This window comes from Chiroxiphia lanceolata, chromosome 9 (assembly GCF_009829145.1).
Source record: "Chiroxiphia lanceolata isolate bChiLan1 chromosome 9, bChiLan1.pri, whole genome shotgun sequence".
Lineage (NCBI taxonomy): Eukaryota > Metazoa > Chordata > Aves > Passeriformes > Pipridae > Chiroxiphia > Chiroxiphia lanceolata.
The window spans coordinates 30469959-30586819 of record NC_045645.1 but is presented as its reverse complement, the minus strand read 5'-3'; the positions used below and the strand labels follow the sequence as shown (position 1 = coordinate 30586819).

Sequence of the window (116861 nt, the reverse complement as noted above, 5' to 3'; positions counted from 1 at the left end):
GCATGCTGCTTCATCAGAACAGAAACAATGCGTAGATAAAGCCAAGAAAAATTGTAGTGTGGCAGCATTTGGCACAGAGGTGGAGCTTCTTTCAAAAGAAGACAACCGGGTGCAACCTCTGCAGCCGCTGACCTTCCACACTCATTTCTAACCTCATCCTTCTCCTATCCAAGAATTTTGAGGGACTCGTGTGTTTCTTTCTTTTTCTTATGATAACAACAACAGCAACAACAACAATAACAATTTCGTCTTTGCAAATATTAAATATTTGTTGCTGGCTACTCTTTAGTCCATTGCTCCCTCAGATCCAAGTCAATTTATTCCCACAACAGCAGCAGAACTGAATTGAGAAAGCTGATTTCTACTGTAAAAAAAATCAGGATGAAATTTGTCCTCCTTTTGCAGGAACAACACCCAGCCTTTGGTTTTGATATTAAACCCATAATTTATTCTTGGGTTAATGAATTAATACTCAGTTCAGGCACCACTAGGCAGAGACAGAGCAACAGGCACAGCTGATGTGAGCTACACTTAGTATCAAATATGTTCTAGATATCAGAAATTGTTTACTCTGTTTATAATTCTTCAGCTTCTAAAAACAACTCTGCACCGTCTCATCTCAAAAGTGAGTAAAACAAACATGAGAAATCAGTGAAATAGCTATTTTCTGCTTTTAGACATCTCTTTGACTACATGAGAGTGGTAGGCAAAGGCTTGATCAATAAATTTGTGCATAAGGAAATGGATTTATGTATAAATAATTATTATGCATGTTAACTAGCTGCACACATCACAAGGAAAACATCAGGGAGGTTTGCTTGTGGAGGCTAAACAAAATATGTTTGCTTCACGCTGTTCTTTTATGGTCACTTTTATTGGAAGCACAATTTATAGAGGCATAGCAATCATACATTCTTCACTGTAAAAGCACCATATGTCTTTGGAAACAGCATCGGGCTCTCTGCAGAGAAAAACCAAAGTTGGTCAACTTCATAGTTGTCAACCTAGAGTTGAAAATATTCCCTCTTTTGGAATGTCTTGTTGTTGTTTATGTGCACCTTTCTGGTAGTGATTTCCAATGCAGCGACAAATAATTAATTGCTAGAAACTCGAAGACAGAAATGACTTCAAATAGAATCTTGCCAATGATCTGGCAAACAAACTATTCTTTATTTCAACGTTTTCATCATGGTGAAGGAAAAAGGTCCTTAGACGAAAACATATCTGCCTGGACTGTTGGACAATACTAAAACTGTAAGTGATGAAAAGGATGTAGGCCTGCTGGAGTCTTTCTAGTTCACATGATAGCACTTCCTGGCAGGAGCAGTCTGTGATAGCTTTTACAAGCCAATCTTCAAAGAAGCTTCACCTCCATCTCCAGTTTTTCAGTCAAGTAATTCTTATTAAAAACTCTGCCTCTGTGAACAGAAAAATACGGTTTTGCCAGTGAAAATCTGTGTGCATGGTGCCATAAAACTGACAGGCATTACTTTCCTGAGAAAACAACTTCCACAACAAGGCACAGAAGCACTCCACTGTCCCCTTGCTGAGTTGGAGAAGGACACCAAAGGCATGAGGGTCTGCGTTTGAGATGCATATAAATATCTCACAGGCGGGTGCCAAGAGGACGGTGCCAGACTCTTTTCGGTGGTGTCCAGCGACAGGACAAGGAGCAATGGCCATAAACTGAAACACAACAAATTCCATCTCAACACAGAAACAAAGAACATGCTGAGATGGAAGGGACCCACAAGGATCATCTTAGCCGTGCACAGGACACCTCAATAATCCCACCCTGTTACTGAGAGTGTTGTCCAAACAGTCCTTGAGCTCTGGCAGCCTTGGGGCTGTGCCCACTGCCCTGGGGAGCCTGTTCAGTGCCCAACCAGCCTCTGGGGGAAGAACGTTTTCCTGATGTGCAACCCAAACCTCTCCTGACACAGCTTCTTGCTGTTTACTCGAGTCCTGTGAGTGGTCATGAGAGCGACGAGATCAGCGCCTGCCCTTTTGCTTCCATGGGGAAGAACTTCTTTCCATGAAGGTGGAAGAGCACTGGAATAGCTGCCCAGGGAGGGCGTGGAGTCTCCCTCTCTGGAGACATCCCAAACCCACTTGGACGCGTCCCTGTGTCACCTGCTCCAAGTGACCCTGCTTTGGCAGTGAGGTCGGACCGGACGATCTCCAAGAGGTCCCTGACGATTCTGCGGTACTCTATTTGAGCATTTCTGACCTCCCCTAGACGCCTGGCGCTCTCCCACCTCAGCGCGCCGCTTCCCTGCGGTGCCGCGGGAGCCGCGGGGTCCCCACGCGGGACGCGGGACGCGGGATGCGGGATGCGGGACGCGGGACGCGGGATGCGTGACGCGGGATGCTGGAGCTGCCCCCGCGCCCCGCGGGGCTCGGCCGGGCGGCGGCTCCTCCTCCGCGGTGACGACCGGGCGCGCCCCCGCCCCGCCCCGCCCCGGGCCCGCCCCGGCCCGCCCCGCTCCCCGGAGAGGCCGCTCCGCGCCCGCCGCCGCCGCACACCGAGTTGGAGCCGCCGGTGCCCCGCGCCTGCCGCCCGCGCCAGCCCGGGGGAGCCGCTCCGAGCGGCGGCTGCCGAGGTGAGACCCCCGGGGGCCGGGCGGGTCGGGTCGGGGTCCGGGTCCGGGGGGAGCCTCCCCTGCCCCACCCCGCGGGGCCGTTCCCGCCGCTGCGTCCCCGCGCAGCCTTTCCATTCTTTCCCCAATTTCTCCGAATGCCGACCACCCCCCCACCCCGCCGCCTCCTCGGGGCGATGTTTTATTCATGGCCCGCCGGGCTTTGTACGCGGAGCGGGTTCGCCGGGGAATGGCTGCGGGGGGCGGCGGAGCCCTCGGGCCGGAGCCCCGGGGCGGGCACAGCGCGGGGGCCGCGCCGCGGGCGGGGGGCTCTGCTGCGGGGAGCGGGCTGGTCCCTGCGAGCCGCTCGGTGCCACGCTTTATATATGGATCTCTATAGCTGTCTATATCTACATCTATATATATCTGTCTTCTTTCTCGATGTTCAGCAGCCGCGTATTGCCACACGAACGCCTGCGAGCCGGGCGGCACTTACACCATCACCGAGTTAACTGTAGATGTCAGGCTGTGCTTGCACTGGCGTGATGTCAGATTGGTAATACCGCGCAGAAATGGTGAATTCGGTGCGGGCAGAGCGTGATGGAGACGGCACAGACCCAGCTGGCGTGGACAGGCTCGGTGGAGCCTCTCTCTTCCCTGGTGCAGGGCCTGCTGTGTGGGTAGTTCCCTGGCGCAGGCGGATCGGAGGGGCACTGGGATAATTAGCAATTATTTGTGGGTAGCTGCGGCCTCGGAGGAGCAGATATTTATGCCTGGAGCAGAGATACTTGGCTTGCTTTCCCTTACAAAGGTATTCAGGAGTATGGTAGTTAGAGAGTCGTTTGCTGCTGCCCATCTTGTCTGCAAGTTCTGCGGGGAGGCAGGCTCCATGGGCAGCCTCCTCTCATTCCCGAGGAGGAATTCTGTTGCGTGCTGTGGAAAGCTGGCTGTCATCAATAGGTAGTTTCATATTAGCTCCCGATACCACCATGATTTCTCCCAACCTGCTCATGGACCGGCGAACTAAAACTGAGAAATGCTGAATTTGGTTTCCCATTTGCCTGCCCTTCATGTTCCCCATGCCCTGGTTGGTTGGATTTCAATGGAAACATTCTGGTCCTGAGTCTGTTGAAAGAAATCTGTATGTTTTGGTTTTGCCTCTCTAACTTGCTGTTTGATAATAGCACTAAGGCTCCTCATTTCTGGAGATCCCTGTGCATGGGGAGCTGGGGCTGTTTGCCATTTGGTACAAGCGGAGTGCACCGATACTGCTTGATGTTTTGAACCTTATATTATCTTAGGCGTTGTATGATGAGGCAGCTTGATTTGTTTAAGGCTTTGTGATGATGCAATGCAATAATAATTATAAATCTTCTTATTGTCTGAAGACTCTTTAAATACTACTCTGTCTCGGGAGGTACTTCGTATGTGTTTATTCCCAAGAGGCGCAGGCACGGATGAGCTGGGTTTGATATTAATCACCATCATTTTGGGGTGGGAGGGTGGGAGCAGTTTGGCACTGGTGCTTTAAGTTGTAATTTATGGGCGTGACGTCACGAGCTAGATAAGCTTTTATAGGATCTGCCGTGTCAGTTACAGCCTTTGTTTATATACGTGCAATTACTTGTTTTGAAAATCCACGCTGTATAGTTTGCTTACAGCCTGTGCTAGAGCTGTGAATAAGATCCAGCAGAATGTGCTTCGATTGCACAATATTGTTCAGTGGTTGAAAACATTTTACTTTACCTTGTGCTCGCAGCCTGCACCAGGTGTGAAGTTACTACATGGCATCTGCACACTGGGATGTGTACGGGAGTTGGCTGTGAAAGCGGTGACCAGGTGCTTTTATTTTCTTATTTCTCCATGGTCCGCCAGGTGCTTTTATCTTCTGCTTTCTCCATGATCTTGTTTGTTTTGTTTTTTAAAAGAAGCGAGGTGCTGAAATGACTGATGTCAACTAACCCGTGCTGGAGAGAGCAGCTTGGTTATTTAAGGCTGCTGTGGTTTGTTATGCAATCAGATTAACAAAGGTTGAAATGATCGTTCAGCTTGGGGTAAATACGATCCATATAACAGCGTGGATTAGGGCGATTGTTTACATCGGGCAGATCTGCTGCAGTTGGCGTATTGCAAATATTGGATAAAAACGCAATGAGTGGACACAGTAACGTACTAAATAAGTTTTAGTAAACTCCTTGGGATCATAATGTACTTGCTATCGATTGTCTGTGCTCCAGGAGCTTCTGCAGTGCCTTAGGTGCTGCTTGCACGCATGGGCAAACTTACTTTCAGCTTCATTTAGTTGACAAGCAAAGGCCTGGGTGAACATCTTTGTGCACAGCCTGGGGTGCCCAGGGTGCTGTGCAGGCTTTGTGCTGTTGCAGTCCAGGTGTTGGGTCAAGGAAGATGACCCAGTGCTCAACTGGAAGCTTTCTAAATTAAAAAAAATACAATTCCAGCCACATTTGCTGAAGCTGGCAGCCCCTCAACCGGTCCATTATTAGTTGGCCGTTTCCCCTCGTTGTTGTGGGGGCAGCATTGCTGCAGGGGGGGGCTTTGAGGCTTGTCTCCCTGAACGTGCTCAGAGAGGAGATGATGACGTAGGCATCGATGCTGTACCAGAGGTGAGACCCTGCTGGGAGAGATAAGAGCTGAAAAGGGAAGGTGGAAGCCTGGGATGGGGAAGTAGCCAGAGCGTGGGGAGGAGAGGGAGGCATTTGTCAGCAGACACTCCGTGTCTGTGCACGCTCAGACCCTGCTCTGCGGTTGTACCACAGTGCTCTGGTGTGGGCTCTGGTGCTCTGGAAGGTGGATCTTGCTCTAAAAATACAGTATGTGGTGGCATCGAGTGTTTGGGAGAAAGGAGGAATAACTGACTCCTGCAGTCAGTTTTCTGGAGGCCTTCCTGTTGGTGTGGAGCCCGAGCCCTTCCAACCTTCCTCTCATTCAGGAAAAGGTAAGATACCCTTAAGGATGCTGCTTTTCCATCCTTCAGCAGATGATGGAACAGGACTACATTTTGGATACACATTCAAAAGTACTCTGGAAAGGGTTTATTAATATTATTATTATTACTTATTTCCTTGCTGACCGTGTTTAATTCTATATAAGCAAACATCGAACTGCAAAGGGATTTCACAGGCACTTGCAAATGTCTCTCACTGTGCTACTGGCTGCTGTGTGTGCTGTATAACATATTTGTGATAAATGTACACAAGCACATTTAGGGTACACTGGAATCTAAGAGAGGGATTTTGGGGAATAGCTAACATTGTTAAGGCTCTGTTATTGTTGGATGTTCAGAGGAGGTGGTGTGGGATGTGATATGCACTCAGTAATGTTAAGGCTATTACTGGTATTAGTTTACTTCAGCTCTAATTTATTAACAGGTTGGGATCTTGTCACCTTCAATTTTGTGAATGGAGTAAGAACAGTTATTCTTGGCTGGACTAGAGATGTGTCTAGCTTTAATGTTGGGGCCACTTTCTGGTTCATAGGAAAACTGTTAAGTCCAGAGTTGTCCTGCTGGTAAACCCTTCCAGTGGTCATTACTCTAGGAAATCTTTGGGCTGGCAGTTCCAGTGAGGCTGTTGTGTTTAATAGCTGCTGATGGATTGTGTTCTCTTAAAAATGTCTTAATTTGTTTTGAAAAACTTTATGGCTTTAGTGTTCACAGCCTCCTGTGTTGGTGAACTTCTGGTATAATTGTGCAGTCTGAAAAGGATTTGATTTTATTCATTTTACAGCTTGCCATTTCAAGTGCCTGTGATTTTATCTGAATTGTGGAAGAATATATTTCTTTTTAGATTTTCACACAGAAACAGACTATGTATGGGGATGTTAACAGATCTCAGAACATATATAGAGATAACTGCTATATGTTTGCAGTCAGGCGGGCTTCCAGCCTCATTTACAGTCACCTTTCATAAATAGGTACCATTATGGCTGTCATATTTAAGTGATTGCATGCAAAAAAGTGTTAAAATAGAAGAAATTATGTGATTTCTGCAGCTGTTCATCCTGCATACACGTTGTGGTAAATCTTGATTTGGAGTGACTCAGACGACAAAAGGGTTCCTACTTGCCAAGGACCAACTTCACCAATGTTGTTTGAAGATTTCTTGAAGTAAAAATTTTGCAAGGAGTCTGGTGCAACATTTTAGGGATGTGGAAGGATGCATAGAACAGAATTTAAGAACTCTATTTAAGAGTTAGAAGTTAAGAAATGCAGATTCCAATTAAGTGAAAACAGTGACTGAATCCCTGAATTGTTCTGTAGGTTGATTTCCACCAGGCCATCCTCGACCATTTCAGGAATAGATGGGTGTTAACAAAGTTGTGGTTTAAATTCCTCTTTTCCTTCACGTGGCAGGGAAACAGCATCCTTTGCCTGTGAATTGACCTACAGTATTTGTTTTTGTCCTAGTGATCCAGGGGACTGTCTGGGTTACAGGAGCCCTCTGGGTCACAGACGGTGTTGTACTAGACTTCTATACTGGTGGTAATGGCAATTGTGTTTGGTGTGTTAAAAAAAGCCCTTCAAAGGTTGCTAATTTATTACTGGAATCATAGAATCATAGAATATCCTAAGTTGGAAGACACCCACCAGGATTATCACGTCCAACTCCTGGCCCTGCATAGGACACCCCCACAATCCCACCATTCCTGGGAGCATTTTCCAAATGCTCCTTAAACTCTGGCAGGCTTGAGGCTGTGACCACTTCCCTGGAGAGCTTGTTCCAGTGCTCTTATTGTGGCAGCTTCTGAAATCTCACTGATAAAAATGGGTAGAATTTTCATGTTTTTAAAGCAAACAGAAAATCTTAATCTTGTCATTTCTATTGTTATTCCACCCGTAAGCCTGTAAATTTATGATTAAAGTGGGTGGAATTTCAGCTTACTGGTTTATGGGTGGGATATTAGTAGAGGCTGACCAGACAAACATCTTCTTTTTGTTTTAAAAATAGAGACACTTACATAATGATGCTATACACAAAACAGTATATGCATATGGATAAGATCTCTGCAACAGTGTTAATCCAACAGCATCCCTTGCCTGTGTGTCTGCTGTCACTTGCTTCAAAGGAGGGTAATTCTGGAGTGAAGAGATGCCAGTGCCAAGTGATTTAACTGGAGTATTGTATTGGTCCAGTCCTGAACAGCCTTTAGGCAGGGCTCTGGATTAGAAGTTTGGAGAAACAGATTTTTAAACCATTGTGAGCTCCTAATTTTTTATCTGAATAAAGGAAACCCATTCTTTCTGGGTTTTTTGTAGAGCACTGTTGTCTGTGTTTTGAGTTGTTTGCAAGGATTCATCTCTTAAAGTGTGGCGTGTGCTTAGTAAATCTGAGGTCCCGGTTTTGAGAATGGAGTGTTATTGCTAATTAAAAAAAACCCCAAAGCAGTGAACATGTCTGAAAGCCTCAGGATGGCATCAGGGTTTTTCCTTACTGTGAAAGTTTGTTTTCCTTCTGTCTCTGTATTTGTAACAGAAAAGAACAGACTTTATCCATCAAGTTTGGACAAAGATAAAAAGCAAGTTCACTTGAAATATGTATTTAATAGGGAAAATATTCCAGGATCTATATATACAGGTGGGCGTTTTCCCAAAAGCGTGTGTTAGGTGTTGAGGCCATAACTATCTTGTTGCTAACCAAAATTCTGGTCCTGAACGTATCTATAAATACCATACGTAGCCTCACCCCTTTGTGAAACGATAGGTAGCTGGAGTCATTTCATACATCAGGACATAAAAGGACCTTGGTGAACTTGTGCTTTTATAATAAACAAGGAGAAGTTTATCCAGGTTGCCCAGTTTATCCACACAAAGACAGCTCTTTACTTGGGGAGGGGGAGGGACTTAACCTCTTAGACTTTCCTCCTTAGAATTTTTATCTCATCCCATCCTGAGATTTTATTCATAAAAGCAAAACAACTTTAATGTTTTTGTATGTTGGGCAGACAGAGCTCTGCATTTTGGAGTCGTGGGTAATTAGATTTGTGGAGCCTGTGCAATTCTGGATATTGGGCAGGGAGATTGTTTTTGCAGGAAGACAGAGCAAGGAACAGCTTGCTCTCATTCCCTTTCTTAGGGTGGCAGCACCATTTTCTGTGCCCTTTGCAGGTTTGTGATGTTGGTGTGCTGTTCCAGGGGAAGCAGGCTTGTTGAAGTTTGCCTTTGTGTTTGGAGAATTCCTTTTAAATTGCTATTCAGTAAAGCTCTGAATATTGGATATTTGCACATCTCCAGTGGAAAGCAGTCTGAGAGAAGAATTGGCTTGTAAACCAAAACAAATGCTGTCTTTTTAAGGGCTGGTAATGGGCTGTGAGCCCATTTCAGCTTCAACTTTGAGGGATGACTAAGATGTTTCTCTGATCTGGCAATAACCGGTTTGGATCCTGCCGCTTAATTTTGTCTACAGGCCTGCTCATCCCAGCTGCATCTCGAAGGGAGCATGGCTGACGTGCAGTAAATGTACCGACAGAACGTGCAGGAGTTTGGGCTTTTGTTGCCGATGGATTTGCCCAGCGCTCCGTCCCTGGGAAGCCGCCCTGGGCATCAGGGCGTCCTCTGAAGTGGGATGTTCAAAGCTGTGGTTTGGGCTGCTGAGCGTGGCCAGCCATGTGATGCTGAAGGACAGGGTACTGCTCCTCTCCTTCCAGCGCCGTTGTGCCTCTTACGGACGCGCAGTAGCTGCAGTCTGGTGGATGCCCAGAGGCTCAGCTTCCTCTTCTGAGCCTTTATTTTTGCAGGAATCTGAAACAGCAGAGCTGAAGCTGCTGAATAAGCCGGACTGAATCCAGGGGAGCAGATCTGGCTCTCCCCTTCGCCTGCCACAGAAATGCAGAGAGGAGAAACTCCTATGAGTACTCCAGGGACTTGTTTTATTAGTGGGTGAAAGAAAAACCAACCAGAATTTTCTGATACTGTCTCTATTATTTTTACCACTCAAAGTTCTAATGGATATAATTGTTTTTTCTTACGATTTATGTTTTTTAAATTACTCCCTGGTTTTCAGGTGTGGGAGTCTATCAGCCAGTCCTACTGAAATGAAAATCAAAACCTCCCAATGAACAAGCTCCTGACATAATTTCTGTTGGTTTTGCTCCGTTTAAGAAAATAATAAGAGGGAGCTGTATCTGTTCTGCTTTGGACGTGTAAGATAAGGTGTATCTTTGAGATTAAAAAGTCCTGATGCTCATGGGAGGAGGGGAGCGCTTCTTTCTTTTGTCTCCAAGGTTGCAGCAGAGGATACTAATTAACCACCAAACAGATTGGGTTTGGGGAAGTTTGCCTTTGCTATCGCAGTGAAAATGTTTTGTTTGGAAGAGCTGCGTGAATGACACCCACAGGCGTTCACGGCGAGATGAACCAGCCCCTGGCTGCCCCAAAATCCTCCTGTTTCAGTCTGCAGAAATATGCCAGGCAGGCTTTTGAAATGGCAACAGCCAGTGTGCATGTTCTGGAGCAGATTGTGTAGGAGAGAGCGCGGCACAGCCCCGAGCAAAGACGTCAGCGGTGAGCAGGGACTGTCACCCCAACACGGACGGGCCCTTCGGCGGGACGGAGCGGCCGGAGCGACGCGGCACCGACGGGCGGGTCGGGGTGGGTGTGAGCCCGGGATATGGGGTTGGTTTGTTGTTCTTCCCCCTGACAGCACTCTGAGGTGGATTTTCCTATAACTACCACTCTTGGATGTTTTGGCAAGAGAGAGACTGTTTTCTGAAAAATAAAACATTAAAACATGGGATAAGAGGCCTCAGGCTTAGTAATAGCATTTTAGGAGAATAATAAATGCTCAGCCTTGTGAAGCTGCATTTAGTTGTATGTTTATTTGGGGATTTTTTTACAAGCATAATGGAAAAATATGCACTCGACTCTTCTCTAAGTTGCCATGGGATTCAGGGGACCTAATTTCCCTAAGACTGTGAAAATCCCAGGCTTTGCAATGTAATTTTTGTTTGCCATTACGCTTCTGTGCTAGTCTTTGAGCCTTTTTTCATCCACAGCAAATGCTTGGGTGCTGCAACAGAAATAGTTTAAAAGCCAATGATTTGAGAGAAAAAGAGCTGGAGCTTCTTAGATGTCTGGGGACTGGATGAAGTAGGATTAATCTGGCATTAAGGCAGAAATTTGTGAGAGAAGCTCGGTCAAGTGACTAGCTGGAGAGAGGGGGGATTCATGAAGTCAAAGTCACTTCTTCAGCCAAAGGGGGATCAGGCTGACATCTTTCTGACAGGATTTTTGCCTGGCGTCTCCCACTCTGGGTAGCTGTCACATACTTTCTTCGCAATTGCTTGCCATTCTGAGAACTCATACCTTAAAAAAAAAAGTCTCGGAGTGAGCAGCTTTCCAGAAGGTCGTTAGAAATTTAATACTACAATTTAATGAGGTTTGTGAGTTACCTGTGACACAAATAACAGTGCTGACGAGTTGCTTTTCAATTATTAATTTTTGTACAGCAAGTCGTTGGCCATTAAGATGGGTTGTCTATGCAAAGTGGTTCCATAAAATGCAAATTATTAGCTTCTATGTAGGTCAGAAAACATTGCAGACTTGGTGTAATTCTTGTAGTTAAATAAACTCCTTTGCTAGGCAAATAATTTAAGCACTGGTTACTCTTAGCATTGTCAAAAACATACGTGGGTTCTTGCTGAGTGTAAATAAAAGCGTTTCAGCTTTGAGTGATGACTGCAGGATTTGGGTTAAAGGCTATTTTTGGGCCACGGGCACAGCCCAGAGCCGGGGGACGTACGTGGCTCCGCTCCGGGAATGGCGTCAGGACGGAGGATGACTCAGTCACCCCTGCAACTTCCTCCTTGCTCCGGAGAGGTGGTGATTTACTGCGGCTCTGTGTCAGCAGCAATAGCCATCGCCCCGCTGATTCAGCCGCCCCGGCGGGGCTGGGGAAGGATGTGCCTGCTCGGGCCCTCCCCTGCCCTCCCCGCCCAGCACTGCCCGGGGTGGCGGCCTTGGCTGCCGGCCGGGCACCCCCCCCAGCACGGCCGGCCCCCCCAGCACCGCCTGCCCCTGCCAGCACGGCCGGCCCCCCCCAGCACGGCCGGCCCCCCCCAGCACCACCTGCCCCCCCAGCACGGCCTACCCCCGCCAGCTTCGGGAGCTGGACAGCGTTCCTCGGGGGTCAGGGAAGAGCGGCTGGGCAGAGCCCCGGGGCTTTGGTCTTCCGAGGGTGCTGAGGTTGAATCAATAGTGAATGTGGCAGAATCAGCACATAGCGATGTTGCTGCTGGGTGAAAAATTGCTCCAAACCCTTCCAGGCCCTGCCCTGGCCTTCCTTCGTAGGCAGAACAGGTTGGGCAGCGGCACAGGACAAGAGGGGACTACAGAGAACGAGGTGAAGTTCACTGAGAACATTCGTTAAGTGTGATGGGTCTAGGGCTCTGTTTTTCTGAGGTTTATGTTGGCTTCAGTGCATGAGGAGGGATTTCTTTGCTCCTGTTGTGAGAAGTAAGTTGCTTAACTGCTGACTTTTGCTGCCTGCCCTCCAAAAGAAACCTCAAAATACAAAACCCACCAGTCTAAACACCTGATTTTGAAATAAAGCACTTTCTTTCAAATACGGGAATGATCCTACCATTGTCAAAGGACTGTGATGGAGAATAGCATCCTGATGGCAATAACCTCCTCGCTTCTCTTCCACTCTACTTTCCCAAGAGCTGCTGCTATCCTGGGAAAGCACATGAAAAACCCACTTGCTCTTTCTTGTTGTCAGAGACCTTATCTTTTTAGTGGAGAGTAAATACCAGGGTAATTGTGTTCCTGTATTTTTTTTGCCTCAAGCCAAATGCAGAATAAACAGCTCTCTTTTCTGGGGCATTTTTGCATGGAGGTATGCTTTGAAAAGGCACAAACAGGCTGTTGTTGGCCATAATCAGTGTTAGCTGCTTCCCAAAGTGACAGTCTCACCAACCTTTGTCAACCCTTGTCAGAGGCAGAGGTGAGACACAAGATCCCAGGTGAATTAACCATGCCGAGAAAATTATTCCCCCAAAATCTGTGGGCTTTCTGAGCATGTGAGATCAACTCCACTTTTGATCTTGGTTGGGACTGAATATCCTCAGGAATAAAAACCATAAGTAAAAATGGAGGTGGCCCTGAAGACTTCTTGATTTCTCTTTTATGGCTGCTCCCTGGGAATTGCACTATCCTGTTTGCTGATGGATTCTTTTAACGAGTAAGTTGGTGACCTCTGTGCTTTTTTAGGTGTTCAATTTCCCATTTATCTCTTCCTTGTGTATAATTTTCCGTTCCTTATCGGCTGCCAGCTCCCACAACAGCTCATGAATGTGCCTGAGTTGTGTTTTGTATTGAAATAGTTTATTGCTTTCAAAATACTGACCGTGGCTGGATGTAAAAATTAAAGTAGCGTGTGAGCTTCAGTCTGCTGCTTCTGTGGCAGTAAAGTCAAACTCTGTGAGTTAGGCTCCATATCCATAAGGTCTCTTCCAAGTGCAAACTGAGCTGAGGTGCTGCCTGTGGGAATGCTGACCTGGTATTTCCCCTCAATATTGAGGGGAAAAAAAAGTGTTGGAGGAGATGCAGGGACCTTTCTGTATCATCAGACCACAAGACTGGTTTTGTATCTCCATTTGAATGTCCAAGAAGAGATGGAAAACAGAAGATGGGAGTGATTTTCACCCTTGAGGTAGCGTATGCCTCTTGGTGGCAGGGATGGCAGGCTGGCTCTCCGGTTTCTAGTTCATCATTCCTACCTGGTCATTAGCCACCAGGTCTAGTAGGTCTAGTAGGTTGGGTTAGTCACTGGGGGTACTCTAGGACAGAGTTTAAACCTGATGGAAATTACAGCAGATCTAAGGTGGCCAGCACCTCAGACCTGAAGTTGTTCGTTGTGCTTACCTGGAAATGTAGGAGTAAACCCTTGGTGTATCTGTCCTTGGCAGTTCCCCTGGTTTCTGTCCTGTTTGCTGCTTTGTTGTAGATCTCTACTGGAAAGGCTTGGATGAAATGACTGCCTGCAGGGAAAGTTTTAGGGAATATTGGGAAAAAGAGAACAAGCTTGCACTGGAAAAATGGCTTCAAAGCATGTGATAAGGAGGAAAAACCATGCATGGTTCCAGATATTGCTGGAGTAGGAGAAAAATGGCATGGGATCATGAATGGTGCACTGGGATGGGAGCTGGGAGACCTTTTCCCAAGGAGCTGTGGAGCTGCTGCAACTGGAGTTGCCCATCCGGGCTCTTTGCAGCTGCGACGATGTCTTTGTGGTGGAACTCTGAGCTCAATCTACGCCTTGCTATCAGGAAAGAAAAAACAGGTACCTTTTCTCAGCTTTGAAGTGTTTTTGGTGGTTTGTTTTTTGTTGTTTGTTGTTGTTGTTTTTTTAACAGTGAAATCTGGATTAGAAATCCTTTGATCAGCTTGAAGCTCGGTAGCTTAATTCTGTTCTCATAACAGATTTGCTTTTCAAATACTATTTTAAGTTCAGAGTTTCTGAAGAGGGGTATTTCCTATTGCTGCCTGTGACAAGTACTAATGCTCCCAGTTCAGTCCGGGAGCTGGGGTGTGCATCCCAATTTCCTGATGGTTTTTTGGAGCTTCAGCCGCCTCCGCAGGGTGAAGACAGTGCTGATTGACTGCAGGGTTGTGTTGCTAATAACTATAAACAGCAGTTCTGACTCACTGGTCATGGAAGACAGAAGTACAATCAAATATTGTGACTATGTTAATTTGTTTACATATAGGGAAATTTATGTAAATATCAGCACAGATTAGTTTAACCCATTTTGCACTTGTGTTCAGTACACTGGGGCTGACATTGGGTACTGCTGAGGTCACAGGAGAATTTTTACTGTTGAGCTTAGCAAGTCTAGGATTTAGCTCTGAAAGTTTGGAGGCACAGTAGTTTTTTAATACTGTTAAACTGCTGTAGAAGAAGGATTCTTGTGGCTTGCATTACTGTGATCATAGATGTGAGGAAGGAGAAAATAAGCTGATAACCCGTCTTTCTGGTTGTCCTCTTAGAAAGATGTATGGCTCCCCTGCACACCTGGCTTTTGGTTGTCTCCAAATTCAACTCCCCCCATCCCTTCCTACAGTCCCTACCTACCTCATACAGACTGGAGCTTGCAGGCACCTTGGGTTTAACATGGGCTGAAAATCAGTGTTGAAAAAGAAGTTCAGAATAATAGTTGGCCACCATGATGCCTGGCAAAGGAGGTGTTCATAGAATCATAGGATGGTTTGGGTTGGAAGGGACCTCAAAGCTCATTTCATTCCAACCCCCCTGCCGTGGAAAGGGACACCTTCCATTCGACCAGGTTGATCCAAGCCCTGTCCATCCTGGCTGTTGGAATTCCATGTTGGCTGATTCTTTTCAATTTAGGGTAGGAGCAGGGCCTGGGTGTGTTGTATCTTGGTGGTCACCATCCAGAACTGGTATCAAGAAGAAGAATAATGACCTGGGAAGTGAGAACAGTGTGTTCTTGAGTGTATTGAACAGAGAGGTGGCAAGGTGGAGGGTTGGAGATGAAATGGGAAGAGCTAAACGGCTGATGGCACAAAGCTGGAAATGTGAACAGGAGAAAATGAGACATGGACTAACAAAACCAAAAGGTTCTTGCTGGTGAAAAGGAAGTTGTGTAAGGGCACACGTGTGCTTTGCATTGCTATCTCAAGATGGGTGGTCAGAGGGGCAGAAATGATCAAATGCTTCCTCCTCCTGGTCTTCATATGGTGTGTATTATGAATAAAAGCTTTCTGAGTGAGAGCTGAGGGCCAGAGCTGATATCTGTAGGCTGTGATGGAGGGTGTTGGGCTTTGTGTTGCTTTTCCTCTTTGTGCACCCTTCTCTTTTAATGGGTGACATATGGTTAGGCTGGATTCAGCGAGGAGATTCGTCACTTGAACCATGCTGAGCAGCAGCACAAGCTATGGGCAAGGCAGAAGAGGAAAGAAAGAATTTGGTCTCCAGTTAGGGTATTTCTACAACTCTGAAATACTAAAGATCAGCCAAGAAGCTTGTAAATGGTCCAGTTGTGAACTGCAGTGATTTTGTTTAATGTGCTTTAATGATAATCCTGTCATCTTTTCCAGGTGGATATGTTAATACTTCACTTTAGAGCAGTATTTATTCTGATCTCTGGCTGTACCCCTTGTTTGTCGCCTAAACCATGTCTCTTTCTACCACAAAGCACTTAGATAACTGGTGTTATGGCATAATAATCACCACTTGTGTTAGCTGCCCAGTTCTCAGCTGTGCTGGTTTGTATTCTGGTATTTGGTTGCAAGCCAGACAAGCAGGTAAGTACATAAAAAGCAAAGCAACAGCAAGAGGAAAAAAAGAAATTGTATTTGATTAAAATCCATTTCACTATGACAACCTTAAATATAGCTAATTGGTTGTGTGTTTTGGGGGGAGGGCTACGGCTACGGATGAAGTTTTACGGATGAACCTTCACTTCCTTGAACCTGAATGGGGCTTGAGGGAAGAAATCACAGTCTCATCATGGCACAGACACACTGTTGGGAAAGGGGACAGCGGCCGACCCCGCAAGCACCAGCTGTGGGAATACAGTGACTCCTGATTCCAGTAGCTTCTCCTGGTTAAAGGTCCTGCTTTGTGCATGGAGGCTTGTTTGTGTTTGTGTTCTGTGTCCACCACCCGTGCTGTCTCGTGTTACGCAGTGACCTGCGAGAGCCAAACCAGCACGAATTTCCGCGGGGTTTCGTGTTGCCGCTTGTGTTGGCACACAGCATATTTGACAGGAGAAGTCCTGGCAGGACACCAAAGGACAGGAGCTGGCTTGTAGGCCAGCAGAGGTAATGGAGCACTGGGCCTGCTGCAGTAGGGCTTCGTATCCAGGAAGAAATGCTTTAGTGCTGGCTTTGAGAGGGAAAGTTCGTGTGTGCGGTATCTGCAAAGTCTTAGGCAATGAACAATTGTTTTGTGGGGGTCCTCTTTATTGGTTTAACATTTTGAAGAGTTTCTAAAAAGTTCTTAAGAAATTCCTTGGTTAACTTCACTTAAGAATTAAAATGATTTACTATGGAGCTTCCTCTTTGCCAGCGCTAACACCATTTCCTGTTTTAGTTTGCTCTTCTTAAATTTCCCCTCAGCACATTACTAATTGTGTTATGTTGGTGCAAGAAAACTCCAGATGAGATCAGGTGTTGTTTTGGAAAGCACAGTCTTGTCTTTTGGCGAGAGGACTGGCTTCCCAAGGCTCACAAGGTATGGAGGAGCAACCAAGGGTGAGTGGGGAACAGGGGAATGGACAGGGGAGCCCAATAAGTAACCCTGTGCAGTTATGATCAATCCACGTTGACTTGCTGTGTTGCACTTACTACAACTTTAGTTGCACATTGAATTGAAGAGGAAAAAGTTACCCCTGTATTTGGGTTGGTGTAGTAGAGTGTTACATGGTGGTTTCACCTTGACCTGATCTGTATTCCTACACCCCTTCCCAGGTAACCTTGGTTTCTTTGAGTGCAGGATGAAGTGGATCTTTAGTCCAACAGAATGCAGTTGTTGGGAATAATTCTGCATTTTCAGCTCATCTTCAAAGTCTTGTATGGGCTTGTGAGGTCTGCCTAGGATGGCTTGGGGGATCGGGGGATTCCACTGCAGGCCTCCTAAAGAAGGAGTTGCTTCTTTATTTGTTTCTTACGTCCTCTGCTGAGCTTATTGGATAACAACAGTTCTGGAAAGCAGAGGAATATAATTAAGTTTAATGTCAGATTAAAAAAAAATTTTTGGGGGGGGAGAGGGGTGTTGCCTGTCCTTCATTTCTTTACATTGTTTTCTCATCTTCCTCTCAGATGAGTGCCAAAAGAAGTGCTGGTATTCCTGCAATCTCTGAGGAATGATGGATTATCATCTGTTAAGGGACTGACTGTCTAATTGAAATAGTGAATTTGGAGCATGCTGTGAGCGCACTTGCTCCTTGAGTGTTGTTACTCAGTGTCTGTGGTGTACAAGTGCTTGCTGGAGCGAAAACTCCTTTTCATGTTTATACACTTAATAATTTGTTTTGGTGAAACATCCTTATTTTTAGTCTCTTTTAAGCCAGCAGAAAAATTAATTTACTTTTAGAGTTGGTCAATTTTTTTAAGATTTCACTTCTTTCCCCCAAAGTCTGCAAATAGCATTTTTCCTCATGTTTTCTACTCATCTATGCACAGCCAATCAGAATACTATTTTTTAGTCCAAATATAACTTTCATAGTAAATTAACAGTTTACTCTGTTCTCCATCAGATTCCTGCCTTAACTGAGGGCAGCCTGTAACGACTGAAGTGATCAGCCAGGGACTCTAAGCACTAAGGGTTTGTAATGTCCAGCCACTCGAAATGCCTCTGTTCTTTGAGTTGAGTGAGAATACTGGGACCCCCTGCCATCCCTCAAAGTCCCCTCCTCACTTTTAATGCCCACTAGGTTTGGCTGAGGTTTGCTGCCAGTTTATGTGACAAAAATGTCTATGTAGGATTTGCAGATTGAGTCGTGCCTTTGTTCTGGGCGTGCAGTTGAACAAGTGTGGGTCTAGTCCATGATAAGAACTCTGCTGTTTCTTTTCTGTGTTTTTGTCTTTCAAACAAGTTACAGAATTACGGAATATTCTGAGCTGGATGAGACCCACAGGGATCATCGAGTCCAGTGAATTATCCATACAGGGATCAAACCCACAACCTTGGTGTTATTAGCACCATGCTCTAACCAGCTGAGCTAATCTCAGGGTCCACATCAGCTTTTTTTATAAGAGAATGCTTTGTAAGCCAACTACAATGTATTTTTATTCATTTGATATGAACATGAACAAGGATACAAAACAAAAGACAAAGGCAAGCATATAAGAAAAGACCTTTAATAAAGGTCCTGCTTCTGTGAATTCTGTTTGAAGTGAATGGGAAGCACTGATTATTTGTGTGCATGTGTGTATAAACATTTTTTTCATCACAGAAACTGCTGCTCTCACTTGGTAGTGCTAGGAAATGGTGTTTGGGAGTCAGAGGCAGTGGTGGATGGCCATCTGCTGCACACCACGTGGGTGTGGGTTTGTGGCTGCCCATCTGCAGCTCCCACCCGCTTCTGCTGCTCCCCCGATACCAGGGGGCTGTGCAAACCCCTCTGGGTAAGATGACTTGCACAAAGCATTGAGTGCTGCCATACCTGTGTCACTCTTCATGCTGCTTGGTCCCGGTCCCCGCTGCCTCAAAGGAGATGATGTACCCTGGGCAGGTGTGGAGCAGGAATGGTGTAAATGCACACACCTCTGAAAAGTGACCCTGATCAAAGGGACAGGTGTCCAGGGGTATTTGTAACGTTAATAATAATGATGTTTATTGAATAGAATCATAGAATCATTAAGGTTTAAAAAGCCCTCTGAGATCAAGTCCAGCCGTTCCCCCAGCACTGCCAAGGCCACCACTAACCCATGTCCCCGAGTGCCACATCTACAGGTCTTGTAAATCCCTCCAGGGATGGGAACTCCATCCACCACTGTCCCGGGCAGCCTGTGCCAATGCCTGATCACCCTTCCAGTGAAGAAATTGTCCCTAATATCCCACCTAAACCTCCCTTGGTGCAACTTGAGGCCGTTTCCTCTTGTCCTGTCACTTGTTACCAAGGAAAAGAGACCAATCCTTACCTGGTTGCACCCTCCTGTCAGAGTTGTAGAGAGTGAGAAGGTAATAAGGGTAATTAAGTAAGTAATAGGACCTATGCAGGTACAGTAGGGCAGATTGCAGGACAGCTGTAAGTACCAGTGTCCCCTGATGACCCTGAGATTAGTGTTGGTGACAGACAGGGACACTGCTCCAATTCCAGGTTAGGTACCTTTTGCATGTTCTGAGTTAATTAGTGATTTATGTGCAGATTGAATTGGATTGTTATAATTATTCTGGTGATGGTACCTAAGGAAACATGTACAGGTCTGTAAGGATTTTTGGAGAGCAGGTGGGTGTGGTGCAGACAGACCATGGCAACAGTGGGGCTGCGCTTAGGCTTGGTTTCTGCTGGCTGCTTAGCACCAAAACCTCGCTGACCTTTAACTTGCATTTTCACCCTCCATTTAAACGTGTTAATTGGCCTTTAGCCAAAAGATGTTGCTGCTGAACTTGTGAGAGGTGAAAGCCAATCTAAACCATGTTCTAGCATTGTACATATTCAAGCATTTCGTCTAAGGTGATCTTCAGAATCAGGATGCAGCTACAGCAGCAAATCTGCTCAAGCATCTCCTGTGGGCTGGAGCTTTGGAAACCTGTCTTGGTTATGTTTTTCATGTCAGCAGTTCCTCTGCTCTCTGTGGCTTTCCGTTCTCCTTTGTCAGCTTTGTGAGGGAGCAGGCTTGAGGCAGAAGATAAATGGAGACTAAAATGAATATTTAAGCACTTCTAGATGTATTTCACTGACAAATAAAATCACTGCTTGATTTCTGTGGGAGGAGCATTTGCCAGAGCCTTGCCAAGTGCTCCAAAAAAGGAGCTGGAGAATGTTAAACACAAACCTCACAGCATTTCATGGGAGTTTATTCTGTTGTTTCAGTAGTGACTCATCTCCAGAATCATCTTCACTGTGTATATGTGGGGGAAAAAAAGCACTGACAAAGGTCTCAGAGCCACCTACAAAATGCAATGTCCTGTTCAATTATTAGTTAAAGCACCTGAGTATCTCAAGCCTTTAGGCAATTTTGAGAGTTATCCTGGCAAAAGATGTTTGCAGTCAAACCTTGTTAACTTTTTGTTTAAAATCCTGAATTTTTTAAAGAGTGTGGGATGAGAAAGAAGTGGTGTAGGTATATATAGAGAAAGAAGTGCTAGGTATGATTCTCTGGATGGACAGGATTGTTATTTTTGAAACCTCAGGAGTTGTTAGGACATCACTTTTTTCCCTTCTGCACGTCACATCTTTGGCCAAATGACCTGAAAATTAAAGATCAGCGTTTCAGTGTGTTTGTTAAATGCTTCACTTCCTGAGGTGGCCGCTCAGAAAGCCGAGGGCTCCCATCTCGATTTTCCTCCTGCCCCTACTCATCGTCCTCCCAAGGCAGCAATGAGTACAAAAACAGGAAAGGGAATGATAAAGTGTGGGAATCAAGTGAGTGCTGAGTTAGCAATGCCAGGAGGAAAGGGCTCTCTGGTGGCAGCCTTGCTTCTGGTGAAGAATAAACTGGAGGTGAACTGACTTAAAATGCTTCTGAAAATGGAGTTCTCTCCCTTGTAAGATTTTTCTGTGACCTCTTCTAACAATTTTTTAAAGCAATGAAGTAGGAAGCATGCCCGTTGTGTTGACTGGATAATGGCATTAGTGTTTTAGCAAACACCTACACAGTATATATGGACTAAATTATCTAAAGGGCTTGTTAACATATCATCTGCATGCAAAAGAAAGTGATGGTGGTGATGGAGGCTGCTTAGAAATGATGCGAAGGACTGGTTCCTGTGTGTGGTGCTTCTGCATGTGAAAGCTGCTGCTTTTTCCTTCAACCCTATTTTTTTCCCTTGTATCATTCCCCAGATATTGTGCAAATTGTTAGAGTGATGTTCATTTTTTTCATAATATTCCCCCGTGGAATTGCTAGAAAAACAGAACATGGTGAAATGTCGCCTGGGATGTGAAAGCCTGGTACTGCTTTACGACCTGACCAGAGCACAGAGCCTGACTCCAGGGCTTGGGGGGGCTCTCTTGATTCATCACATAGTGCCATGTTCCTTTTGGGTGGGTGCCAGGGGGTCAACACAGATGCACTTTTTGGTTTTGACTCTTCCATGTGGCACTAACATTTCCCTCTTCAAGAGCAGCATAATGCCAAGAAGGAGTGATGTCCTTTCTCCATGTTCAAATGAGTCAACCATGGTTAGTGAGTCCACCGTGAAGGTTCGGGGGGAAGGAGGGCGTCTTGTGAATGCTGAGAACAGTGCCAGCCTTGGTTCTGGATGTGAGGAATCTGAGACAGGGCCATCACATCATTTTTTGGCTGTTTTCTGGTTTCACATTTCAACCAAAAAGAAAACAAACCCTTGAGCACTCCAGACCTTTTGGAAAAGGTTGTCTGGGTGAGAAGCGGCTTTACTATGGCAACTTCTTCCTAGAGGGAAATGTCCTTCAGGGATCCTGCTCCAGGCGTGGGGGCTGTGAGCATGGTGGGTTTGTGTGCTTGGCTCCAAGCAAAGAAAAGCCAAATTATGGGATATGGGCACCTGTGTCTCTGAGCAGAGAGATCCCAAGGGTGGTATGTGAGAAGGGAGGGTGTTTAACCAAAAGGCTTGGAAATAAAACCACTCAGCCCATGTCCCTTCTGGTTTTTGATGTTGGTCTGGTCCCATGTAGAAGGATTTCCTAAAGATCTCCACAGATACATGTAGGGCTCCTTTTGGATGCAGCATGATCAACCTGGTCTGGTGGAAGGTGTCCTGCCCATGGCAGGGGGTTGGAACAAGATGGACTTCAGGGTCCCTTCCAACCCAAACTATTCTGGGATTCCACGATTCTGTAATTTTATGGTAGAAATTAGGGTGAAGTCTTGTACTGCATAAACCTTTTCTAACAAATTTGAAACGAACCATTGAGAATGATAGCAAACATATGGGAAGCTATGAAATCATGTATTAGAAATGGTGTATCCTCTAGGTTCACAAAATTTTAGCAAGAGAATGCTATATTTCCATGAAGATCAACATGAATTGTTACCAACTGATGACAAGGGAGCTTTCTGTAATAAAATAGCTGCCAGTAAAAATGGAGCAGCAGATTTGGGTTGCCTCACTGAGAATTGACATTACTTGAATTTAAATAAAAGTATCCTACGTAGTGCAGAAACTGTGAGTACCGATTTGTGCCATGTCCTTATCAACTGTGGAGAAGATTGAGGAGGTAAATTCAGTATTTTCCTGTTCAGCCGCAAGTGTCCATCTCTTGAACAGGGGACTGAGATGGTGCCTTTTCTTCTTAAATTGTGGATTTCAGGAAAGCTTCCAAAGCCAGTCCTTTTCCCACAGAGGCCAGTGGAAGATGTGCTTTGAAAAGAGTTGTTGGTACTTTTTACTTTTCTCTTTCTTTTCGTTGTTTTCTCCACAAAAAATGTTCATTGGTTTTGAGGAGGTTCTTTTCTCTCTGTTGTCATTTTTTTACTGTTGTTGTTTTGAAGGACTTAAGACTTTTTTCCCTCTTTTATCATAGGAAAATTTTTTAAGCTACCCGGCCAGTGCTTTTGTGAAGTTCATAGGGCATGTGAAATAGTGGTAGAGCAAAACCGTCCACCAGTGAAAATACTTGATCTACAGAACATGTTGTTTCTGAGAAAAGTTGAGTAATGCTTGACTTGATTTTGTTTTGTTTTGTTTTGCTTTGGTTTCTTGGCTTCCAAATCAGTGTTGAAAAATACCTGCCAACTGTAATTATTATACTGGAAGTTTAATTCAAGGTCTAATTTTACTGGAAGCCCGAAGGAGGGGAGGAGACCAGAGCTGGAGAATGGCATCTGATGTTGAATGATGGTGATGTCAGACATATTTAAGATAAATGAACTCGTTTTTAATAAAATAAACATGTAGTGCTGCTTTTGGTCCACAGTGGGCCATGGAAGTACTTGTAGCAAGCCAGTCCCTTCACTGCTGGTCCAAAAGCCTTTGCTGGTAGTTTTGGTCGTCTTCCACCAGACCCTCTTGGCACGTGTGTAACTTTGAGCCCTCAAGTTGTTGTGGTGGAAGTATGTGTGTGTTTGAAGTGCTTTGGCTGAAAAGAAAATCAGTACTATTCTGATAAGGAGGGGGAAAGTATTAAGTTGCCTAAAATAGCAACTTTCTTCATGGGATTCAGATTTGTTGTTAAAAACTCACTGTTGTACTGGTGTTTCTCCATTGGGGAGCCTCCTGAAGCAATTTCAGCTTTTCCATGTGGGTTTGCAAAAATCTCCCATTATCTGAGTTTTTTCTTTAAAAGGAGAGAAGGGCTAAAAAAGCAGTTTTTCAGAAGGAATCGACCCAAAGAGCAGGCTGTGTGGGGAAAGTATCCAGTTTCGTCCATATTTCGTTATGCTCTGTGGTGGAGCATCGCAGATGTGGAGGCACAGAGAGGTCACTCTTGTGAGACAGGTGGGTTACACCTGATGGATTTGCATCCAGCAGAAAACCAGCGGTTTATTTTCACCCCCAAGAGGAACGATTTGAGAGGAACCATCTGTCGCTCTTACCATTTGAGTTTTCTTGATACAATTCTGCTCATCCCTCTGCAGTTCTTCTCCCTGTGTTCAGTAGGGTCATGTTGGGGGATCACTTCATTGAGTGAAAGATCAAACCCCCATTTCAGACTGCTAAATCTTTTATTTAACTTTAATCAGCACTTTATGTAGTGTAGGCATCTTCTGGCATTGCTGCCCATCCCAAAGCCCGTGAGTTTTAAGTGCAATACTGATACTTGCAGAGTATTTCTGAAATTGGAGAGATGATAAAGGATTGATGGTTCAGTTGTCCTCTGTGGGAAGCGTTTACAGAGCAGAAGGGTTGTGGCAGGAGCAGTTAACGCTGTGTTTTAATAATTTAGGCAAAAATGTTTGGGAACAACGCAATGGGAAACTATTTTTATGTTGTTCTCAGGGGGAAAATAACAGCCATCCTGTGTGCATTGGGCAGGACAGTGATGGTGCTGGGCACAACACAGTTTTGTAGTTCACTGGGAGAATGAAGAAGGAAGAAGGGGAAAGGTGAGGGATCAAAGGAAAGGGGACTCTCTGCTCCCTCACCCACTTTTTCTTCAAGGAAAAAAACCCCCAAACCCATAGTTTTTCTCAATTTACCTATTGAGAATAAACTTGAAAGGTATTTATGAACCACAGGCTTTATCTGATTTGTCTAGTTAGGCAAATCAGCAGAATCTGCTTGGGGAAGGAGCCAGGGAGGGTATTGCTATGTTTTTTTTAAACTTCAGGTAGAATCTTAAAATTAGAGGTTGCTGCAAGTCCCCTCCAGCATGTTTCATATAACTTGATATTTACACACTGAAAGCCTGTCTAGACTCTTACCAGTTGTGTTTATTATATACAGCATCAATCACTACGTGTCTCTCCTTGTCAGTTTGTATATATAACACTTATCCTGATCTATCCACGTCTCCCTTTTCCCCATAAAACTCCCCCCAAAAGGCTTACTCCCTTTTTCCCATGAAGCTGCTCGTGCCATGGGCCTGGCAGTGTCCCGAGTATCAGTTTTGTCCATGAGCATGGCATGTTTTGCTGATGCTACAGGTTTGCTGCATCGGCCCCAAATGAGTAGATGTGGTTGTATAAACCACCTGTCATGGTTTAATAGGTTGGAGGGATGGGGAGGAGAATCAGGTAAAGGTAAAACCTGTGGGTTGAGATAAGAACAGTTTAATACTTGAAATAAAGGAATAATGATGATAATAATAATACTAATAATATTGTAATGAAAAGAGAAATAATAAAAAGAGAGGAATACAACCCAAGACAGTCAAGTGATGCCCAGCACAGTTGCTCACTGCCCACTGACTGATGCCCAGCCCCCCCAGTGATCAGCCCCTCCTGGCCAGCTTCCCCCAGTTTGCACACTGGACATAACATTCCATGGTCTGGAATATCCCCCTGACCGTTTGGGATCAGCTGCCCTGGCCATGCTCCCTCCTGGAGTGCAGTTCCTCACTGGCAGAGCCTGGGACACTGGGAAGTCCTTGACTTGGGGTAAGCACTGCTCAGCAACAACTAAAACACCAACATTATTCTCCTGCTGAATCCAAAACTCAGCTGTGTACCAGCTACTAGGAAGAAAATTAACTCTTCTTTGGAGCTGGGGGTGATTCATTGTGTTCAGGGCCTGAGGGCTGATCTATTTTAGTCCGGAACCCGCTGCAATTATTTTTAGTTGTCTGGTTTTGCCCCTGTGTAAGGATGGGAATTGTGGTACCCTCCATCTTCTGCGTGGTTCCCTCCATCTTCTGCAAACTGGTCCTGATACCTGGAACAGGCAGCATTTTATAAGGTCTGGATGATAGCAGTCATAGTGTTCCTTGTTGAAGCTGGTTTGAGTTTTTCAGTGTGTTCTATAGAAGTAAAATTAGTTTGAGTAGAAGTTGCAAATTGTCTTCAGTGTGACCTTGTGCTGGTGTTTATCTTCTGTTTTCTGCTTTAATGACAGGCTCTTTGGAGGAGACTGCCCTTGCTCCCTGTTTACACAGTGTCCAGCACAGTGGGATTCTTTCCCATGCTACTCCTACGTCCTACAGATATTTAAGTAATAATGACATTGAATGCTGCTCTCTCCTCTTCTCTCCTCTCCTCCACAAGCTGATTTAAACCATTCAACTCCTCCTCCTTTCTTATCTGAAACCCTATGAATTGTGCCTGGAATTGTTCTGAGCTTGTTAGAGCTCTCTGCTGCCTGTTTGGTAACAAGGAACACTGTTTACTGACATCCTGGTAAATCCTTTATATTAAACAGGAGCATAAGCTGTTTGCTGTGTTCTGAGGACTTCAAGGAGTCTTGAACAACAAACAGTTTTCCCTGTTTCTTTTCTAAATGCTGAAATATTTACTTCTTGTCTCAGTTTTGCAGAGACATCCTTCACAGAACGTGTATTTAAAAAAGAAGTGAATCTGAAATCTGTAGAGAAGGGATTAGAAAGTCAAATCCCAGTTTGGAAGGCAGATGTATTTATTCTCTGTGTTCACACTTGTTTACAATAGATGGAGCATTTGGGTTTTTTTCCTTTATCCCTTGCTGCTTCTGGAAGTACTTTGCACATTTAATTAATTAACAGTGTCACGTTTGAATTATTTCCCACTAAATTTTTACTTCCCATTATCGGTCTCTTCTCTTCTGCTGTCATCTGAAACTCTTCCTTTCAAGTACAAGAATTAGGGAAGCACTGGAGATGCTGTTTCTGCAGACAGTTGTGAATGCAGCTTTCCCAACAGCAAAAGACAGAACAGCTGCACGCACTTCTAGTCCCAGTTTTAGTAACTGTGTGAGTGTTTGTCCTTCTGGGGCCAGGTGCTGAGGAATGGAGTGCCTTGTCCTGCTCATCTGCCCAGAGCCTTGGGAAGGGGCTCCTTGCATTCCCATGGCACTGACCTGCCTGGCAGTGCTGCTCAGTCTGGAGTGTGGCAGTGAAATCTCTTATTACCAGTGCACTCCAGTGGTACCATACACAACAACTTGTTTTTCACGAGTGGCAGAAAGCAAAGGCTGATAGTGAGAACTATAACAATTTATTTTCTCTTTTTAATAGAAGTGTTTTCCTTCCATTACTTACAAACAAAACAGGTACACACAAAAGAAGCAGATTTTACTTCCTTTTTGGGATTGGAAACCTACCAAAGCACTGATAATTGGCCTTATTGACATTTTCCCCAATTGATTGGAAGCAACACAATTATTTTTTTTTTCTCTGACTGTGTTCAAATTGTGCTCTATGAAGCTTACACGGCCTTTCTCTTCCCGGCCCATGGAAGAGCAGATCCCTCTGTCACGGGATGTTTTCCCTGTCCTTTGCTGCCCTGCTCTGTCACAGCCAAGGTGCAGTTTCCTGATCCTTTCATTGGCACTGGAGGGTCCTGCTTCCAGCTGTGCAGTACAGGTAGCTTGTGGTAACCGTGTGGTAACAAGGGACAGGATGGTTGGAGCATAAATCCGTGATCCCAACTATCCTGGTGTTAGGATTTCCTGGAACAGACTGATAAATGTGTCATTGTGGAAGCACATCTCTGCATCTTCATCTGGAGTCACAGCTCATGAAACTGAACTCATTGGTTTAAAAAAATAATATATATATAAAGGCTTGAGGTAAATATATATAAATATAAATATATAAATAAATATAAATATATATCTATATAAAGGGTAAGGGATCCAACAAGATGATTCCCCACCTCTCTTCAGGGAAGTTGTCTTCACAGTCTTGAAAAAGGTCTTGGTCAAAACTTACTAGACAAAAAGTCCTACCAAGGATGCACAAACCTCCCTCTATTACAGATCATTCTTTTCAACAGAACTACCGTGCAATAAAATGTTTGTATAGAGTTAAGATTGGTGAGGTTTTCTCCTCACTTGGATTTTCAATGTTACTGAATTATAATAGCACCCATTTTTAAACCTGCTTTTGCAGCTTGCAGTCAGTTTTCTTCACTGAATTTCGTGCTTATACACTACATATAAATGCAATATTTTCATTAATTATGTGAGTGGTGTCCTAAATATCTTCATACACCGTGTTTGCACATAAAAAATGGTTAACCTTCATTTCAGGGGTCTGATATTTCTTTAGCAAGAAAATAATTGAATAGTATGAGTACATGCTCCTTCTGAATACTGAAGGGTGCCCTGTTGTAAGAGGAACTCAAGTGCATGTTAAACAACTGCAGGCAGATCTATTTTTTAATTTAGTAGGAGAGCTCATTTGAATGTTTTCCCGAGGGAGTGCCACTTCAGTGAGCTTGTTGGTTGACTTGTAAGAACTAAAACACTTCTCTCACAAGGGAAGCCCTATGGGATGTCATGCTGAGTGGGGATGTTGAAAATTGTGTGTATTTGAATTTTTTGCATACGGGTTCGCTGTCATAGTAAAGTTTTGGAGGAGGCAGAAAAGGAAGATAATCCTTGATCAGGTCTGAAGTCCCTCTCCAGCTCTCTTGGAGCCCCTTTAGGCACTGGAAGCATGTTTTCCAGTGAACCTGAGGCTTGTGCTTCTCTGCGAATTTGAGATACAGGAAATAGTGAATCCTAAAATGCTGTTGTTTTTTTTTTTTAAGTTATAAAGTTAGTAGTATTTTCCACCCTCTCCTTTTGTTCACCCAGCCCATTACTGCCGGCAGCGAGCATGTCTTGCTTGTGCCTGGAATCCAAATGCCATCGTTGTGGTTCCTGAATGGGCTCAGACTCCCTCCTTTTGAGGGAGCTTCAGGAATCTGAGAAGACGTTTAATTTGCAATTTCAATTTATCATTGTCTGTGCAGAGCTTTTATTCTCTGCTCTGCCTTCCTGTTACATGTTTACTCTTCACAACTGGAGCGCCGCTGGCTCTGCAGTTGGAACTCAGGCTATTTGGTAAAGGAAGGGGGATTCGGGTTTGCTTTGGGTTTTTTTCCTGAAATACAAATTGCTTTAGAAAATGGATAATGTGCTGAAAAATGCTTGTATGCCTCTTGTACAATTATATCTGTGGTCTTTGTGGAATCGCAGCTTACTCCATCTGCTCTGCAAACACTGTTTTTTCCAGTAAAAGTGCTTTTTTATTGCATTTAGAGGTTGTGCCCCTCACATGTCAGCAGTGATCATTATACTCATAGCAGTTGATGAATATCTCCTTTCATACCTTTTGGCTTATGAGAGATGATTTATAAAGCAGAATGAATGAACGGTGTTATCGTGGGGCCTGGAAGGTATAATTTTTTTAAGATGCTATGTTAAAATGCATTTTACCAAGTCTGCTAATATTTCTTCTTATTGTGGTTTCCTGATTGCATTGCAATAGCATTCAGACCTTTAACTGATGCTCCCCAGCTCTTTGCTCACCTTCAGGAATACTCAGGATTCTACAAACTGAACAGGACGTGATGCTTTTCCCCTGAAGAATTTCTACTACAGGCTTTTTTCTTGGCAGAAACCCAGCTTTTTCTTAAAAATTATATCTGCACTTACACAATGAAAAAAACCAACACATTTTTCTTGATCTTTTTGTTCAAGTACTAATGATATAATTTGTATAAAACCCTCAGACTTCCAATGCAGCATATCACCATTTTAAAGGATAAACCTAGGGTACTATTTTTTTAAAATGCCATTAAAAACGTCAGAAGCGAAGGGGTCCAACATATATACAGTTCTCTAAGAACATCATTCCTAGGATAGCCAAATCCCTAAAGCTTTAAGCTTCTCTTTGATCCAGGGGATTAGTGGAGATTTCCATTTTTGCATGGCAAATTTTTGGGCTGTTAAGGATGCACAGAGGAACTGTGTTTTTGTGGGAGATGAGTCAGGTAGGAATAATATTGCTCCCAGTCCTCCTCCACTGGTTTGCCCAAGCAGTTCCCAGTAGGTTTGGACATCCCACCTGGAACTTTATGAATGGTGAGGATTTATGATGCAGCTGCTGATGGGGTCAGTGACAGACACATTCAGGTGGCATTGCCGGGAGACCTGTCCCGTGGCACAGGGTTGGAGCAGAGGCTCTCTGGTGAAGGCAAAGTTTTTCTTTACTTTGGGTAAAACATTTGGGTGATATAATACAATTCTTTGCAAGGGGAATCCTTAATCCCTACTGGAATTATTCTCTTGCTCATGTTGTGTTAGAAGATGGTGGTTTTTATGGGGTTGCAGTTTTTTATAGAAAAATTCCACCACATAACTCATGCTAGGATAGGTGTGGTTGGTCTTTCATCATGTATCTGTGGGGATATTTCAGGGAGAACAGGTTGCTCATGATGAAAGCTATGGTGAAAAAGGCTGCAGAGACACCAAGAAGGGGATTTTCAGGTGCAAGGATAAAAAGGTGAATAAGAGATAAGGTATTAGTGGTATTTAGAAGATAGATGTTTTGTAGGCCAACAACATCTGTATGTAAGAGAAGGAGTGATTTGTATCAGCTGTTTACACACTTGAATTGGTATTTACAGTATAAATACTGTAATCTGCTTCTCTGTAATCTGCTTCAGCAGCATCTCGTCAGGTAACAATCACGAGCAAAGCAGGAATCATGTTTAATGGAGTCAGGGTTCAGCTCTCGGGTGAGCTGTGGCTTTGGAGAAGCTTTCTCTCAGGCCAGAGCTATTATAAATTTAAACCTAAATGATAAAATAGCATCAGGCTAAAGAAATATTCAAATAAAGAATAGGAACTGTCTCAAAGGATTATAAAAAATGTCATCTGCTGTTTCCATGTGTGCTTCAGGAGCTTCAGAAGTGGTGTGGATGTGTTCGGCTGGAGCAGGGCTGGGATCCCAGGGTGACCTCCCTTCCCCTCGGTGACTGGGGCTAAGCTGGGGTAGGTTTGGTTAGCACAGGAGGTCAGTGTTTTAATTTGCTCTCCTTCAGTGCTACAGTCACTCTTCATCTTCTCTGTACATCCCCACATCAGCATTCTTTGTCAGACAGCTCTTGGTACCAGACTGCTGAAACAAGACAAGTTACTTTGACATTTGAGGTTGTTCAAACCCGATTTTGTAAATAATTTACCTCCACTAGGGCCTTACAGTCTGAGCAGGTACGAATCGAGGAGGTCCTTGGTGAATATTTCATCATCTTTTGGAGGGGCTGTTGTTGGCAGGGACTAAAGCAAACAAATTCAAGGTATGTGCACTCAGAGACAAATATTTGTGGGTGCAGAGAGAAGTTGTGTGAGAGCTTCCCATCAAACTCCACATGTTCTTTTGCTGTCTAAAACAGGAAAACAAAACGCTTGGCAGATGAGAGCAAAATTTAAAGCAGGGTAAAAACAAGGAAAACCCTTTAATACTTTTTTGTGATTTCAAATTGTACTGTTATCCTGCTGTTTTGATAGAATTATCTGTTAGTTTATTTGCTGCAAGGGATAGGATATATCACATTCAAGGCCAGGTTGCACAGGGCTTGGAGCAACCTGGTCTAGTGGAAAGTGTCCCCGGCCTTGGCAGGGTGTGGAACACGATGAGCTTTAGGGTCCCTTCCAGCCCAAACCATTCTGGGATTCTATGAATAGCACGAGCAAATTCTTTTATTTATTTTAGTTTTCATGTATGTTTTTTCATCCACCATAATGTGAAGCTCCAGCTCTAGCTCTACATTTCAGAAAGGATATTAGTAGTATCTGAAGGTTTCTGAAACTATTCTTTACTGTAGGTTTCTCAGCATTTAGGCTTTGTGCCTGTCTTCTGATTTAACATCTTTGGTAACTTACAGTGTGAAAAGTTTTGTTTTGCATAATAAGGATATTGTCAGTGCATAACAAATACTTTGTTTTTAATGGAAAAAAGTAACAAACAAACAAAACAACTTCCAAGTGATACAGTGCTAAAAGTAGCGCTTTCATAGCAGATACCAAACGGATGCTCCTGAAGAGCTGTGTTTTAATTAAAACCCATATTATTATTTGTTGCAACCAGAGGTGTTTGCTCTGTTGCAAGATATTTCTTTGACACTTGAATGTGATGCTCAGCCAGACGTTAAATGTATTAGCAATACTTTACACGTTTAATCTCAGGCTTGAAAGCAGCGTGGAGAGCATAACCCTGACAGGTTATGCAGCAATTTCTTTGCTTGGCATCTGGAATTCTGCTGTGATTTCACATTTTTTTCTTAACCTGAACCACCAGAACACAACTCAGCAGAGGCTGCTGGCTGTTGCTTGGCATCAAGAAGAAATTGCATAAATCTGAAGGCTTGGGTTGTTTCTGTCAAAAATGAAGTTTCCCAGGATTACTGAAAATTCATCTCGAGTCGTTGCGAGTCCCTTGGCTTAGGGAGCTTGATGTGCACATGTTTCAGAGGTTATGGGGCTCTTCCTTCCCCACCCCATCCTTCCTATCCTGCAAACATTTCTTCACATCTCCTCAGAGGAAAGCTGCAGGATAACAGAATATCCTGCTTTAATTTAGAAGTGCCATACAGTGGTGTTATTTAGGGCGGGGGGAGATCTCATTTGGATTAATATTAATCAAACTCACTTGAGGTTTAAGTTAAAGACAATAGATAAGTGTAGCTTTTATAATCGTGGAAAGTCTTTGCAACGAGTTTTGAAAATTATTTTAAAAAACAGTGTTAGGATAATTAACAGAAAAGTAGTTTTAAAGCTTGCCTTCCAGCCCCTCTGGAAAGCAATTTTGATGTTTAAGAGGATGAGGAATGTTTTCTGCCCCGGAAATGAGCCAGCAGAAGCTCCAGCACAGTGTTGTTAAATCTGTTTGAGCTGGGAGAGCCTGGCACCACGGGAGGAGGAGGTAAGGAGTGGCATTATATGTTATATATACATATATATATGTACAGGCACTTACATCTTTGTGACACTTTCATGCCAGAGGGAAGGGTGTAGAGGAGAACATGAACACGTATTCAGAGATACCCACAGCTGCTGCTCAGTTACCCAGTCATGACCTGTACTAGATTTGCCTCATTTACCTCAGAGGGTTGGAAGACACAAGTTTTTTCCTTTGAACCAAGGGTAGGGGTGTCTAGAGGAGCTGAAGATGGCCGGGCTTTTGCCTCCAGAAAGGGTAATTTGTATGAAACATCTAATGGACTTCCATAAAATGTCTAAGAGAAAAAACAAAACTCATGTAGAGTTTTGCTCTGAAGGTTTTCTAGGCTAAAAGGCCAGTCCAGAATACTTCTTGAAAACAAGAAATTCAAGTCTTTTCGTGTGAGTAAGTGAAGATCAGGTGTGTGGGACCAACAGCAAGTGATCGAAGGGGGAAGAGTCTGTTGCCTTCAGTGCAGGGAAGTGGGAGTAAACATGTATCAGTCAGGATTGTTTTTCAGTTCTCCTTGCTCTGTTATTTTGATTGAGCCTCCTTGTACAAAATGTGATGCTTATTTACAGGAGAAACATCTATTGACAGGGCAGCTTATGGAACGGGGAGTTTAGCATTGAGCTGAAGACTTAATGAAGGGCTGTTAGCAAGGGGCTGTCTGGTAGCATAAGCTGACTGTGATGCTGTTGAAGAATATAAATTCTTCCTTCTTAAGGAATGCATTGGGATGGGCATATGGAACCTCTCATGCTAAGCATGAAAAATTAATCTGGGTAAACAAGATACCCTGGTCTGTAGGAACTGGGGAAGAGGAGCAGCAGCTCATGGGTCTACTGATAGTGCAAGATGCTCGTGGGGTTTTCAGCAGAGATTATTGAATGAGACAGGCATAACGTGCAAGAGCTGTCTTGCATGTTATGATGCCACATCATGACAGCTCTTCTGAGTGTTTTCCACTGACTAGAACTTGCTATGAAATGGTGCTATGCCTTCAAGAGGGATTTTTAGCATTTCTGAGTTCTGTTGAATTACAGCCTATCAGGGTGAAGCCTTCTGGTTGTAAGACCAGTTGACTGTTGGTAAAAATGAACAAAGTGTATGTGAGGACGATTGCAAGAGATAATCTTGATCACCAAAATAAAATTTGAGTATCTGTTATAGCTCATCTTGCTGTACAAATCAGTACAAATGAACCTTTGGGTTGTTTTGATTTAGGTTTTTTTTAATATTTTAATTCAGTATGCAAAATGTCCTATGGTGAATAATGAAATGAAGGCAAGAAATAAAATATCTCAGTGCCGATGTAGCTTTATGAGTTATTTTTTGTCGCGTTTTCACTGAGTTTTCTGAATCTCAGTGAAACATTGTCATTGAGCTGTCTACAGTAAAGCTTGGGTCACAGTTGTACATTATTCCTTCTAATCTGTGTTACCTTGTGCTTGTCAAGATAAGTTTATTTCAGGCAGTTTAGTTGTCTGGCTTTTCTCTGGTCCCTTGGGATTATGCAGTTTTCTCTAGTCTTGATTAATTTGCACAGTTAGTGCCACCCATCATATGTAGCTCTTCCCTGGCCACTCCTTCCTGGGGTTTAGCCCATCTCTGTATTTAAGGAATAATGCTGGTGTGGAGGTTTGTGGTTTTTTTCATTGATGAAGTGTTTTACTCTGTGATTGGAGAGGGATTAATGAGAAGTAAATGAGGGCAGGGAGGCTGTAGGAACACTCACCAGTCCTGGGTTGGGCTCTTGATCTGGAGTGTTCCTGAAGGAGTTGTTTCCTTGTGCTGACATTTATTGAAGCCTTTTGAGGGCAAACATGCTCTTGTGAAGATTTCCTTCTTTTCCCTCTGGCAGACCAGGTGACTGTCTGAGGTTCCTTTCAAGCCACTTACCAGGTTTCTCCAATAAAACCCCTCATGTTTGCCACTCTTCCCTCTAGATGGCAAGTGGAATATTCTTCCCTGGTAAATTTTGAGTAAATCAATCATTCAGTGTTCAGGGGGGCAGGGCAGTGTCACGGGGTACTCTGCACACCTCAAACCCTGCCTGCGAGACACCCATTCCCTCCTCACTGCGGCGGGCGAGAGGTGATCAGGGCAGTGTATTTACTTTATGCCTTTAGCTCAATTTGCTAAAATAAACAGAATTTATTCCTGCTGAAAGTGAGGTTCCTGCCTGCAATCTGCTGGCCCGTTTTGGAGCCCCTTGTTTTCATTCCCAGTTGTGCCATCCCATGTCATTGGTATTCTGGGAGGGTGTGTGGCCGCTCGCAGGGAGCGAAATCCTCGGGGCTGCGGGGGGAGATTGCCAGCCTGGGCTGGCTTTTCACTCTCAGACCATTGAGGGAAGCTGAGTGCCATGGGGAAAATACAAAAGTGTGGGATTTTATCATGTAAAATTGGATTACCTGCTCCCCTCCTCCTGAAAAGGTCTGCTGTGCTCTGAAATGCCAGTCTGGGGTTTTATACGCCGCCGATAAAGGATCTGTTAATGTCCCTCTCTGAGGTTGTACTTTGCCTCATATAAAATCAGATCCTTTTTTCCCCCCTGATAAGGCACTTAAGCATCCTTAAATGAAGATTAATGTTCCATTACACTTTTACCAGTTATGTTATAGACTGAAATGCTCTGGTCACATGCAGATTGATCTTATGTGTCAAATAATAGCAAAAATCGATACTTTTGTTGTTTGGTTTTTTTTATCCACTATATCTACAGAAATGCTTGTTTGCATCAGGTAACTCCCTTGTTTTATTGGATCTCTGTCTGGAGATCTGTGTGTACCAGGAAAGTGGAGTACTAGGGTGGAGATGTGAAGCTCTTGGTGAGCCCAGCTTTAAACCCGAGGCTCTGTGAGCACCCACATCATTCCCTCTGTTGCATTTTAGGTCAGCATTATTATTTATTTTTTTAGTTCAGGGGCCTGTATAAGATCTTTTTATTGCCTAAAAAGAGAGGAGTACCCAAGCTGTTGGGGTTCCAGCTTCTGTTCCAACTGGTGCCAGCTGGCAAGCACCCGAGGAATTGCCGGTCCTGGTTTTGCATCTTGGCTGTATTTAAAGTTTGATCTCTGCTGCTTACTCAGAAACTCACATTTTGGGAGGCTCGAGAGGGGAGTTGTTGGCATTTGGGTATTGAAGTCCCAAGTGGCTGCTTTGTGCAGATCCTGAAGGTGATCAAGGCTGCCTTCCCTAGGTTTTTGCTGTTTTATTTTTTCCTTGGGTAGCTGTTGATACCTGGTATTTTTGCCCTGCATCCACAGTGGGAACAGACTGACTTAGCCCTTCAAAAACCATATGAATTGTGTGATTCATGTCAGCTGAGGACCTTGCAGAAGACAAAGTTTCTATGTTTAATTCTTTCACCTTTATACTTTTAATTTCTTTCACTCAACCAGCTGTCAGACTTACAGAGTTGCTAAGCAACTTCTTCCCTTATTGCCGTGGCATTTCTCTCCTTCCCTGGTGTTTTGGGGGACTTCAGAGAGTCTCTTCCATCCCGGCAAGCGGTTGATACTTCCCATAATCTCGCTATGAGGAGGCAGGGTGATGTTGCTAACACAAAGCTGATTTCACCCAATTCCTTACCAAAATTGCTTCTTGTGCTGCTTAGTTTCCTTGGGAGTTTGTGTGGCAGGTTTGAAACCAAGCACTGGCACTGACTATGTTGAAAAAGCTTCCAGGGGTGGTGATGGTGGTGGTCATAAATAGGAAGGGCTCAGGTGTTATCATACAGGAAAGTAAGGAGATGAGGGAGTGTTGCGTTGTGACTTATCAGGAGGGAGAGTGAAATGATTTCCAGGCAGAATGTCCATATTTTTTAATTTTTGGGTTTAAGCTCCACAGCATTTTTGCTAAACCTGAGCACTTAGACTTGGGTTCTCTTTTAGTAAAAGGAAAGTGAGGAAAAAAAATTAAGGAAAACAGATGATTTTTGGGGTTTATTTCAGTTTATTTTAAAACTTGTCATAGAGTGGGTTGGAAGGGACTTAAAGGCCATCCAGTTCCATCCCCTGCCATGGGCAGGGACACCTCCCACTAGCCCAGGTTGCTCCAAGCCCTGTCCAACCTGATCTTGAACAGAAACTTGTCACTCTTGATGAACCAGACATACAGTTTCTTTCCTTGCTCTTTTTTAGCTTCAAGCTCTCACACTGATGTTCTGGATTTAGTGTTTGGAGTTTCGAGGATCTCAGCTTCACCTTGGTGCAGTAGGGTTTATTTATGAGCACTGACATATGTATTAAATGATTCACTGTGGATGACAAAACATCATGACTCTTCATCGTGTAATTTTTTAATTATAAAAAATGCAGCTGAAGAGAAACAAGGTGGAGAGAGAAGGATCCTGTTATTAGCTCCTGGGGTGGATGCTTCTCCGCTGTCGCTACCCTGATGACGTTTCTTGCAGTGGGATGAAGGCACCTTTAAATAGTCTGTTTAAACTATAATTGGTGAGTGCTCAGCTACAGTATCAGAATTCAGTTGTGCAGAATTTGCATATAACAGAGGGATGGAAAAATACAGTAATACTGCCTGAAGGATTTATGGTGTTTTGGTGCACAGTACTCTGGGAGCTGATTTTCCTGGGACTGAGTTTATCAGTTGTCTGGCAGGGGATGATTTACTGGCTATACTGATTTTGCTGGCTATACATGACGCCAGCATTTGCAGTTGTTTTGCGTTAAATGCTGTCCTAGGGATCTGGACTCACTTATATGGTTTTTCTTAGGAATATCATTGAATCAGCTTTGAGTTAAAGGCTCTTTGCTCAGCCATGGCCATCCCCAATCAAGGGCTTGTGAGGGAGGTGCACAGTCTGTGCAGGACCTCATACAGCACTGAGGCCATACAGTTGCACTCTTTCCAAACTGGATTTGTGTGGTGCAGTCATGTTGTTCAGGAAAAAAAAGAAATAAAGAGGAGTGTTTTTATTGTGTGGTTGTTTAGTGTTCCAAAGGAGAACACCAAGATTTAAGAACTGGGTGGGACTTGCGCGTGTTATTTAAAAATTTTCTTGGTTTTGCCATACTTAAAAAAAAAAAAAAGAAAAGAAAAATCAAGGAGAATTAATGAATGTCTGTAACCAGGTCTCCTGCAAAGGGCTGAGCAACCATGGTCTTTTCTTGGGATTCGAGGAAACTGTGGGTAAGCTGTCTGTCTGTCCCAGAAGGTGAAGTATTTTTTTTCATAGTTGTTTAAACCTAGTTTTTGCATTTCAGGTGGGTGGGTGGCTTACCACCCCTGCAGATCTTGTTTGGGTGCTTTGCTCTGCCCTGCTTGGCTCTGATGGGAATGAGTTTGTGTCTTTGAGGAGCTTCTGCTAAACTCTAATTTTGAATGTTAGCTTTGGGAGAAGTACTGCAACTTGCAGTAGCTCCACTCCTCCATTTGCCTTTCGTTTTCTTCTTCTTAATTAATATCCAATTCAGTGTTTTTTGAATATAGTCTCAATATTGCTTTCCTAACATAATAAAAGTATATCCAAGAGAGCCAGCCTCCTTTAGACTTCATAAATGTATTTTTCTAATTTTAAAAAGAAATCCTCCTCACACTTGAACCTAAAAGAGGGAGAGAAAGCCTGTAAAGCTATTGCAGATTTTACTCTCAGGAAAGCAGCTGTTATTTTCATGTGCAAAAAGCTAAATGTGGGAGTAAAGGGGCCAGTTGTACAGCTGTGGGTTGGCTGCCTTTTAGCATCAGATGCAGCTGCATCCGAGTGTCTCAGTTACAGGGAACTGTGGACCCTGGTCAGTGAAATGGTCCTGCTGGACCTGACCTGGCTGGGGAGGGTGAACCTGCAGAGCTGGGCATGGAGACCACTCAACTCAGCAAGTTGTTGCAGTTAGTCCTTGCTGGACTTTAGGAGGGAGATAACAAAATAACAAGGGGAAAAAAATGTATAAATGAAATTTAAGCAACACTGCATTACTTCTCATAGTAATTAAACATGCCAGGGCTAAAAACTTTTGATGAGTCCCTGGGAAAGATGATAAACCATATGCCATCCTTGTAGAAGGGTTATTAAGAAACCCAAACAGATGCTATGCTGTTGACTCCCAGAGTGCTTTGGATTGGAAGGGACCTTAAAGTTCATCTCATTCCACCCCCTGCCATGGGCAGGGACACCTTCCACTAGCCCAGGTTGCTCCAAGCCCCATCCAGCCTGCCCTTGAACACTTGAGTATAAGTACTGTTGAAATGTGATGGTTTTCATGAGTTTCTGCACAAATATAAGCAATGAGTCAAAATACTTAAAGTTTGAAGGCTGCTGAGATGGCTTTAGCAATTCTTTGTGGCTGTGAGTAGTAAGAGGTGCGTGTTGTTCCTTGGCCCCTCATCTAGTGACACTATAGAGTAACTAAGGCCCTGAAGGTCTTAATACAGGGGACATTAAATAGAAAAAGGAGCAGTGTTTGAATATTTGAATAATGAAGTAATTGTAAGGAGAATTCTTTGTGGGCAGAAGGAGTCCAAATAGCTCCTAGAAGAGGGTTGAGCTCAATTCATCCCCATAAGAAAGGAGACCTGCTTGGAGTGGAGCAGAAGAGCTTGGAGCAGAAGAACTTGGAAAATACTTTTGAATCAGGATTGTCCTCAAGATTCTGAAAACAGTGCAGTGGGAGAAATTTCCACCTGTCTGTGGATGTAGCCCTCTGCCCTTGGGTATGAGTGAGAGGCAGAGTGTGGACCGGTGGAGACTCAGCCTGGGTGATGCATTCCCATCACCTGCTCAAAGCCAGCCAAACAATCTGCGTTCTCATGGCCTTCTGCCTGTTCTGAGGCTTCTCAAACTTTTGTAATCCACATTGCTGATTTCTTCAGGGGACCTGTATTATTTTGTTCCCGTCAGTTTTCTCTTCCTGCATGAGCATTTGCAGAGCCTTAGTGTGTTTGGATGTCTGTGCTGGCCTGTTTTGACCTGAATTTTCCACAAGAATTATAATCATGGAGCCATTTGTATTGTTCTGGAAGCACAATTCTTAAAAAGAAATAAATCTTATTGCATTTCAATTCCTACCAATTGTATTCAATGGTCTTTGGAACCCTTTTCAATTATTTATTACACATTTCTTCTCTGCTCCTACAGCTGAGCAGAATGTATATTTTTCCCCTGCTCTGGATAGGTTTCTCTCCTCGCTTTGACTCCCATGAGGCTGTAATGTTTTCAACTGGGTTTTTTCCCCCCTTCTATTCATGTATGGATTTGGCAGAAAAATCCCAGTGCGAGCTCAGCTGCGTGGCCAGGCGGCTGTGAGGGGGCGTGGGAGAACACTCCATGTGCTGTTTTCTTTCAGGATTATTTCCTCCAGCTTGTTGGTGCTCAGTTAGACACCTTTCACAACTGCAGGACCACAAGCCAACAATTCATCTCCCTGAGTTCAGAAACTTCCCAGTCCCGCAGCTGGGCTGACGTGTGACCCCCCGATGCACTGAAGATCTGCTGCCCTGGAGAGTCTCAACACTTGATCGGCAAAAGTGGTCTCAGACCAGCTTTGCATGAACTGCATGCGTCTAAATATACCCATCTTGCTCGGGTGCATTTCGGGGCAGCAGCTGGATCAGTCACTCTTAAGTCTTGATTTAATCAACTGCAAATGGCTTTGGGTTCAGCTGCTCACACAGAGCAGTCAGGGCACGCACTGATGTGACCTTGTTGTCCCACCCAGATGGAGCAGCAGGAGTTCTGTTCGCTCTGCTGAGAGTAAGTGTCCCTTTCAGAGGGGCAGCACGGGCAGCTGGGAGCGGTACCCTCTGCAGATGTGGATCATGAGTTGGAGCTCTTGCTCTACTGGCTGACCTTTGTGCTGAATCATGGAATCATGGAATGGTTTGGGTTGCAAGAAACCTTAAAGATCATCTCATCCCACCCCTGGCCTTGGGCAGGGACACCTTCCACTAGCCCAGGTTGCTCCAAATCCCTTCCAGCCTGGCCTTGGACACTTCCAGGGATGGGGCAGCCACAGCTTCTCTGGGCAACCTGTGCCAGGGCCTCCCCACCCTCAGAGACAAGAATTTCTTCCCAATATCCCATCTAATCCTGCCCTCTGGCAGTTTGAAGCCATTAAATGAAAGTACAGGGGCAGGATGCTACCAGCTGGAATAAGATGTAGGTAATTTAAAGAAGATAGAAGCTGCTTTCTGTGTTTTAAATCCTGATGAGCTCTGTTTCTGACTTGACTGCTCCTTGTCATCGGTGGGAGGAGAGATCTCCCTGCTCCTGTGCCAGCAATCCATCTCTGCACTTGCTGCTTGTGTTTGTGTTAACATGAACTGAAAATACTTCACTTGTTCTTGGCTGGTCTGCTGCTCATTTGTTTCATCATAGGCTGAAACATTGTGTAGATCTTATTTTTTGAATATCCAGGCTTGGTTATGGATGTGTCCATTCAACATCTCACTATCGGAAGGAAAACTTTCCATTATTTGCACTGTTAATTAATAGAGAGTATGAAACTATAACTTCCTTGGTTAAAAGCCACTGCCCAAAGCTGTGACTGTGGTAAACTCCTAAATCTGTGTCGAGGGAATGAAGTAAGGAAATATTTTTCAAAGTGCTCAGCCTCCAGCAGGGATGTCCAGAAGCTCCTGTGCCTGAGCACTGGCTGGGGACATGGAATCACCGCAGGGGCTGGATCACAGCAGGTTTTACAGAAGTGGTGACACGTTATTTTTCTTCCCCAGAGCCCAGTTCCTCTCTTGCCTGTGTTTTTCCAGCTGCCTGTTCTGGGCTGGAGGTTTCTGAAGCTCCACTGCTCCGGAGCACAGCCTTCTTTCTCAGCTGCACTCCCAGCCTGGGATTCAAGGGATCATGTGTGTGATAGGATACGATGTCAGGCTCTTGGATCAAACCATGCCAATGCAAACATTTGGGTACTGTGGCCTTCACCAAAAATCCTGTGCTCTCCTTGATGCTGAGGAGCAACCCTGCTAAGCAGGAGGGAGCAGTAAGTAGTGTCATTTTGGGGATGCAGGTTGCAGTGTGCTTCCCTTTCATTCCTACTTGGGACATTTCCATAGGACTGCACTCAGGGAATTGTAAAAGAAGTCCCCAGTAGAAATGCTTAACCCTATACAGTTGTTCACAGAAGCTAAGAGTGAAATGAGCTGCTTTGTTAGCTTTTGTCATTAATTTTACCGTAGAGGCAGTTGTGCATGGAGTAGATGCCTGTGCTGGGATCACTCCTCAGCAGCCTGAATGAGTCACCTCCTGTAGTTTTGAGCAGCATCTCTGCACTTCTTCTCTTGCTATTAGGTTAGTGAAGAAAGATTTCTTCTTTCTCTGGCTCATCTCCAAAAAGAGGAGGCCCCTTTAAACTGTTCCATCCTCTAGTGGCACAGAAGCAGCAGAGGTGCATATGGCATATGTTTCCTCGCTGACACATTAGCAGCAGGTCCCCAGCATCTCCCCCCTTGGCTTCTGCATAGCTCAGTTGTTTTGTTTTATTTTCAGCCTTAGTGGCACATGAAGTAGCTCCTGTCATAGCTTTTTGGATACAAAATGCCTCAGAAGTGAGAACAGGTTGCCCAGAGAAGCTGTGGCTGCCCCTGGATCCCTGGAAGTGTCCAAGGCCAGGTTGGACGGGGCTTGGAGCAACCTGGGCTGGTGGAAGGTGTCCCTGCCCGTGGCAGAGGGTGGGGTGAGAGGAGCTTTAAGGTCCCTTCCAACCCCTTAACATTCTATGAGTCTATGAAATGAATCTATTGCACCTGAAAAGGTGCAATTCTAGATTTGTACATTAGGACCCATCTCTGTGTGGTTATTTCTATCGTGGTGGCACACGAGAAAGACTAAGAAGTAGTTTGAGAGGGAAATGAAAGTGCAAAAGAATAAAGATTAGACCTTCAAGTCTAATAAGTCCAGGTCTAATACCACTAATGTGTGATATTAGATGCTTGATGCTTTTACTTTTGAAATAAAGAAATACGTGCTTCACACTTTTAGGAGAGGCTTGTTAAGCCACTGCTTATCTGGGAGAGGGGCAGTCCTAAAAAGAGCTCAGCTCCAGGCCGAGGTCAGTGTTGACATCTAGTGGTGCATCCCCCACCACTGGTGGGAAGAGGGGCAGGAGGAATTAAGGAGAACAAAGGTGCTTTTTCACAGTGTTATAATTATCCCTCAAGGGTTTCCTCCAGAGCAGTTGGTTTTGTTGATGGAGCAGCTACGGCTTCTACATCATTTATTTTACTCTAAAGATGGGGGGGATTGTTTAGGTGTAATAGTTACAGCTTTAAATTATGTAATTAAGACAGAGGAAAGGGGGAGTGAGTTCTGAGAAGGAAGATGATGCTCAGACCTGTGCTTAGACGTGTACAAAACATTGTATAAATCACTGTTCCTATACCTTGGGGCCTTTTACTGTGCCCTGCTCAGTAAACCATATCTTGCTCTTAAACCATGAAGACAGAAATAAAATTAAATAGGAGAGCTTATTGTTGGGTTTTTTTTCTACTTTAGAGGTACTTGGGCTCCCTTCCCATTATGGTAAGTGCTGGAGATTATTCTTAGATATACAGGAGAGTATATTCTTAGATATACAGGGGAATGGAACCTGGCTTTTCTGCAGCCCTGTCTGGTGTCTCACATCACATCAGCCTGGGCTGCCATCACCAGTACTGCATTTTCAAAATCTCTTTGGAAATAAATCACAAAACAATTAAAAAAAATCCTACAGTGTTGCCAGCCCCTAAAGTCTCACCTGTCTTCAATATTTCGCCTATTAATTCTCATAGAAGGAGGGAAACAAAATAATTAGATGTTAGAACTGCATTCTGTAGCGGTGGTGGCAGCCTGCCTATCACTACTCCTGAAGTATTTGAGGTTTAAAAAAAGTCAGAATAAAATTTAATTAACTTTCTTTGGAAACAGCAAAACTGATGGGTCCTATGACTGACACCTCCTGTGTTGCTGGGCTTTTCACCCCGACGTTGCTTTGACTCCACCCTGTGTGAATGAAGAGGACGATTGCAACGCGGTTCCCCTTCCCTTCCTCATTTTTATTTCACTCCATGCTGTGTGAAGGCTCTTCATGAGTTTGAGAAAGGAGAAAATGCTCCCTGGAAGTATCATGTTGCTGTTGAGAGCTTTTCTGTTTGGAAATCACTCTTTGCTTCGGTACATCAAAACCCTGTGTATTGGATCAGCAGAAATGCTGGTTGCAAACAAAAGAAAATAAAATAAGAGGCTAATTTTGCTGATAAAAAAGGTAAGCTAAACCTCAGAGGGGCCAATTCTGTCCTGTGTTAAGCTGATGATATGAATTAGTAGAATTAATGCAAACCAGGCCCTCCCTGCTGGGAAAAACTGGGTAGATGAGCTTCTCTGTTTTTAATGTCAGGTCTTTTTAGCTGTCAAATTGCAGTATTCTTTTTTGCTCTTTGAGAAGTGATTTCTACTGAGCATGACTTCCCAAGGGAGGATGCATGCAAATGGCAGTTCCACCATCCCACTGGGTAACTGGGCTGGTTTAGTTTGTCAGTGGTATTTTGTTGCAGCCTGAGGAAAGTGCTGTAAAGCCCCGATGTTCTTTCCCTGCAAACGCGTTGCTGATTTTACAGCACGGTGCTAATTCTCTTCCCTTTCAACCAGTTACTGCTGGATGGAACAGTGTGTTTCCAATAGGAGGCTGAAATGTAGTGGTAAACACAGTAATTTTGCATCATGGAGACAATTCGTAGAAGGGGAGAAGATGCTTCATTTCCTGGCTGTTGGTATCAACAGGCCGAGGGGAGCGTGTTCTGCCCACAGCTCCCAAGGAACAGAAATCCCCACTCACTTGGACTTTTCCCCCTTCTGCTGCTGGAAGATATTGCTCTAGGGTGTTTGCAACCCTCATTCTGCTGCTCATTTAGCCCTTCTCATTTAGCGAGTTGGTGGCTTAATTTTCAATATAACTATGCTATTCGTGTCTATTTTAATAATTTGAGGAAGGTAAGAGACCTTATATGACATATTTTTTTTAAATCTTTCTTTCCTTCCCTCCTCAGGCCATTGGTGCACTTCAAAGGCAAAAATGATATCTTTTTGGCTCAAAAAATGCCTTTTGGCTGTTGAATAAAAGCTAAAAAGCCATCTTTTGTGGTGGAGGGTAGCTGAGGAAGAGGGATGTTGCAGTGGGGAAGTCCCAGGTGCTAAATACCAGCAGCCCTTGTGCAGGACAAATTCAGAATTCAAAGCTGCTTTATTCTTTTTGGGGAAAAAAACCCAAATGGAAATCAAACAGGGCGATTTCTTATAGGAAATAAAATGTAATTAATAGCAGTGAGTTAAATCCTTGAGTTCTGCCTGGACTAGGTTGTTTCATAGGAAAGGCCAGTGTGGTTTTTCTTTGTAGCTTAGAGTTTTTCATGGTTGCAACTCATTGCTTTGATCTCTTCAGCTTTGTGAAATTTTAACCTGATTTCCTGTGTGGTCAACACAGGAGGAAATTTCTGGATGTATCTGCAGCCTGCAGACGATGAAAGATTGGTTATCTCAGTGCAGTAAAGATGAAAACAAATACGGCTGTGGTAATAGAAGAATTAACTTGCATTTGTCGTAAGACACTGGAGGTCCTCCATTTGCTATAAAGTGTTTGTGGAAGCAAAACGTGTTTTGTCGAGGATGTGACCATCAGAAATAAGGGGTGAGGGGATGCTGAGTGGATTAACAAAGTGTTGAAAGAGCTGATTAAAGAAAAAGCACATCATAGACATGCCTCAGAAGAAAGAAAAAAGAAATTGCTGATGGTTTCCAAAGGTAATTCCTGTTCTAAGAATTGAGTTCCCCTGGCTTTAGCTCAGAAGAAACTTGGGGTATGAAGTACAGCATCTGAGAGTGTCTCCAGTCTTCTCCTGACCCGCATATAAGATGTTAATCTTAAACCTGCTGCATTTCATTTGGGGGTGGTGTAGACACTTTTGATGTGCCTGAGAGATTTTTCTCACTAGCATTTTGCAGATTGGAGCCTGTAAATTGCCTCTCAAATCTTGATAATTAGTGATGGTGGGTGGTGAGTATGAACTGCAAATGGTTTGAGGTTTTCTTCTTTTTATTTTTGGCTTCTGAATATCTGTGTGCCCCCAAAATGCTCTGGAAGACAAAAGGGAAAATTCTATTTGTGCAGAAGTGGGGGAGGAGGAGGAGCGGATGTGTTATTCTGCTGCCATGTGAAGTGCTGTGTTTCACATCCTGAGAACCTTTGTCAGACATCCCACTGAGTGAGGCTCAGCACCTCAGTTCTGAGTGATCCCCAACCTCGGCAGTGATACTTGGATGCTCAGGCAGGAGAGGTTTCCCCGAGGCTGGAAGCAGTGTAAGGCTGGAGAGCATCACGCTGCCCTGTATCTCGAATTTCAGGGCTTGTAAAATTAATGCTGCTTTTCTCTTGCTCTGTTTGTTTGTTTGTTTGTATTAAACCCTCTGCTAACCCCAGCTTGTGTTTAGGTGTCCCTGGCAGTGTCTCACGGCACTGTGTGACCAGTAATCAGAGGAACATGCCTGAAAATGTGCATTACACTTATATTGGAGGTCACTTTGCAGTATCTTTCTCAGCCCAGTTTATTGGCACCAGGAGAAGTTGCCTTCATAATCCAGCTATTAGCTGTGTACCTTTTTCAGGTGCTGCTGTGATTACTGTTGTTTAATGTAAAAGGGGAAACTTCCAGTTCTTGTATCCCATTTGTTTCCTTTAATCCCAGCATGCCTTTGAACATGACAATATTTTTAGAGGTTGGTGTGTGCTACCAAAATGCTGCAGAAGAGATTTGACTGTGGATATTTTTTCCTTCCCTCCCCCAAAGAGCTTTATCCTTCTGCATTCACGTTCTGCATCTCCTTGCTCCTGATTGCTCCTACAGCATGATGGCCCTGGGACCATCACCCTCCTGAGTATTTTGCAATTTATTGTACTGCATGTTGGCTGTATAAGGCTTCACAAAAAATCCCCTCCCAAAACCAAACCCACTGCTCCGTTGTGGAATACATGTGGGTTTTATTACTAAGCAGCTGTTTCCCTTTTGGTAAATGATCCCTGCTGAGAGACAGAAAAAGAAAGAGGAAAAGTAATTGAATAAGGCAAGAGAATAATTCATTGAACAGGTACTTCTGTCTGTGCAGTTCTGCTGCTCAGGGGCAGAGGTGCTGAGCCTGTGGTGGGCAGTGACTGTCCCCCATGTACAGCCTGTTAGTGGTCCCACCTACACAGCTCCTTGTCTTTTCTGGGCTTACATCAGACCTCCCTTTGCTCCTTTTCCCATAGCTGGCCACAGCCTTTTCCCTGGAATAATACAACTGGTTATATATTAAATCAGAAATCAAAGCTAGTGTCTCTAGGCTCTGTTTACCTCGAGGCTCCTGCTTCTATCTGAAGTCTAAAACAGGGATTCTGTTGGTCATGTTCATCCCCCCTTCTGTTTCAGCAGGTCTATTAAAAGCTATTGTCTTTAACCAAATTTACATCCTCTGGGAAAATAAGTCCACATTTAATTCCAGTCCAGTGAGCAGTTTCTCTTCCATCTGCCGTTTCTCCCCCATCTCCCACACCTCCTGTGTGTGAGTCTTTACCTGTCTCCTGAGCAAGCACATGCTTTAAATCCTTCTGAATCCTCATTTCCCACCCCAACAACGAGTCGAAGCCCTGAATGCAGGCTGTCACTTGGCCACATGTGAAGATGAATTGTCAGCTGTGGCCCTCACTGCACTGCAAGAAGCTGAGGAACAGCTCCCCCGGTTTACACAGAGCAGGCACATCGGTATTTACGACACGTGGCAGTGTAATTAGGATGGGCTGCTCAGGGGATTGACTGCTGCATGTGCACAGAAGCATCTCCAGGGTGATTTGTGTCTTAGCAAGGCTATAGCTTTGTCTGTGTGTCTGACAAGGAGACAGATTAAAACAGTTTGAAGAATAGCTTTGAAGATTGCTTGAGGAAGCAGAAAACTTCCCTGGCTTAATATTGACATTTGCTGCAAACCCTGGGGTTTTTTTACAAAAATAATGTAGCCATTAAGGGTTAAAAAACGGCTCAGGGGTATGTGCTGACTCCCTCACACTGACAGCAGGAACACTTGGTGTAAATTGCCCAGAGAAGCTGTGGCTGCCCCATCCCTGGAATTGTCCAAGGCCAGGATGGATGAGGCTTGGAGCAACCTGGGCTAGTGGAAGGTGTCCCTGCAGGGGGGTGGGACTGGGTGAGCTTTAAGGTCTCTTCCAACCTAATCCTATAAAATCCTGTGTTTTCAGCAGAGCAGCTGTGACTAAGAGAGGAAAGGAAGGGGCAGTGAGAAATTTATGCTCAGGTGTGCATATACAGGAGGAAGAAAAAAAGGAGTAAGCGTGCTGGGGGATATACTGAACACAAAAATGCACGTACAGGTGTGACAGGGAGGGTTGGCTGCTCAGAACAGGGCTTGAGCAGCTTTGGAACGCCCCTGTCAAGTGGGGAAAAGGACTTTTCTGTGCACAGCAAGACAAGCTGGTCTGTGAGTAGGAGTTAGAGGTGGTTCTGCCTCCGAAATCCTTCCCTTTTCTTGATGAAAGCCACTGACTGCAATAGCAGAAGCAGAATCACTCTCGACCCAGCTGCCACATCCTCATTTCTGTGGGTTTGGGGATGGGCAGGAAAATTGCTCTGAAGGCGGCTACAGAGCCCTCCTAGACCATGTCCTGATGTGTCACATGGCTGCTTTGGCAGGGACAGGTGTGCTGGTCGTGCTGAGTGTACAGGGAAAGGAAACTCCAGAGATTTTCTTTGGGATTGTGCATTGGGGGGATGGATATCATGGAATCGTTTGGCTTGGAAGGCACCTTAAAGATCATCTTGTTCCAACCTCGCCCTATCCTAGGTGAGTGTTTGTCTGATATTGCAGGTAAGATTCTTGTGGTCAGCGTGGATTAAAGAAGCCACAACCTTGTAAAGTACGTGCCCAGAGCTAAAGAGTTAAGAAATTGTGTGTATGACCTTACACTGTAGCTGAACTAAACAACTTGGCAAAAAGGGAAGGTTCTCATTTTTCTCTAGCTCTTCTCTTCTAAAAAGGTTGGCTGGTGGAAAGGCAAGCCAGGTCATCTCACCAAACTCTGAAGTTGTCTTTGTTCAAGTGAGGAACCATTTAGCAATTAAGCAGTTCATGGTTTTAAATTTGATTTTAGTTTTAACCTAAAATGTTGCAGCTATTAATTAGCCTTTTCTTCCCTCTTTTGTTTTATGTGACATCTGGATTGTTCAGGGAATGTTACTCCATCTTAAAGTGGGGATAGTTGCCTTTTTGGGCGTGAAGGTTTTATGGATTCAGTAGAGTAATGAACATGTAGAAAAAAGATAATACAGCTGCCTATCACCTCTCACATCTATGAACAGAAGGTCTTTGATTGATTTAGGGGGGTTGTTTTGTCTGAACACTTGCAGTTAGCAGCTCTTAATCAGTAAAATGCTTTGTAAGAAATCTGGCTTGATGGTTAGGTGTAAAAAGAACGGGAGGAGCAGATATTGATGGTTTCTTATCTTCTCTCCCAAAAACCTCTGCGTTCTGTGGGAATAGGTGGCTGGGTGGGCAATAGATCTCTGTGTGTTGCTTTCTTCAAGCCATGGATTAAAGAATAGAGCTGGAAGAGACTTAGAGTTCGACTGCTGTGCTCCTGCTCCAAGGCAGGATTGATGTACATTATCAAGATCTACCTGTCTTGTGATCTGCCTGTACCAGATGTTATTGAATACGATTTTAGCAACCTCAGACAATGGAGGCCACCTGTGTTTTGTCCTCCTCCTCTTCACAAACCTCATTATTTATCTCCTTGAAGCTCCCCCTTTAGAGGTTACCTTTTTTGCCAATGTTTTTCTCTCTCTTTTGCCATCTTCAGGTAGAAGTGACTTGACAGCCCAGCAGGGAGGTGGATTATTTTCGCAGCGATGAGCGGGCGTCTCTAGAGATGCTTTGTGGTTTGGTGCAGCTGGAGCTGTCTGAATGAAGCGATGGGCTGTGCCTCCGCCAAGCATGTTTCTACTGTTCAAAACGAAGAGGAAACTCAGAAGGGGAAAAACTACCAGAACGGAGATGTGTTTGGTGGTAAGTGTTGCAGGATTTCATCTTTCTCCCAGCATCCTGAGTGTTCTGGAAGGTGTATGTGGGAGTGTTTCACAAAACATAAAGGAAAAAGCATGTTAAAATATGTCATGGTGGTGGAGCAGTTGGCCCATCCAAGGGATGGTACCGTGACACTTGAAACAGAGGTGTGGGTGAAATCTGTACTGAAAAATGAACATTTTAAGTGATAACATCACAAATCTTGAAATAGTTCAAAGACAATGAGTTACATGACCCCCTCATATATTTATATATGTGTCTTTCTTAGATATTTGTCATTGGGTACCAAAATAGTTGACTCATTTCCTAAAAATAAAAACCTTTTCAGTTAGAAAAAGAATTCCTCACTACTGTTGCCCTGTAAAGCAACTAAACATTAGTTCTGAAATCCTATGGCAAATAGGGTTGGAAGGTGCAATGAAACTAGAAACTGGGAGAGATTCATAGTACAGGGAAGTAGGATGAAAACATCTGCTTCACTATGTGGGAAGACTGGTCTATGATGCAGATCTTGTGCATCAGGTAAAGTAATAGAAGATAAAATGCATAGTCAGCTTCATGATTCTTTTCACCCCAGATTCTGTTAATATATGCCAAGGTTTTTTAGATAATTATGTAAATCATAATACAGTTTTTTAAATGTTAGGAATTATTCGAAAGACTGTTCAGAAATGAAGCTTCTGGATCTGCCCTGATATCTGTCTGAAAGTTAAGTCAGCTGTGAATAAGCTACCTTGGTACTGTTATTGTTAAAATAGGTGCTTTGGTACTGAATAAACCAAACTCCTCTGGTGGCTTTTATAGCAATTATTTGTGTGGTAGTGAGAATGACACATATAGCAGCAAATAATCTCTCTCTTTCATTCCAAAAGCAATGATATTTCACTTTTTCAGCCTTTCTGAGGGCTAGCTTGCTCTCACAATGGATCCCAGAGTAAGAACACCCAGAGGTGTAATCTGGAGAGAAAGTAGTTACTTAGCAAACTTCAGGACTGTTCAGTGCTCCTCCACTAACCCAGGAGATGCTGGGTTTGGAACTGGGAATTCAGTAATTGCTTTTATTTGAAATAGGCTTTAAGTGTTGTCGTGAAGAGAAAATTCTATCAGTTTTTCAAAGGTTTAGATTTTAGCTGATATTTAGTGAGGGAGCAATTTTTGGCAAAATGCGTGTCTCAGCGTTTTGGTTTTTTTTGTGGTTGTTTAACCACATGCTGCTGGCCAAAGATGATAACTTTAACACAAGAAACTAAATGTAGCTTTTGGAGGCAGAGGATCAAGAAGATCGAAGCGATTTTAAAAGGCTCCCATTTACAGAGCTGGGCTGGTGTCAGCAGGATCATTTAGCTATTCTGGGATCCATTTGAGGGCTGTTAATCGTTCCCTTTTTTACTGGCAGGAGTTCTACCTGCTGTTAACCATTTTCTGGCACATGCTTTACTTTAGGTATGCAGGTCATCATTGCTAAAGATCAAATTCCATGACCGATCCTTTTTTAGTGAAGAGTTGGAGTTCTGTGACTTAAACAACTTGTTGACCGGTAACCACAGAAGCCACATTTTTCCCTTGCTGCTGAAAGACAGCTCCTAGCTCAGGAGTTGGGTGCATGAAGAAGTTGAGCTGGAGTGCACCTGACTTTACAGATGATCTCGTCCCACCCCCTGCCATGGGCAGGGACACCTTCCACTAGCCCAGGTTGCTCCAAGCCCCGTCCAACCTGGCCTTGGACACTTCCAGGGATCCAGGGGCAGCCACAGCTTCTCTGGGATCCTGTGCCAGGGCCTCACCACCCTAATATTTCCTTTCCTGTTTCTGAGAAGGGACAGAAGTGTCTCATCCAGCCAGTGGCCAAGAGCAGAGTATCTCTCTCCCTTGTAGGGATTGAAAATGAGCTGCAGGATGATTAGGCAGAGCAAGACTGAGGTGAGTGGCAGAGAAATGAGGAGCAAGGAGGTAAAGGAAAGGGAATTAGAGATTAGTTTTTGGGGAGGAGGCAGCAAAGTAAAGGAAACATGTGAAGCAGGGTTGGAAGGTGGCTGATGCAGGTGGCATCAATAACATCCTGAGAATATCCGTGTGCATATCCCATGATGTACATGGACCATGAGCATGTGCAGTGGTTGTGTCTGGGGACTAATCTGGGGACGTAAAGTGCCCGTGCAGAAGCAGCAGGTATGAGCTGCGTGGTTGTAGTAGCCCAGACTGCCTCAGATGCTTCACAAGTGGAGGAAATCCTGAAGGACTTGGAACAGGAATGACAGAAATAAAGAAGAGCGCAGTGCTGGTGCTGCCTTCGCTGGGCAGCCGCTGTGGTCTGCAAGGCGTGGTGACAGGACATTGCCCCTCGCTGTGTGACACACCCGAGGGGAAAACAGTTTCCCCCTTCAGCATCATCCCCACACAAGCTGGAGGCAGAAAGAGTCAATAGCAAGTATTGTGCTTTCCAGTTAAACAGTGTTGGGATATTTTTTTTCTCATCGGTAGTTTTTGCTCGAGTCCAGGTGTCACTTTGAATCCAGAGAGAACTTTCTGAGCTTCTCGAAGTGGTGCTTTGGCTCTTCCTCAGAGCCTCTAGATCTTTTTTCCTTCTTTTCTTGGTGGGATTGGTTGAAGCCGAGTCTGTTGACTGTTTGAGAGATCATTGCTTCTGTGAGGGTTTTGTTTAAACCTTTTTAAAGCCACTGCAGGTTATGATAGATCCCCAGTACTTTATTTCTTCCCGAGCTTTTAACCTTTTTTTTCGGTCGAGCAGCCACATTGAGCCAGGTGATTGCTGTGAATTTGAAACTCTGGTGCTTAAAACTGAGGAACCCACAATGAAACCCATGAATCCTGTAAGGACAGATTCTGGTTAACTGCAACCAAAACATAAAAGTTTCCATCTTGTCCTGAACTGTAGAAGTCACGCTGCATTTTGCTGTAATATATATTTAAATAATTGAGTTAGCAGGCCTATCAAAGGAGATGTTCTAGAGAAGATTGAATATAATATGATTATTATGTCTTGTTGGTCTCTAATGACTTTAAAATCCTTCTAATAAGGATAGTAATAATAAATCTTCATTTATTCCTCATTCCACTTCAAAGCTGATTTCCAGGGCAGTATATAAGAACTATAATATGTAAATACCAATGAAGAACAAAATACCATGATAGAGCCTTGAGCGTTGTTGATTGCAGCATATGTTTTAATAATGTAACCTCCCTTGTACATTAATTTTATTTGTGTCTTTATAAAAAATCATTTGGGGAGGAGATGATTGACGTCATTCTCTCTGTAAGAAAGTAAGTGGTAATCTGATTTGCAAAAAAAATATTTTAGAATCTGTTCATTAATCCAGACGTTTCTATGGAGCTCTTGGCTGCTTTGCAAAAGGGAGAGCAAACATGGCATGTAAGAATTTTCTGATAAAGTGGGAATATCTAGATAGGATTTCTGTTATTAAGAGCAGCTCCAGTTGCTAAACCAGTCTAAATAAAGCCGACTGCAAAGCACAATAGTTTATAAACCAGTTTATCTCAGAGCAGCTGGGAGAAGGCTAGGAAAGGAAGTCTTTAGCATTGGGGTATTGTAATGAGATTGAAAAACTGATTGATGCCCATGCCAAGTTGGACAGGGCTTGGAGTAACCTTGTTAATGGAAGGTATCCCTGCCCATGGCAGGGGGTGGAATGAGGTGACTTTTAAGATCCCTTCCAACCCAAACCATTCAGTGATTCTGATTGCCTCACAAGCTCCAGGGTAGTCTTCTTTTCTGTTTTTCTCATATTGATGTTTGCTTTGTTCTTATGTGTTTTATAGGTTCACCTCACTTCTGCTAATCCCCATCGTGTGACAGTCGGTTCCTTTCCTTCCTCTTTGCCCATGTCTCATCCATGTGGGCATCTCAGGCCACTGGCAAAGGCAGCAGAGCTCTGACTTAGTTTGAAGTAAATGCAAAAAGATGCTGAAATAATTGAAACCTTTAAAACATACCCAGTGTATACAGGAATAGAATAGCAAGAGAAATTTGGGACTATGATTTACCTTTCCTAAATATGCATCATCATCTCCAAAAATATTATGCTCAAACCTACGTAGAGTTTAATCTGTTTTGAAGGACCTTTCCTTAATAGACAGGCTTAGAAGTATCATCTTACTGAAAACTTCAGTCTCAGGATGTTGCTCAGGACACTTCAAAATATCTGTAGGCTTGGCAAAACTGTTCAGATGTCCTTAATATGAGGCAACTTCCTGAACCCACATTGTTCCTGTGCACAAAATTCCGGAGATCATCTTCTGGCCATTTGAAGTTGGGAAGTTGGGAAGTTTTCAGATAAAATTTGCAGTGAGAAAAATATCTTAAAAGTGTTTTCAGTGAATAACACCTTCCTTTTGTTGTACCATTACAACACCTCTCCCTCAACAGTCAGGAAAAAATGCTAAAATTGAAAATGGGAGATCCTTATTTCTGGAAGGAGCGTGGCCATCCTCACTGAACTGAAACCCTCTGGAAAGCTGTAGCTTAGGGAATATAACTTGTGCCATGTTGACTGTGAATGTGTGCTGTGATCAGGTCTTGCTGCACCAGGCTTCACACAAACACACATCTGCCTTTGCCTGGCAGCCTTTATTTTATTGACTGTGTTGGTCAGCTGATTAGCACTCAGATACTAATTGCTCCAGCTCATTTGACTGTCCTGACATGCTTCTGCAATGTCAGGTCTTACTCATTTGGGGGCCAGATGCATAAGGGGACCAGCACCATGCAGTGTCCTAATTCCATACTGGATATTTTGAGACTATAACCTTTTTTAAAGACATATCAATCATAAATAAATGCTTCTGGTACAGCCACAGCACTCGTGGATTTCTGAGTGCTTCATCTGAGCTCCATGGAAGTGAGGGACATGTAGGCACCCCTCCCCGAAAACCCAGTCTCGGGAGTGCCACACCAAATATCACAGTGAGTTTCAAAGGAGAAGATTTTCCTTCTTAAATGCAAACTCTGGCTGAGGTCCTTAAAGGGAAGGTTTCATGCTGTTCATGGTTTCAGCAGCTCATGTTATTAAGCAGATCTTGCTGCAGTGTTTGAAAGCTGAAGTAAAGCAGGTGAGTGAGCACATTGCAACGTAGGGCTGAAGTGCATGAGCATCTTCCAGAATTATACTGGACTCTGGGCCTTTTCAACTGACAGAGGACAGGTTTAAATTGTATATTAGGAAGAAATTCTTGGCTGTGGGGGTGGGGAGGCCCTGGCACAGGTTGCCCAGAGAAGCTGTGGCTGCCCCTGGATCACTGGAAGTGTCCAAGGCCAGGTCGGACAGAGCTTGGAGCAACCTGGGATAGTAGAAGGTGTCCCTGCCTGTGGCAGGGGTGTTGGAACTGAGTGGTCTTTAAGATCCCTTCCAACCCAAACCATTCTGTGATTCTGTGATTCTCTCTTTCTGGGCTTTTTTGAACAATTTGTTGATAGCCGCCTTCTTAACTAAGTAAACATGGGTCAGTCCTAAACATGTGTTTCAGGAAGTGAGAGAGAAGAATAGAACCAAACCCTACTTTGGTGTTATGTTCATGTGGGAAATGTAATAAAATCACGTATGTTATCCAGGTTTATGAGGTATTTGTGTAACTCTGAGAACACCCTTGGTAAGTTAATAATTTACTATTTTATTACCATACAGAAGCAACAGAGTTTTAAAAAAAATCAAAACAAAACCAAACCCCACCCTCAGGTTTTGTGTAGTTATGTGTTCATGATTAATGTGTGCAAAGAAAGTGTTTTCTATGTGAATTAAAACTGTGTTTTCACCTTTTGTGTATGGAAGTGGCTCATCTTTGTAGCCCTTGGAAAAGGTACTGCTTTTGCAGAAGAAAGGAGGAAGCTGCTCTGAACTACGAGTTTGCTCTGAGCAAAACAAGCTCTTCATCCTACTCCAGCAAGGAAATATATAGAGAGGTATATAAAGAATACAAACAGAGCAATCCCAGGCGTGGTAATGAACCAGGTCCAGGGTCCATCCAGGGAGTGCAGCGAAGGAGCACCAGGGGACAAGGCTGCAGACAGGGAGAGAAGAGATGGGGCAGAAGGGACCTACAGCATGGGTGGGGGTCCCTCCAGGAGATGGTACCAGAGGCAGGACTAGAGACAGGCAGACCTGCTCTGGCAAGGACTGAAGGCCCAAGTGTCAGCCAAAACAAAGCTCCTGGATCCATGGGCTGAAGATGCAGGTGGGGTTTCATGGGACTGGTCGTGGCCTCTTAGTGCACTCAGGGCTCTGACAGCATCTATCTACTAATTGTGACCTTTATGTAATGATGGTGGTTGAACTAGCTTTCTCTTCCCCTACTCTTTCCCCTTTTTTTCCTTTGCAAGTGGAGAAACACTGATCTCATGGTCCCTAGGGGAGAGATTCGAGTCCATGGAAAGGTTCCCATAGGCCGCAAGAAGGTACTTTACCACTTTGAACAAGATTGGTTTTCTAGCTTCCATGATCCTGCAGGGAAGAAAACCAGTTCAGAAGTGATGGGAGAGTAGCTTTTTAGGATACCTGGTTGCTGGAAACGTGCTTAGTTGTAAATTGTTTCAGGGCAGTAAAACAGCAGTGGTAGAAGACATTCCTTGGTGCATATTTAGAGTTTTTCCTTTGGAGAAAAAAACCCAAGAAGACCCCAAATGAGATGACTTTCCCAAATGGATAACAGACCTTTGCCATAGAAAAGTTGCTGAGGTTTTCCTGCCTGAGAGTTGGACTTTAAGCAGAGCACGTATCCATAAATTACATAGACAGCCCTCAGACTCTGTAGTTACCTTCTTCTGGTGGTTAATCTTCTTCCAGTGTGTTTACAGCCCCTTGTCACGGTCTTAGATGAGGGAATTATTCTGCAGAGTCTTTCTCCTTAGTGTAAGGGAAGTGGTTTTGTACAGATCTTTGCAGTGCTCTCTGGGTTTCCAGGCTGGTGCCTGCTGGGTTTGGTGTGATACACACACAGTCAGCACCTCACCCTCAGTGGGGATTTACAGTATAAAAAGAGAGGGTGAACCAAGGTGGAGAAATAGTTGTTACTCCCAGTTTGGGAGCAGAAATTAATCCCAGGCAGGTCATAACTTCCTTGTTTCTTATTTTCATGTGAGCTTTCACCTTTTACAATCTGCCCGTTGGTGTCTGAGCACCCGAAGGAGTTTGACCCGTGGTTCAGGGGCTCTGAGGGCACCCCTGAGTCTCTGTGAGCAGCTGATATGTGAACAGAGTTAATGTGCTATTATTCTTGGGAGTGACCTTTCCTACAAGCTTAGCTTGATGGAGAGTAAAGTCTGAGCTAAACACAAATAAAGTGCATGAGGTGTGCATTTCACAATTGCATTAGTGGGCTATAAATAGGGCCATACATCTGCCTTTGGTGCTGGCTAGAAAGGAGCCAGGATGTATTTTCTGGCAGCCTTGGTGCTTAAGGAAATCCGTTTATTTTATGGTACAGACACACTTACTTTTTTGCTTAAAAATCCTCGGTGTTCGTTGCCTGCCCGTAGGTGTAAAAGAGGAAGAATGATGGTAAAAATGCCATATACTTTCAATTATTGCAGTGTTTTTGACATTTTCTAAGTGTTTTATTACTGGGCCACAAAGTTGAAAAAAGCCCAGCAAAAATCCAAAGCCAAAGCCTGAAATTTGTCTAGGAAAACCTCACTCTGGGGGATAAATCTCCAATTCCCCAGGTAAGCCTTGTGGAGCTACACAGATATGTATTCATTGCAGCAACACAGGGCTGTAATTTTATAGTAGGAATATCTGCTGGAATAAATACCTGTTAAGTGCAAGGAAAAGGTACTTGACCAATAAATACTTGTGTACCTTCACATATGCAGCCAAAGGTACCTTTACAGGTTAGAAGCAAATGTAGAAGGCATTTTTCCGTTAGATAATTCTCCAAAACACTGTCCCATGATGGGTATTTTAAATAAATCTTACAACCAAGTGTCATGTTGTCCCTGGCCCGAGTCCCAAGATTGCTGATGCTCTCTGTCTTGAGCTAGAACCGGAAAAAGATTGTAAAAAATGGGGAAAAATTGGAAATGTGAAGATTTCTGCCTCATGGACTTGTAAAAAACAAAGCCTGACTTCTGCTGAGAGAGTGTAATCGTGCCCTGCCACGTGCCTCTTCTTCTTACCTGTGTGAGGGGGGGTTCTGGCAGAAAGGATCAGGTTTAGGGTGCTCTTAAATGATATATTTCCTTTTTGCTCTTGTAGAGGGAGCGCTGCAAGGGGCTGTTCAGGTGACAGAGGCGCAGAGCACTCCGTGTGCTGTGGTACCAAGGAGGAGCACCAAGTCACCTTTGTTTCAGGATTTATGGTTTCAGGAATGATCTTGATCTGTTCAATGGGAAAAAAAGGGGATGTAAGGGGGTTTTTTTTGTCATGGAAGTCTTCTAAATTGTATTAATGATTCTATTTATTAAAATTACCTGCATTTTATCCTCTGTATTTTGTTGTCACGGCCCCAAGGCTGCCAGAGCTCCAGGAGGGTTTGGACAACGCTCTCAGGCACAGGGTGGGATTGTTGGGGTGTCTGTGCAGGGCCAGGGGTTGGACTGGATGATCCTGATGGGTCCCTTCCAACTCAGCATATTCTGTCATTCCATGATATATTGGATTTCTACCTGTAGGAACTGGGTACATCTTGAGATCTTTTTAGGCTGAAAGTCTAATAACAAGTGCTCTAAGCACACATTTCTTATTTTGATTTTTCTTTTAGCTATTATTAAAAACTGCCTTTTCTCACCCGTTAATATCTGGCTTTCATTTAAAAATTGCTGCACAAAGGGAAGGGGAGAAGGCATGGAAAATCACTGGCTTTTTAAAATTTCCTTTTCTTTTCCACTGGTGATTTTTACACTTCCTTTTTTTCACACGTGCACCATTTAAATGTGCATGTTGACATGTGAGTGGCTTTGATGTGGTCGCGCGCAACCGGCAGCGAACAGGGGTGAGTTCCTGGAGTCCCACGAGCAGGTTCTGTTGGTGGTGGCAGCAGGGACAAGAGAGGAGGTCGTTCACAACCGGCTGCATGGTGCAGAGAATTGGGAGATGATTTGTGGCTTGGCATATATGGCAAATGGAGATGTTAAACCGGACATCTCCTGCGACTGGACGGGGCTGGGAGCCAGGCGGTCCCTCGCTGCTCCGGTTCTGGGAATTCCTTACGGTGTTCCCATCACTGCCCATCACTGCCTCAACAAAACACCTCTGTGGGTGGCACATGTTTGCCTTTTGGGATTTAGGTAAAGATTCTGCAACATGGATGCTGCTGAGGGAAGTAGGCATTTCTAGAGATAACAAATTAACTCTGGGTATTGTAACCAGAGTAAAATATTAATCTTCCCGATAGGTTAATTTTGGAACTGTTTGGATGGTCTGTAAGGAAAGTAATGTAATTAACTTTTGTATCTTTTGCATCTGGAAATATGTGCTGTATTTTTATAAATCAAGTTTTCATTAGGTCCTCCTCTCCCCTCCTGGTTTAAAGGAATACTGGCAGTGAGGAGACATTTGTGCTCATCATGGATCTGCAGTACGTTACTGTCCTGGATAATTACTGTGTCCCTTTCATAATGCAATTAATAAAAATGAAATATCTGTTGATTTACAAATATACTTTGAGGTACATGAGCAGTGAAAATTTGATAGACTAATAGAAGAAAGCTATTATGCCAGAAAGGATATAAAAATCCATTTCAAGTCCTACTTTGCAAGGCAACAATCTCATTTAATAGTTGACTGATTGAGAGTGGCATTGCTTGTTAAGTAAAGAGGAATTGGCTTTTTTATTGACAAGGAAACTGAAGATGCCTCATCCTGTATGTGCAGTAATAGGATATGTGTAATTTTGAGGGTGTGTAGTAGTAATGACTTATTTTCCAGAGAACTCTTAGGGTGGCTCAGTGTGGCACAGGTTTTTGTTCCTGGAGCAATTGATGGATACATTAGTGGGGCTGTAAGGAGCAGAACCACCACTGCTGCATGAGGGGTGCTCAGAGGTGCTCAGTTAGGGGTTTTTTTGTGGAATCTGAATAGTCTCTGTCAGGTTCAGTGCTAAAATGATGACTGTTCTGCAGTGGAGTACAGAGACATGCTGGCTGGGGCAGCAGAGACTGAGAGTTTCATTATGACATTGAAAAATCTGAAAAGACTTAAATATTTTGTGCTTGGTGGTTTATTTCAACTTTCCAAGGGATAGTTTAAAAACAGAGCAGTGAAATGGAGTTGAAATAGCCTTTCCAACCTGGCCATGCTGTGCCGTGTTCAAGGTGCTCCCCCATTATGGTGGGGGGATGTTGGGGCATCCAGAAACCTACCTGGTGTCTTCATATGAACAGCAGTATTTTCAAGGCACAGACCCTTTGTTTTCCTCCTGACTGTTCCTTTAATTAATCTCTCTGCTGCTTGTTTCCTCTCCTGCTTTCATTTCTCAATTTGATCTTTTTAGTGGGCTAGATAATTGCATTTACTGAGTATCCTTCCTGCCAAGCATCGTGGCTGTAATCTCCTCCACCTGAGAAATGGTTTCCTTTGAACAACCTGGCATCTGCCTCAAAATTATGTGTTAATGAAATAAAAAAAAAAGTAAAAAAAAGTGTGTCTGTATGTATATACATACATATATATATGTGAATTATAGAGTTGCAGCAAGCAAAAGTCTGGGTAGCTGAAAGATAGTTATGAATGCACACCACCAGCACTGTTTTTTGGCTTTGTAATTGCAGAGGAGTGCACAAAAGTCTTTAATTATATGATCACATGGCTGGTTTTTTCATACTATCTTATATATGCTGTTTCCTCAGATCCTAAATACGAAGACGGCACAAGCGAGGCAGAAATTGTGTGTTTAGCGGTAACTGGATTTTAGGATGTTGAGGCTGCATTTTTAGGTCTTTTCCTGAGATAATGAAATGGCCTCTGAGGTTGAACCAGATGCTGCAGCGTGTCCTGGCTAGATGGGTTCACTGGGGGACTTGGTCAGAGGGTCCCTGACCTTGTCAGGAGCTGTGAGGGAGCAGAGCAGCAGCAGAGTGCTGCCTCCCTTCATGGGGTTCAGGGGAGTTTAAGATTTCTGATCCTCCTCCCACCACATACAGTCACAGCCATGTGCCCCCTTCTCCCCAAGAATGGTTTTACAAGTGGTTTTGGGTACTCAGTGTCTTCCTCTTGTTCGTGTGTCTTTCTATACTTCTCACTGCATAAAGAGAAGTGTGTAACCCTGAGGAGCATGGAGGAAGTCTGAGCTAGAGCAGGAAAAATCTTAGGTGGTATCCTGACTGGAAAACTCTCTTCCATCCTTGGTCTGCAGACCTGTGTGCATATGAAGCAGAAATCTTAATGGAAAAATTATTTCTCACAAAACAACTATTGCTTGCACATCAGTGTGTATATTATAAAGTCATAGAGTGGCCTGGGTTGGAAGAGACCTTAAACACCATCCAGTTCCACCCCCTGCCATGGGCAAGGACAACTTCTACTACACCAGGTTACTCCAAGCCCCCTCCAACCTGGCCTTGGACGCTTCCAGGGATCCAGGGGCAGCCACAGCTTCTCTGGGCAACCTGTGTCAGGGCCTCCCCACCCTCACAGGGAAGGATTCCTTCCCAATATCCCATCTAACCCTGCCCAGTGGCAGTGGGAAGCCATTCACCTTGTCCTGTTCCTCCATATCCTTGCAAACAGTCTCTCTCCATCTTTCCTGTAAGTCCCCTTCAGGCCCTGAAGGCCACAATCAGGTCACCCCAAAGCTTCTCTCTTCCAGGCTCAACAATCCCAACTGTCCCAGCCTTTCCTCCCAGCAGAGCTGCTCCATCCCTCGGGTCATCTTGGTGCCTCCCCTGGACTCTCTCCAGCAGCTCCATGTCCCTCCTGTGCTGTTCCCCAGGGCTGGAGCAGCTCTGCAGGAGGGTCTCACCTGGGGGGCAGAGGGGCAGAATCACTTCCCTTAGTGTGCTGATCTTGCTTCTTTCTATGGATGTGTTGGTTTGTTTTTCCCTGCCAAAGTACTCCTCTGACCTACCTGCCACTAAGGCAGACACAGCAGTGGGCCTGTGCCCCTGGGACAAGGTTAGTTAACACAAGCCTTTATGCTTAATGTGATAAACTGATGCACAACTCTGGTTTCCACAGTTCCTGCAGTATATGACAGTCCAAAATGTAGAGTAGCCTTGGGAACTTTCTGGTCAAGAAGAAACCAAATAGAAGAAGGAACCAAGTAATGACCTCCTTGATTCAGCTGCACATGTCCTGATGTGTCAACTGATGTTCAGTGGTGTGTCTCTGCAAGGGAGCTAAATTATGGCTTCATCATGGTTTGCCACTTTTAGACTGGGGAGAAAGAAATCAGAAAACCCAAGATAAATAAACTGAGGCGCCCGATGAGCAGCGGCATCGGGGGGGTTGGAGCGTCAGGCTGGGCCTTTCACGGGACAGGACAGAGATACCCACAGCAGGGAGAGCTGCAAGCAGTTTGCAGCACCAGGAGCTTCTGACAGCACCAATGAAGGATGGGTTCATGTGGCAGTACGAGGTTTGGTGCTTCTGCAGCAGCCAAGATCAAGGTGATGTTTTCTGTCAGACCTGTCGGCCTCGAGGGAAACGCTGCTGAAGGCTGTCATGATTTGGGCCTGCAAAGGGGTAGTTTGATAAAGTAGAAGGGAATTTGCTAAAATTTTTCAGGTAGGCATCACCCTTGAGGGAGTTAATGTTTCATGAAGAGCTGGATATGCCATGGGGCTGCTTGATAGCTTAGAAAAGAGTTATCCCTGTCTTGCTGAGCTTTAGGGCAAGTGTCCCTCCAATTCTGCAGAAATCCTCCATGTAGGGTCTGACTTTCGTTACACTGAATGTCTCAATCTTTTTTCCTCCCAAAAAATAACCCTAGCAGTCACATCTGCCACGTGCAGCAGCAGTCGTTGGTGTTCCTTGGGCACGTTAGGATTGTGTAGGAAGAAGAAAAAATACTTGAGAGTGGTCTTTCCAGATGTGCTGCCATCTGTGTAGTCTGTTGATTTTTAAAGAGTTTTTCTGGCGGATGATTTATATTTTATTGGCAGAATTGGTGTGTTGTTTGTGCACCTATTCTCTGTTTAATATCTAGTGGTGTCCAGTGCCTCAGCTCCCAGCAGTGGCTGTATTTTTAGATTGGATTAAGTTAAAATAACTTGACTCGGGAAATCTGAACGAGCATTTTCAGATAATCCTTTGAGAAAAATGGGTTGGCTTATTTCCTAAATTGTATTTATTACTCTATTCATGGTTCTGAAAACAACATGATCACTGGGATCTAGAATTGCCTGTGAATTGATAGCTTTGGGGGTTGCTGACAGAGGAAGACAATGGGCTGCTCTCCCAGTGCTGGCTGATCTCCGATGAAATTTCACTCCCAACCCACATCCAGTGGATCGGAAACCCACCCCCACAACTGTGAATCTCTGCAATTAAGTTAGAATTGAAACATCCATGTAGGATCAAAGGAACATGTAGGTGCTGCTTTCTTTGAGTGCTTGAAGCTGCAACTAAGAAGATAACTCAGATATCCTCCATTTCTTAGTGTTTAGCTTGAGAAATATTAATTTACACGATTTTTGCAACTACTTTCTCTAACTGTTGACTTTTGTGGGGATGTTTGACATAGCTTCTGCTGGTATCTATGCAGTTGATACACATATAGTAACAATTGCAGAATAAATTCAGTAGCTCATCTCACCTGTGGCACTCAAGGCTGAGGACTCAGGTGATGGAAACTGCAGCCACCCAAGCAATCTGATTCTGCTCCTTGACTATCCTTGTAGTTAAAGAGTTTGGTTTTTTCCCTGATGTCTGGCCCGGCTCTTTCTATTTGTCCTGTCCTCCCAGTGTAACCATGGAGATCAGAGTATTCCTCCTTCACAGTGGCACTGGAGATGAGCTCCAGGAGAGCGGCCTCCAGCTCTGGGGGCCCAGCACAGCAAGGACATGGACCTGTTGGAGTGGGTCCAGAGGAGGTACTAAGATGATGAGAGGGATGGAGCAGCTCTGCTGGGAGGAGAGGCTGGGAGAGCTGGGATTGTTCAGCCTGGAGAGGAGAAGCTTTGGGGTGACCTGATTGTGGCCTTGCAGGGCCTAAAGAAGCCGACAAGAAAGATGGAGAGAGACTATTTAAAAGGGCCCGAGTGACAGGACAAGGGGGAATGGCTTCCCACTGCCACTGGGCAGGGTTAGATGGGATATTGGGAAGGAATCCTTCCCTGTGAGGGTGGGGAGGCCCTGACACAGGTTGCCCAGAGAAGCTGTGGCTGCCCCTGGATCCCTGGAAGTGTCCAAGGCCAGGTTGGAGGGGGCTTGGAGCAACCTGGGCTAGTGGAAGGTGTCCTTGCCATGGCAGGGGGTGGAACGAGAGGAGCTTTAAAGTCCCTTCCAACCCAAACCATTTTGCAATTTTATGATGTTTGGCATGGTCAGTGCTCAGCATCCAAGTGGCTCACCTGCTGTTATATGTTTCAGTTAAATTGCATCAAAATGTCTTATGGTTTTTAACAAATATTTTTAGAAAGAGCAATTCAGTCCTTTATCTAAAGATAGCTTTTAGCTTTCAAGTCTTTGGGAGAGGAGAGCACGTGAAGCTTTGATCCGTGGCACTCACAGCAGTAGGAGTACTTTCTGCACCTGGCAGAAATAAGTATGGTACAGAGGAAGTTGTTAGACAGAAAGTTCATATTTCACAGAACAGAAATGTGTCTTATAATGCATAAAGGATAAATCTTGGCATGTCCTGTGATAGGAAGGCAAGAGTGACTACAGAAAGATATGAAGCACAGGAAAATGAAGGTATGTTTCGAAACTTTCTTCTTGGCATTGTGACTGAAGTACCACTTTTACCTCATGCCTGATACTTGATACCTCACTAAAAATAGAGAAGAGAGGCTCACCCATCATCCCTGTTGATGACAGCAGAGCCAAATCTGTTTATCCTTAGGTGTCTGAAATGGGAATGCAAAATAAATCAACATTTTGTTTATTTATTTATTTAAAGGCTAGATTTTTTTACAAAAGATCTCTCCAAGACTCACAGTGAGTTCAGATATATTTGATGAAGTTATGCTTTTTTCAGGTGGCATTTTTTTTCAAACTGAGCCAGAATTAGTGTCATTACTGATGTTTCTGTGGTAATGGCACTTAAAGCCATGGCTGGGAGTACTGAAGAAGTTTTTCTCATAAGAACAACCACAGTTCCCCCCCCTTCAGTAATTGTTTCAATATTATAAGTTGATATGCTCATTTATCACTGAAATCATTATTAATGAGTGCTGGTTTTCTTTGTCACATTGCCATGGCAACCGGGTGACATGTTTGGGTGGAATTATCTGTTTCCAGATGGAGATCTTCATTCATAAGATTTGCCTGCTGAGAATTTTTGCAGCATATTCAACTTCAAAATTCTTCCTCCCTTGCCTTTCCCCAGAGTTTGGAGCTAGAGGCGTTCCTGCTCTCTGCTTTATGTCCTGGGATTTTGTGGTGGGTGTTATGCTCACAGTATTTCTGTCTTTTATTTGTGCTTCATTTATGTTGTTTTTCTTTTGATTTAATTGAGTTGCTTTGCTTCAACTCAATTTGCTGTGCCAGTGCTGTAAACCCATCCTCCCCCATATGAGTTATTGGAAAGCTTCTCTTTTTGTATAATATACCACACAATAGAAGACAGGACTTGATTTTTACTTTTACTCCTGAAAGGACCATAAAGATGTATTTCTCTTTATATACGACATACCACACTCTGAGTTATAGTGTCATAATTTTTTTATCGTATTCACTACTTGATTTTTAGTTCTATCTCAGAAATAAGCAAGATGTTTCACTTTTTTTTTTTAATATATATAAAACTGTATTAAGGAAAAAGATAGAGCAAGATAAATGTGCACAGAACTTTGTATAATATCTTTTATTCCAAGCTTCTTACAGTTTTAAGGGTCTTGTTAACTGCCAGACTCAATTAGGCCCTACTGGATCTCAGTCAGCATTTCAGGATTTCTCTGGGTTCATTTCTGATCACTCAGACCAAAATACCTCAAAATGTTGTGTTTCCTTTAGTAGAAATCAAAAGATAAAAATCAGAAGGTGATTTTTATCATCCTTTACTTCTTCAACTGCAGATCACTCTTACCTTATTGAGCAAAACCCAGTTAGCAGTTTTTTGCAAATATCTTAAGGAAAGGCAGTAAAGGCCCATTCATCCAACTTGTCTTAAATACAATTTTCATATTCACCTAATGCCTTTAATGACCATGACTTCAAGTCTGCCTGTTGCTTAAACATCCATTCTTTCACGCTTCCACTTCTTTCATCCTGACAGGAACTTTAGAACAAGAACAATCTCTTAAATATTTCAGAATCTGTAGTTTCTGAACACCTTGTCTTATGCATATCATATCTGTAGAAGATAAATATGGTCTTCACCTAGTCAAAAAAAGTCTTTATATGGTTGTGTCCTCCCAGTAATAACCTAATACAGCAAGACCTGTCTTCTACAAATATTTATTTGAATTTAATTGCTATATTTAGTATATTTGTAATAATGAATGTTGCCTTATCTGTGAATAAGTTGTTACACCAACTAAGTGTCCACACTGCCACCTTCTCCTCCTTTGCACCCTCTGGTTCCTCTTTGAAAGTGAAATCATACTTATTTATACCTACTTCCAACAATACTAACAAATGTTACCAACGTATTATATTTGTGCTCCCTGTATTAAGGAAAATGGTTTGCCTGGGATAGGGAATTACAAGAGCTTATGAGTAATAATGTTGCTTCGAACTTGGTGTCTCTGATCCGTTTGCTTTGTCTCTCTGTGTATCTGGTAAAACAGTTGTTCATGGCTCAGTTAACCCAAATTAGGTCGATCACTGGCTTTCCACAGGCCAGAGCTGCATTTGCCTTTTTGTGAGCTATTGCTTCGTGCACTTCTTGCTGGGAGGAAGTGGGATTGATGGAGCTGATAAACTGCCTGGCACTCCTGGCTGTTAATCAGTCCTTTAGGCACTGAAACCTCTTCCTTAGTGTGCCTCATCCCAGGAGATAGTCTTGGCCTTTAAGGCAGATCCTCAGCTTCAGATTATGTCAGAATTATATTGGTTTTTGAGATACAAATAGAGATTTCTTCTGCTCGAACACATGCTGTGTATTAGAGCCATGACATTTATATTAATTTTGTAAGACACTGCCTATTACAAGACTGATTCTACTAACATCTGCAGAAGCAGGGGTCTTCTACTTTGACCTCCTGATTTTTTTTAAATCTGTATCCATAGAATCACAGAATGGTTTGGGTTAGAAGGCACCTTAAAGCTCATCCAGTCCCACCCCCTGCCACAGGCAGGGACACCTTCCACTAGCCCAGGTTGCTCCAAGCCCTGTCCAACCTGGCCTTGGACACTTCCAGGGATGGGGCAGCCACAGCTTCTCTGGGCAACCTGTGCCAGGACCTCCCCACCCTCACAGGGAACAATTTCTCCCCAGTATCCCACCTAACCCTGCCCTCTGGCAGTCGGAAGCCATTCCTCTGAGGGGAAAGTGGATTTCTCCAAAGTAAGACTTGCTGTTTGGTGTGGTGTGTTCAACTTGCCCCAAAAATGTAGTGAAAAATGACTGATTTATTTTTGGAAACTTTCTTGCTGCTGCACTGAGCTTGAATTATCCAGGTATCTGGACTCCTACAGTTTGTAGGATGGAGGGAAGAGTAATGCCAACTGTGCTACAGATAACTGAGTAGTTACTATATTCATAAGTAAGTATTAAACTTTACTAACACTCTTGTGAAAATCATATAAGAAATCTTTGCAAAGTTCTTTGCCACCATTTTAGGGCTACTTAGCGCATCTGACAAATGATGCAGCATTTGAAGGATCTGTGCCCATGTTCAACGTGAATTTAAGATTGCATTTTTGAGGGATTTTGTTGACGATGATCTCTACAAACTCTCCAGCTGTATTCAAATTTCACATATAAATCTGATTATACCGGTTATCAGTCATGGGCTCATCAGTGTCCTGATTGACTTGCTGCAAGAGATGGTGTTTTTCAGGGAAGCATCCCTCACATACAGTCCCCACAGGGCTGCCATGCAGTCGGTGTTCAAGCACAATTAATCTCTTGGAATAAGCAGGAGACACGTTCCAGAGGTTATTTTTGCCGCTGAACATCAGGACCTCCATCCCTTCCTTGTTTTTCACTGGGCTGGGTGGAACGTGCCTCCCTCTTTCAGTTACCATGGACTGGCTGAGGGTTCTGCAAACTTCCTTTGTGCTATTTTCTCCTGCTCATCTGTTTTCCCATTCCAATCCGTACGTGCCACCGTGGGAGTTTTATGCCTTTTCTGCATGTGGGTTTTATTGCTAATCACAGCAGAGATCACTGAAGCTGGGACCAAAATGGAAGTTAGATAATTGCAGTCAATCAAGTACTTCTAACTCCCAGGCTTTATTGTGTTCAGCCCTTTTGGGTTTATGAATTGTCACCTCCAGGCTGGCTAAATTACACTGAAAAAAAGGAAAAAAACCCTCAGAGTTGTTGTTCGCATTTACCCATCTAATAATATTGCCTTAAATTCTTCCATCTGTTTTGAGATTTTGCATCTGAGATACTGCTATTTGATAAAACCACAGTTTTATTTAAACCATATAATAAAAAAACCCCATATAGATATGGACTAAACCAAATGCAAAACCATGTTGTACTTTTTAAAATTGGATTATTTTTCTAACAGTCTTATTTTTTAAATAAGCCTTTTAAAAATAAACCTTACTTTTCAAAATAAGGCTTATTTAGCTCACAGATTCTGGGGTTCACAGTTTCCAGAAAACAACTTTCCTTTTAAATAGTGTTGATTACTTTTTTAGCAATGCAATAACCCAGAAAAATCCATTTGTGTTCTGTTTTTCTCTCATCAAGTGAGAGAAATTGCTTGAAAACACACACAAAAAAGAGGGAATTTTGTGTGGTTTCTTTTAATTTGCTGAGGTTTTGCCTTTTATCCCAGTGTACTGTGTCTCATTTCACTTTGTATTAATATTTGTCACTTTTGTGGGATAAAGTTTCTCTTCTGCATCATACATCCTGGCTGGAGGAGTGTGGGTGCAAAACTCTGGGTGTTTTTTCCAATAGATTCATGTGCTACAAGGCAAAAAGAGACTGAGAAAAGGCAGTGTTGGTACTACAGGCACTGGATTGTCAGGCTGGAGAGAAGAATCACATCTCCCCAAATCCAGTCTTGTCCTACCAAAGAAAAAAATTTCTTTATTGAAGCTTCCTGTGGGACAGAAAATATTTCTGTACTGGAGCTGGGAATTTATTATTTGATGACTTGAAATGCCAAACTGATAAATATTAAGGGCAAAGCAAGAATCTTACTTTTTTTTCTCACTTATTTTCAGGCTGGATTTCTGTCTGGGTAATATTCATATTCAGGAAAAAATGGTTGCGGGGGGGGAAATGGGAAAGAGGAAGATGGTCAGCATGGGGCCTTCTCTCCAGAAATCATTCTGTGACTGTGCATTGTGTCCTCAGGAAAAACAAAATTAAAAGAAAAAATAAAAGCAGTGGAGTTTGGTGTGAGTTGTTTTTACCAGCTTTTAACTTAAATTTTCAGTACCCTCCATCAGCTTTGCTTTTCAAAGGAGTCTTTTTTCAATGCAAGGAATATCCGTGAGTAGACTCCTCTCTGTAGTAACTGCTGGTTGCCCACTGAGAATAAAAATCCAGGGAGGATGCAGGAGCAAAGAACTTGTTTGCACTGAACATATTATACAGAAAACTAGGGATTTGGGAGAGAGTACACACCAAACATCCCTGTTTTGTGGTGCCATGGCTATACTAGACCAGGAAGCTACTGAACAACTTCTGGAAACTAGTACTGAAAATTCTTACTGAAGCTTCAGTCAGGAGAATCTCCCTTGGTATCAGTCACGTTTTTAAGCCTTTAAAACTATATACATGTAATTTTTAGTTGCTTTGCTTAACTAGGGCCTTTTCTAGTCAGCTCTTTTGGTTTTAGTTTGATTTCTGTCCCAGCTGCTGAACTACACTGGTTCAAAAAATTTTTTTTTTCTTTTTTTTGTTTTTTTCTTGGTGCTCAGATGAGTATAGGATCAAACCAGTGGAAGAGGTCAAATACATGAAAAATGGGGGAGAAGATGATCAGAAAATAGCAGCCAGGAACCAAGAAAACTTGGTAAGGATTGAACTTATCACTTATCTAATGACATAATGTGGCTCTGCTTTTGTCCTGAAATATGCAACGTGCAGCACCTTCAAACCCCAGCTCGTGCGCGGCAACGGGATCTGCTCCAGAATGTCCCAGCTCCCTGCGAAGCTCTCATAGAAGGTGCAAAATGTGGCTTTTTCCTGCTTGTCTTTCTGAATTAGGCTCTACTTGATCTTGGAGTGAGTGCTTCCACGGTCACACTCCCTCCCCTCCTTTGCAGATCTGAACAAACGCTTTATTTTGAAATGTGTGTGTCTGTGGTGGTAAACCAGCAGTGCACTGCCGTTAAGAAAATGACCTACTTATGGAGATATTATCTACTTATGTAGATAGTAAACCATTACTGCTGGTTTTCCATATTTTAAAATTCACGGGGAAGGCAGTTAGGACTGGAAGAAACCAATATATTCATAACACAGCAGTCACAATAAAACATGGTGTGTGTGTTACTTCTGCCCTGATTTGAGCGCTCGTAGTTCCACTTACAGGAAGGCAATCACAGGTGAAGTCTTAGGACTACTTGAAATCACTAGGATGCTGTTAAAGCAGCTTAAAAATCACAGTTGAGTCACTTCTGGCATTTCTGAGAAGTCATTTCTCCTCTTCTAAAGCTGAAGGAACGTAGGTTTTGTAATTGGCTGGCTGGGGCTTTGCCCAGTTGAAATATTCCAAGACATCCCACAATTCTCATAGTTGGATGCAAAATTTCACATCTGGTTCCACTCATTCATTGCAGCTTTTCTTCACATAGGATTGTTGGTTTTCCCCCCCTCCATCAGTAGGACCAGAAGGGGAACATCATCATCAGCCTTCAGTGGAACCGTAACCGTTACCACCAGCTGAGGATTTGCCTTTTGCCAGCACTGTACAAAAAGCCACTGTTTGGGTTTTTTTTCTTTTCCTGGAGATGTAAGTGATCTCCAGGCAATTGGATACTTCATATTCCCTCTTCTAGACCCACACACTTGTGTTACACCACTCCACGTGCATTCCTGCAGGAAACAGGGTTTATTTTGCTGTCCTAACCCCATTGCTCAAGTAGCGATTGAGCAGCAGGTGACACAATTTCTTCTTCAGTCTCCAGATTAGGTATTTGCCGCCTGAAGTTTTGCATTGCTAATGCTCCAGTGGACAGTGCAGCTTCAGTTTGTAGCAGGATTTAGGGTGGGTCTTTTTTTTTTTTAGAGCCTCAGAAACATTGCTGAGAAGATCCCCTTTTCCAGCAGCATCCCCAGTGAATCCAACTTTATTGCCAGCATAAGCACGTTTGTTTTGAACTGGAAGAAGTGTGACTGCAGGAAGTTTTTGCTCATTTTAGACACCTCAGTGTGTTGTTGGTAAATGGAAAAAAAGGAAAAATGAACACTATCCTCATTTTTTGGGTGGGGAAAGGAAAAAAATCTAGCAGGTTTTTAGGTGGGCTACCGGGAAAAGGTTCTTCCCCCAGAGGCTGGTCGAGCACTGCCCAGGCTCCCCAGGGCAGTGGGCACAGCCCCAAGGCTGCCAGAGCTCCAGGAGGGTTTGGACAACGCTCTGAGGGACAGGGTGGGATTGTTGGAATGTCTGTGCAGGGCCAGGAGTTGGACTGGATGATCCTTGTGGGTCCCTTCCAGCTCAGGATATTCAGTCTAGATTTTAGACTAGCCTTCAGCTGCAGTTAAATTAGAGTATTTGCAGAAGGTAACATGCCACTTGAAGGACAGCAAGGAAAGGTTCAGGAAAGCTCAGGTCCACTGAGGTGACACAATGGCTGAAGTTGTACTCAAAACTATCTCAAGATATTTTACACTTTGGTTAGCTCCTGCTGTCTTGTAGCACCTAAGTGTTAGCCTGATTAAATTTAGGAAGAGTCATTTCTACAGCACAGTGCTTCATGTTTTATTATTGATGGGTCATGTTTTATGGGAGCAGTGGCTTTGTTGGAAAATGGAACTTAATATGGATTTTGGGGGCTGGTATAGCTCTTCTCTCTCATGCTTATCAGAAGGAAAATAAAAGACAACACAAATCTTCAGTCAGGATGTATATACTTTAAAACAAAAACTGTCTTGCACACCAAAAAGGCTTTATTTTCCTTTTCCTCATCTTACTATAAGGAGATTACCTTGTCTGTAATATATGCAGCTTTTTAATCCTGGGAATTGTCAAGTCTTCGTCACTCCTGGATTTTTTTAAATAGGTTTCACTGTTCAAGTTGTCCTTAGTAAACATGTTTTAGTTCAGTGCTTAGAGGATGGGTTAAGCTACCCATCACTCAGGCTTTAATTTTCTGAACGGGTGAAAAGCTGGCAAGTGCTTACATAATCCTGGCTTCTCATCAGCCATTTCCAGGCAACAGAAATTTTAGGAACAAGGAAAGGCGGTGGGAGAATCAACCAGCCCTTTTTCCCCTTTTCTTGTTTCTTAATCCCACATTTCTTTATTGTCACAGGGCTGCAAATTGACATCCTTTGCAGAAACACGGCCCAGATGAGATGTATAACCTCAATGTCCTTATAGTCTGTGCCTGGGAACTGCTCTGCTGTGGGTTATCTTACCCCTGATACTGGTGCTTGAATTATGTTCTTCAGATGCCGTTGAATTTTTCGATTCCATTGTCATCTCTGTTACTTTTTTGAAGTATTTTGAAGTCTTGCTTAAAAAAAAAAAAATCTCAGCTCGAGTGAAAATAAAACCTTTTCCTTTACAACTTAGGGACTCTTTGATGTGGTACCATCTCTGCCTTTGGTGTTGCAACATTTCTGAGTCAGGGGGAAAAAAGGTCACATAAGTAAGATACAGAGAATAGGAGGATGTGGCAGTCACCAGGGAAATTGTCATTTCATCCTGGGGTCCTATGGTCAGAGTCCCAGGCTTTTATTCTGCTTAAGGAGAGAATTGGAGAAGGGCTGGTACAAGCGTGGGAATCCGTGGGAGAGATGAGGCTCTGTCAGTGAATCACCAGCTTCTCAGCTCCAACCTGAGACTTAAGCAGAGCTCAAAACTTGAGCAAGTCTGACGTTGTAAAGCAGAAATATTCCCAAGATGCACTGACAACAGGAATGGCTGTGCTAGAGCTGTCTGCCAGGTGAAGCAGAAGATGCTCCATGGGAAGACATTTTCTGGCAGAATCAAAGGCCTCCTTGAATTAAAACGTAGGCTCTTGACAAGGGGATAAAAAAGAATATAAAAAAGGATAAAAAAGTCAAACTTGTTTCAGACTGTCAAAGTCACTTGTTTTCCTGCCTGTCTTTGTATCCATGATTCACTTCTTTACTCAGTTTGTTTCTCCAGTTCTCCACTTGCTGCTGGGATCAGTCCTGTCCTGGTTTCATTCTTGGTACCTCTGACACCTTCCTGAGCATCTCCACCCTCAAAATGAAGACAGACATGTTGCACTCGAGCTGACAGTCCCACATCCTGCTGATGGGATTAGGATGTAGCAGGATCAAGTGCTGTAGAGTTGGGGTTACGCTGGATGCTGTCGCTCTGCACCACGTGCTGTGATAGCTGCTCAGCTAAACCAGAGACATTTGGAGTCAGACCTCTGAAGAACTGGTAGATAGATGGAAGAAAGAAGTAATTTGTACTATATAAATTTTTAAATAACAAGTGGTGGGATGTAAGAAAATATATGGAAGGTGTGCTAATTTTCACATGAGACGTGATGATGCCTAGAAGGTCCTGTGTGTGTTATTATTCCTGGAGGTAAATGAGCAGCTGTGATGGTTATTTGTGAGCTCAGAAGCAGAAGGGCTGGCTGGGATGGTTTATTTGGTTCCTGGGTTTTGTCTCCATGCATACCTTGGTGCCAGTGTGCCACATGAGGTGATGAACCCCACTATGTTAAAAGTAAACCTTAACTCTCTGTGGATCCACAGCAGCTCTGCAAAACCCCACTGGGGCAGAAGGGACCTCTCCTGCATTTCCCCATTTTTTTGGGGTGACTTTGTGTTGTTTAAGGGGTTTATGATAAGCTGCCTCCAAAACAAAGGGAGTTTTACCAACATTGAGTTTGCCACTCAGCAGCTCTGGATGAGATTTTTTGGCCCTAAACAGTAGCAAAGGGTATTGATGGCTGATCATGTTTTGCATACCCTTGGAAAGCTAAAATGATAAAATTCAGGCAGTATTAAGATTTTAAAAGGTAAAATCCATTCTGAAACCTACCTACTGTAAGGAGGTGTGACCAGAATAAATAACACATTTCCCCATTTTTAATGATCTATTCATTTTTTGTTTGGAAAGGACTGTTTATCTCTATGCCACCACGTTAAATATACACAGTACAATTACATAACAGCCTATTTAACATTCATAATAGGACAAATTTAATTGTCCTCATTTCCATACTCTCACAGCACTCAGGGCTTTCCATTGTAAAATTTGACTGCCAGAAGAGGTAAAATGAGAAGGTGTGTCGTATTCCTGCAGCTTAGCATTGCTTTGGCAGACTTGATGAACTGTATCAGTTTTGCTCCAAATGGAGCAAATAGTACAGATTTCCCTGAAAATATCAAATCCCTAAAGCTGCATTTCTTTGGCATTAGGTGGCTCTCTTCATATTTATTGCAGTTCAGGGTTTGGATGTTTTTATAACTTTTATTCACCTTTTTCTGGACTGCATTGGTACAAAAGGCCACATATTGGGTTTTTATGCTTTGCTATCCAAACCCCCAAAACAATTAGGTGTAATCCTCCGTTTCATCCTGAAGCTCCATAGTGAAATTGCATGTTAGAGCTTGAGATGAATTCCTGCTGGAGCTGGGAGAAAATTGCCTCTCTGTTGCTCTTGCTCTCTCTCACTCCACCTTTAATAACAACATTTTGCCTTTTGTTTTCCCCAATAAGTACAAATTTCCACTCCACTTACCTGCAAATGCAATTTTTGTCAGCCTTGTGTGTGCTGTTATTTCCTGACTCTCTCTTGAGCTGCTCAGCCTGGCTGCTGTTCTCCATTTATCACTCAGCTCTGTTATACTTGGTATTGCAAACCCTCCTCCTCCATGGCTCTGTATTCAACACCAGTTATCATTTTCTGCAGTGATATGTTAAAAGTAGACAGTAATATCTGATAGATAAAGTGTGTGAAATTAGAAACCTGGCAGAAAATGCAGACTGAAACACCTTAATAACTATATAAAATGTAATATGTGAAAGGGAAGATCCCTATTTAAATATATATATTACAGTATGCAGAATGCATATTATAAACATCATAATCAATCATAAACATTTCTGATGTGCAATGGAAAGGCTGGCATATGCCTGAATTCCACATCAGTTTAGGAAAACACCTTTTTAATTCTATTGCCAAGCTTCCCAATCTAGTTGCTAAAAAAATATGAAGAAATAAACCAGCTAAAAGAAATTAGGGTGGCCACCACTAAATTTATTGGGGGTATTTGTGGTGTTTTCCTTTCTGTAGCCCATAAGGGCAAATTTAAACATGGAAATATAATTAATTTGGGACTTCAAGGTGCTTAAAACCAGTGCTGCTTCCTATTGGTAGGTAAGCTCTGAATTGCTGTGTTTTGAATGTGTAATTCTATATTTATCACAGCACTGTTGTAGTACATTGATGAAGAGCTTTGTAAAAATGAAAATTATTAGATATGTATACTCCAGTACTAAGAATCCAGGCTCGAGTTTCCTAGTTATTTATTTTAAACCATTTTGCAGTGATGGTGTTTCAGAACAGACCATTTCAGGATCAAACTTCCTCATGCTCTGCTTGTAAAGGGAAAGAAACCATAAATGCCCAAGCCCTCAAGCCTTTAGAAAGAAGGGGGATTCTTGGGTTTTGTCTACCCTGAAGAATTTGTGCCTGTTAAATCCTGTGTTGACCCCATGATTCCTTTCATTGCTGTATGCAACATGATCCAGGAGCCCCTGTCCCACCCCAGCAGGGGGTCAGCTCCAGGTACGAGCACTGAGACAACTTCATCACATGCATTACCCAGTCAGAGATGGATATCTAGAAATTTTCTATGTATAAAATATAGGCCATTAATTTCTCTGCCTCTTGCCCTCTTGCCCCCTATTTTCCCTCCTGTTTTCAGATCATAGAATCACAGACTGGTTTGGGTTGGAAGGGACCTTAAAGGCCATCTCATTCCACCCCCTGCCATGGGCAGGGACACCTTCCACTAGCCCAGGTTGCTCCAAGCCCCGTCCAGCCTGGCCTTGGACACTCCCAGGGATCCAGGGGCAGCCACAGCTTCTCTGGGCAACCTGTGCCAGGGCCTCCCCACCCTCACAGGGAGGAATTTTATCCCAGTGCCCCACCTAACCCTGCCCTGTGGCAGTGGGAAGCCATTCCCAGTTGTCCTGTCACTCCAGGCTCTTGCCCAAAGTCTCTCTCCAGCTCTTGGAACCCCTTTAGGCACTGGAATACCAGTACACATAGATGTAAAGATCTGTATATAGAAGATATAAAGCCCCAGCTCAACAAAACACTTGAAGATGTTTTTGGTTCTTATGTTGGAATCCAGGCAGGGAGTAAAACACAAAAACATGGAAAATTATGGCTTGGGTCAGTCCATGAGGGGAAAAAGAAATCCAGCGCCATTTTCTTTGGTTCCTGGGGCAGGACAACGTGAGCATCACCAGGTGAGCGGGGAGGTGGAAATGGGCAGGAGGTCCCTGTGCCACCCACCCGTGGCAGCTCCTGCACTGCAGAAGAGAGCAGGGAAGGGAGGGCTCCAAAGCCAGGCTGCTCCCCCACACGTTTTCCCATAAGGACAGGCTGGATGCTTTGCCTGGATGCTGTGTCAGCCAAATCCCGGGGCCCCAAGGGAGCTCTGGAGGAACAGGTCCCACAGGTTTCTCGTGGAGCTGCTCCCCATCTGAGCTCCACTGCCTTCAGTTCAAGAAAGAAACCACAGAACTAAAGCCGCAGAATAAGTGAGTAAATGAAAGCCAGGGATTAAAATCTGAGAGTAACTCGGTGGAGGAGCGATGAGAGTAATGTCAAGCTCCTTCTGCTCAAGATGGCAGGGTTCCCATTAGGATAAATGAAGCAGATCTCACAGGCAGGTGGGGGAGCTGGGACACCCTGAACCCCCTGCCCTGGGCACCTGCAAGGGCCAAGGTGTTGTTTCCTCCTGGCAGAGCCGCTCAGAGCAGCCGAGAGGGCAGAGGGACAGAGAGGGCAGAGCAGATGGTGTGTCCCACTTGGTGAGGATGCATTCCAGATCCATGTAGGACAACATCTTTATAATATTCTGGATGCCTCAGGTTGCCCAGAGAAGCTGTGGCTGCCCCTGGATCCCTGGAAGTGTCCAAGGCCAGGTTGGACGTGGCTTGGAGCAACCTGGGCTAGTGGAAGATGTCCCTGCCCATGGCAGGGGGTGGGACTGGAGGATCTTTAACGTGCCTTCCAACCCAAATCATTGTAGGATTCTAAGGGGAATTTTGCTTTTTACTTTTATAAGATGATATCTAAGAAATTCCCCTGGGAATATATAGTATTTTCCTCCAGTCTTCATTGATAGTGTCAGGATTGGCACTTTTTATGGTGTGTATCATCCCAGATTCCCTTTCCCAGAGAAATGAAAATTATAAAATCATTCTCTGGTTTCTTTTTTCCCCCAGAGTCTGATATCCTAAATGAATGCTGCCCTATATGCTGTCACTACTAAGTAATTACAGCATTTCAGTCTTCATAAACCAATCTTTCCAGTGTTTTTTGGAAGAAATGCATTTGCAGCTGAAATAGAAGTGCAAGGAAAAGACATTGTTACCAGAGCCAGTTATTTTAAATGCTGTGCAATTAGGTGATTTCCATATTGCCCCGTTCATTTCAAATTTGCAGTGATATTCTTCAAAGAATGGTTTCTCATAATGAATTTATGACAGTTTTAGCTCATTCCACTTACGGGTCACTGCATATTATATAGACATCAAAGTAAATGATTGCACTGTTAATATTCTTTTTCTTCTGGATTCTATTAAAATGCTTTTGGTGAAGAAGTATTCATTTTTTCTCTATTTCATTATGAAAATCTAAAAGATAAATATTTTTAGCAAGTCAGAAAATAATATAAAAAGTTTGGTCCTCCAGCTTCATTTCTTCAGACCAGACTTCGTTTCCTTCTTCCCCCTTTGTTGAATAAACCTTCACAGTGCCCTATGGAGAGGTAGAGTGATATGATTTATCAGGCTCTTGATGAATGTGACTTTTAAGTAGAAAGCTTAAAAAATATATAATTATATTTGTTTCTAAGCATATTAAAATGACAGTGTCCAGAAGCAACATATAATTGCAGTGTTGATGGTGGAAAAATGTAGTAATGAAGGTCTGATGGGCAGGAGCCCAGGGCAACTCTCAGGAACATGTTTTCAGGACCAGTTTACATCGTTGGTGTGAAGAGTTCTTCTAAAACCTGCAGAGATGTTCCCATCTTATGGAAGCAGGTCACTTTCCATAAGAACTGTGTTTTTCCCATGCCTGTATCATTTTAACGGGAGAGTTTGTGCCTGGGATTTTTTCCCCCTCTTTGGGCTGATGCTGTTTAGGAGGGGGATGGACACAGAGCTCTTGGTGAAGCAGGAGTCAGAAGTCATGGCAAGGCAGCAAGTTTTTGATTTAAGAGTTTCTTCCATCATTGTGAGGACTGGCAACCTTCCCCTCCTTTTTTTTTTTTTAAAAAAACTGAGATACTTTTTTATTATTTTAATTATTTTTTTAAGAATTTGAGCATCTCCACACTTGAGGAACTGAAGCTTTAAGAAAGATGAGCTGTAGGATTTTGCAAGCTGTCACCAGGAGAAGCTCTCTGTATCCTCTGTTTTGGTACTTGCTATTCAGCAATTGCCTCGTAGGTGTTAATTATTAATTCTGCTCTTCTGGAACAGAGGGTAAGGGGAGATACAGGCAGAAGTGAACATGCAGAAATACCTAAAATCATCAGAAGGCACTGATAGAGGCTAGAGCTGGTGAATCCAGGCAGCTGTGCTGACTGCTGGGAGTCCCAGTCTGGAGCAGCACTGGCCAAGCCAGTGAGCTGTGCTCTGCTGTCCTCCTGCCTTGTCACAGCAGCCAAATAGCAGTTCAGTCTTTCATCTGTTCACATTTAATTATAGGTATTATATGGGTCTGCTCAAGCTTTCTTTTCAGGGACAGGATCTCTGCTCTTTGGGGACCATGGACAGGACCTGAGGGAACGGCTGGAGCTGTGTCAGGGCAGGGTCAGGTTGGATCTCAGGAAAAGGTTCTTCCCCCAGAGGGTGGTTGGGCACTGACCAGGCTCCCCAGGGCAGTGGGCACAGCCCCAAGGCTGCCAGAGCTCCAGGAGGGTTTGGATGATCCTCTGGGGCACAGGGTGTGATTCTTGGGGATGGGTCTGTGCAGGGCTGAGGGTTGGACTGATGGTCCTTGTGGGGCCCTTCCGACTCGGCATATTCCAGGATTCTGCAGTTTCAGACTGTTGAAGTGCACAGAGTTATAACAAGCAAATTTATCTGTAGATATGTCATTAGATATTTAACCATGCATCCTTAATGATCTCTCACTTTTAGTCTGATTATGCTATTGCACCTGGAAAAGAGAGGTGAGGTTCCATTTTAGACCTCAAACCGATACAGATGTGGTGCTTAGAGACACGGTTTAGTGGTGGCCTTGGCAGTGTCAGGTTAGTGGTTGGACTTGATGATATTAGAGGGCTTTTCCAACCTTTATGGTTCTATGAATGTATTAATTTTCATTGCTTGAAGCTGAGGTGAAGCCCTCAGAGGGGTGGGGCATTCAGGATTGGTTTCAGGCAAATCCTTCATACAGTCAGTGCATTTTGGCTGTACTCTGATTATACTGCAGTAATTTTTTTCAGTGGAAAGTGTTTCATTTTGTGAACTTCCCTAACTAATGTCTTCAAAGAAGAAAATGGGAAAATGAGCAGAAGCACTACAGGGAGAGGTAAGAAGAGATTCAGAGGGTTCTCCTGAACCCTGAACTTCCCTGCTTGCCATGAACAGCGCATGATAGCAGCATGTTGCATCATCTAGAGTTGTCATTGCTTGAAAACCAGAGTTTTCTAACTTATTTTTTCAAATGAACATTTTCAGCTTTGAATTTGCCACTAGTCTCTTAAAAGCCCTGTTACTCCTCTGTTCTGGGATTAGAAAAGCAGAAGCTCCCAGTCCATTTAGTACCATTATTGTTTTGAACTACTTGGATTTTGTCTCCTTTTGTTACACAAACAATGCCATTTTTTCCACTGTCCAATCTGTATGAGACTTTCTTCATTACCTAAATTATTTTTAGCATGTTTTTTCCCTGTTCATCTTTGTTATTTAGTAAGAAATGTTAAAAAATACTTCTACAAGCAGCATACACTAGAACATCCAAGAGTGAGGAATACTCCCAGGAATAAAAATTGTAGCAGGAAAGCACTAACCAACCTTCAGATAGACAGTGTCTGTTGTACTGAATGAGGACAAAATGTTATTTTCCTGTTTCAATAGTCACTGTTTTTGTTAGATTTTCCACCTGTTAGGCAATTGTGTACTCACATCATTTATTGAGCAGGAACATTTTCCACTGCTGCAGCCGTTGTTTTGTGTTTGCTTGCTCGATATTTTGATTGTGTTTCATTACAATATGTGACCAAAGTTGGAAAATGTTTCAAATTTGCCGCGGAGACAATGCTGATGTTTTGCACAGAATTATTTGAATCCGTGGTGAACATTTTTAAGTGGATTTTTTTTTTTAATTCTTCCAGGGAAATGAGGGGTCTCAGCAGGGGCTGGGCTACCCAGGCCTGTATCAGCTTAGGCTTTTGGAGATTTGAGGGCACATGGGGGCAGAAGGCATCCTGATTTAATGGTGTCTTCTCTAGAGAAAGGGAGGGAGAATGGAGATTGCTGCTGGGGAAGCTCATTAACAGGCTCCTTTAGCTCTTTAGCCTTAATTGCTGTGTGCTCAGGGTGACAGGCCTGGCAGATCCGGGTCTCCTCAAGACCTGACGTGACCTCGGAAGGCGCTTCCCGTTTGCTCTCCGGCTGCCGCGCGTTTTGGGACTGTTGGGAAGGTCACGGCATCCCTTTGCCTATGTCCCTCCACCTTGCCAAGGGTGACTGGGGTGGCCACCACAGAGGTCTCCAAGGTGCTGTGAAGCCATGGGATGCTCCTCAGGGAGGAGGTGAGTGAACTAAGAGAGGGGGATTTATTCCTGGTGGAGGATTAAAGCAGGATCGTGTGACCTCTGCGCACGGACGGGGGGACTGGCAACGTCCCTGGTGATCTTGGGGTGTTTGAGGTGTCCTGTACAACCCCCCCAAAAAAGGAGCTAGACTGCCTCCAGCTGAACTAGAAATGCTTCAGCCACCTCCAAGGACAAAGCAATGAGTGTAGCTGCCCATCTGCACTATGTATTCTTACACCAGGGCTGGAAGGGCTCAGTCTCATCTTTTTTTTTACTGTAATTTAGCTTTTTGGCTTCAGTTGTTCCCCTTTGATTTTGTGGATAGCCAAGATGAGCTGCTCTGCAGGCAGCTGAGAGACTCAAGGGTGTGTTGTAATGGATTTCTGCATTTCAACTGGTGGAAAGAGGAGGAGAAAATTGGATTGGGAGAAGGGGAATCAATATAAGATTATAACCTGCAAGGGTTCAGGATTTTTTTAAGTGAAAAGAAAAAGTCAGGGAGGGAAAAAAACCCATATGAAAATAAATTTATACCTGTAAATGCAAGCACTTTGATATTCTGAAAAAGCTGAGCAGATAATTCAGGCTCTTGTGTATACAGAGTTTGGAATTACATGTAGATGTCTTACAAAATAAATCTCCTGCATACATGAATAATTTTTAATGTGAAGCACTAGTTTACGCAGATACCAAAGTAATACTGAACTAAGTTAGTATGCAGCTTTATGTTTGTTCTCACTGGGAAGAAAACCCTTTCTTAGGCTTTAAATTGTTTGTTCCTTGCTCCTGTAAGAAGCAGTGTTAGAGTTCAAACAGAGCTCTTGGTGTTCCGCTTTCATCTCCCACACCTGACCTGTGTGGACCGTGTGCTGCTCTATCTCATATGGAATCTTTCCATGGGATGCCATCAAAGAAAGGCAGCTTTAAATAAAATAATCAAGCCAACGGATAGTCTCTACATGGGAACACAAACCCAGTGCTTCTTAATAAGGTAATCATATTATAATTGTGTGTGTGTGCATATATATTTAAATGTAGCTTGTATTGCAGCAGCACCTGAAGGCAATAGTTTGGAATCAGAAGCAGCTGCTCTGCCTGCAAAACCAGCAAGAATGGGCTCTTATATTAACAATTTTTCCCAAAATCTCATCCAAACTAGCACTTTTATTCAAAAATCCATTTACTTCCAGAAGAGTGGCTTAGAGCTAAGTTTCCAAAGCCCAGGCTGTTAATCAAAAGGCAAACCCTGGCAAGGCATCATATGCAGCAAAGAGGGATGTTCTGCTGTCCTCTTCCCCCAGTATGGGCCTACAAGAGAGCTGGAGGGGGTCCTCATACAAGGGCCTGGAGTGACAGAGCAAGGGGAAATGGCCTTAAACTGACAGAGAGTAGGTTTAGATTGGATATAAGGAAAAAATCCTTCCCTGTGAGGGTGGGGAGGCCCTGGCACAGGTTGCCCAGAGAAGCTGTGGCTGCCCCTGGATCCCTGGGAGTGTCCAAGGCCAGGTTGGACAGGGCTTGGAGCAACCTGGGCTAGTGGAAGATGTCCCTGCCCATGGCAGGGGGTGGGATGAGATGAGCTTTAAAGTCCCTTCCAACCCAAACCATTCTAGGATTCTATGAATATTTGGATGATGGACTCCATGAAGGGGCAGTTTCGATGGGAGAGGGAGCATGCCATCAGCCTGTCCTTTTCCCTTGGTTTTCTCCTTCCTTTAGCCATTTGGAGAAACAAAACTGCTGTGAAAGAGAAAGGAGGGACAGATTTGACTGTCAGGCATGGTAGAACCCAGGGGGTGATTTCAGGGTTGGAGAAATGCTGGTAGTGTTGTACTTCTGCAGCTGAAATGCCACGGGTTTGCCAGATCACCCTCTCTTTTTCAAAGAATCATGGAATCACGGAATGGTTTGGGTTGGAAGGGACCTTCAAGATCATGCAGTTCCAACCCCCTGCCATGGGCAGGAACACCTTTCAGCCAGACCAGGTTGCTCAAAGCTCCATCCAACCTGGCCTTGAACACTTCCAGGGATGGGGCATCAACGACCTCCCTGGCATCAATGACTTCTTTCTAGGCTTGGAGAGCACGTTCCCTTAGCAAGCACCCCTAAACTAGCCATAGGGAATCCTCAGCCCTTCCAGGTGACTGGTGGAACTCTGGAATAACCGGCTTCAAGTTGCTTCATAGTCTCTAAGAGTGAGTCAAGGTCAAAACGTGCCTTACTGTTTTTTTATAAGGGCTTGGCTGGATGCACAAGTTTAGCAGCTTGTATGTTTGTGGGATTTGTTGCTTCTGGAGATCTCCCGGCTCTCTAAGTCACTGTGTCCTGCCCAGCTTTTCTAAAGATTAACATCCGTGTGGGAACACTGCCTCTGAAGCTGTGTTTACACTCATTTCCTTCCTGGGGAAAACATCCAGCAGCGGAGCAGGGCTTCGGCGGCGGCAGATGCGAGGAGACGGTGGCACGTCTTTGCAGAGTACAGCTTGTTCCTAGCTGGTTGTGCATGGAGTTTTCTGCGTCCTCTTTTCCTTTTCTTTATTAAAAAAGCAAGCAGAAACCTCTTCCCGAGCTAAAAGCATCGCTCAGCCTTGCAGTAAACCCAGCCAGGGCTGGCCACTGGCCAAACCTTCGCTCGCCGCAACCTGCACACCACGGAGCTCCTCCAGGAATAGCCCTGGTGCTCTTTTAAAAAATCCCTCCCCCCCGTAAAGTTTTTTAGCAGTGCATTGTCTTCATCCCCCTTGCAAAGCAGTGGAGTTTGGAGGGGACTTTCCTCCCCCCCCCCCCCGTTGTTTCACTGGTGCCTGCAATGAGCGATCGCTAATGCCGAGAAATATTTTCGGACTTAATGCGGTGAGTCAGGGCTTAGCCGTAAATTGGTCATGGGATAGAAAGGATACACATTGTCTGTTACCCAGTGTCTGGTTTCAGCGATTTCAGAAACATGAGCAATCTCTCAACTGACGGTAATTAGACTCATAACTCTCTCCGAGATGATCTAAGGCGAGGATTAATTATAAAAGTTTCTCGGTGTTAGAACACGTTTCTTTAGTTAAAGTCTGGCATGCTTTCGTTTTACCACTAGCATGAAAGAATGTCCCTCTATTTAAAATCTCTTAATACACCATTCTGTCATGCTATGTAAATACCCACATTTATGAGTTTATCTAAACCAATCTGTTAAATGGGAAAAACACATAAAAGGCCCAAGCGCCAAGAGTCGATTCAAAGGCTCATCAAGTGGACTTGCATATTCCTTGGGGGCCTGGTTGTGTTTTGGAAGACGTTCTTCGGGCTGTACTTGATTTCTCACTTAAATAATCAAACTATAGGTTATTTTACTATCTTCATTAAAAGATAAGTGACCTAACTAAGTGCCCTTATGTGCTTCTCCTTTTGTCTCCACAGAGAGGGGCTTTTCCAGGGCCAGCTCAGTGGAGTCTTGATGGAGATGGGGATCCAGTAGTCTTATATTAAACCCCTTCCTTTGGTTGTATGACCTTAAAATTGTCCATAAAATTGTGAGGCTGTGAAAATAGCCAATTCACATCAACCTCATCAGTTTGCCTTTTAGAAGTGGTATACACTCACCATAGTCTGGATGAGATGACACATCTTCTCTGTCTTCTGTGTTCCTTATTTTCCTGGGGGTAAATTCCAGCAGATTCTCACAGCATAATAACAAGTGTGTTCCCAGTTAATGTTTGGAAAACATTGTCCAAATTTTCATTTTGTTCACTTTTTTACTTCATAACCTATTTTATTACTATTAAGTCACATAGCGAAATAGTGATGTCAATTTTTTTTCTATCCTACTTCTGTGAGTGCTTTAAAACAGAAGAAATTCAAATCTAGCTCCTCTGGCTGCTGTGTTTGAAGTCTTTTTTCTAGAAAAACATTGCCTTAACCTGCCCTTGAGCTCAGGTAATAGAAAATTGTTGGGGACTTTTGCTTGCAATAAATTTAGACTTAGATTCTCATCACATGTTAACATTTTTAATAATCTGACACTACAGATCTCCCCAGTTTTATGGTCTATACTTATGACTCCTGCATTATGTGTGCTGAGGATTACTGTGAGAATATAAGTTATTAAATCGATTTTATGATGGTGTCATAGAGCGTAAAGCTGAGTTCTGTTAAGGAAATAAAGCAAGGCAAACACACTAAAAATATTAAGAAAGTGTTTTGTGCCATGTTGGGTGATGAATCATGGCGGGATTTGTAATTCAGCTTTCCATTGAAACCCCTGGGTGAAGTGGTGCTCCAGCAGCACTTGCCCTGCAGTCCTCAGTGTCCCCAGACTTGGCCCAGTTACCAGCGAGATGAAATATATTGGATCCACTTGGACTTTACAAATGGTGACAGATTAATTTGGAAAGACAGATTGCAAACATGCATCATGGGCCCAGTCTGAGTCCTGGAAAAGTGATGAATGGCTGGTGCAGAATGATAAAAATTCATATCAAGGGAACAGCTTAATTAACTATTCTTGATTAAAGTAGTACAGTATGTGAATTTAATAGCTTGTCTTCAAAAGCAGAATGTGAAATCACTTATTACTTTGGTGTATCTTACTGGCAAATAGTGAGCTGCCAGTGGTTCTTTGTGATTAATTGAGTTTAGAGGAACTTAACACCAACGTGGGACCTACCAAATAATTATTCTGTTCTTGCTTCAAGCTCGTTGCCTCACATGAATAAAAAAGTTGTTAGGAACAAAGTCATGGGGGTGGACTAGGATCGATAGCTGGGATAGGATCGATGGGAGAGGGGAGGCATTTGGGGATTGCGAAGGAAACAGTACAAGGACTTGAGTGCTGCCTTCAGAGTGTTGGGGGAGAAGTAGTTTAACAGCATTGCCATCCAGATTTCCAGGTTAATGGTTGATTTGTATGTCATTGTGGTTGTTGGGGTTGCTGTAGGAAAGGAGAACCAAAGTTTATCGTGTCTCACTTCTGTCACCTTTGAGGTTGAGCAGCTCCAGGTCATGAAGTGTTTTGTCCACTTCATGTGGAGCTGTAGTTGTTCCTGTTCTCTGAGGCCTTCTCGGTGCCTGGAGCTGAAGAAGGTCATGTACTGTGCAGCCCAGCACAGCTTTCACATCCATCAGGACGATGCTTGGCTTTGTTTCAAGAGCATGCTGCACATGGCTTGTGTCCAGCCAGCTTCTAGATCCTGTTCAGCAGAATTCCCATGTAAGCTGGTGTTTCTGTGTTGTATATATCCTGTTGGTTATTCCTGCTGAAGTGTAATACCTAGGACTTGGGTCCTGTTTAAATCATCTCCTGAATTCTTCAGGACATGTCTCCAAGTTGTCAGGAGAACTCTGAACCCTGCAAAGCAGAGTCTTTCCTGGCTCGATGCTCTCCATGGTTTTGGAAAGCGGTCATAGTTTCCAGTTCATTATTATTCATCATCCCAGTCCCCAGTGAAAATCCAGCTCCAGGAGAGATACCAACAAAATCCTACTTGATCTATTCCTCCATTTTAACAATGTCCCATTGTAAAGTACCTTCTCCCCAGCCAGCTTTGCACGTTGGTATTGATCAAACCTCAGATTCGGGCAGTCTGATCAATTAGCACAGATGTGTAAGTAGTGAACTTCTGACATCATATGATGTCCAAGTGAGCTTGGAAAAGGGTTTTCTCATCTTCTTCTTTAAAACAGTATGTAAACCCTGCTTTACATTTCTTTCAGAATCAGTACCTCAAATATATTTACATTTAAACTCATCTGAAGAACTTTCCTGATTCCAGTCAGAGACAGTTTTCAGGGCATGTTTTCACTGGAAATAGGTAAATATTCTATTTGGATGGGTGAGCATTGCTGCTGCTCGAAAATGGCGTGGATGAAAACATGATTTTACAGCAGCTCTCCTGGCTTTGAGGCTGAGCACCTGCACACCTGGGGCTGAGCCAAGATGCAGAATTAGGGTTTGCTCCTAATTTTTTACATTTGTACATGGGATTTACCTTGACTAGAGTTAGCGAATGTCTGAGTCCTGCGTAACACAGCAAAGAGGTTTCTTTTAGGGATACTCATTCCTCCTGGTGGCCTTCTGGGAGCAGGGCTTACTGCAAGATAGGCTCAGTGAAATGGATAGGACTGGCTGTGTGTGCAGATATTTTACCCTAAAGTAAGTCAATATAAACCCCAAACCTCTTAAGGGCATGTCTGTGCCAACACATTTTTCTTGGAGATACATGTATTGCCGAAGCTGCCTCTGCAGTTACACCTAATTATAAGACATCATTGTTTTTTATTTTATGAGTGTTTTGAAAAAATTAGCAAAGTCCATTAATACTGCGGCGGGTGAACTCCTGTGGAATTGCCTGACGATGCTGTTACATACACACAGTGGAAAAATCGATAAATTTAATCCAAGGTAAAGCTGTCTGGCTCTCTAAAGGAAAAGGCTGCCTCGGTTGCTGAGGGCTGGAAACCATTGCCTCATGCTAATTGAATAACATCCAGCAGTTGTGTGGCTGAATATTCCAGACTGATTTGACTCACAGGGGCTGAGTATCTAAATGAAGTGTATTTGTCATGCTGCAGCCCTACAGGATTAAGAGCACTTGGATTCATTTGATCTGATGCATTCCAACAATATTAAATAAGTCCATTTTTTATTGTCCTTTGCACCTTGTATTTTCCTGGCTTTAAAAGTCCAGCGTCTTACTTTTTGGAACCTGAGCTGTGATATGACAAATATTTCTGGCCAGTATTTGTAACTCTGGCAGGCTTGAAGAATTCTTGGCTGGCTTTTACACTAGGCTGATAGCTAAAACCAAATATAACAAGAGCAGAGTACAGCATGTAGAATTAAACCATGTTACTATTTATTATATTATTTTTTCTTGTCTTGAAATTATTCACTGTACTCTGGTTTTTGTGATAAACAGTCATTCTACAATGTTTTAATTAATACATAGATGTTAAATAATTTTAAACAAAACATCGAAAGATCTTTCAGCAAGATAATTATGCTGCAAAATTTGCTTTCATAATTCATTTGGGAAGTCCAGTTTATTGAATGTTTGGAATGAAGGACTTAGTCCTGATATATCTGTGGTTTCTCCTCTGAATCTTTTTTGTTTTAGTGGCAGACCTCAGTCAAATGAACATGAATAGTGGCTGCCCCATCCCTGGAAGTGTCCAAGGCCAGGTTGGACGGGGCTTGGAGCAACCTGGGCTGGTAGAAGGTGTCCCTGCCCATGGCAGGGGGTGGAACTGGATGAGCTTTAAGGTCCCTTCCAACCCAGACCATTCCATGATTCCAAATTGACTGTGAAGCTGCACTCTTGAGAGAGAGGAAAATAAATACCTTTAGATATTGAAAAATAGTCTCTTAACATGTATGGTGCTGTTAGTGTTGACCAGCGTTTGTGGTGAGTTCAGGAGAGTGTGTGCTGAGTGCCCACGGTGGCCGTGCAGCTCCCCTGGGTCCCTCGGGGACCAGCACGCAACAGCCCTGCTAATATTGGTATTAATTGAAAGTGATTTTAAGCTCCAGGAATTTGGGGCTTAAACTAAACTCTAAATTGGAGGATTATGAGCAGATCACCTAATCATCTAAAGTGTTTGTCTTCCCAGATAAGCCTTGACAACATCCTGAGCGTTCCGTGCACCCGCCGGCAGGATAGTGAGCTGCTCAGTGTGCCCTTTGGGAAGTGAGAGGGCAGGGGAGTGAGTTGAGAACCATCTCAGTCTGGGCTGGGGTAATCACAGATATTTCCCTTGGTGCTGAGCAGCAGGAAAGTCCATAGAAGGGTGGCAGAAGACAGTCCATGGGCACAGGAGCTCAGGGGTTTGAGGCAAGTGCACCTGTAAGCAGCGCACGGCAGGGCCATTGGGATCGCTGAAGCAAAGGACCAAGCCCTCTCCGTAGTCACAGAAAGGTTTTAATGGTCCTAGAGCTTCATTAGGACAGTGCAGTGTTACTACCTGCTTATTTAGAGCTGTAAGTTTAGGCCACATGTGACTCTTCATTTGCAAGAAACAAGTAGAGGAGCCTTGACTGAAAGGAGTGTATTTCCTTCTGCTCATTGCACTCAGATCATCACTGTTGTTTAAGTCACGTTTAAACATCGTAAAATGTGTCCTCATCTTGTGATCCCCATCTGCTGTTTGCCCTTCCTTCCTCTGCTGAAGGTTATTTTAGCAATCTGCCTCTAGCACAGGCTTCTTGAGCTGGCCTCCATGCTGCTCCTGTGGCAGGTTGTTTGCCCGCCTTCCCCTTTAGCTTTCCCTCCCTGCATGCCTTACCCAGCTGTTCCAAACACACAGAGCAGTGTCACTCCTTCCAGAGTGGAGTTGCTCATGTCATTGTTGTGTTTAATAACTGCAAAATTGATCTTCAGCACATGTCGTCTTCTGCCGGCAGAACCATGCAGAGGGTGATTCAGGAGAGCAGCAATGGGCAAATGCACCCCTGACCCAAGGGGGATTTCAGCACCCATGTGATATGAAACGGGCCCTTAAGAGGGAGCATTGTCAGATTTGGCTGCTAAGCACCAAGCACAGTGGTTTTAGTTGTCTTTGTAAAGTTATACAATCTATTTGTTGGTATTTCTAATAGATTTGATGAGCCTGCTGGAAGGTCAAGTGTGCTCCTTACTAGGTCTTGATGTTTTGAGTCTTGGTAGGGCTCTAGTCAGGTATTAAGAGTTTACAAAGTGCAAGGCAGAGAAAGGCCAAGGGAGGAATTCATGTCATGGGTCTCTGCAGTGGGTTGTTCAGAAATTGAAAGTTTTGACAGAATAAATGACCTAACGTGGTCTTTGGTGAAACATAGGTATAGGATCTGTGGAGACCTTTGATCACCATCTCTGCTGCTTTTTGTTTTGCCAGAGAGATGAACCCATGAGAACTACTGATCAGAGCCAACTGGTTTTGATTTCAAAATAAATTTTATTTGTTAATGTTCCTAGTAGCAATCAGTGAAGATTCTTGGCCTGTTGCAGCTGCTGTGCTTTTATATGGCTCATAGTGTTATAAAAAGGCAGGAGGATTATGGGGCTTGGGTGACTTTAATAAGATCTATTTTTGCTGTTAGGATCATAGCACTGATGTGGTATATGGTTTGAATTAAAGTTCTCATTATCACATTAAGATTCAACAAGGAGTTAATTAAATTTAGGGAAGTAATTGAATGCTAATAGTACAACACTGCAGTGAAAAAAATGAAGCACTATTTCCATACTGAACTCTAGTTTTCCCCTCGTTGTAAATACCATGGCTATGACCGTGTGTTGGAGTGTACTGCTGGCTCAGACAGAAAGCTTTCATGCTTGGGAATGCTGCACCTCTTGGTAGTACATGTTGATCCATCACTTTCTGAATATTCCTGTGATGGGACCGCCCTGGTAAATTTTAGAGGTGCTTCTCTTTGCACTCACCTGACTTGAAAAGAAAATAAGAGTGTGCATTAAAACTTGGCGTCTGCAAATGGCTGGGAATCAACTTGGAGACTTAGAAGCTCGTTTTGATTAGAAATAGCAAAGTTGAAATGATTTAAGAACACCTGTTTTGCTTGTTGCATGTGATTTGCTTTAATTTTAGGAAGACCTGATGGACTGTGAGTCATAGAACACGCGGATATTTTACTTTCTGATATTTCTTGGTTTTAGATATTCCAAAGATTGAGGCAGGAAGACAGACCGTCCCCACCGGCCTTTTTGGCTTGAGAGAGATCTTAAACACTGTACCACAAATTTTTTAGAGAAGTTGTGCTCAGCTAATTTCTCCTTCAGCATTGATTTACATCAGGGGTTTTTTTAAAGTATGAGTGCCTGGTTTACAGATGCACTCTGTATCTGTGGTAGGTCAGCCTCACTCCTTTGAGGTAACCCATTAAAAACAGGAATAAAAAAATATAAATACAGCAGTGCATGTGACACATCCTGACTTCAGCAAGGTTTTAAATACTGTGGCCGAAATTGGAAATGTGCTGTGGAGGGAAGATGCAGGCAGATGGGAAAGAGCCCAGAGGGGAGTGACAAGAATAGGAGGTTCAGCAAACGTAAGCTGTAATGGAAGATGGAAGGAATGGATTTGTTTAGCCTAAAAATACAGAAGGAAACGCGAGTCAGCCGATATGTAAGAGGTTGCTTCAAAAGGCATGACAATCCTTTTTTCTCCATGACTACTGAGAGAGGCAGGAAGGCATCAGGCAAGGATTAAAGCTGGGTAGTAGGATAAATGTTTGAACTTTCAGGGAAGGGGCAAAATGAAAGACAGACTGTTGAGCAAACCTGCGGGATAGGAGTTTGGAGAACAGGTTAGATGGAAAGCTGTTGATGTGGTTTGGATACATGCCCCCAGGTGATGCAATTGGGTGATATTCTGAAATATCTTCCTTTTGTGGTGGTTGATACCATGAGAAGATCTCAGGAGACTAATCTTAATTTCACAATGCTGCTTCATATTCTGATCAAGGAGCTATTGAAATTTTGTGGGTGAGTGAAGGATCCATTCCTGGCTTGCCTGATCTTGCACGGTGTATGATCCTCCTTTTCCATGGCCAGTGCCTCCCAAGGGAGGAGACACTGTATGCCAACCCTGGCTGGGCTGACTCAGACACTTTCCTGGAGAAAAGATTTGCTGCTTTCTGGAAAAGGAGGGCAGAGCTCGTTTTGAGTCTTTTCTGTGTCCTTGGCCACCTGCAAAGGGTGGTTTTGGGAAAATCTGAATGAGAAGGTGAGAGAATGGAAAATCAGAGTGGACATTTAAAGCCATGACGGGCAAACAGTAATTTTGGACTCTGAAATATTGGTCATTTTAGGATGATAGAATCATAGAATTGTTAAGGTCGCAAAAGACTTCTAAGGTCATTGATTCCAACCATTAATGTGCTGAATGTTGGACATGAGTGTTTCCAGGCCTGTAATTGTATTTTAGGCTAGTTCTTCTCCCAGTATTGGTTTGGATATCTTCTTCTAACCTGCAGCATCCTGAGCATCAAAGCTATATTTATACATCCTCAGTGGAATATATTGGGCCCTCATTTTGCAAGCACTTAGGAGTTGTTCTTATTTATCTGCTCTTTATCCAAGGAAACTTAGAAGAGATAAACACTTAAAACCCAGCCTCCATTACTATTTTAAATGGCTTATAAAATTTTTAAACTGTTTGTGGCTGTCTTTCATTCTGATGTATGTGGTTTCTATTCTCAGTATTGCTCTCAGATAGAAGAAGTGTTGGGAGAATCCGGACAAAATGCATGCTTATACATCTGAGGACCAGCAACTCAGTAAATGGGCTGGCTACCATAGTCTGTGTGAAATAATAATCATTCCAAAGTAATGGCTAACCAAAATAATGAAAATATGGTACAAAATACATAAATCAGACGTAAGGCTTCTCCTGCAGCCATAATGCTTCTCATGTGTCAGAGCACATATGTCATATTTACTAATATACAAACAATTAAGTGCTTTGAAATGCACATTTTACCCATGCTCCCTGAAATTTGTCATATAGCAAGAGCTGTTACTTCATCCTCTCGGGTCTTAAATCTTATGCCTGGTGCAAATTTGAGAATTAATGCAAATAAAACAGACGTTGAGAGGAGCAAAATACAGACATTGAGAATATGTGCCAGCAGAGGCATTTACATAATTGCAATTACTGAAAATTTCAAAATTAGAGCCTTGGACAGTGCTGGGAGAATGAGAGCTTGTTGTAGGGAATTCTTGCTGGTTTGGAACGCATAAACCCTTCCTGTTGCAAATGTATTTGTATTGAAGAGTAGCACTATTCTTGGTTTTGTCATCTAATTTGTAATTTCTTACTACCATTTTACTCTGTTTACATATGACTTAATGGTCTCCTCATTTGCACCATATCTTCTAATTAGTTTTGGCTTTCCTGTAAATTGCAGGCAACAAACCCAGAAGGACTTTTTCTTTCACTGCTTTCCCTTGTTGTGCCGTCCTTTGTAAATCCCAGGTATGAACAAGAGGGGAAGAAGTTATCCTCAGAGAATCCCAGAATGGTTTGGGTTGGAAGGGACCTTAAGGATCATCCCATTCCACCCCCTGCCATGGGCAGGGACACCTTCCACTAGCCCAGGTTGCTCCAAACCCCGTCCAACCTGGCCTTGGACACTTCCAGGGATGGGGCAGCCACAGCTTCTCTGGGCAACCTGTGCCAGGGCCTCCCCACCCTCACAGGGAAGGATTTCCCCCCCAGTATCCCATCTAACCCTGCCCTGTGGCAGTGGGAAGCCATTCCCCCTTGTCCTGTCACTCCAGGTCCTTGTAAATAGTCTCTGTCTTTCTTGTGGGCTCCCTTCAGGTCCTGCAAGGCCACAGTCAGGTCACCCCAAAGCCTTCTGTTCTCTTGACAGAATAATCCCAATTCTCCCAGCCTTTCCGTGGAGGAGAAGTGCTCCATCTTATGTGTATCCCGCAAAATTCCCCATTAAGACTGGTTTAATGGAACCACTTGTCCTCTTCAAAGTGGCTTTTTGATGATCACCATCTTTTCCATGACCCCACCCTAAAATGCAATCCAAACCTTTGTATTAAGGCAGTGAGGTAGGACATGTGCACAGGGAGAGCATTAGTCTTGGTGGGTTTTGACAGCACAGGAAGATCTCAGGAGAGAGATCTGATTTTACAAAGGTGTAGAACAAGTTCTTAGAACAGTCTGGAAAAGGTCATTTTTGCCTTTAGAAGACCAGCTTGAGAAAATGCTACAGCTGCTGAAAATTTAGGCCCAGCTATTTAAACAGTACACGTCTCGTTCTCTAGTTATGTTCTCTCATATATATTTGAAGGGCATAAAGCTCTTCAAAACCATCTCAATAAAAAACTGTGCAAAAATTGTGGTGGCAATAACCCCCATGCCATTCCAGCAACGTTCCTTCATGGAGCAGGAACACCATGACACCCAAATTCACTCTCAAGACTGCCTGCAACATTTGTTTCTGGCTATAAATGTTTTGCAGACTTCACTCAGTACTGTTGTTTCCAGCTTAGTGCCAGCTCTTTCCATGTTATTGCACTTGGTGGAAAACTGCCTTCAGGAGATGCATGGAAAATTGGGAGCATGAGTAATATATAAATAACTGTATTTTTTTAAAAGCTGGTTGAGCAAGAGAGAGAGAGAATTGTTGATGACACAGGTTTAATAAGAGAAAGTTCATTTTTTGAGTGAGGTTTTGTTATCCAGGGTGGTTCTACAATCCAGGAGAGCAACATACCTGCAAAAGAGCAAGGTTAGTTGTGCTTCTTGTTGCCAAGTGCCCTGAACCCTCTGAAGTTTCCACAAGAGTCAGTCTAGTCTTCAAAGTCATCAGTAATGCAGTTTTTAACTTCTAACCATCTATTTTTTATTTGCTAGATAAAACTTTCAAGCACTTGGACATACCAAAGAAATTAAAGATCTGGTGCATTAATGAGAGTTGGAGAGCAGGTCGCCTTCCTGCCCGTAGCACTTTATTTGCAGTATTTTGGGTATCTTTTGACATAAGCTCTAAAGCACCTTGTCACCTGAATTTCTTGGGTGTATGACTGTGAGGGATAGTTTTCAGCCTCTTGCAAAGTTGTTTGTAGAGGGGATGCTCCTCAGCTTCACTTTGCAAATCCCTTCCCACTGGCAATCTCGTGGCAGTCTCGCAGATGTGTCCCTTCCTCTGCTTCCTGCCTGTGTTCCCATTCTCTGGGTTTGCTATATGGATGAGTGAGGATCCTGCTGCAGGAGCAAGAGAATTCCCTCTTTGACCTCAAACTTCCTGCACTTGGAGGCAGGTGTTCTGGCTTTGTTTATCTCTGTTATGCTCATTTTCTTGTCCTGGCTGACCGTTCAGAGTACCACAGATGCTGAGGGAGCCAGAAAACCCTGATTTTCAGGGCAATGTAATCCTCTTATTTCACAACAGAGGCATTTCCCCAGTGATCACACCCCTCATTTTCTATAGGGGACACCTTGATGTTTATCAGTCTGTCTGCAGAAAAGAACTCTGAGATAGAAATCCAGATTTTATTTTTCTGAACCTTGGTGTCCCAAACCATATAGAACCAAGAGTATTCTAACTTGTGGGGTGATAAAACCTCAGAACTGTGAAAGGAAGCAGGATACCAAGGTGCAGGTAAGAGTAATTTCATCTGTTTACCTGCCTTAATTTCCTGTCCTCAGACCAGCTGCTCCCATGTCTACTTTTCAGTTTGTCTGCAGCCTTCCTGGTGTCTGGTTACTCAACAGAATTAATTGGAATTACTGTAACCAGTTAGTCCAGACTTTCTAATATTGGCTGGGAGGGGGAAGGAGTTGAAAAGCTGATGAGAATATTTAGAAAGTTGTAGCTATTAGATTTAGTAAATATTAATGCTCTGTGAAAACCCTTTCATGATGGGAATTGCCCTTCATTTTTTTCCCCTGCTCTTTAATGATGTTCTCCATCAAAGCTCAAAGGCCAGTAACTTTGGCTGAGGGTGAACTGTATTTAGATACTGCAAGAGAAGTCCTGCAACTCACTCTGGATGGAGCATTTTCCTTCTTCTTACTTTATTTTTCTTCTTTTTTTCCCCAACTTTACACTTATGGTTGGATTTTTCTGATTTTTGAGCTCCTGCAGCGCGAGTTGAGTGTAATGAGCATGTCAGATGTTTTTTAGAATAACCCTTGCACTGTAATTTTTAACATCTCAAAAGCATTTTAAAAAGCAGCTAGAAACTAGTTATTGTACCAGTTTCAGCCAAATACACAAACAGCAGATCCAGGAAACCTGAACAGCGAGTAACCTCAGACTGGGTGTCCTCGGAGAGGGAGCTCGATATTGGAGAGGCAGCAGAGCCAGAGCTGTGGACAGAGCAAGTTTGTGGTCCTGCCACAAAGCACAAAGCTTTGCTTCCTCCCTTGGAGGGGTAAATTAAGCTTCATTTAAACCATTCTCAGAATTTGTAGTGTGCTCTCAGCTAGAACTCATTGTCTTTTTTCTTGGTCTCCAAATTCACCCAGTTTCCCTGTAATCCAGCACTCATTTCATTCTTCCCGCTTGCACTTGCCCTGGCTTTCTGTGTTGGCTTCTTTTTAGTAGATGATCCAAGTCTGGAGGAGGATCTCCATGTAGGTTGTATGTAGGTATTTATTTATTTATCATTATAATAACCACTGAAAGCAGCATTCTCTTAATTTCTCAGATTGCAGCAACAGAAGCCTTTGTGATGGGCTGTAGAAAGCTGCTCAGGATTTATACCTTTCTCTTTTTTTACCTGTTTTTATCCCATTCTAAGTAAATTTCGGAGGGTTTTGTGGCTTTCTGAATCCTGCTCTTCCATATTGCATTGCAGGATCTGGAGTTGCTACAGCAGAATTTCCCAGTAATTACCCTGGGAAGGAGGAGCTCTGTTAAGACGTTTCAGGAGGAGGTCTGGAACACATTTTGGATCTCTGGTGAAAGCACAGGGGTTTTCTCTGCCAAACCTGGGTTACAACTCCCTGCGTCAGTGCAGACTCACTGCGGGATGTTGGCTGGGATTGCAGAATCGGATTTTTCTCCAGAATAAATGCCAGGCACTGTGTCTGCTGCTGCTTTCCCCTTGCATGCCTGAATGGCTCCGGTCTCTCCCACTGCTGCTTGGGGGTAAAACTCAACAAACCTATTCAAAAGTGGGTTTTTTCAGTGTCTGATTTATTAAAGAAGATACTTTGTCACAGAATTACAGGCTGGAAGAGGTGGGAAGAGACATCTGGAAGTCATCTGGTCCCTGTGGCTCAAGCAGGACCATCTAGAGCCTCCTGCGTAAGGCCAAGTCCAGACACCTTTTAGACTTCTCCAAGGATGGAGATGCTGACAGGAGTAAGGCATCGTGGGCAAATCCTTCATGCTTAGTTGAGGGGATTTTGGCCTGATACAGCAATAATGTTTATTACAATATTCCATTTAAAACAGATTTTTTATTATGAAATGTGACCTCAAGCTTCATCCAAAGCCACAAATAACGGCCACGTTTCCAGGTCCTCGTTCCTGAGGACCAGGGTGCTCCAGGGAGCAGCGCTGCCTCAAACAGACGGGCTGGGCATTGTTGTTGCCTCAAGTGCCTCAGATACAAGGTACTCCTTAAAACTGAGCTCCCATGGTGGGTTACACAGGTTCTGTCGGAGCCTGGGGCAAGAAGGGGGGAGCGGGGCCAGCACCCGCTCACTTGTGTTGCAGTTGTGTGTCCAGGAGCCTCTGTGACTGCACCCACACTGCCCTGGGAGGGGCAGTGGAGGGATCAGGGGAGTTTGTGCCAGTACTGACTGTTGCAAGTAGAAGGTTCCTTTTCAGAAAGACTTACCTGGGAAAGGTAGAAGGTCCTTCTGATGATTGTGAAGGTAACACCTTTCTTAGATGTCTCCTCGCCGTGAACATCCGTTTCTCTGTCTCTGTGTGTGTGCCATGAAGGTCACATTCATTGCTAAGCCCTGGCTTTAGGTTCTGGTATATGTTTTGGAGGTGATGTGCACCTGGAGGACAGTGCTGTCAGGCTCGTGGTGTGATTCTGGGGCTGTCCTGCACAGAGCCAGGAGCTGAATCCAGTTATCCTTGTGGGTCCCTTCCAAGTCAGGATATTGTATGATTCTGTGGCTCTGTGCCTAGGGACCCCCTTCTGCGTTAGGTGCATGGGCACATTAGGGCAGGGATAATGATGGAACTGCATCCAAGAGTAATCCCTTTTGACCAGCATCTGAGATTTTTCAATGCTTGATGTGCCCCTTGGCTATAAAGTTACACTAAATAACATTTTCAGGTGGTTTTGCTTCCAGGTAGATAGAGAAAAAAAGAAAGGCTCTCTTCCTGTCAAAGGATAGCACGAAAAATAAATACTTATGTGTGTATAAAGCAAGGAGACTCAAGTAAAATCTCATAGGTTCACTTCTCCCTTGTTCATCCTGATGCATCAAGACAGTCCATGTGAAATATTATTACCCGGGGCTTGTCCTCATGACTGAGCGAGGTAAAAAATGCTGGGCTGGCATATTAAAATCTTACATCTCATCTTTCATTCTCTTTCTGACTGATGCATTTGGTTTCCTCCTTTTCAAATACAATTATTTTAAAGAATAGTTTATGGTATAAAAAGAAAACAAACACTTCATTTTTCCCGTAAGTTATTTTCATGATAAATTACATGGATCCAGAAAGCAGTTTAAAGGTGCTGTGGGCTCCTTTGAGGAAAAGTGTCATCTTGATATAAATCAGGAATATTATTTTAAAAATATTTGAATGGCTGTAAACTACTAGTATTGAGTAAAAACATGATCACACTCTGGAGAGACCTTTGTTGTTTCTATTTGCTTCAAATATATTTTAATAGCAAATCTACAGAGACAAATTAATTTTTAAAATTATACTAATCTGGAGGAACATGCCCCCTCCACATTGGTGGTTCCAGGTTACAAATTGAATACTTCAGCCTTTTGCAAATTAACAAAACCAGACTGGAAACTAAGAACCCCATTACACTAAGTTTTACTGACTTAGAAATGTAAAATTGTCTGGAAAAGACCTCTAAGGTTGTCCAGTCCAACCATTCCCCAGCACTGCCAAGGCCACCACTGACCCATGTCCCCAGATGCCACATCCATATGTCTTCAAAATCCCTCCGGGGTTGGTGACTCCCCCACTGCCCTGGGGAGCTGTGCCAGTGCCTGACCCCCATTTCAGTGAAGACATTTCTCCCCAGATCCAATTTAAACCTCCCCTGGCACAGCCTGAGGCCGTTCCCTCTCCTCCTGTCCCTTGTTCCCTGGCAGCAGAGCCCGACCCTCCCCGGCTCCCCCCTCCTGTCAGGGGGTTGCAGAGCCAGAAGGTCCCCCCTGAGCCTCCTTTTCTCCAGGCTGAGCCCCCCCAGCTCCCTCAGCCCCTCCTGCTGCTCCAGCCCCTTCCCAACTCCGTTCCCTTCCCTGCACACGCTCCAGCCCCTCAATGTCTTTGTGTATTTGTTTAATTCTTGTAACTTTAGAGGAAAAACAATTAAAGACCAATATGTGATTAAGTTAATCAAAATTAGGCATTAGATTACATAGTGGTGTTGCTGCTGTCATCTTTGAGTTCTTGGCCAGTTTAATAAATTTAAAGATGCTTAAAATAAAGTATAGTCTCTTCATAAAATATGGCAGCTCTTATGGAAGCATCTCTTAAAAATCAGCCCTTCTCTAATAAGCTGAGCGTTAAAAGTGTCGAGAAGAAGGACTATTAACAGCTTACCTGAGTCCATCTGTGGCAGCCTGATGAACTTCCAATGAAGTTCCCATGTCTGTAGAAATGGGTTCATAAGAGGGGAAGCATCAAGGGAAATGTTGACAGATATTTAATTATAGTGGCAGTAGTGGCTGTTGCTGTGTTAATAGCATCTGGCAGCAGAGTCACTGCCATCTGTTAGTGCCCTGAAATTCTGGATATGGTGCGTCCTTTATGGAGGAATTAACAATAATTAACAAATCTATCAAATGAAATCACCTTGATTGGATGACAGTTTTACCTTGATAATGATTAATTGCAAAATAATGGGGAAAAAAATGTCCACTATTCTCCTTTTTTGCCAATGCTGCTCTCCAAGTGCAGCATCCTGGAGGGTTTCCTTTTAAGCCTGTGGTGTGAGGCAGCATTTACTGCACTTACTTTAAATAATCCTTATAAGCAGAGCCAGATTAAAAACAAACTTCTGCATATTCCTTTCCATTTGCAACAGATTTGGGCTTTAAAACCAGGTATGGTTCTGTTGATGCCTGGTAACTTATTTATTGTTAAATAGGGGAGAAAATGAGGTTGAACTGAGATATGTGACCCTTCAATCAATGTCAAGTCAGCCTGAAAGAATAATTTGACTGCATTAGAGCATCTCGGCTTTTTTTTTTTTGTTAGCAGAATATTAGAAGCCAGACCATTAATTTCTGATGAGTCAGTTTGTCTTCAAAGTGATGAGGAAAAAATAGTCTATTTGTTTGTATTTGGGAGAATTGTTTTTGAATATCTATTTTTATCAAAGCCAATATTTCGATCGGTGCAATGAAATATCAGTGCCATAAATAATAGCTAGAAACAAAGCAATGAGTCAATTTGAGACCTGCTCGAGGTTTATTTTTCTCTTAACTCCCCTTTTTCTGTCTGTTCCTGCTGAGCAACAGATGGAGAAGGTAAAATAATCTCTGCTTAAACAGGAGAATTGTAATAGATAATTGAGGTGTGTTAATTATCAGGAGCAATGGGAGGGAAAGAATAAACTGTGGAATCTTGAAGTCAAGTAAACTGATATTTTATTTCCCTTTTCCTATGTCAGTCTGTTAATATTCTGAATATTGCTCTGGGACCTAGAGAGAGAAGGCAACATATATTTTTCTTGTGTCTTTCTATTCATTCCTAAGTGCCAGAAGTTTCTTTAGGCTGGGATTTGGGCTGATTCCAGCTCCTGATAGAGCTGCACTGACACCAAAGCATGAGCAGAGGTGTGGAAGTCAGGTTTGCCCTGCTGTGATTTATCAAAGCTCCCAACACAGGAGCTGTAGATCAGAGCTTCGCTTCCCCCTTCTCCCTTCCCCTTCCCTTTCCCCTTCCTTTTCCCCTTCCCCTGGAGTAAATCTGATGATAAAAGTTCACCTGATGCACGAGGTTGGGCTTTAGCTGACTTCTGGTGTTGATGTTGTCACGAGTGTCTCCCCCATGAGACCCATCCCTCTCTTTTCCTTCTGCTTGCCAGCTGTGAGAGTCAGACATCAGCTCATGAGAGGTTCATGCATGTTCATCACACACAACATCTACACACTGCTAGGAGATGCTTTGAAAGAAGGGATTTTATCTTCTGTTCTGCTGATTTGACTTGACATCCCAGGATCAGGGGCAGGCGGTGGCTGGTGGGATGTAGCAAACACACAGACACTTGTTAGAGCTTGGAGGAAGGGCTTGTTTCTCTCTCACTGTTATTTTCATGCAATGCACAGTTCTCTGCTTAGGAGGATTAGAAGATATGCATTAAACAGTGCCAAAGATGCTGAGGCAATTGATGTTTACATCCCTTGTGGAATTATTCATTAAAATATTAACTGCTAGACAGCCTCTTTTTTTATTTGGCTCAGTGATTTAGTAGCCCTCTCCAAAATTGCCTTGTGTGATTCAGACACTCAAAGACTAAATAAGGCTAAACAAACCCACCAAAATTACCCACAAGCCCACTAATTTTTGGGTTTATGTTTCTTAAATTGTCATGGCTAAGAAACTCAGAGGGCTTTGTGGAGCAGGTAAGCTGTAAGATTTGACTCAGACCTCTCCCATCTGCACCAGCAGCTTTCCCTAGCACACGGCACTGGGAGGATCTGGAAGGGGCTTTATCCTTTTCAAGGATTTTGGAGATAATAGATACATGTGTGCACTAAGTTTTGAGTTACAGAAGCTCATGACATGATGACAAGGTGTTACCTTGTGCTGGCTCTCATCTCTTTTCCCTTCTCATGCCTTTCTTTAGATGTTTTTAACAGTTCTGGTCCTCTGCAGAGGACATGGTTTTGTTCTTGTCTATAAACATGGAATGGTTTGGCTTGGAAGACACCTTAAAGATCCAGTCCCACCCCCTGCCATGGGCAGGGACACCTTCCACTAGCCCAGGTTGCTCCAAGCCCCGTCCAACCTGGCCTTGGACACTTCCAGGGATCCAGGGGCAGCCACAGCTTCTCTGGGCAACCTGTGCCAGGGTCTCACCACCCTCACAGAGAACAATTCCTTTCCAATACCCAGTCTCACCCTGCCCTTGGCAGTGGGAAGCCATTCCCCCTTGTCCTGTCACTCCAGGCCCTTGTCCAAAGTCCCTCTCCTGCTACCTGGAAGCCCCTTTAGGAAGCCTTCTCCCTGGAGCCTTCTCTTCTCCAGGTGAACCCCCCCAGCTCTCCCAGCCTGGCTCCAGGGCAGAGGGGTTCCAGCCCCTCTACTCTTCTTGGTGGTGTCTTCTGGACTCTCTCCAGCAGATCCACATTCTTCTTATGATGGGCTCTCCGGAGCTGGTTTCCTTCCTTGTTCCCAATTTTCTGGCTGAGCAGGTCAAGTCTGCCATTGCTGCTCTTCTCCCTGCCACGTTTAACATATGCTTCCTCCCACAGATGGTTTTCCACAATGTTACTGTTTCTCAACTCTGTTCTGAGCAAGCCTGGGGCCCAGTTACTCTGGGGCCCTCTCAAAGGTGCCAGTTGATGTTGTTATTAATACAACTGTGTGAGGAGCCAAGCCACAGATGCACACCTCATTTTCCATGGATTTTGCTCGGTGACCCAGAGGCAGTTCCCCCACACCACCAAGCCCATGGCATTTAAAAATTGCCCACGTGGGATCACTGCATCAGTTGTGTTGCCTTTAATTTAATTTTTGCTGAGCTTTCCTCACTGGGTTCTGCAGGTTGAGCCTGAACCCAGCCCGGTGTGACACTGTGATGAAAAGTGCCTGTCTCCCTTTGTGTACTTAAATAAATACTGATGGTATCTCTGTTGTGTGTTTTTTGTGTGTTTCAGGAAAAAAGTGCCAGTTCAAACGTAAGACTTAAATCTAATAAAGAGATCCCAGGATTAGTACATCAACCCAGAGCAAAGTAAGTTCAATTTTTGTTGTTTAAGTCATAATACAGATAAACAGAGGGTTAAGCAGTGTCTGTGAGATTCAAGATTGCTGCCTAGTGCAGACCAGCTGGTGGCTCCAGCAGCCCTAAAACCATGCTCAATTTAAGTAGAGTAGATAAGGTCACTCATGTCCCAAGACCAACAACACACTGGGCAGCATCTCTCCTTTGCACAGCAAAGGACCTAAAAAGAGGTGAGAGGCATCTTGTCATGGCTGGTAGGAGACCCATCCTGTGTTGTTTCTCAGCTTTCTATACAACTTACACATAACTAAAATTATATCTCCCCTAGTGTTCATAAATACTATTGGTTAAGTTCCCAGGGAGGTTTTTTGCTCCTGGTATACATTAGCAGCTGTATTGCCTGGGATTGGGAGTGGTAAACTTCTTCCATTTAGAATGGTCACGTTAAAATGAGGGTGGTTTTGTAGCTGAGAGTTTTTCCACCCTTGGCTGGCAGTTCTGTGCCCATACCCTGGCTGAGGTCAGTCAGTGCCATGAAATATTTAACTCTTGTGACAGAGCTGGTTATTGATATTAGTAATTCATTTCTTATCTAAATCATCATTACATTTAATCACTAATTGGCTTGGAAATAACATTACATGGAGCTGTATATGAGGTTCGTAACGAACAAGTGAAGAAGCTCTGCTGCTGGATTTTGAACACTGTGGAAATGCTGTTCTTTATGCCCTGCCCTCAGGGCACTTATTAACTTTAACTTGCTGAATATGAAGTGCTTTGAACACGGTTTCAAGACTGGAAACTTTAGTAATTTCCTAATCAACTGACAGTATAATTCAGCCTCCTTTCAAAGGGAAAAAATAAGTGCTTTGGATGTAATTGCAAAGAAACTCACAGGAGGGAGGTGGAGGTAAAATCACACTTTAGCAAAGCTGTACTTCATTACTGTGGCTCTGCCCTTCCCAGCAGGGTCAGAGATGTATTTAAGATGCTCTAACATGAGGCTAATTAGTCTGGGGTAGAAAAGGGCTGTTCTTTTGGTGGGTAATCTCTTGGTACATCCAAGCCAGAGGAACTGCATGGGGTCAGGGTTTCCATTCTTTCATCAAACCCATCATTTTAAAGGTTCCTGCAAAAATCAGAACTGACATTGAATCACCAAAAAGCCCATTTTTTTCATTGCACTGGCAGAGGTAAATATTTCTATGCCAGTCCTGCCAAAATAAGTAAACTTCTGAGAGAGGTGCAGAATGTCACGGTACATTGTTGGGTAGAAGCTCCACTGTTTGCCCAAGGCTCTGCTGTTTGCCCAAGTTACCATTGCATTTGTTTGTAAAGTGGCTACATGTGTTTGAGTTGCTAAATGCCTGGTCAGCAAATAGCTGCTATCACGCACAATTATTTTTTAAAGGTTTATCTTCTAAAAACCACAATGGTTCTGGTTGCTGGGAGGGGTGGCAGTGGGGGGAAAAGGGCTACTCAGCTGAAAGAGCAGAAATGAGTGGATAAATCACTTCCAGGGATGGGGCAGCCACAGCTCCTCTGCGTAACCTGTGCCAGGGCCTCCCCACCCTCACAGGATATTGGGATATTCCTTCCCAATATCCCATCTAACCCTGCCCTCTTGTCACTGCAAGACTGTTATTCCTTGTTGTGTCACTACTGGCTTGCTAAGAATTCCCTCTCCATGTTATATATTGATATTTTGAAAGGCTGCAATAAGGTCACCCCAGAGCCTTCTCTTCTCCACACTGAACACCCCCTGTCTCCAGAGCAGAGGTGCTCCAGCCCTCTGACTATTTCCATGCATGTTCTGGACCCTCTCTAACAAGTCCATGACTCGTTCTGGGGACCCCAGAGCTGGATGCAGGTGTTCCTAAATTCTACTGATTAAGTTCCCAGGGAAGTTTTTACTCACTCCTTCTTGGCAGAGCTTCTCTGAGTCCATTCATCACTCAGACAGTGCTGATACTGGGGATAAATATCTCTGCTTTTGGCAAAATGTGTTTCCTCAGCCCGCCACGAAACATTTAAAAATGTGTTCTCATGCCTTCTGATGTGCTTCTTACATGGAGAATTAAATCCACATTTTGATTTGGGGAAATCTTTTTTTTTCTGTTCTGTTCTCCAAGAACTCAGCTTCGATTTGGTGGTTTTCTGACTCTTCCAGTGTTCACTAATTCTGTCAGTTCCCTGCCCTGCAGTGGATTTTACAGTTATACACAGCTCCTCAATTGTCAGCATTGGAGTGTCTTTCGTCTCTAAATTGTGGGGCAGTTTTCCTGCCCAGACAAACTTGTGTGAAGACCACAGACTGTCAGGTCTTTAGGACTTCCTGTGGGAATTCTCATGTATATACCAATGCAATCTTCCTTTTTTTTTTTTTCCCCTGCCTTCTTTTAGTTTTCTTACAATTTATGGCTGGGGTGAGTCACTCCAGTATCATCTCATTTTATCAGAAACAGGATTTATGGTGTTGCAAAGGCAAAACTGTTTTTCAAGCACTTACCTACCAAGAAAGGGCTGTACTGCCCTAAAATCCCTCTCCAAGACACCTGAACATGCAGGTGACAGGGTCAGCTGTCCCAAACAAGCATCTTTTGCCCATCTGAGGTGGAGGTGGGAACCTGAGGGACTGGCAGACAGCTGGGGACAAAAACTCCCACAACCACTGAAAGGTGAATTGTTCCTGCTCCTGAATCACCAGCTTTAGGTTTTAATGCCATTTCTGAAACCTTCGCTTCTGAACTGAGCCTTCATTTATGTCCAACATAAGCAAATCATTGTATATGTTCATCCTGATAGCGAGGGCAGTCTGAATGCTGAGCTTTGTAGGGAAGTGCAGCCTGTTGTTGGGCACTTAGGGAGAGTATTAACTCATGACAGCTGAAAGGATCACTCTGAGGAAAAGGGTGGGAATGCAGCAAACCAAGCCAGCTTTTTGTGCTGGAGAAAATCTCCGAGAGCTGTGTGTCCTTCTGACTGTTTGGCATCACTGTTAACACTGGCACCAGTCCTCATCCTTCCTTTTCTGCATCTTTTTTTGTTGCACACTGAGTCCCTGGCACGTTTCCCCAGCCCCCCGTGGGCCCAGGTGCTCCTCCCTGCTGTGGGTCCAGAGGATGCTCTGGCCTCACTTTCCCGGAGGGATGTTATTCATGCAGGAAGGAGGTTCTCCCCATCCTCTAACATACATAAAGCAGACCCACCCCAAACACTGTCTGCCAACATCCTCATCTTTGTCTCCTCGTCCTTTCCTTGACGTCCCACCTTCCTGGATTTTTAGCTTGCAAGTCCCCCCCTGGGGAAGGGCTTGTGGTCTTGTGCCACCTTCAACAAAAAGGAGTATTTTCCAGCCCTCTTTGCTAATCCAAAATCATATCACTGAGACTCTTGGTGCTGCAGAATTAATTGAAGTGAAGGGTCTGGAGCACAAATCTGATGAGGAGCGGCTGAGGGAGCTGGGGGGGCTCAGCCTGGAGAAAAGGAGGCTCAAGGGGACCTTCTCGCTCTCTACAACTCCCTGACAGAAGGTTGTAGGAGTTTTCAGTCTCTCCTCCCAGTAACAAGTGATAGAACAAGAGGAAATGGCCTGAAGTTGTGCCAGGGGACGTTTAGATTGGATATTAGGGACAATCTCTTCATGAAAAGGGTGGTCAACCGTTGGCACAGCTGCCCAGGGCAGTGGTGGAGTCCCCGTCCCGGGGGATTTACAGGGTGTGTAGATGTGGCACCTGGGGACATGGGTTAGTGGTGGCCTTGGCAGTGCTGGGGAAATGGTCACACTGGATGATCTCAGAGCGCTTTTCCAACCTAAATGATTCTGTGAATAACCTGTTGGGTGTGCTCAGGGAGCAGTAGGGACCACCCCTCTGGGAGGGAAGGTCCAGCCTGGGCTCGTAGGCGTACTTGGGTGTTGGGTGCAGAGCCCACCTGTAGCAGGATGTGCAGATCCTCCAGTGCAAGACTTCAACCTCATTGGCATCTCATTTGGTGGTGGTGGAATTGGCAGCCTTGGAAAACCTGTTTTGACACAGAGGGGGCTCCCACTGGCCTGGGCAGCCCACCTGGAAAAGGGAATGGTCTCCTCCATTCATTTCCTCCATGGATGCTCCTGTGTCCTAGTTACCATCCCAAGCGTAGCACACATATACAGAACTAAATGCAGTGAGGTTTTTTTGTGGGTAAACCAAAAATAGGAAAAAAAAAGATTTTAAAAATTGACAATGTAGATGAAAGTGTAAAGTGATTTATTTTTCACAATGGTGAAAGCTGACAGCTGGGTCCCTCAGCAACCCTGGTCTGCAGCATCAGTGTTCTATAATGGAAAAATTTGTGTTGTACTGATACTGTTCCTTTGCCTTCCAGCATGCACATCTCTGAAAGCCAACAAGAATTCTTCAGAATGCTTGATGAAAAAATTGAAAAGGTAAGACACAGGGATGTAAATGGACGTTCTCAGGGGAGGACACACAGGTTTCCCAGCTGCACGGGGAGGACAGCTGGACCTGCCTGCTGCAGCACTCCACATTCTCCATGGTTTGGAAGGGATCTGGCCCAAGATCCCCTTAACTGCTCCTTGGTTAGATAGATGAAGTGCAGAGAAGACCAGAAAAGTAGGGATTGAGGGCAGTACTGGAGAGAATCCTTTGTTTTGTGGGAACATCACCAGTCTAGGATGGATGGCAGGTTAACTCCAGTGTCCAGGATATATCATGGATAAAGGAGAAGAGCAAAGTGGGATTTTAGGTCATTACTAATTTGATCTTTCATTTCATCTCTGTGGGAGACAACTGGAATCTTGATGCCGGTAAAGCATTGGACTTGATCTTAGACAGCTTTTCCAGCTTAAATGATCCTAAGTGATCCTATGAATAATTGTATCCCAGTACAGATGGGAAACTGAGGCTTGAGGAATTAAGTGGGCTGTGTGGATCAAGTCTAGATCTCAGTCATTGCTTATACCTTGAGCTGAGGTTCGTGCACCAGTACACCCTTTACACTGCATATTTTGGAGTAATTTGTCTTGTTTAATACTTTATATTAAATATTTCCTTCCTCAATTGCAGTAATCTAATTTGTACTGCCAATTTCCGACTGGACCTGAGGAAACATTCCTTTTCTGAGAGGGAGGTCAGACACTGGTTTAGGCTTCCCAGAGGGCTGGTTGTTGCTTCAGGTCTGTCAGTGTTTCAGAGATATTTGGACAGTGCCCTTAACAGTGATGTAACTTTTGGTCAGCCCTGAAGTGCTCAGGTGATTGGGCAGATGATCCTTGTAGGTCCCTTCCAAATGAAATACTGCTATTCTATTCTATTCTGTTCTGTTCTAAGTTGTGTTGGGTTGCAGAGTAGAAGGGAAATTTTTACTTGGATGGCTCTGAATTTCTACCATTTTTGCCAGCACTCCTGGTGTTAGGAGTCAGAGTGCTACAAGGGGTGACAAATCTCTTATTTGTCCCAAGCAACAAATTTGTTACTCTAAAAAGAATATAAATTATGAAAGCAAAAAATGAGATAAAGGGGAAAGAGTAGAAGTGAGGAGAAGTTTGTAGATTCCTGAGAAGAATATTTCTGTACCAGTATTTCACAGGGTTAAGATTTTATGTAACCAAAATGCATTAAAAAGTAGAATTTCTACATATCCACATTATAGCTACATCTCCTTTGAGTAAATGCATCACCCTATGAATATTCAGATGCCTTTCCTGGACATCATCCCCTTCCATAATGTCAAATGCAAAATCTCCAGTGAAATGGATTTTCCAAAGGTCTGTGTTATCTGCAGTCCAGGCCAGCTGAGGTTGTGTTTGATGATGAATTTTGGTTAGTTTTTTGTTTCAGGGCACTGATCCCATTCCTGCCACACTGAGTGCAGCTGCCCATGTCTCCTGGCTGGTTGGATCATGCTCTCAGATGTTACAGGTGATCCCCAGGGCATTTGTACAAATTTATCTTCTCCGTCAGGAATTTGTTTAGAGGGAATACATAGTTTATCTGTCAGAAGGAGAGAGAGGGCTCTCCTGCTTTTCAAGCTGCTGGCACTTGATGGGACTGGCAGGAGTTAATGTGCAGCTGAACGTGGGATTTGTGTTCTCTGGGGACCTCCTGTGCCTGAGGAAGTAGTCTTCCTAAGGGAGAGTTTGGGTTTTTTTAATTAATCTTTGCCCATAACACATTTTTTTCTAGTTATTGCCACAAATGCCAAAAAGATTGGAAAAACATGAGGGGTTTTGTCTGATGCCTAAACAGCATTTTGAGGATGCTGTCAAACAATTAAATGAGTTCTATCAGTGAGCAGCTCACCAGTTGCAGCTGAAATAGTTTGCAGAAGTGGGGGGTGTTGCCTGTGGCTGATGAGGTCCCAAAACATGTTGTAATGTTCCCGTGGTAACCGTGGCCATGAGCAGCATTGGGTTCGTGATGGAGACACGGAGTCTGTCACCAACTCTGGGCTGTGCCTACAGAAACTCCACAGGCAGGAGCAAAACATCCCTCAGCTTATGTTGGAGTCTCAGGGGGTGTTGGGTCACTTATTACAAGTGAGTAACAACAACTCTTAGTGTGAGCTGTGCATTAGACAGGAAAATGAAACGGGTGTTTTGGACTCCTCACAGCCAATAAATGGACAGGAAGGTCAGCTAAAATAAAATTTCTGCAATCAAAGTGTGAAATGGAAAGAACACAGGCTGACATTTCATCAGCTGAAGCGTTTATGAATCCTGCAGATCCAAAAAAAGCCGTGATGAAAGTCTGGAGAATCTCTCTGGCTGCCCCTACGAAGCTCAACTGCCTTCTGCAAATGCCACCCAAAGGTAAAAACCAGAATGTCAACCCCAATGAGTGGAGCTCCTGTCTACCAAAATTCAGTGTCAAAACACTGTGAGGCATTCAGAGGGAGACATCTGTTCCTGTCTCTGCGTGAGTCTCTGCCTGGAGAGCTGGAGCTGAACTTGCCTGTATGGAACTGCGTGTGATTGTGGTAATTCAATTCATAGGGTTTGTTGGAAGGAAGAAATACTGGAATGAAGGCTGAGGTAGCACTGCCTGAGAATGTGAAAGTCAGCCTTGCACATAGGGTTAGATGTTGGTTCTGCTGGAGTCAACCCAGTCATTTCAGAGACACCAGAATTTGAGCTTAAAATACTGAAAAAACTGATGAGAAGCCAGAGATAAAAAGTTTTGTGGGAGACTGGGAGTAGCTGGGTAGAGTTAAGCACAGGAAACAGTAGTTAGATGTCATATCATAGAACATCCTGGTCTGGAAGAGTCCCACAAGGACCATCAAGTCCAGCTCCTGGCCCTGCACAGGACTACCCCAGGGATCCCTCCCTGTGTCTGAGAGCATTGTCCAAACACTGTTTGTCATGGGCCTGGCTTTTGGAGACAAAAAGACGTGTGCAGCAAGAGTTCAGGAGGAAAATGGAGCAGAGACAGGTACTGGGAAGGAGGCAGCTCACCTGGTGTCAGTGTGATCATCATTATTGAAAATTAGGCCTGCCTGAAATCACAGAAATATATTCCAGTGGAGGATGAGCAAGAGGTAGTAGCAATTAAGCTTGAGGAGAGTGTTCACCCAGAGTAAATTAGAAAGATGTGGGTCAGGAGTACAAGTGATTTGCTTGACCTGAGAGATGGAGGCAGAAATATGCAGAAATACAGCTTTGGAAACCTGAGAAGGAAGCAGAGAGTGATTGAACATTCCTTCTGAAGCAGACCCGGCAGCTGCTGGATAAATCTGAGATCTGCTGTGCCCAGCAGAGGAGAAAGGGGCTCCACTGGCTGCAGCCAGGGCTGGGGCAGTCACTGCCCTCTCACAGGGGGATAAATCTGGTTTTGAAATACCAGCTCTGATTAGGAAGATAGAAACGTGTCCTGGTAGGAGGCCATTTGTATTGATATTCAGGCAAATAAATTAATTACCTGGGTTCTTTCTAATCTAATAGTGCAAGGACTGATTTAGTCCGGTGTTACATTTGCCTTCAAAAAGAGTCACTGTGAAGCACACAATGAAGAGCTGACACCTTTCTCCTAAAGTTTCTCCAGTCTTCGGGGTATTTTTTCTTTCTACATCTCAAATTTGTTTGGACCATGATTCCACAGGACCCCATGCAAGTTCCGTGTCACTCCTCAAGAAGAAATCCCAGCACGGGAAGGACATGGAGCTGTTGGAGAGAGTCCAAAGGAGGCACCAAGATGAGAAGAGAGATGGAGAAGCTCTGCTGGGAGGAAAGGCTGAGAGAGTTGGGATTGTTCAGCCTGGAGAAGAGAAGGCTCTGGGAGAACCTTATTGTGACCTAGGAGGCTCCAGGAGAGCTGGAGGGGGACTGGGGACAAGGGCCTGGAGTGAAAGGACAAGGGGGAATGGCTTCCCACTGACAGAGGACGGGTTTGGGTTGGGTATTAGGAGGAAATGCCTCCCTGTGAGGGTGGGGAGGCCCTGGCACAGGTTGCCCAGAGAAGCTGTGGCTGCCCCATCCCTGGAAGTGTCCAAGGCCAGGTTGGACGGGGCTTGGAGCAACCTGGGCTAGTGGAAGGTGTCCCTGCCCATGGCAGGGGGTAGAATGAGATGTGCTTTGAGATCCCTTCTGAACCAAACCAGCCTGGGATTAAGAAATAATCACAATGCAAACATGCTCATGGACAAAAACGAGATTAAAAAATGTCATAGCAAGAGAAGACGTCCCAATAACAGCTCTGGTGTGGTCAGTGATACCCCGAGCGTGGGGAATCGTGACCACCACCACAGGGGTTGTCACTTTGGGTCAAGAGATCAATTGGTCCTGGCCACCGGTGCCAGTGTGGGGGTGGGTTTGCAGGGATTTCTCTGCCAGTCCACTCACCTGGTCACCGGGAGCCGGGTCCGGGAGTACCCAGGCCAGGGCAGAGGTGCCTGGCATCAACTCGCTGCATCCCCTCGTTAGTAAAACTGGGCATGGAGCGCGGCGGCGACACAATGCAGCTCGTTGTATGGTATTTAAAGAGGAAGGGGGGTTGCTAACGAAACGTATGCAAGGGCAGAATGATTAGGCAGAAACTCATTAGCAAAGTGGATTGCTCTTAATGACTCCATTGATTTTTCCCTAACAAAATGAGAAACGGACAAAAATTAGCACAGTATACAATGATTTAGTGCCGCCTCCCGGCATTTTCTTTCCATCCTTTCTGCGCGGGCTGTAAACAAAACCAGATTGATGAAAAGGGTTCCCAGCGCAGAGCCGGGCTCGCCATTCCCAGCGCCGCCTCCTCCGTGAAAGGGGCCACTGTGTCCCCCCGGCTCTTTCAGCCCGGCAGAAGAAAGGGCTGCTTGGTGCAGCTCGTTCCCCTCTCCCGGCCCGGCCGCCCTCCTCTCCCTCCCTCTCCCGGCCGTGGCTGGGATGCCGGTGCCAAGCTGCGGAAGCGCATCCCCGGCGCTGCCGCCCCTGCCCGGCCGCACAAGGGGCCATTCAGCCGGGCGGGCTGTGCCTCGCCCTGGCACCCAAAGGGGGGAAAAGCCCTTTTCCTGTGATTTTTCCTCTTTTTGTTCCCCAAAAGGATCTCATCAGCCATGGTGCACCCCCGGTAGGCGATTTCTAGAGGGGGATGAGCCCTTCTGGTTTGGGTACAAGCAGGAAAGGAGGCATTCAAGGTGTTTGGAGGTGTTTCTGTGGACACTTTCAAAAGCTGAAAGTTGGATTTGGAACTGCAGGGGAGGAAGATGGTATTCCTCAGGAATTAGGTGGACTTGGAGGCGTGTGTTACCATTATCATTACAACTCATTTAATGTCCTGTGCTATTAAGGGCTATTAAAGGAAGGCCCATAAAGTCCTCTTGGTAGCCACCTGCTCTGTTCCACCGGCTCCTCTGGATGCAGGAGCCTGCTCCCCTGGACAGGATTTGACTGGCAATCATGGAATCATAGGCTCATAGAGTGGTTTGGGTTGGAAAGGGACCTTAAAGATCATCTTACTCCACCCCCTGCCCAACAAGGGCAGGGTCATCTCCCACTACACCAGGTTGCTCAGAGCCACATCCAGCCTGGCCTTGGACACTTCAGGGGTGGGGCAACCACAGCTGCTCTGAGCGACCTGTGCCAGGGCCTCACCACCTTCACAGGGAGGAGTTTCTTCCTAATACCCAATCCAAACCTGTCCTCTGTCAGTGGGAAGCCATTCCCCCTTGTCACTCTTGTAGCCCCTTGAGGTACTGAAAGGCCACAATAAGGTCACACTGGAGCGTTCTCTTCTCCTGCATTCTTTTCCAGACACAGTGGTGCTCTGTTTGAGGGAAGTTGTTACCTCCTCTGGTTCCTTTGGTTCCTGTCACACATCTGCTCCTGGAAAAAAAAACCCGTCATCCTTTCAGTCTGAACTTAGATACCACTGGAGCTCCTCTGCTCACATTACCAGCTCATCATCTGGCTGCTGCTTCACTGGTTGATGTTTCATAGAATCAAAGAGTGGTTTGATTGGCCTCTGAAGGCCGTTGCTGTTGAAGTAGGTCCTTGACATCCCTTTGGGGATTGATGCACTTGGTAGCCACAGAGCAAACCCAGAAGCAGAAGGAAATGGCAGGAGGAACGGGAGAGAAACAGGGAATGCATGATGGCTTTCTTCCAGGATTTGGGTCTGTTTGAGGCTGTGATAGCAGTGATGGCCACTGGTGGGAGTGTGGTGGGGAATGATGGGCTCCCTCCTGAGCAGGAGGCGGAGGAACCAGGTAAATGGATCTCCTGCAGGTGCCCTGAGCCTCAGCCATCCCTCACTGCTGGTGCATTTCACAGCTCTGAAGCATGTTGGACAAAGCTTTCATCACCACCAGCTTAGTCTCCTGGTTTTGTCCAGATGTGGTCCCTGGACTGGAGAAAAGTGGTGGATTTGGGTTTCACTGCAAAGTATTTCAGCGTTCCTTCTTTTTGAGTCATAGCTTTTAGTTTAAAAAATGTATTTTATTTCCTTTCTTTCTGGGTCAGTGACTGCTGAATTGGAATTTGGGCTGATTAGTCTCTTGGGGTTTATTTTAACTTACTAAGAAAACCCTTTTGCTAACAGTGCTGGGCCCCGGGGAGCTGTTAGAGTGCACACATTCCTGGGTGTGGACTCTCCAGCAAAGCCAGCTCTGCAATCCCACCACTGGCACTGGGATTGTAACTGCAGAGGCATTTTGGAGCCTTTGTTCCTGATGTGCACCCCTGCTGTGTGTCCCAAATAAACTGATCGCTGCATCAAGAAACATCTCTTCCCTTTTTTTTTCACTTTTTTCTCTCCTCCCTTCCCTTTCCTGACAGGACAGTGACTGGTTTTGATCTGGGAGGCAGCTGGGTACCCCTGTTTTACCACTGCTGTGTTGGTGTCTTCTGCTTACAGGGTGGTGTTGAGTTTTTATGCTCTGTTGGAGGTTAGACAGTCTCATATTTCTCCTCTTTTTTTTCTTCTTCCATGACAGCCCTTTGCTCAGCTGCTGGGATTGAGCACTTGGGTGATACATCCAGCACATGGGAAAAATGGGAAATAGCCCTGAGATTTTGGGCACTGCATTTGAGGGACTTGTTTGACACAGGATATCTCAGGTGGTTTGTGTCTAAAAGCTGGTTTTGTGCAGGGAAACAAGGATAGTGGGACCTGTCAGGTCTTTTTTTGCTGCTTTGAACAAAACAGGTAGTGAGGGGCAGGACATACCTTCTCCAGAACAACATCTCAAGGGGAATACCTAGAGAGATGCTGCTGCCAGTCTTGTGGTTGGGCTGGAATGGAAGGCTTAACGTGACTGGTCTGATAAGAAATCCATGTTTTGTGAAGCTGAGCCCATATCCCCCACTGTGCAAGCATAATTTCAATACAAATAGTATCTTCTGCTCTTCGGTTAAACTCTTGCTGGGGTTATCACAGGAGGTGTTCTTGTTCACAGCAGCTGCCTTGTGTTGCTCATGGGATTATGTGCTTCCTTGCTTTTGCCTCGGAGATTATCTCTTCCCAACAAATGTGCAGGGTTGTGCCCGTCAAGGTGAATCATCTTGGCATAAAATAGGTTTGTAAATCAGTTTGTTGGACTCCCCCTGGAATTCAGTGTAGGGGATGACGTTTAGGAGATTATTAGTGAGAGAAAGGGAAGGGTCTCCTATCCTGGTTTCGTGGCTGGAGGAGTTGTGTAAGCTCCATTCCCTATGCTGGAGGTTTCTCCCCAGCCCTGAACTAAACCCCGCCACGTTTAGAGACCTGATCTGCATTCCTAGAGAGCGCTCCCTCAGCTCATTCCTGTCTGCAGTAGCCATGTACAAACTGTCTGGCTTTTGTCCTTGCAGGGTCGTGACTATTGTTCAGAAGAGGAGGATGTCACATAGTGCCAACTCTGCCGCTCGCCCCAGGAGTAACTACTGTGTAAATAGATTACAACCCAGCCGAGACCTTCCGGGAGTCTTCTAGAGCGAACAGCACTACATAACAGAAGAAGATCATTTCCACATTATATACTCCATTCAGTTACAGTGTTTCCTAATGAACAGATGAGGAATATTGCTAAGAACTCGTAAGGAACTGTTTTTGTTGCTGCTAGTTAAAACTTGTTGCAACTTCTCACTTTTTTCTGTGTCCAGATACGCAGCAAATCCTTAAGAGTTAATCCAAAAGACGTTGTTGATTTTACTGAGGCCTCTGGCCTGTTTTCTATCAGATGAGGTAGTGTTATACAAAGCTTCCATAAGTGAACATTCAAGCATCTAAGAAACACCCTTAAGCTGTCTGTCAGTCGGCGTCCGGGCCAGAGTGCTTATTAATGCTGGTGATTCCAAGCTTTGGAGATGGGATGTTTTTGCCATGGCAGGCCTTGTTTCTCTGCTGAGAAGAAGCTGAGAAATTATTATCCATTAAAAGCATGTTATCACTGAAATACTGGAAGTGATGCAGGAGCAGAGATTTGTATTCTAAGAGGAAAAAGAGTTTCATTTAATAGGTATCTTAATCAAGGACTAAGCTTGCAGTATTGGCTTTGCTGAGCACGAATGGGAGTGTGATCACAATCATTTTGAATCTCTTTTTTTCTAAGAAAATAAACATTTTACTGTTTTTATGTATTCTTGTCTTTTACCATTCCTACAACACAATGTTTTCAGAGTCTAGGGACAAGGAAGACAAAACCAACCCTCTGCCTTGATGAGTCCTGTGGATCTAATCTCTTAAAGCAGCTCTGTGCCAACTGGGGGGGATCTGTTGTGTGTCCTGTAGAGTTTATTTTTCCATATTAAATGGAGAGGATATTACCTTCTCAAAAGCAGATGTAATATTTTTAACAAATGCTGTCATGAGTTAAAAAAATTAAGGAAAAAAATACAGCTTTTGTATTTATTATTTCAAAGGAGATTGTTACCTGTGCTGGTATTTCTTCCTGCTTCGATGCTGTATGAGGGCAAGGTTTGCACTGCAATTTTGTCAGGACATAAGTTTCTGTACTGTGTTGATTTTGTTGCTCTGATGTGTGTGATGGGTGTGGAATAGATCATGGGACTGCTTTAACAGCATCTGTTACGATGTGGCTTCAGCGGGACATGGAGCCCAAAGTTTATTGTTGGCCGTTTTTCACTGAACCTTCTGAAAAATCAGATTCCTTTAAAGGGTTCTAAGTCTCTCAAAGGTCACCTGTGTCTTCTGAAAATCTCTAAATTTTTGGCGAATTTCTTGACTAAAGAGGTTTCCTCCAATGTTTGCTCTGAGTGGGGTTGGACAGTCCATGACAGAGGATTTCCTTCCCTCTCACTGCTGTGCCATACCTAGAATATGTCCAGAAAAACCCCAACTTCCTCATGCTCCCATCCCTGCACTGGATTTGCCCTTGGCTTTCAGGCGGTGGGGTGGGGAGGACCCACCAGGGAGAGAGACCTGTGAGTTACTCCTACTTGTGCAGCGCTGGATGCGAGCACTTCCAGCACGAGCAGCTTTCCAAGCAGCTGCAGATCAGTCTATTTGCTTGAGGCAGAAGCTGTTCCTGAGCTCTGCAGGCTCCTCAGTCCCCTGGGCTCCCATCAGCCTCAGTCTGAGCCCCGTGGTTGCTGTATTCCAGGACTGAGACAACCCAAGTGCTTCCGAGCTTAAACAGCTTTCCCTGTGACAGCTCAGTGTCAGGGTCCTCCCTGGCGTGTTCAGCTTTATCCTGATGGTCAAAAATTTCCAGCCAATTTTGATTTTCCTAAATCCTCATTGCATTTTAGCATCTGCTTTGGCCACGCAGCTCTTCCCGAGTGTCCTGCCCTCCCTGGAGGTGAGGTTTCACTGCCTTCCTCCCATCCCATCCTCCTTGTTGGAGCTGTTGGCATCTCTCAGTGCCACGGAGCCGTTTGATCTGTGATGAATTCTTCAAGGTGATAACTCTATCCTCTTGGATATGATTTTTTTTCCA

General features: G+C 44.0%; 1 protein-coding gene across 3 annotated transcripts; it reads left to right on the top strand.

The window, feature by feature from the left end:
- The first annotated feature begins 2493 nt into the window (after positions 1 to 2493).
- On the top strand, positions 2494 to 115824 carry C9H1orf21 (chromosome 9 C1orf21 homolog). Of its 3 annotated transcripts, none has more exons than XM_032696252.1 (6): positions 2494 to 2603; positions 49343 to 49548; positions 69690 to 69784; positions 102427 to 102503; positions 106863 to 106923; positions 114775 to 115824. In XM_032696252.1, the coding sequence occupies exons 2-6, from the start codon at positions 49455 to 49457 to the stop codon at positions 114811 to 114813; spliced, it is 366 nt and encodes a 121-aa protein (XP_032552143.1). In that variant the 5' UTR covers positions 2494 to 2603; positions 49343 to 49454; the 3' UTR covers positions 114814 to 115824. The 3 variants fall into 3 exon arrangements, with proteins under 3 accessions (XP_032552143.1, XP_032552144.1, XP_032552145.1); XM_032696253.1 differs by having other exon boundaries at positions 2514 to 2591; positions 49341 to 49548; XM_032696254.1 differs by lacking the exon at positions 2494 to 2603 and adding an exon at positions 5296 to 5535.
- Positions 115825 to 116861: the final 1037 nt, after the last annotated feature.

Excerpts from the sequence above, each read along its gene's own strand:
- C9H1orf21 (XM_032696252.1), top strand. The coding sequence starts at position 49,455 with ATGGGCTGTGCCTCCGCCAAGCATGTTTCTACTGTTCAAAACGAAGAG. Across the intron at positions 69,785-102,426 it reads CCAGGAACCAAGAAAACTTG|GAAAAAAGTGCCAGTTCAAA; the intron begins GTAAGGATTGAA and ends TGTGTGTTTCAG. Across the intron at positions 102,504-106,862 it reads GTACATCAACCCAGAGCAAA|CATGCACATCTCTGAAAGCC; the intron begins GTAAGTTCAATT and ends TTTGCCTTCCAG.